The sequence below is a fragment of the Haemaphysalis longicornis genome, unplaced genomic scaffold (genome assembly GCF_048455015.1).
Source record: "Haemaphysalis longicornis isolate Haplotype H1 unplaced genomic scaffold, Haemaphysalis longicornis Haplotype H1 scaffold_9, whole genome shotgun sequence".
NCBI lineage: Eukaryota > Metazoa > Arthropoda > Arachnida > Ixodida > Ixodidae > Haemaphysalis > Haemaphysalis longicornis.
This window is the reverse complement of record NW_027526460.1, coordinates 64,527,070-64,664,836: the sequence shown is the minus strand read 5'-3', so window position 1 is coordinate 64,664,836 and position 137,767 is coordinate 64,527,070. Positions and strand designations below refer to the sequence as shown.

At 47.2% G+C, this 137,767-nt stretch overlaps 4 protein-coding genes across 8 annotated transcripts in view; all 4 read left to right on the top strand.

Moving 5' to 3' along the window:
• The first annotated feature begins 21,485 nt into the window (after nt 1–21,485).
• LOC144153236 (uncharacterized) lies at nt 21,486–100,485 on the top strand. The gene is made up of 5 exons (XM_077684886.1): nt 21,486–21,854; nt 45,943–46,951; nt 57,594–57,840; nt 75,752–76,743; nt 93,905–100,485. Exons 2-5 carry the CDS (start codon nt 46,169–46,171, stop codon nt 95,006–95,008), a joined length of 3,126 nt encoding a protein of 1,041 aa, XP_077541012.1. The 5' UTR covers nt 21,486–21,854; nt 45,943–46,168; the 3' UTR covers nt 95,009–100,485.
• On the top strand, nt 30,303–31,288 carry LOC144152819 (uncharacterized). The gene has a single exon (XM_077684294.1). It carries the CDS (start codon nt 30,466–30,468, stop codon nt 31,246–31,248), a length of 783 nt encoding a protein of 260 aa, XP_077540420.1. The 5' UTR covers nt 30,303–30,465; the 3' UTR covers nt 31,249–31,288.
• LOC144152818 (uncharacterized) lies at nt 57,520–61,363 on the top strand. Its single transcript, XM_077684293.1, has 2 exons — nt 57,520–57,656; nt 60,136–61,363. The coding sequence occupies exon 2, from the start codon at nt 60,348–60,350 to the stop codon at nt 61,134–61,136; it is 789 nt and encodes a 262-aa protein (XP_077540419.1). The 5' UTR covers nt 57,520–57,656; nt 60,136–60,347; the 3' UTR covers nt 61,137–61,363.
• Nucleotides 100,486–131,102: 30,617 nt separating the features above from the next.
• Nucleotides 131,103–137,767, top strand: part of LOC144152817 (uncharacterized) — a 22,739-nt gene continuing 16,074 nt past the window's right edge. For 2 of the 5 annotated variants that reach the window (XM_077684287.1, XM_077684289.1), the window contains exon 1: nt 131,103–131,320. The gene's annotated coding sequence lies outside the window, so the exon portion shown is untranslated. Of the gene's footprint in view, nt 131,321–131,342; nt 133,679–136,573; nt 136,648–137,767 lie in introns of those variants that run through there. The other 3 variants (XM_077684290.1, XM_077684291.1, XM_077684288.1) reach the window with 3 other exon arrangements.

The window sequence follows — 137,767 nt, the reverse complement described above, 5'->3', positions numbered from 1 at the left end:
TCCCAGGCTAATCTGCCGGCTGCCGGCAAAATAGCCACTGCCTTATTTTATTATTCGATGAAATTCTCAATCAACGAAATAGTTTGATTAGGTGTACATTTCGGAATGTAACGCCCACATAAGAAATAACTTTTAGATCTAAAAAGATGTCTTAGCAGCTTTAGAATTTTGACGCTTGTATTGAAAGCCCCCTCCCCCGTATGATATTGTCCTAGCCCAATTCTAAGCATTCTTGAAGTAAACAAGAATGGCTTGGTATCTTTTAGGTCGGTTTGGGTGTGGCGGGCGGCATACATAAGTGCCGGGCTTGTACCAATCTTCGAACAAACTGTTGCCATGGTGAGTGGCTGATGGCTCCAAAACTCCGCGTGCCTTCCACAAAACAGAAAAATCGGAACGGAAACCACGCACACGAGGTGGCGCGCTAATGAGGCAACGAAAACAAAAAATCTGACACGTTGAGATGTCTCTCAGTGAGTTGGTAATAGCAGTCTTTCGAAATCCTTCGGTGTCCGTCATCGACGAATTCTGAAAATGCAGACACGAAAACTAAAGTCGGCCTGTCCTCAATTCGCCGTCACTCTTTGTCGTGTGAGTGAGTGAGTGAGTGAGTGAGTGAGTGAGTGAGTGAGTGAGTGAGTGAGTGAGTGAGTGAGTGAGTGAGTGAGTGAGTGAGTGAGTGAGTGAGTGAGTGAGTGAGTGAGTGAGTGAGTGAGTGAGTGAGTGATGATCACGGTGAGCGTCAGCGCTTTTTTAAAATTAGCATGTTGAACTGTTGCGTACGTACGATTAAAGTACAATCAATCTCAGCTGGCCTAACGCCAGAGGGAACATACGGAGCTCGGTTTGAAGCACAGGATAAGATTGCCGCACGCGGCGACGTGCTCCCAGGAACACATAACCAAGCCATTCACTGGGCGTGGATCGCGGATATATTTTGCGCGACTGCTGCGAGCGGCTAAGGTGAAAAAGTTCGGTAGTGCCGTCTGATCTCATCTCAGGCTCAAAAACACGACGATTTGAGGCAATGAGGTGCATATATTACCCTTGAACTAGAATTACCACAACGCTCATTGATTGATTATGTGGTTTAACGCGCCGACGCAACGCCGGCGATGAGTCGCTCCGTAGTGGAAGGCTCCGGACTAATTTCGACCACCTGGGGATCTTTAACGCGCGTCGAAATCTCGAACCCACGGGCGTTTTCACTTTGCGCCTCTATCAGAAAAGCGGCCGCCGCGGCCGGGAATCGAACCCGTGTACTTCGGCTCAGCAGCGCAACGCCTTAGCCACTGAGCCACTGCGGCGGATGCCACAACTCCGTCAACCCATAATGAAGCCATGGTGCGATATAAATATTTCCCTAATCTCATTCACTTGAGCATTTTACTGCATTCGTTAGCTAATTAGAATCCGTCTGCAGAAAGTTAAAAGAAAAATCGACAGCAAAACACGCGAGAACAAGACCTTAATCGTTAGTTTTGGTCCTTCACATAGGCTCGCACTAATTTTGTGGACTTCGGGGAGAACAACCAGAGGCCGTCTGCACCAATATCATGCGTCTTTCTCCCGTAGTCGCGAATTGCAATGCCTAGAATTTTTTTCCAGCTACACTCCACCCCCCACCCACCCACCCCCCCATTCTCAGGCCCCACCCACATGACTCACTGAATTCGCACGATAATGCACAAATGCTGGAGTTAATCAATTTAATCGTCGTAATTGCGTAAATGGCGACTATTTGTTGAACGTAATCTCGAAAGACCAGAAAAATACAAAAAACTAAAGACGATAAATCTACAGATATGAACTTATGAAATCAAAAATATGCCTCTTTTACATGTTTGTAACATAACGAAAACTCAGGGACACAACGACGGAACACGAATAAAACAATCGTAAAAACTGACCAACCTTGCACTACGCTTTGCAACTGTGGAGAAATACATCACCGGAAATTAATTTTACAATGGCGTAACTGCACACTATTTGCAAAGGAAGCAAAGGAAAGCTTTAAGAGAATTAAATAACTCGATGCATTTGGCCACTCAAAGCTCGATATGGCTATAAATAACTCACAATGAAGACAGGTGACATAAGAATGTTGCGCTTTAGTATACAATTATCTGAATTTCTGCACATTTTCTCCCCGCTTTTTTTTTATATTCGCAGTATAAGGATCGACATTTCTAATTTCTTTAGTTTATTTGTGTTCTTTTACTTTCACTTTCTTGTTTTCAATGTATTCTTCAACCAATATTATATTTTGCGTGATTATAGCGATGAATGTGTTCACTTCCTCCAGTTATGAAGTTTTATCGAGGTGTACTGGTGCTGCGGGGCACTCGGCAAAGAATTCTTACGCATTAAAACAGAACTCCCACGTGTTGAGAGTTTGAAGCCGTTAAAAGAACTTTACCCGGTCTAAAGAAAGCTGTTGCCTTCCCCTTTGGTGTGCTTCATAAACTAAGTGTTTAGCTTCGGCGCCTAACAACCCAAATTGAATTCAACACGGTATAACTGAATATTCGGGGCGGCGAACGTTATTTTGTCGTTTGAATATCACCCAGGTGATTCTGTACGGCGGCCAAACACTGTGCTTCTACTGAATAGCTCCTCCCTCTGATCGTTTGAACAAAAACAAAAGATTCGATTCTGCGCTGATTTGAAAACTGGAACTGACCTGTTTTTGGTGGGCAGGGGGGAGTTTGCGTTGCAAACTTGAGGGTAGATTTAGTCGCCCTTTTTCCCCGCTAACTCCAACGTCTGATCCTGTCGCCAACGTATAGTTTGACCCGCGCCATCTCTTAGTGGCACCCTCCTGGAGATCAAGTGCGCACAAGACGACCAGAAGTGGCGATCAAAATGAGACCAGACCCAGTCCCACAAAACGTCAGTCTACGAAGCGGACATGTCTTGTATGAAATGCTATTCGATTGAATGTTTGTGAAAAAAGCCGATATCTTTTTGTATGAAGGAAAAACACGTGCTGAATGTCCTAGCCGCGCTAAAAAGAGATTAACCTCTGCAGATGACCCCTGCTGATGCGTACAGTCAACTCCGCAAAATCTTGCCCCTCTGTTTCTCCTAACGCCGAACATGTGGTGGTTAACATGATTCACTCAAATTCGCGCAGTCACTCGTTATCTATAAAGACTGGTCAGTGGGCGGCATTTGACCCAAAAAGGGCAATCTTTGCAAGCGTGACCCGCCGTCATTTCCTGTCCCATTTCTCCGTCTCCGACTTCTGCGAAGCCCAGAAGCATTTTTGACACCAGGCCGTCCGATGCGTTGCCTCCCAATACACTCCTTCGCCACTGCGTGGTTCAACCTTGGGACAGAAAAAGACTTGGTACCACGGGTATTGCATCTCAAATGATCTCCACTATGTCTGGTAAGACATGGATGCAGTTTCTTCCCTGGGCGGCGCCACTACCTTCGAGAGACTACAGATTGAACAAGGACTTCCTTCGCCTGTGTTGGAGTGAGTATGCTGTTTTGTATCCGCGTGGTCGCGTTTCCAGTTTATTTGTTTGTTTTTTTTTATCGTAAACACCGCGTTCGCATCATGACGACTCGCTGTACGCTCGTTGCAGGTGACTTCATAGTGTCCGAAGTGTTGTGCGACAAATAGAAACTGACGTCGAGAGAAACGCAGTAATTTCGATGGTAAAAAACAGAGAAAAGAACAGCAAGCGTTGTCGTAACATATTGCGTTCTTTCGTGTGTCTATGTAGCAGACATTTGGAAAATTCACAAATACGCTTCACTCCGGGTGGCAGACAATTCATCGAACGCCGTTACTTCGAACACCACTTCATAGAAGCCGTTTCATCGAACGCTGTTTCATCGAACGCCGTTTGATAGAAGGATGCTTCATCGAGGACATTTCATCGAATTCGGTCGTACACGATAGAGAAGAGCCTTAAAGGCGCACAAACAGAACCAAATGAAATTGTCGTTTTTTCGCAAGCTTCTATCTTCATGTTGATCGTTTTGATATGACCACTTTATTTCGGAATAAATTGCTAATTTGTTTTGTTCAATCACGTGATCAACCACTTTGGCATGTGGATACGCTTTGATGAGTTCGCTAGATACTGTCATCTACATAAGTTTTTCAGCTTGAGCACGCGAAGCCAATTTTTTGGTCTCTTTCCGACAATTCTGCTCTTTGGCCTTCCTGCCACACCATAGAATTCGATGGAACGTCAATTGACTAGAGTTACTGCGCCCATCGCTAAAATATTGCTGTCTGGCAGGAGTTCGACGAGCAGAAGAAGGAGTTCCTGCCAGCAGTCTGGGAGCTGGTACGCTGATTCCAAAAAAAAAAAAAAAAATAGTTCGTGGGAAAGCCACGCCAGCTGCCCGGTGTTCTGGCGACCTATACGCGCCAACAATCCGGGCAACCCGGTTTCCGTCTGCCTTCTGGTCTGTTAAGCACTTAGCGGAATAAGAGAATATCACACCCCGGCGTTTGGCGGTCCCTCATCCGCCTGCAACTCGAGTAAAAAGCTACGGACGAACGGCTGAAAGCACTTTTGCATATCCACCAGCCGTCTATGCTGGGCTATAGCCAAGAAGAGGCCCTCGAGCGCATCTCGATCTAACGGAGAAACATACCAGTAAAGGACTTTTTGAGGGCAAATGCTCATCAATTAAAACAGTTGCAGCATTTTCGTACATGTTATGTCATTCATTGTACACGTAGTTACGTAAACAGCTCATATGGTCCTTGAAAAATGAACTTCTTTGATGGCTGCCAGTCGGTTTATGGATTTAGTGCGTCCTGAAAATGTGTGACTTCTGTCAATTTGAGCGATCATATACTTTGTGTAAACACAATATCAGAAAACCGGAAGAAAGGAAATAACAACAAGCTTCAGTAATAGCAACACAAAAGGCAGCACCACCCGGATAAACTTCAACACATTGCATGTCGCCGATAATCGCCACGGGAAGTGGCAGTGACAAAGACTTGTACCTAAAAAAATGACACCATCTTCCCGTAGGGGAACCCTGAGTAGTATGCAAAGCAGCCATGGGGTCGATTCAAGTGCCCATTAGTTTTCAGTTCGTCGTTTCCGTTAGGTTGAGGTACGTAGCTACCGTTATATTTACAGTTTGGTTTCCATGGTAACTACCACACTTTTTACTTACCGGAACTACGAAATGCGAAATTGCGTTGAGCCCACGGCTGTTTCCCATACTACTCAGGGTTCCCCTACGGGAAGATGGTGTAATTTTATTAGATGCGACGGGGCTATGTCCCTCCCTTGTCGTTGTTGCGCCGTCCACACCCCCACTGCGCATGCTCGGCTTGCTGAACGCCCGGTGGTGTCTTACCCTTTAATGACTTCTGGAGCGACAGTGTTACCGGTGTCTTCCTGGGCCAGCCCGAGATGAGCCGAGCATGCGCAGTGGGGGTGTGAACGGTGCCACAACAAGGGAGGGACATAGCCCCGACCATGAGATGCACGAGCGACAGTGTTGCCGGTGTCTTCCTGGGCCGGTGGATGGACGGACGACGGACGACGGAGCCGAGAGCAAGAGATGCTTCGCATCTAAAAATATGTGGGTTTTTTACGCGACTCTAAATTATAAACCCTTTCATGCTTCGTGAACCTCTTGATGACGCGAATAATTGAACATTTATGGCAGCAGTACCGCATTTACTCGTGTAATGATCGCACTTTTTTTCCCCTAAAATATGATGCCAAGTTAGGGGTGCGATCATTACGCGAGGCAAATTTTTCGGGAAAAAAGTTTCAGCGCAGAAAACGCAAGTTGCAGCTCAGAATGTTTACGATACGTCTCATGAACGTTATAAACATAAAAAAATAAAAACATAATAAAAACTCCACTGACCACCGAGTAATGCAAAATGCAGTGTTTTCATTGCGGAACGCACCGGAACGAGTTTGCTGGAAGGTGAGAACAGGTGGACCAATAAGTGGCTGCTGTCACAGTGTGGGACATCAAGACACGGCTGCCGACTCAGCAAGCCGAGCGCGTTTTTTTAAATATGTTTTGTGAGTACATTATGCGCATTTAGTGAGAGTTTCTTCCGTACCAATAATGAACTCACGCGTGCCGATATCGCTAATATCATCAAGTCCGTGGCAATAACGTAGCCATGTCCGCTTTGAAAGAGGAGGAAACTAACGTAAGCACGACCATCGTCGTCTAGACTTGGCACACATACGACATAAGGCTTGGGCAAGTTCAGGGTGCAACCATTGCGCGGGAAATAAAAAAAAAAAGTCACATTTTGCCGACGAACTTCAGCGATGCGATCATTAGGCGAGTGAGATCATTATGCGAGTAAATACGGTACTCGTCGCGACCGCAGCGTCCGAATAGCATTCGATATAACGGGCGACGTCACTTCGATGAAACGGCGTTCGATGAAACGGACATTCCTTCGATAAAACGGCGTTCGATGAAGCGGTGTTCGATGAATTGTCACGTACCCCTTCACACCGGTTTGCTTGAATATGCCGCAAAGCATTTCCATGGGCACAACGCAATTATGTCCTACGGCATATCCAAGCAAACCAGAGCGAACTTTCCTTGAACATCCGCTACGTAAACACTTAGAAAAGAACACGCGACTTCGCTCGTTGTTCTTTTCTCTGTTCTTCAAGTCAAATAATTTGAAATCTTCATTGGCAATAGCAACAACGAGGCTTAACAACCGTCATTACTATTGTTTGCGCGTGTTTACACGCAGTTGACCACGAGTACACGGATTCACTCAACCTGACGGGGAGCGCTGAGGTGCAAGAACAACACGGCTACAGGCACTGGATCCTCAACATGGGCGGCGTCACAGTCGAAGGCGCACCTCGGGTTTGCACCCCGGATTCGGTCAGCGAGGACTTGGACTCGTCCACGTGTTCGCCGCCCTCCATGGACACGTCAGTGCTGGCCCAGTTCACTTCCGATGGCTTCCGGTCTCCGTCCGAGTCCATCATGGACAGAGTCCTCTCCGAGAGTCCCGTTCCCTGGAGGTCGGGGTGTACTCCTCCACCTTTGGGAGCGGGCGATGAACGCGACTCATGCGAACTGGCCGAGACAGAAGACTTCGTGGCCCCCAGGATCCGGAAGCCGTCGCCATTGCTTCATTATTACCTCTGGCAACAGCAGCAGGAAACGACGCAAGTTCCCGAAGGCCTACCGTTGGCCGAGCAACATTCAGTAGGAAAGTGGCTGCATAACTGGGAAAACTCCCGCGTCACTGCGTTGGACGTCGAGCCTGGCTTCGAAATGGTACGGCACCTACACCTTTCGTTCCCTTCCGGCGTTACCATTGCGAACATAGCATTTTTTTAAAACTCGTACATGTCTGGCCGGGTGTAGGCCCATTCGCCACACGGCGTATCGTCATAGGCCGGTTCGTAATAGGCCGTTTGGTCACATAAAATCATTCGCCATAGACCAGCTTGTCATTTAGGAAAGTTCGTCACAGTTGCATAAAACAGATGTTCGCGGTGTTTTCAGGAGTGTGTAAGCGATGATAAGGCATCGCTTGTATATTCCGCGTAATGATTGCTAAATAGAAAGTGTAATAATAACAAGGTTTTGCTAATTAAATAATTAGTTCCGACACTTGCAATAAGCTAGTATAATAAATTACACGGAAAGGGCCATGGGAACCCGTGGAAAAGCGTTTATTAGTCCAACTTTTCACAGTTCAAAACGCAGTATTCCTGGAGGCTGCCCTCAAAGTGGTTAACCGAGTGGCGTACCTGTAGCGGCTTATCACTGTTTGAAGCGTAGATTGGTTTTGATCGGAGTGTACGAGCACCCTGCCTTGGTGCCTATGGAAAATAAAATCATGTTCGAAAAAGGCACCTTTTTATATTGCGTATACAACTACCATGAAGAAGCAAAAAAATGCTCACAAGAGGGAACGCATTATGCTCAAATCACGGTATCTTCGTCCACTCCTATTGGCCTTCACTTCTGAAGCGGCCGATATGAAAGAGAAGAAAACGTGTTTGGCTAGTACCACGTGATTCTCACTACTATTTCTCAGTAGGACGTGTTAAAAGATCTTGTTTTATATCTTTCGTCTTCGTGTGGGGTTGGCAGACGCACGAGCCGCCCGCTACAATGAAACGGTGGGCGCGGGCTCTTCGTGGTCCCTCTTCCAAGATATTTTCTTTATTGTGCTACGTCCTTGCCCAACTTTTCTGCCTTGGGTCGTATACCTTGCATCGATATATTCCGGTTAGAACGACGTTGCCCTACCTGTTCCCTCCGACTGTCATCTTTGGGGCAATTTCCCGGATGTATGGCCACCAGAAAAAAGAAAAAGAAAACAAGACATGTAGGCCGAACCAACGCGATTCTCCCAATTTTTTCTCAGTACCACGCATTGTAAAAATTATTGCACTATATCTTTCCGTCCTCGTGTGGGGCTCAAGCTCACCCAAAGCGGCCGCAACAATGAGGAGGGGGGCGCAAGTTCTTTCTGACTCCTCTTCCAAGAGATTTTTTTTTTTATTATTGTGCTACCTGCCTTCCTCAACTCCATCTTTTGAGTAGTTAACGGTCTTATCTGTTTCGCTGATACCCATATGCGCATTAACAACAACAACAATGACAACAACAACAAAAAATTGGCTCCAATTCATTCTGTGAAGGTAGTTGGAAAGCTAAGGTGTAAATCACACCAACAACAATTTCCCATGCGACGTCACTTGAATTCATACACGTGGCTCTACGAAGAGTGAAACCATAGATTCTGCCCGCCGTTAACCAGAATTCGCAGGGGCGGCGTCCCGAACGCAGAAGCGTCGGCCACTGCCGTGCTAGAGCGGTGTACGCCGCCGCTGTAGGCCGTACGTGCGTCGGGAGAAAGAAAACGACCAGGAGCGTCATTCGAAGGGTGAGACAGCGGAACCGGCGGAACCTAGCCATCTTGATGTGCTAGCTCGGGGCTACACCACCGCGCGACACAAGCGCGGACACCAAAACAATGACATGTGAGCCTAGTGATACCCATTTATAGCGATTTAAACTAGCTTGTTTAGTCAGTTCGAGAATTCTAGAAAGCTGAGAGAACTCTTATGGGCGCTATTTATCAGAACCAGTTGCTCCTTTCGCCTTTTGTAATCCCTCTTAAAACACAACCGAATCGGTTTTCACCAATTTAGAAAACGGAGTCCCATACGTGGCAAGAAGTGCGCAAAAGGTGGTGTTTGTTTAGCGGCCGAATGTCTGTATGTGGTCTCTATTTTTTTTTTTTCGTGCCCTGCAAACCAATCTTAAACGTATCTTTGCCGTACGACAACTTAATTACGTCGTGTCCGGGTTACCCAGGGGGTGCTGCCGAGCAATTTAATCAAGCCGTGCGAAGGAAGCGCGCAATGGACGCGCTGTGCCTAAACAGGCCCAAAACAACCGTCGCTAAAGCAGACGACGAAGCCGGGCCGCGACGATGCGCCCACCGGGGTTAGCGCGCGGGGAACGCTGGGTAAATTCGCCGCGCTGCTACACTGCGCTCCGTGAGTGAAAACGGCCCTTCCTTCCGCAGCCACGTTAGGAGTTTCTTGTCACGCACGCCACGAAAGAACCATTGGCAGGTAGAGGTAGAAAGCTTCGCTTTTAAAAAATATGCAGGTGGACTTCTACGTATGACGAGCGTCCCCATATGTTGAACGGGCCTATGACGAATGTTTCCCTGTTACGAACCAGCCTATGACGATACGCCATGTGACGAATGGGCCGTATTTCTTTCTGGCCGTCTGTCAAAGCACCGTGGAATGCCAGGCCCTCGTGTACGTTAACGAGGGCGCTTCTGCAATGGGGGAGAATGATTGAAATGCCTTACGTTCAGGCTGTAACCCGCATGTTTGTGCAATTGCTGTAAGTGAAAGAAAAAAATACATCGCGTTGTAGACGATACGGGCGCAGCTTTAGCAGTAATGCTATCCGCGAGGTATACATTTATACACTGCATGCAATGCCAGCGTCGCACGGATAGACTATCAACTGTGATACAGAGGACATATTTTTCCTGTGACGCTTCTTTTAGTCTTTTTTATATATTTTTACATTTCTTTATCTCCCCAGGAGCCCGAAGGATCACGTCGGTGAAGACCGTCCACTCCTTACAATAAATCGAACAAGTTTCTCGTTCAACATTCGTCGACTTTTTAGGAGAAAGATGACTTACGGTTAAAGACCTCAACGTTGACCCGCCTGTGATTAGAATAAAATCTTCTTTTTCCAACTAAGCTCAGGTGTTATCCCTTACGCGTGTGCTAGCCGACCTGAATTGAAGCTGCAGCTTACAGCCGTTGTATAGAGGCTTCGGGTATCCAGCGGCGCCTGTCCAGGTATGCTTGAAAACTGCATCTGCACACAGACTTAAAGATAAAGGACGCAATTAAATCAACCCCTTTCTGACTACGCGAGCTCAATCGACCAACTGACAATTTTCGGTTTACAACACGGGAAGCACAAACTTGCAGCATAATTTTCGAATATAGTCCGTATGACCATCTTGCTGTAAAAAAAAATGTGCTGAGACAAAGTTTTCTGTACTGAATGATGCCACCCTCACCATGTCGCTTTTTTTCTTTCCTTTCTTTCAATTTTGTATCTACACCAACTGTTTTGTACATAGTCTTCATGTTTCTTATGCCCTCCTGCGAAATTTAGGAACCAAAAAATTGGTGAAGCTTGCACTAAGTCGCGCAAGGCTTGAAGCTTACCGAAGCTGTAGGATTTCTTTCTTACCAGATTTCGGCGCACGTTGAAGAGCCCCAGGTGGTCAAAATTAATCGGGAGCCCTCCGCTACGGCGCGCCTCATCGCTTGGGTTGCGTCGGCGCGTAAACTCTACAATCTTAAAGTTCTTAAAGTTGGCATTCGAGAGCTTCTCTCTTTTCAGACGTCTAATTGCCAGTTTTTTTTTTTTTCTGTTTCCGCACGATTCAAAACGAAGGAAAATTTTTAAGGAATCATCCTGAAGACCGACCTCTGACCTCGGTCTTCGGCAGGGAAGATAATCCTACCTCTCTGTGCCTTCCTCTTAAACCGCGAGGGATCCGTGTTGTGGAAGGAGAAAACTGGAGCGGATATTCAAAAGAAAGTCCGAAAAAGTGCGAAGAGCAAACTATACGTCGGCCCTTAAAGATAGTTGCTGTGACGCTAGGAAAAAACGTTTTTTTTTTTTCGGTTACTGTGTAGAAAAGTAACAGTTACAGTTACAAGTTCCTCTAAGTTAAAAGCAACTAGTTACAGTTACAAGTTACTGAATAAAATAACTAATTACCGGTAACGCGTTACTAGTTACTGCACGAGATTTGTACAGTGCAGGCAGCTGTCACAGCGCCGTCACAGCCCTCATAGCGGAAGCAGCAGTATACTATTGATAAAACCAGCGAGGGCGAGCTGTAGGTCAGGTGACCAATATGTTTTCGTTGTGGAATGCGTTCTTGTGTTCTGTCTGCTTTCTATTCTTCGGTGTGCGATGTTTCGGAGGAGGCTTCGGAGTCGACCTACATTCGAGTCGACCTGCAATCGTGTAGATAATCACACGAGCTGAAACGTGGCAGTCTATTTGCCTGTAGCGAATCGTTGCCCACTGGAGGTCCTCACCAGGAGATTTTTCTGTTGTCATTGACCCTTTAGCGTGAACACGTACCTGGGCCCCCCGCATTACTTCCACAAAAGGAGGGGGGGGGGGGGTGATCGCGGCTTGTCTGGAAAATTCGCGGAGATGGTTGTCACTTCTACGAAAGGCGTGTCCGGAGATACACTCCCTCCTCCTTCTTTCTCTTTCACGTGGCATCTGGGCTCCATATTTTAGCGCAAAGCAGAGGGACACTGCGGGAAACCCAGACGTTCCAGCTTTCGTCCACCAGGCACGTTCGCTTGCCGCCGCGAGGTGCAACCGGAGGGCGACAAAAAGTCGAGAACCTTCGAACTTCGGGCATCGTACACCTCGAGCATGGCTGGTTCGAGCAAGGCGTGGATGCGGTGCGCTCCCGACGCGGTTCCGCCATCGTCCAGGGACTACAGTCTGAACAAGGGCTTCATTCGCCCATGCCGCAGTGAGTACACGTGTTTTGCGGTTGTCGCATTTCCATTTTCTTTGTCTAAACGTAATGGTGGTTCGGTGGGTATTCGTTGTGAACGACTTCATGCTGCTCGAAGTGTATTGTGGCAGTAAGGGACTTGTGTTAGGAGTAGTTTCAGTGCCGCGCTGTGTCTGATAATGCTGAAAAAGCTCAAGACGAAAAAATGCAAGCAACGACGTGCTCCTGTATTCAACTGTTTCAAACCTTTCCCTGTACCGCCAACATTCCTCCCCCTACCCTTGTTATGATGGCTGATTAATAAGGTTGCTTGTCCCACGTTTTTTTTACCCCCAGTTTACGCCGACGAGCGTGAGGTGCCACTCAACCTCGCGGAGAGCGCTGCAGTTCCGGAGCTAACCTCCGCGGACTGGCTTCGACACGTCGTCGGCGGCGACCCGGTCCAAGGCGCGCCACGGGCCTCCACCCCAGTTCCGGCCACCAAGGACCCGGGTTCGCCTCCACGCTCGCCCTTTCCCGTAGCCGGACCAGCGAAGGCCCCGTTCACTTCCAGTGGCTTCGAGTCGCCGTCCAGAAAGGGCAGAGTAACTCCTGTCGTTCCCTGCCAATGTTGTCAACGGTGAGTCGTATTGTCTTTTTTTATCCCTCCGCAGTTATCATGTGTTTTCTTTCCTGTGCATCTGGCTCTCCCTCAAAGCACTTGCACCGTACAGTGAAGCTCGGACATTTTTTTCTCTTCAAATCCAGTCATTCATCGGTTCTGTCGGTGAATGTTGTCTCAGCTGGAAAGAATATGGTCATGAAGGTTTATATCCACGCTAATTGAAATTCAAGCGCAACTTGGGTAATGAAGCCTTTGAACACATCAAGTAGTGTCCCCAGTTGCTTTCCGCATTTACTTAATTGTTTTGTTCCTTTTTATTGTTTTCATCGCAGGTAACAGACTTGGGAACCTGCCGGTGGAGTGGCTGCTCTAACCCGATGGAGACCCCGTATGAAGCTTAACAAGTTGTACAAGTGTTGCCGCTAGTATTATCTGTTCGTGTAACCAAGGCGCAGAGTAGACATAACCTCTCATGAAGACACGTTCTGAATTAAAAAAATTGCACCATGGAGTACGTGTAGGTGTTTCTAGCGCGAGCTCAAGCTTTGCTGCAATTAAGAGAGCTTGTTGTTTTAGTACTTTGCCTGAATTAGTAAACATTCTTTGATCAGAGAGGGGAAGGGTTCAATTGGTTTGTAGAATACCTGTTATCATATTGTTTTGCTTATTAGGCGCGAAGTACCGTAGGGGCTCGGGCTGTCGGCTTCTCGTGTCGTCACGGTAAATCAAGTTGTCAAACGATGGTCAAAAAACAAGTGTAGAATAAATAAAACAGTTTCCAAAATAAACTAACATGATTTAAACTAACTTTAAATACAGGTATAATCAGGATTTTAGTGCAATAATAACAAAAATTTCTTAAATGCCGTCTTTAAATTGGTTCCAAACGCCAGGTTTTCTCCTGTACAGCATACTTCTTAGCATGCTGCGGTATATGATGCGAAAACAACTTACAGCCGGACTTGTCTTTCATCAGAAATGGCGCCTCGGCAAGCGCGTGGTTGCGCCTCCCACCGACGCCCAATCAGCGCTCGCCGTGTGGCAAGAGAGAGAGACGTACAATCTCTGAATACACTGCATGCTTCGCCCCTCCCTAGGTTTCAAGTTCGTGGAGATGGCCCAGTATCATCTGCCTATCCAAACAGGTACTTCCTCTGAAAATTCCGAACCATAGTTTTTTTAGCTCGCCGAGCTACTTACTTTTACTGCTTTTACCCCTTCTTTAAAATAGAAAATATTAGTCTCAAAGAAACTTCGCAACACTTGTGCAGCGTAGTGTGCGTCTGCAAGCAGCTTAGCTAATCCGATCAATCAATTTTTATTTGGTGTTAACAATACAGATGCCCGGGGAACAGGTAAAAAAGCCAGAAAAGGAACGCTGTGCACCCTCACGTAAAAAGGTACGAACAAATCGATATATACATGTCAAAGGGTAACAAATTTCGCACAGTCAAAAATATAAACTATTGCCGCAAGTTTACAAGGACATACCACAAGTACTCCAAAAAAATAGTCGTCATCCCGCACTGCGAAAGTGGATGTCCAGAGAAGCTGTTGTAGACCACTACAAATGCTGGTGGGGAAGGGTACGACTTGGTTCTCGGCGTGCTTATTGCTTGCGCTCGGCGTCTCTGGTGGCAAATTCTGGGTCTTGCCAAGCCTGACGCACGCGCTCGGCGTCTTGGGCAAGAACTGCTCTATTTAGTGGCGCTAGTCCTGCCTAGCCTTCAAAGATAATCTGCGAACATTTTGAACCAGGAATACATTGTAGCAGGTTCCCCTATTCTCAGGCGCCTTATCATCCATAATGCGGTTTCTATGCTTGTTTTGTGTTTTTTTAAACGAATACTGAGCTTCATGCGGTATATCTGGTTCGCCTGACGCATGCGCTCGGTGTCTACGACGCGAAATTTTCCGACCAACTAGAGGCTAACAGCTTCGCTTCAATAACAATTTAACTTGTAGGAAATCTACCGACCCAGCGAGTTCATGCAATTACGGCAGTGTATAACAACTGACGGCCATAATTCGTCCTTGTATGGGGAATCACCCATGTTGCAGCATGGAGAGTATGATGAGCAGTACAGTTACGTTTCATGTTTGAGAACTAGTCGATGATAATAACGCTATGATGCGAGTTTTGGTACGCTTTAGTTAGCGCCATCCAGTTTCTCGGACCCATTTTTCTTACGAACGTTTCAGAGTTCATACATGCAGTGGACTCGCGATAATTATAATTCGAATAATTCAAACTTTCGGTTAATTCAAACAAATTTTAAAAACTTGGTTGGTCTGCTATGTTTTCAATGTATTGTAATCCTGCTTAATTCGAACAGCTTCATCACGTATATTCGGTTAATTCGTACTTTTAGCTCGTTCGTGCCGGAAAATATCGGCTACATTTGCCGGTCCTAGCTGCATACTTGCATCCTTGTATAACTAACAGTCACAAGTAAAGCCGGTTACCTGCATACACGTGTCTAAGCAATAAACTGGCTGCTCTTGCTGCCATCGAAAACTTTGTTTCGAACAGTCATGCCAAGACAAAGCAGTGATCCATTCGTTATCTTTTTAAAAGCGTGCATATCACTTCAGTACTGTGCGTGAGTGCGATATTATGAATATGTGAATGTTTCGTTACAAAGCAAGTTGTTTTGTTGCCCCGAGTCGTATTTATGAGAACTTCTGATAATTCGAATGCCTGGTAATTCAAACAAAATCCTGGGGTACCACCTTCGAGTTTGAATGATCGAGTCTACTGTATTTGTATTTACTAAATTTTGTACACGAGGTCGATGCTTTCGTTGGAAATCAAATGGGCATAAACGGAAGCCAACTACGCGTAGTTGAACGTAGAACGAAGTTGGGCGATTTATTGATTAAACTTAGCCGAGGAGAACGCTTTGGCTTTGAACTTAAAAAAGCAAGGAATGTGAAGGACTCGTATGACGTAACCGAACAACACTACTCTATCTTACTGATGAACAGGTAGTTTTAATATTACGAAGCGCAGAACCCATCAGCCATGCAAGAAAACGTGCTCCATGACTTCGGTCCTACAGCCTAGGCTTTACGCTTTCAAAGCGGGAGGTCAGAGCAGTACACTAAAGCATCTGGAGTACGTGAATGAAAGTCGAAGGTATATGTCAGGCGGTTGACAGGACTTCAGGTTCGCGTAAGCTGGCCACGACATGGACCTATGCAATAGGTGACCGGTAAACGCGCATAGTCTCATGGGTACGTCGTCTGCTCCCGCCACTTTCGCTTCGAGATCTCTTCTGGCCTCCCGTTCACCGACAGATTTCACGCGTGTGTGTGCGTGTTGTTTATTTGTCACACAGTGCTTACCTCTCATAGAAGCCCGTGTAGTATTAATCGTTGTTACTCACTGAATGCGCTGCATGAGCATTTTTTTTCTTTAGTGCGAAACAGATAAACAACACGCGGCACCAACCAATCAAACGAGAGCGATATCTGGTCTGTGCGTGCTAGTAAGTGTCCATTAAGCTGTGCGCATAAGAAGTTTTGCACATAATGGATCAAGAAACATGACGTTTTCATGACACCACGCGCAACAAAGTCCGCAAAGTTGCCCCTACAATTTCGCGCAAAACACTCCTGAACAACATTCTGACGACCGGATTAAATTGGTTGGCAATTGGATTAAATTGGTTGGCAAATGGATTAAATTCGTTGGCACCTGGCTTAAATTAGACGGCACTTCGATTAAATAATAGGGCGCTAGGATTACATTGGCTAGCGCCTGGATTAAATTGCATGGCAATCGGAATAAATTGAGCGCGAAAACCTGTAGTTGTTTCGCTGTAATGCCCGTCGTATTCGGGCCTCTAGCACTGGTTGGTTGCTCATGAAGGCTTAAAATCAGACAGTTAACAGCAGTTTTAAAATAAGCAGGCAAAATTAGACAGTCAATCATAAAATATCGGGCTTCGCTAGTGCACGCTAGCTTCTTGATGAATAGCTGCAGTTGTCTGGCATTTTGGTTTATACAACCAGCATTAAAGGACTCTGATACAACTAACCCCATTTTTTTTTTACTGGCATGCCTCTTTTCGTATGTGCATTTTAAGCAGTCTTATCAGCTTGAAATGTACATGGTCTGTGAGCTGATCGGACCTTAGGCGGCGTCATGCATGAGAACCTGATTATAGCTGGCGCATATTGGTTCGTGGCCCCATTGCAGGCTTCAGCCACCGAAATACATATACTCTGAAGAAGGGAAGTCCCCTTCCTGAGCTCGCGTGAATGAAATGTCAAACACAATTTCGTTTTACGTATAGACATCCTCCTAAAAAAAACGAAAATAATCAATCGCAAAAAAATTAATTGTAAAAAATCTGGCATCCCTTCCTAAACAATGTTGAGGGAAGCGCGGAAGCGACGATTTTTTGCGCACTATACAAAGCATTTACGAACAATCGAAATATATAGCGATACGGGATTTATGAAATATATACTATTGTACTCCTCCTTCATGATCGACGCACTTATTGTCTAATCCAGAAGCGTTCCTTTTTCGCCATTTTCGACTGACCGTTTTAACACAGTAGAAGCTCGATTTAACGCATGTAGAGTCAGTCGTCATAGCGGGTAATTGTCATATAAATCTTTTCGGGATACCTTTGATTTGATAACAGAAGAGTTAGAGCCGTTTTCTGTAATCATACTTCCTTCGTGCTTCTCTGCAGAACAGTCAATGTGGGGAAGCCAGCTTACATAGATACCTTAAATGCCGGCTTCACCTCTAAACATGAAAGCACTGCTGGGAAGAGATATCTTTCAGGAACAATTTAAGCCGTCTTATATCAAAACATGAAGACCCTAGGACCTGTTGTTTATTTTTTGATGAGAGATTTTCGGTCGGCCAAGCAGTCTATGGGAAAATGCGTTAGATTTTTGACAGGATGCCATCGCCCCCTCCAAGGAAGTTTTCGCTTTAAAAGAAATTTAGTGTCCTTCCGCTCCGTGAAGAAGGTTGACCAACGAAGCTGTCGTGCCGAGCCTCAACGTGAGCGACAATATGCTTTTTACCAGGGCGCAGTCCAAGAAGTGCGCAAAACAATACACGTTTGTTTGCAATTTGCGATTGGGCATACTTCTTAGTCAATTAACTGAATGAAACTTGGACGGGCTACAGCTTTATTTCAGCGGACAAACATAAGCTGTCCATGTATTGGGAGCAGACGGGAATTCGCCAAAATTTGCAACCTCACTGTGAAGTATGTAACTTTTAAACGTAAATGAAATTTCGCGTAATGGCAGAGCCGTCTTAGCGGCTAATTGTCATATAATTGGTTTTGAGGTAGTTTCAATAAAACAGGAGTTATAGCCGTTTTATATATTCGTACTCCTTCCGTAGACGGACGTCCTTCTCTGCACAACTCACAATGTGAAACGGAAAGCTTACAATTAATGGCTAATAGAGTCGTCCTCACCTCTAAGCGCCAATTCTTGCTGAGAAGACACCTTTTCAGGGGCAATATAAGCCGTGTTATATCAAAATATGGAGGGCCTGGGACGTTTTTATTAATTTTATGATTATTTCCTTACGCTGAAGGCGTGGCGCACAGTTGTACGATTCCAGGGATTTGAGTGGGCGCCGCAAATTGGCTCTACGCTCGCGTAGGGTTGCCACCTTTCCCCGACGTGGTATATAGATTCTAGTAACGTTGGTATATAGAATGTTTAATTTGCGCTGACAAAAAGACGCCAAGTTTTTGACATGCAGTGCCATTTATTGCAGCGTTTTCTTAAAGGCGGAATAAACTGTTATTGTGCACACCACGATGTGCTCAGCCTCCCAAGTCCAGGAGGCCACGATTCCGAGCTGCGTCCAGAGCTCGTTGCACCAGGGCTTGCTGTCGCTCTGGTGCTGAGCTTGTCAGCTCGGATTCGAGAAATCAACACACCTTTTGTACTGCAAATGATTGAGAGCTTGACTATTGCTCTGTATGTGCTTCACTGAATAGACCGCGGCGGCATCATTTCGGTGTTTTGTTCCTCCCTTAGGTCTCCCTCCATCTCAGGCAGCGCGCCCGCCCGCGTATTTTCTCTGCTCGCGTGTCTTTGCACAGCTTGTCGACATGTATTTACCGTCTTAGTTGTTGAATCGACGTTTATTAAACGCCAAAACGCACACAATCACGGCACGAGGGCCAAAAAACCGGCCAATGAGGGCCCGTTTCAAGTATGGACCGGAAACCAGCTCGCTGTTTAAAAAACCGGTCGAGCCGGTCCGAAAACGGCCAGGTGGCAACCATATACGCTCACGTGGTATTCTTGTCTAGAAGTCGGAGACGGTCTGCTAGATCCTAGCCATAGACATCTTCGCTGCAAAACTAGGTTTGGCAAGCTTGGGTGTGTGCGTGTGTGTGTGTGGGGGGGGATCGCTTTGGCAGCAGTTCGCACGGGGCGCCGAATGACGTAAGACCGACCGTATATGAAACCCTTTTGTGACGTGAACCGATGGTGGAGTTGTCTTAACCAGCTCAGAGAGATGGACACAGGAAAACCCTTGATGTGTTTAACAACAAAACACACATTTAATACACACTCGAAAAACCCTAACAGAAGGCACTCCAGAATCAATTGCAAATAAACCGATACACTGTAATCAAACCTCAAACTATATATCTCAAACAGAGTTCGAAGCAAAACCCCGAAAGTCTCTACAGTAAAGTTCTACAAAATTAGTTCGTATCTACTCATTCCATTACCCTCTATAGGTGATCTCTCCATCCCCACAACTCCCTAGTTGTGTCCTGTGACTGGGTCCCTATTGGACTGGCCTACCCCGGTATCGTCGGCGCTGACGTGTCGCACCCGTTGCGTGGCCGTGACTCGGCGATAGCCGTGCTCGTCTCGCTTCGGTGCCGGCGTTCCATGCGCGCGGTCACTCCTTGGACGGCGTGGGCTCCGCGCGTCCTGACGTTTCCTCTGCGGCTACTTCCTGGTAGCCGCTCCCGCTGGAGGTCCTTGATGCTGGCGTTCGACGCGCGCGGTCATCCCTTGGGCGGCGTGTTTCCTCGGTGGCTACCCTCTGGTAGCCGCTGCTGCTGGAGGTCCCGCGTAGGCTCGGCACGAGCGTAGCCTTTCGGGGCCGTTGAGACGAACGTCGACGGAGCGTGGACGTTGGCCACTAGTGCCCGACCGATGCCGCTGGGGTCACGAAGACACAGGTTCGTGGTGCCCCTAGGATGACGGTGGTGATGCGAAGTCGGCCCGCTCCCGCCAAGGCTCGGATGGCCTGGTCGATGGCCTGGCCGCGCCCCCCTGGCTCGCTCCGTGAAGCTCACGTGCTCCTGCCGCCTCCTGGGGTCTATTCGATTCAGCCTGCACCTCTTGCACCAGTTCACAGCGGTGCAAAGTGGGTTCCGCCATCGGCGGAACCAGCCCTGCACTTTTTTCGTCTGCTTCTGCACCTCCTCGGCAGGGAGTGCAGGCAAAGCCGTGAACCCGTCCTGCACCCGTCGGCACCACCGGTGAATCGAACGGCGCGGTTCAGGTGCCGCAAGCTGCACCGCTGAAACGAACGGCGAAGTGCGGCACCGCCTGAACTGGTTCACGCGGTGCAGGTGAAACGAATAGACCCCTGGTTTCTTGCCTCCCCCTTCCCTTAGTGCGCCCCGCTTTTATCCCCTCTGGGCTCTCTCGTGGCACCCTCTTATTGGCTGCTCGCTTTTCTCATATCCATACATGGTCATCACGCCACTCGTCTCTTGCGCGGCGTTCTCCGATTGGATGACCAGTGCGCTGCCATATTTGCCCATGATGCCTCGGGGTTTAGGCGCTGGCGTTCTCTGATTGGTGCGTTCATGGCATACACTTGAAATTTCCACTCCTTTTCTTTCACTTTTTTGGGGGCTTTTGATGAATCCACTCTCGGGAGTGCCCTGACACATGACACCTTTCACGGCAAGATGGAAGCGAGAGAAGCCACACCTTCCAATCGTAGTACTTTCTCACGGGAAATGAGCAGTCAGAATTCGGCATCTCAGAACATAAATTGGGAGAGTTTCTTAAGTCGCCTTACAAATGTCTTCGGCCCAAAGATACCCTTATGCTGCAAGGCGGCGCCTTTAAAAGTGCACAAGAAAAGTAATAAAAGCTTAGAGCTTAGAACACTGCTTAGAACTCCTTGCCCCTTCTAAAAGCAGGTTGCTGTGACCATCCTGCTGGGCATGTAGATAAGCCTATATTGCAGGTAGTCGCGCATCCGTGCAAGTACATGCAAACCTTATGCGTACAATATCCGGCAAACAGCTTCATGTAAAACGCTGCTAAATGCGTTGCCTCTATACCCCCCCCCCCCCAAAAAAAAAAAAAAAAAAAAAGAACAGCAATAGCGACGTTTTCCTGAGCATTCTCAATCAAAACGTGTTCTCCAATAGTAGTGTCGTTGTCAACACTGTTTTTCCGCTCCGTGCACACGGATACCTGTGAGAAGTAGATGGCTGTGCCATAGATTTCCTAGTCTAGACTTGCAGCAGCATCTTCTCAATTGACTTTGCCAACGAAGCGCTGTTGACCCGTCCCAGCGGTCTTTACCGCAGTCTCTGTGCTTGTGAACGAGTTCCTGTGCCCGTCTGTTTGCGTGAATGTCCTATCGAGATGAAATGAAATCTAGCAAAAACGATGATCCCTCTGCGCTTCAAACTTGGCACGAAGTCTTCTGACGAGCTCCCTTTCTTGTGTCTCTCTTTTGCCTGCATTCCGGCGCCGGTCGTCGCTACTGCCGTCAGTTTATTTCACCCGCGCCGCCGCAATTTCTTGACGTCACAGTTTTAAACTTGTCTACTTGCGCCGCTTCGCGGTGAAACTATGAAGCTCGCTCCCGCACCAACGTTACGGTGAGGGCCGGACGGCAGGCATTCATCGAATATCGAGGGGGGTCCGGCCGCCATCGTCGCCCTGGCTTCCTCTGCGCCAAAAAACGCACCGCGTCCCCTCAAACTGTGCTGGAACAAACTCTTGCGAGGTGCAAACAAGGACAGAGTTGAACTGTGAGGCTGTACGTGTCCTAGATCTCGCGGCGGACAGTTTGCGAAGGTTGACGAAGGCTCGCCGACCATCGTGCAAGATCGCCAGCTCCCGCCGTTGGTGCCGGCGCTGCGGCTTCATTGTGTTGCTGTTGGCGTCAGCCTGCTGTGCCTTCTCGAGGGCTCGGCGCAAGCCGTGAGTAGAAAGTTGTTTGTTTCCTATTTTATCGCTTTCACCTTCCGTCGCTGATGAGCGCAGGCGTTGGTGCACACTGCACACAACACGATTAAAAAAACAAGAAAAAGGTGATGAGCAAAGTAGGATTTGCAACGAAAGAGCCAGCGAGGGAAGATCACAGCTCTAGGGTTGAGGACTTGTCCAAGTGCTCTGGATTGAATGGTAGTTAAATGAACGAGTGATATACGCTTCCGCTATGTCTGCTGGGAGAACGAAAAGGTCGCGTGGAACGTTGTTCGATTATAGGACCACATACTACTAAGATAGAACTTCGGTTTCCTCGGCTCTATCGTTGAAGATATGTGGAAATATGGTCGAAATGCAAGGGATTACACTCGTCTTTTTTTTTTTTTAATAAACAGGGTTATTGGTACATTTGGATGAGTGTCATACGCTGCCGCTACTTGTGCTGGAACGTTAAAGAGAACTAAAAAGTCGCGCGGAGCGCGTTCGATTTTAGGCCCACATTCTAGATTGAGCTTCGGCTTAAATTGAGGGTCCTCCCGTAGTTGCCCTTTAACGTTAGGATTGCTTTTTAAAGCGGGACCTATGGCGCTCTGTCAGAAACCTAATGCATTTCCCCTTACACCGGTTGGTTGATCGAAAAGCTCTGATAAGATCTCGGGACACACGGCGCTTGCGTGAAACTTGCTCCTATTAAGACCGTTGCGTGAAAATCGCGAAAAAGGAACGTTTCTGGATACGACATTACACACATCGATCATGAAGGAGGAGTACCCCGTATCGGTATACATTTAGATCGTTCGTAGATGCGTTTACTTGGTGCGCGGAAAAAAAAAAAAAAAAAGTCGCATGGGTTCGGTCTTCGTTTGTGATTTGGGTCTTTTAAAGGTTTGGCGATGGATTGGACGCGCTTTAGCGAAGGTTTTGACTCACTTTTGACGCAGTTTAGATGCCGGAAAGCTTTCTTTAGGAAGCGATGGTAACGTTTTTTTTTAAAACACAGGAGCCCGAGACGATGTAGGGCATAATTGATCTAACTTTCGATTATCGGTGTGTGTGTTCAGGGCGGCTCATTCGAGATCGGTGCGATCATAGGAAGCTTGCTTCTGTAAATCAAGTAGACCCCGCAGTGCATCAGATCCGTATTTTTTTTTTGTTGTTTAAGATTTGCCTGGGAATGCACACAACACATATTGAACGCATAGTCGGTCCTTTAACTGCCTTGTACAAAACTCTGGGCCATGATGTACGGGCTGTGTAAAATACTGTGGGTATGAAACGTAAGCACACGCGTATTATACCTCCTATGCAGTAATTTAAACTGGAACATTCCTCTGTGCATGTGCAGCATCACTGAAGCATTCTCAGACCACCTGAACTTGAAAAAAATAAAGGTTCTGTTGCTTGTAGCTGATCCGAAAGGCTCCGCTGCTTCAAGCAACCCAGTGTCATTTCTGACTTACTGTTCATGGTGAGAGCTGTCTGTTGTGCTTTTCACCTAACTGGCCAATATACTTTTGCTCACTGACTGTTCAGAGTCTTTGCTAATTGTTACTCTTAATAACTACACATGATCAAACGTAACTCCAGCATGGTTGCTTGTGGATGAAATCCAAACCAAAGCATTTACAATTAAGTGACTCTGGGTAGCCAGACAACACTTTGGCCATCAAGAGACTGCTGCATGAGGTTGTTGGGTCGGGGGAGGTTTTTGGGTGCTTGTAAGATCTCTGCCTTTTTTGAGCTTGTGAGATGGATGTTACCCAATACCTCTTGACCGGAATTGTTTTATATCGTAGCTTCGCAGGGCACGGTATGTCACTTTGAGTGAACATTGTGGCGTCTTGGTAAATATAGTCATGAATAATAGAAGTAATTTCATGTTAGGTGAGCCAGCAGTAAGTAAAAAAAAAATATTTGTAGAAATGAACTGTAATAATGAGCATGCTCTTCGCTTCATCAGCTATGTTATGATGCCTAGCTACCAAAAATCGTTGGCAGGAGAAAAGGTGTGAATCGTCATTCCCTTTGCTGCGTATAATTTTGCAATTCACTATTGTCTGCAGTATTATAATTTACGGTGGAGACAGTCATCAGGCCGCCATGGCTCATCCAAGCAAATCATGGAGCTAGAGAAGCGCAGTGAACTGTTTCTAAGAAATGTGTGCTCAACAAGTTTGAAGGGTCCCCGGGGCCAGCGTCGGCACGTTAAAAAAAAAAGGCAACTTTGAAGGGGTTGCTATATGGGTGAAGAGCAACAAGCATAGGCTGTATTTTGTTTAAAGGAGCACTGACACGAAAATTTTATGTTACACTTTTATTGCTTTTATCGATGCTTAATGGTCGGGCGAACCTGAAACAGCACTTCAAATACTTCAGCGCACGGTAGTTAATTACATTGAACGGCCTGAAAATCGTTTGTTTCAAATTCCCGCGCTTGCATTCCGAACGGCGCATATGACAGAATCCCGGCCTGACCTCACCGCTTTGTGCGGATGTCACTGGCGCCCACTTGAGAGGGTGTTGCGCCCGCTCGCCGCCCGTGGGGCCGCGTGCGGGAAGTGACGTCAGGAGTTCTTGACGAGCGCTGTTGCGTCACTTCTTTTGGCTTCGCGGGGTGATGTCACGCTGATGTCCATTTGCTGAGTGCCGCTCCGCGCGCTGCTCCGTCGGCGCGATGAATGAAATCCAATTGAACTATGTTCTTCGCGTCGCAGGCCGCTCATATTTCAGCCAGGGTATTCTGTTGAGTAAAGGAAGCGAACTGTGCAATAATATTAACGCCGAAAATTGGTGTCAGTGCTCCTTTAAGGCTAAAAGTATTCAATATTTTCCCACATAATACAGTAAAAGCTCGTTAATTCGCCACCCGTTAATTCGGAAATTCGGATAATTCGGTCGGCTCAATTGGTCCCGGCCAAAGCGCATGTTAGTCTATGGGACCAAACCTTCGTTAATTCGTCAGAATTCGGCCCCGCACCGCCTAATTCGGACAAATGCTGGTCTCCTGACCGACGAAGAAATTATTAATGATGTCACGGGCGCCCAGGAAGACCACGATTCTGATGAAGAGTCATGCGAGGAGGTGCAGCCACGACCTCATCGCACTTCACGAGAAGTCTCGGAGGCGCTTTTCATATATGGAGGACGTTTGCCTGAGCAGTTCCGACAGTTTGCAGGCTGTTGGCCACTTGGAAGAATTAAAGAAAAATTGTAATCTCAGCTGGAATGTGCGCGAAAAAGCAGACGACTATTACAAAATACTTCAGCAAACAAAGGTTTGCTTCTCCAACGTGATTTTAATGTTGTTTTTCCTGTTCATTCATTAATTCGGCATTCGGATAATTCGGACATTTTTCCCGGTCCCGTGAGATCCGAATTAACGAGCTTTTACTGTACTTTGGGTTGTTTGTTTTCGTGTAAAACCAGATTTTACCCGATTCTTACACCCAAAACATGTTTCGGGAGAATCGGGTTAAACCTGACTTCTCCCCGAATGGACCTTCTAAGAGCAGTGGTTTGCACAATAATGCACTGACGGTCGCCGTTCTCAACCAGTACGTGCTGGAAGCAAGCCCCACAAACACAGATTCCAAACTCATTGAGTACTGGCATGACTCTACCGCTTGCTACCAGTCTGGAAAATGACGCACTGACATTGTCGTGCTCTGCTAATGGAAGCTGTGAACTTCCTCCCAGTTGAAATACGCTCAGCGATCAGACGGGTCTTGAATGAAGACTGACATATTGTGCAAGCAGATGATAATGGTTGTAAACAAGGATGAGTGAAAAATTATGACCGGCCTTTCGTGAATAAAATGTTTCACTTCTTAGAATTTATCAATTTCCTTTATTGTCGTCATTACTGATTCATTTCCAAACAAATGCCAAAATTCGGAGAGCCTTTTCGAGAAAACCCTGATGTCCCCCTCCGATTACCAGCTTGAAACAAACACAAATTTTGATGCGTTAGATTAAAAAGATTGTAATACCATCTGAAATAAACTGAATGTATTACCTAGTACATGTTCGATGTGTAGAGTGAACGTGAAAAAACCCGAATTTCGGAATGGTCTTGCGAAAAAAACCTGATTTTTTATCACTTCGAAAAATAGCACCCGATTTTTACCCCCCCCCCCCTCAGCTTCCGGATTTTAAGCAACTATGAAACCCAGAAATGAACAACCCTAAAAATACTGTGTTGCGTTAAAAAGGTCAGGTTATGTTAAATGTCAGTGAGAACATAAATATCTGTGGTAGTAATCATTCGACCGTGGTAAGTGCATTTCCATATACAGTCAAACATCGTTATATCGAACAGTGCGCGAACCGTGAAATAGTTCGATATAACCGAAATTCGATATATAAAATTTGATCAAAAACGCGTCAAAATGCAGCGCGATTCAATCACTAAAAAGGCAACGACAAGAATGACTACTCACATGAAGCGTTAAAGTAAACTATTTATTCCCAGGGGAAAAAAACTGCAGCAGCGTTGACTGTTTCTTCGAGTTGACTGCATGTCGTACCACAGCCTGCTCCATGGTTTCCAAAGAGTCCACGAACGCGAGACCACTACCTTCCATTCTGCCGAAGTAGCGTTCCACAGCGGCCACATCTTCGCCCGCAGTTGGAAGTGGAGCGGGGTCCTCGGTGGTCGAAGGGCCAGGTTCGCCATCCACGGCCTCTGAAGTCAGCTCGCAGGTGACCTCGGCGGCGATTTCCACGTCGGTTAGTTCAGCCGTGGTCCCCGTTTCGTCATCGCCGACGAAATCGTTGATGGTCATGCTTTCTGGCACAGCACCCACAAAACGTGAGAACTCGCTCCACGTCTCTTCGAGCGCAGGTTCTTCGAAATCCTCAGATGTTTCATCTTCCTCGGACGATTCCTCGGAACCGACGATGAACCGAGCGTGCCTAAAGCAGTTGGCGATCGTCTCCTGCTTTACGTCATCCCAAGCACCTTTGAGCATTTGAATGGCAGTTAGAGGTCGATCTTGAGGTCTTGGCCCATTTGCAGCTTGAGGAGCAACTTTTCGATCAGTCTTCGCTTGTAGATCGCCTTGAACGCCCGAATTATACCCTGGTCCAATGGCTGTAGTTTTGACGTAGTGTTCGGCGGCAAGAACTTGAGCTCTATGTTCTTGAGCGGCACGTCCGTGTGGTGTGCCGAGCAATTGTCGACGAGGAGGCACGCCTTGCGCCTCTGTTCCGCAAGCTGCGTGTCCCAATCCTTGAGCCATTTTTCGAAGACATCGCGCGTCATCCACGACTTCCTGTTCCACGCGTACGTGACAGGAATGTCGCAGCGGTTGCGCATGCAGTGCGGCGTCTTAAACTTGCCGATGACAAGGGGCCGCAGTTTCGCAGTTTTCGTTGGCGCCCAAGAGGACTGTTATGCGGGCTTTGCTCTGTTTGCCACCATGACACTTCTCCCCTCGGGTGTCGAGCGTTTGTCGTGGGAGCATCTGCCAGAACAAACCTGACTCGTCTGCGTTGAATATTTCCTTTGGGTCTTATTTTGCGAGAACGCCCAGCCATTCTTCGTCCAGCCACTTCTTAATGCTATCGTCCTCGCTTTCGCCAGAAACCGTCTTGCCGACGATCTGGTAGCGAGCTTTAAACCGTTGCAGCCATCCACTGCTTGCGGCGAAGCCTTCGGCTTGGTGGATGAATGCGAAATCCTTCGCTTTCTGTTGGAGCATAGGCCCCGACACCGGAATGTTTCTGGCTTTGGCGTCCAGAAACCACCTGTGGAGCGATCTTTCGACGTCTTGGAAGGCTGGTTTCCGAACACGGCGTGCACCGCAGTGCTGGCTTTGTCCCGCTTTCGCCTTGATGTCACCTTTCGTCTTGAGCAGCGTGCTCAACGTACTCCGCAGTATATTGTACGCTGTGGCAACGCTGGACTTCTGCCCTGTTTTTTCGACGCGGCGGATGATTTCCAGCTTGGTCGCAAACGTCAGTGACGTTCGTTTCTTCACGTTTGCCGCCATCACCACGCCGCTCGCGGCTGACACAGCGCCTTGCAAACACAGTCACGTAACTGCGCGAACAGTGTCCGCTAGTTTAAACCACACACGACGCTGAAGAGTTCTTAAGGCGTTGAGGCTTGAGCTTATTGACTGAAACAAGACAAGACGATGACTGAAGCTGATGAGCAACTGGTGAACCAGCTGAGCCTGAGTCAGCCAACTGCGTATGCCGCCTAGCCTGAATGGCGCTACCGGCGCCACAGGCATGCGTTTGAGTCGCAAACGCCTGCTGCGCCACCGCTATTCTCCCCTGCGTTGCGGGAAAGCCTGCCGCCTGTCTCCGGAGCGCGCGCTTTCGGCCGGCGCAGAGTTCGATATATCCATTTCTTAACCGACTGAGTTCGATACAGAAAATTAAAAATGCATGTAATTCTTTTAAAAAACTGACAATGGTTCGATATAAGCAATAATTCGATATACCCGTGTTCGATATAACGAGGTTCGACTGTAGAGTATGTGTAAATAAACAAAGTAGGTCCTAACACTCATCCCTGTGGTACGCCGCACGCCACAGTTGCTTGCACACACTAGTTGTCCTGCCTATCCCTTTGTAGTCCTCTTTGCTGGTCAGGTAGCTGTGTAACTTCTACTGAGGTGTCCTGATGTGTCCAATTTTTTAGCAAGCATTTTTGATGCCGAAATCATCACCCTTGCAAAAAGCGGGGTTATCAAGCCATTTGAACACGTGCAGACTCTAGCTTGAGGCAAATAGAAGCAAATCGCGGTCCTTTTGTGGAAATGAAATGAGGGCATTGTATACAGTGACTCTTCTTGGTAGTAGCGGAAAGTCAGGGAGAAAATCACCAATACCAACAGCTGCAGGTGTCAAATTTGGTGTTCATCGTGTTTTCTGGGCGAGTTTGCTGCAGCAGTTAGCATGAAGGCTTCTGATGGGGGATGTTGGTGTTTGAAATTTCTGCAACATCAAGCAGTTGAAGTGATGCAGTCTTTGCAGTGCCCCCTAAGCGGTGGTGGGGATGGCATTTTGTGGGCCTCCGTTAATATACGGAACACGCACTGGACAGGCTGTCCCGAGCTTGGCCGGGGGACAGTCCCCACGAGCTCGATAAGCTGTCCATGGCCGCCGACTCGGCTCGTCTCCTGAGGGGAGACTCGCCTCGTCTTGGGGTCGAGGAACGCCAGCTCCTTTGTCCGACCCACACGGTTCCAGACCTCGTAGGAAAAGCCCTAAGCAGAGCAATCCTGCTTTCCGACGTAATCATGGTTGGAGAGGAGGGTCTCCGGAGGGGGAGGAGGGTGCCGGCGGGGAAGCCGGCCGCTAGAGGGCCGGCGCTCCGGGTGCTGATATCGCCAATACACCTTTTTCCAGTAGCGCTCTGCGCATGCGCTACTCTCGCTCCCAGCGACTGATCCGCCATTATTGGTGGCAAAATGTAAACGAAACGACGCCATGTTGGATTAGCTGGTTGCGAACGCCGAGCCAGCTAAATGCTGCTCCGTTATCCGAGTCCTGAAAGCGGCCGACAGGTAGGCACTATGGATGCCATGGAAAAAAATTTATCTGCCACATAAACCACCCGTGACGCCTGGGACGGCTTCCTCAACGGCGCCGAGCAGGTGGAAAAAAAGATGGGCGTGTTCTTCTATAATCCCCCAAGTGTGGTTTGGGCGGCCACCGCGAGAGGGCTACGCTACTGGAGCAAGGTCCATTGGGAAGCGCGCGCATGTGGCTTTGCTGCCGAGGCGGCTTGATATGTTGGCGGCGCCGGGCAGCTAGCCCTAATGGTGCTGCACGGCGGTCATGGGCACCCACGTGGTCCCAGCAACTTGCAGTTCTGTGCACACCTAGAGAAGGAGGTGCCTAACGTTTGATTTGGCTCCTGTAGTGCACGTCGCACACATGGGTGGTTGCATCACATGTGGGGGCGGGTTGTTCATGGCGTTTCCAGCGAGGCGAACAGACGGTCACCCTTCTTTGGAGCATACATTGTGAAGGATGTCTTCTGTCAACGCAGCCCCAGTTCGAGGCGTATGGATAAAAACCTGGAAGCCGTGTGGCAGTTCCGGAGGTGAATGGTCGTCGTTAGTATGAATGTGGCTGTTCAGTAGATTTCTAGCATGTTTTTTTTAGGTCAGGCCGCTTTCAAACGGGTCAATGTTTGAGGTATAGTGAGGAAAAGGTGGGTGGGAGTGGGTATAAATGACGTGTCTCGCCGGGCTGTGTCGCCACATTGTGCAAGTTAGTGCAGTGTCCTGGCACCCAGTCTAACTAGTCTTCCAGTCACCGTAGACTAGAAATCAGCAGAATATAATATTTTTTGGCACACTTGGCACGCGTGCTTGTCAGGGAAAAGATTGTAACGGCCAAAATTCTCTTTCTTTCTGCAGGCTTGGTTCTGCAACTCTCAAGCTCTGGAGAAAGGAAGAGAATCTTGGCCGTGTAGGTCATCTGTCGCAAGGGCTGAGTTCGTAGGGTTCGTCGCAGTGGGCAGTCAGGCGTAGCTCGCGCTGAGTAACGGAGAGTATTAAAAAGACTGGAGGAAGTTTTCAGTACTGCTGGAGTTCAACGCGGTACTTTGCAAAGGCCACCACGCAGTGTTCGCAGCTCCATGGTGTCTCCCGAGAAGCCCACTGAACACCTTGAAGGTGCAGAAGACTGCGCCTTAGACCTTGCTCCTCATTCAAGAGGCAAGGGCAATCCAGATTCTGCTCCCAGGGCGACGGACGAATGCGCCAAACCTTCATTCCCGACAGCTCCTGCTAATAATGCTCCCAATACAAGAAGCAAACATCACGCAGATCTTGTTCCTGAAGCAACTGACAAATGCGCCGAAGGTTCATCCCATGGAGCGGCTGCTGATGGCATTACAGATTCGGTTCCCAAAACAACAGACTCCAACTCCACGGGCAGCGAGACTGGAGCCTCCTCTAAGGTCAAAAAGAAACTGCCGATGCCCTGCCTGCGCCCCCAGGAGTGTCACATATGCCACCGCGTCCTCTGCAACAAACAGACGCTTAAGATGCACCTTCACACCCACTCCGGAGAGAAGCCATTCTGTTGCCCGTTCTGTCCACTGAAGTTCACCAATCCGACCGGCTTGTACGTTCACAAGAGGAAGCACACGGGGGAGAAGCCGTTCACCTGCAAAGTGTGCGGCCGCAAGTTTGCCCAGTGGATTGGCCGTCAGACCCACATGACCACCCACACGGGCGAGAAGGCCTTCAAGTGCTCCGTGTGCGAGAAGACGTTTGCCCGCCGGGACACCCTCCAACTGCACTTCCGCATTCACACGGGCGAACGGCCTTACCAGTGTAGCCTGTGCCCGAAAGCCTACAGGCAGCGGGAAGCCTACCATTATCACATGTCGAAGCAGCATAAGGGTGAAAGTTGAGGAAGCGTACCGTGAGAAATGTTTTTTGGAACAATGATGCGCAATGGTGATTGTGTGAGGAAATGTTGATGTCAGTGGAAAACTCTACATTGGAACCCCGGTTATACACCCTCGCGTTTTACGATGGACTAGTCAAGTCCCGGCTAAGTCCCCATAGAAATAATGCGTGAAAAATTCCGGGAAGCTTGCACTCATGGCGGCGCTATTATAGGTGAGCATTGCCGGACACAGTTAAGTTTAGTATCGTTTATTTTCATAGTTGCGGTGCTAGAAATCATCATATGCATCAAAGAGGTCATCTTCTACTTCACGGCGAGTGGTGGAGACATCCACCAGCTTTTTGTCATCGACTCGAGACAGCGGTGACGGGACCTGCAATTCGTCTCAAGAAGGATTAGCACACTCGTAGCTATGTCCCGAATTATCCACAATGGCTTCTAGAAAATGCAGAGGCCGCAGTGACCTCTCCCTAAGAGGGTGTCTTTTTAGTATTAGCACTGGAGTTTTTTTTTTTTTTTCACATCCTTGGTAGCGCTTGTTAACAGCACTGGAGTCTTCTTTTTTTTCGTTTTGCTAAAGCTACTGTGTGAGCCACGGACTCGGCGGTCACCGTAAGGCACGCACTTGCAAACGGTCTGCATTTTGTTACTCCTTGGGGTTTTTGCCAACTTCTCTTTTTTTTTTTCTAAATGCACTGTGCGTGGCAGGGACGCTCCGCGGTCCCCGCAAGGCACGCGCAGTACTTTTGCCTGCAACGGCGAACTTATGGCCAGTTACAACACCTTCACTGTTAAAACCTTGCTTATGAGACGCGATTTCATGCCTGACCTGCGTTATCCAACGACCCATGCGAAGCGTGCGTGCGACCGACCGGCAGTCGAAATGAAAGTGTTGCAGCCTGTTCTGCGGACCTTCAGCCCGCTCAATTGGTTCTCTCCGGCACAGCTTCCTTCTCCATCTCATCTTTCGTTTATCTCCCTTCCAGCAGTTGTCCGCTCCTGTGCACAGTCGCTTTCCCGCTCTACTTGCTGGTGTCTCCTCTTGTTTTGCAGTGCGCAGTGGTCGCGAGGAGGGGGGGGGGCAGTGTGCTGGTGTTAATGGACCTTTTTCCAGTAACGTAGTAGCCCTCTTGCGGTGGCCGCCCGAACCACACTTAGGGGAATATAGAAGAACATGCCCCCTTTTTTTCTGCCTGCCCTGCGCAGTTGACGAAGCCTTCCCAGGTGCCACGCATGGTTTTTGTGGCAGAGAAATTTTTCTATGGCAGCCGTAGCGCCTATCGATCAGCTGCTTTCATGGTTCAGAAAATGGAGCAGCACTTAGTGGGCTTGGCGTTCGCAACTGGCTAATGCAATATGGCATCGTTTTGTTTACATTTTGCCCCCCAAGAATGCCGGATTGGTCGCTGGGAGAGAGAGTAGCGCATGCGCAGAGCGCTACTGGAAAAAGGTCCATTTCTTCCACTAAGTGAATCGCCAATGAGGCTACGCTGACAGGCTAAAGCGGCAACCACACGGAGCGTTTTGCTGGCGGGCGTCGGCATCTCGTAGCGGCGGCGTAAAATGCTTGTTGGAGAGTACCATCACAAAAAAAAAACAAAAGAGCCAACTTGACCAATTAATGCGTGAAAAAATTGCGTGAAAAAACCACACTAGGCGGTTTTTAGCTCACAAACCAATCTGGCAGATGTTGGTGGGGCAAACTGTGCTCTATAATGTTTTTCGCGTCGACACCAGGAGACGCCAACGGCCGCCAAGACGCGAGCGAAACGCTCTATGTGGTTGCTGCTTTAGGCTTCCACACATTTGTCGTGATTGTGTGGGTTCATGGTTCGCACTGGCTGGTGGTAATCGTGGCAGTGGACTGTGGTACGTTTTTTTTTTAATACAGTGCGTTTGGCACCTGCACTGCATCATTGTTTTCCCATTTGCTTTGTTTTAGGGATTTCGGTTTCCAAGACCGGCAAAGCGTTATTAAATAAGTTTGTGGTTTAAATTGCAGCTTCTTGCAAATCCGTTTCGCGAAATTGTATTTATAGGCGTAATTGCTATTCAGATTTTACGATGCTGTTTCACAGTCCTCAGGAAGTCATATAATCAGGGTTTTACTGTACTGCACTGCCTCTTCATTGAATGTCCTTTTGTCTGTGACCATAAAATACCTTTAGCGGTGTACATGTAATACATATGTGCTAATTAAATAGTGAGGGATGAGGAATTTTATCATCGAACATACAAAGTTGTCAGTTCTTAGTGCAGTGGCACTTCTGAGATCACTTTTTAGGATGGCCACCAAAGCTCTGCTCCTTATTGTCATGGGATGGTGACGTTGCGAAGCTTTTCAAGTATTGCCCAGGATGTGCTGCCACCTGGGAGCAGGCGTTGAAAATATGTTTGCAGTTGACGAAATCATTCATCACCATCTACTTTCACGTCGATGACGCTAATGTTGTCTTGTTTTGCTGCTGGTTGTTTCATGGATATATGCGCTAGTGGTCAGTAGGTACGGTAAACTCTTGGGTTCACCTGCATGCACGCATCTTTTGACTGGGCTTGTACACAAAGTGAAACATTCCAAGGAAATCGAAACTGAGACAAAGCGTACCGCGTGGGCTGTGACATCATGTTTATGACGTGTGCTTGCTCCGGTTTGTGCCTTTTCAAAAGTGCATGACCATAAAATGTACCCGCATACATTTATTTCACATTTGCACTTCTCTGCTGCCTGTGTGTTTGTTTCAGAATAGGCTAAGGCAAGCTCCTCCACCAATCCTGTTTCACCATGCATTCGTGGTTTGTGATTTGCAAAGTGTAGTGCAGGAAAGTGGATGGGGCGTCGACAGTTGTTTTTACGGTTTTGGTGTTTCTGCTGCGAGCGGTATATTGGTATTCACAGCACTCTGATATACCGATATAGCCAAACTTGCTTGAACACTTTAGTGTCTCTTTAAAAAAGAAAGACACTGGCCTTAAAACAACTTCTTTTAATTTTCAAGTAAACTTTGTGAAACTTGTCAGTCTTGCTGTTTTTTCCCCACTGATTTCAAATAGGCCACTATTTTTTCAGTTGGTCAATTAGTTCCCAAGATAATTACAGATAATTTCGCCATTCTTGGTCAAACAATAGACAAAACAGTGGTGGTCATAAATCTCTAATCTTCATATTTTCCAATACTATGAACCTTGGTGAATGCAATAATCGAAGCAGGTTTTTGATGCATTGCTTGGAGCTAATTTTACAACTCATTAAACTTAGGTGGTGCCAGTGGCAAGGAACCATTTTGAGTGCCAATTTCAAACATAAAAGTTTAATAACTGTAAAATTAATTACATACGATCAGTCAAAAACCTGGTTCGATTATTGCATTCACCAGGGTTTATAGTGTTCGAAATTATGAAGATTACAGTTTTATTACCTGTTGTGACCAAAAATGACAAATTATCTTTAGTTATCTAGGACACTAATTGACCAACTGAAAAAATAGTGGCATATTTGAAATCAGTGGGAAAAAAGTGGCAAGGCTGACAAGTTTCATGGCGTTTACTTGAAAATTAAAAGAAGTTGTCTTAAGACTAGTGTCCCCCCTTAAGAAGATATATTACCAGTATTTTTTCCACCATGACATTGTTACCTGCTGTTTAGAGGGCTCTACAACTTCCCCCCGTCTTCTTAGTCAGTCTGTTCCCTCGTGCCGTACAGTCTCGTGTGTCGTTCCTAACAAGCATCTGAGAGTAGCGTCACTAAATAAAGGCTTTTAGAGTATCGGCACTCTTTTCTCTCATTGTTATGTGCCGCCAGGATTTTCATTGGTTGGTCAACACCACGTGATATTTGTTTACATATGGGCGCAGCCATTTTGTTTTCGGGCACTCTCTCTCTCTATCTCTCTCTCTCTCTCTCTCTCTCTCTCTCTCTCTCTGCTGCGTGGACTCTATCTCTCTCTCTCTGCTGTGTGGACACTAGAGCGGCTGGTCGCACTCTGCCCGTCACAACTGGCAGCGGTTCCGTTGGGAGAGATAGCAACACTGGAAGCCAGATACAAAATGGCCCCCATACGCTTCTGAGTGCGCGAAGTGGCGGTACTCTTAAGCGGAGTTTATTTAGTGACGCTATCTGAGAGCACTCCAGGGAGGTTGGTGTGTCGTGCTAGTGAATTAAAAAAGAACAGAAAAGGCAGGCACATCAGGTGCGCGGGGCGAAGTGTACCGTGACACTGGCCTAACAAGTGAGCGCTACACACAATTGCGAAGAATTTCATTTCATTATCCAGCAGTGTGCTGCGGGCTAGGCTGTGGTAGACATTCGGTACGGAATGTTTCCAGCTATCGACCGTGCTCGCCGGTAATGCTCTCAGCGGCGGCCCGTTGTCCACTTCTAGCGGGTACTTGTGAGAACGATTTTTGCTCATACGTCAATATACAAAGGTGGCTTTCTAGTTCCCAATTTTTTGTGTAGTGGAATTATAACCTCGTACTTCACTGGTTTCAATCAGAAATGGCTGCAGCAAACACAGTGCCAGCAGTAAGTACCTCATGAAGGGAAAGCAACCAGACCGGAATGTTAACGGGGCCGTGCAGACAAAACACGTTTGGTCCATTTGAAAAGTTGCTTCGTTAGAATCGTACTGACACCACTTTTAATGCAAACTTCGCTCAAATAAGATACTATATAATGAGGAAAAAAGGGAATGGCCGTGCGACTCACTAGCTCATTTCCCGCAACAGAACCCACAATGTCGAATGCCCAGCTCTGCGATTGGCTGAGGCCAGCAAAAGCGAATGCAACCTAGGCAGGGCTTATAAGCTTGCTGAATGAGCTATTTGCACTTAAATGTAACTCGTATTCACTTCGCAGCAGTAAAAATAGTGGGGTAACCAATGATAGTTACGAAAATACTGGTGTGAACATAGAAGTACCAATGTACACTGCTGTTGGAAGTGGGCGTGCTATGCTTGTTTTAGCTGCACAGCAGTCTGCCCACTGGAGTAAGCAACGCTGTCTTACATGAGTCTGTTTGTCGAGTATACCCCATGTTTTACGAAGCGATTACTTTCTACCGTTACAAAAGGTGTAAATACGGTCAAAAACAAAGCAATACGGACAACGGTCCGTGGCTGAGTACATGGCGTGTTTGAAATGCCGCAGAAAGGCTCCAGCCGCTCAAGAAACAAAAATGGTGCGTTCGAAATGACGCAGAAAGGCTCCGACCGTGCAAGAAAAAATTGCGCGTTCGAATGACACAAAACAGTCCCAGCATACGAAATTAAAGAGACCGCAAAAAGAACAGAACTCCCGCTGGCGCAGTTTCAGGCTGGGGGCGCGGGAGCACTGCGAAGGCGGGAAATTTGAAATGTCATGGATGGCAGTAGTGAGCGGATAACGGCACTGCAGCCCGTTATGGCGAATCACTGCTCTGCACTTCCGACAGCTTTCACATTGAGTGGAATGGCTTTAATTTTTTTGTCTGCATGGCCCCTTTAAGGGGGTCTTGCTAGCCATTACTTGGGGGCCACAACTTGGAAACCGGAATCGTTCATCTAGTGATGCCCGGAAAACACAGTTCTCTCACTTGCTTTTAGAGCGAAGCTTTCTTTGGTTCTCTTTCCGTTTTTGGGGGCGCTGCAAGCTGCTGTTGCAACGTTGCCAGGTGTGTGCCGCAGGTCTTATCTTACCCCGGCTACGCAATACACTTCTGTGTAGTGTGCCTGAAGGGGCGGGGGATGCGACTGGCGGTGGGGCGCCTGAGTAAGTTTGTGCATGTGTCGCGTTCTCTGCACTTGGAGCCGGTAGGGTCTTTGCCAGGGAGATTGAGGTTGATGTAAAGTTGATATATAAAGTCTGGGGGTGGTGTGTCAGCCTGTAAAACGGCACTTTAAACTTGGAACAGTTCGTGAGAAGGCTTTGTTTGTTTGCAACCAGGGGTGAGGCAGCTGTGCATATTGCGCAGTTTTGATACAAATCCGTTTTCCTGCGCCAAGCTGCTCCAAAAGCAGGGGAATTGTGAAAATTGCGCCAAACTGCTCCAGAGCAGCCTGAAAAGCAAGGATTTTGATGCCCCTTCAGTTGCGATGGGGAAAAAATGCCACTTTGACGGCATAATTTTCCAGGTAGCTCCAAGGTGGCAGTTTTTAGCGGTTTGATTGATTGATTGGTCAATTAATGAAAACGTGAGGATCAGAAATGTCCCAAAGCGCGTTTGTTTGGAATCCGCATTTTACGAATGCACGTTTTATATTCTCTACATTTCTAGTTTTCTCATTGAAAACCATCGTAAAGTGTGCCATGGAAAAGTACTTACCGCAATATTCTGAAGAAGCTATTGTAATATTCTGAACCCCCACCTGTGTAAGTCCCCCCCCCCCTCCCTCCCCTTTCCTAAATCCACGGCTAATTTGAAATTTCGTATTTCCCCAAGTTCTGGGAAAGCGCCCCCCTCCCCTTCTCTCTGCACCCAAGCAACACTGGTATGCCACAGCCAGTCTATAATCCAATCCAATCCAATCCAATCCTGGTCAGCAGCCTGATAGCCCAGTCTTTACCCGCTATTTCTCATTTTTCTTTTGCCGGTGTCGTTCCCCCAAGCATTCCGGGACGGTCTTCCAGCGGAATGCCACAAAATATTCTTTGGGACTGACTCGGAGGAGTCTTTTGATTTGGATATGATTGATAACATTTATTGGCAAAATTTTAAGTCCATGTGCATTCTGTTTCTTTCCTTGCCGGGGGATCTTTGTCGCCGCCATCTTGAATTTCAGTGCGTTGACAGGATAGTGCCCCCTCCCTGCTTTGCCGGTGTTCTCAACTTGCCTACTTGTGAGCCCTTGCTGGGAATTTTACAGCACGCCAACTGAAGTGACAAACTGTTTGTGCAAGTTGACAAAAAAGCAGGAATTTTTGGTGCGCTGCATCTCCGGAATGACACTACCGGGCGCCGCCATCTTTGTACGGCTAAGTTAGCTTGGGCCCAAGTCTTCATCTCCTGCACTCTGGTCACCTCTTCTATCGTTCCTCACAGACACGCAATAGGCAGAAAGAGAGACGCTGATACAGCAAAAACGGTAGCTTCTGTTATCTCGCGTTTTGCTCTCTGTCCGGGTTCTCTGAAATGGCCTACCTGATTTCTGGGCGAAGTGGGTGCTGCTTTGCTTAGTTCAGGTGCTTAGTGCACTTTGCCGATCTTTTCCCTAGTTTAGGTTACGTGGGGGGGAAGTGGAGTGTAAAGGTCAGAGGTCCAACCAGCACCTCGCACCAGACCTAACGACTGGTTCCTACACCCATCACCATCACCTGTATTTCCAATTGTGTAAAACCCACTGAAACAGCACACTTGCGACTACCTCACAGGACACCCGGAAAGTTGCAGCCACAAAAGTGTACACAAAATGTCCCGCCGGCATCTCGCCCCACCCCGGTCCATGTGTGGATGCATCTGGGATCGGTGACCGGGCAAGACCGTCGATGCGGTGGTGCTTGTTGGGCCTATACCGCGAAGCGCACACGGCGCCGGGTTGCGTTGATGACACGCCTCGAGCGCACACGCTCTCAGGCTCAGATTTACACCATGAGGCATGCGGGCACCGGGGCTGTCGGCGTGCTCCTTAGGATTGGGCCGAGCGGTACTCCACAGGAATGAGCGGTACTCCAGGCCCGCTCGCCGGCCCAGAGGTGCGAGAACTCAGGAACGAGAGGTGCGCCTGGTCCGCTCGCTAGCCCGGAGGTCCAAGAACACGGGAACGAGCAGCTCCGTTGTTTTTTCCCGTTCTTCCTTCGCATGCCTCCGTCTTCTTCCTTCTCGTCGTCGGTCCCACCCGTCATTCACACTTCACCGCGCTTTCACTGAGTCATTCCGACACTCCACGTAGCACACCAACTCTAAAGTCCCACACTTTACCACACGGAGCTCCTGTATAACCGTTTAATCTGTTGCTCTACTGAACAGTGGCGTTCTCGCGGGGATAATGCTTGAGAACATGTGCCAGGTTGCGAGAAGCTTTGTGACTCGAAAGACAAGTTCATAGAAAAAGTCCTGATCATTCGCCCTTGAGTATGAAACAGTGCGTGCGTCTGTAACGGGGATTCATGAAGTGGAATTTCGAAGAACTCACAGCAGTGTTATAAAGCGCTGATCGAGCTAATGCTGTGTTTGTCAGTGAGCTCTCGGGCCGTGGAAATAGGACGATGGACACGCCAAAAGTTGCCGCATAAGCTGCATCACTGCAAAAGGTTCAGGCAGTGCTTGATAGCGAGACTGGTTGCTGTTGCATGCGAGTAATAATTAATGCGTCTGAACTGAAATTCGATGCCAACGGCGGGGTGGCTAAACGTAGCAGCGTTACTCAATTCACAATCATGGTGAACGTGCACCTCGGGGATTGGAATGAGGAGTGTAATGACTGTCACCTCACTTTAAGCGCGCCTCTACACTCATCTGTACAGCGCTGTCTGGGGTTACAAAATAATTTCAGCGTTCAAATGATCATGAAACTAGCTTACGTTCGCAGTGATTTTCAATCTGACATTTTTAATCACTCCCGCTTGCCTACGCATACAGCCTGAATAAAATTTTAGCAGTTTGGGAAGAGGGCAGTTCGTACCTTGTGGTACTCTTTAAATTGTTCTTCCAAGGCTGTTTCAGTGTTTGTACTCCTCCATACTGATTAAAAACTGTACTTTTCCCTCCGACTTGCCACAAATGGCATTTTTTAGGCTCTTAAGATGACTCATTGTTAACTGCTCCGAATTAAAGTATTTCTGCTCCAAAATCAAGCTTTTGCTGCCCTGAAAACTGCACCCAAATCTGTTTCAGCTGTCTGACTCCTGTGAAACCGATTGGGCAGTGGTATTGATCGCTATGGTAAAATAATATTTGCTACGTTTGGGTTGGCGTTTAAACCACTGTGGACTAAAAGTGAACGGAATATAAATTAATGTGGAAAACTTGGCGCATGCCTGCCGGGGACATAATTGTAATGGCCATAACTTCTTTCTGCAGGCTTGATTCTGCAACTGTCAAGATCTGGAGAAAGGAAGAGATTCTTGGCCTTGTAGATTGTCCTCTCCCTCTTGTTGCAAGGGCGGAATTCGTGCAGCTCGTCACAGTGGCGTGTCCAGGGTAGCTCACGCTGAATTGTTCAGGGGAACAGACTTTATTAAGATTTTAGTGCTGCTGGAGCTTTAAACGGCATCTCGCAAGGCCATTTTGCAGTATTCGCAACACCATGGTGTCTCCCAAGAAGCCCACCGAGCACCTTGAAGGTGCAGAAAAGTGCGCTTTGGACTTCACCCCTAATTCAGGAGGAAAGCAGAGCACAGATTCTGTTCCCGAAGCGACGGATGAATGCCCGAAATCTTCAGACCCTAGAGCTGCTGCTACTGAAGCTCCCAATACAAGAAGTAAGCGTCGCGCAGGTTCTGTTCCCCAAGCAGCGGGTGAATGCGCCGAAGATTTGTCTTCCAGAGTGGCAGCTAAGGATGGTACCACAGATTCGGTTTCCAAAACAACAGACTCCAACTCCACGGGCAGCAAGACTGGAGCCACCTCTAAAGGCAAAAAGAAACTGCCTATCCCATCTTTACGCCCGCAAAAGTGTCACATATGCCAGCGTGTCCTCAGCAACAAACAGATGCTCAGGATCCACATCTACACCCACACGGGAGAGAAGCCGTACAGTTGCCCCTTTTGCCCGGTGAAGTTCGCCAGTCCGTCCAACATGTATGTTCACAAGCGAAAGCACGTGGGGGAGAAGCCGTTCGCCTGTGAGGTGTGCGGCCGCAAGTTTTCTCAGTGGTATAACCGCAAGGCCCACATGGTCACCCACACGGGCGAGAGGGCCTTCAAGTGCTCTGTGTGCGAGAAGACGTTTGCCCGCCGGGACACCCTCCAACTGCACTTCCACACTCACACGGGCGAACGGCCTTACCAGTGCAGCCTGTGCCCGAAAGCCTACAGGCACCGCCTATCTTTTCGGCGTCACATGGCGAAGCAGCATAAGGGTGAAAGTTGAGGACGCGTAAAGTGAGGATTGTTCTTTGGAACAACGATGCGTAATGCAAGTGCGGGAAGGCTTGGTTGTGTCAGGACATGTTGACTTCACTGGAAAACACTGCTGCACTACCTCTCGATTTAATGTCCTTTCATCCTTGACCATAACTGCCTTCGACGGTGTCTGTGTAATACATGTGCACTAAATAAATAATGAGAGATAAAGAATTATATCATTTAACGTACAAAGTTGTCAGTTCTTAGTGCAGTGTGAATGGTAAGATCACTTTTTGAGATGGCCAAACTGTTGTGGTGAAAAATTCTTCCCGCCCGGGGATCAGGAACATACTTTTTGAAAACGAAGTTGAGAAAAAATTCAGCTGTGGGCTTCTACTTGCGTACGCTACATGTGCTCTACCAGCTAAGCTACCATGGCCACTGACTTCCTCAACTTGTTTGTGTGGCAGGGGTTTGTTAGTGGCGGAATGTGGTTGTCAAAATAATTCGCAGCACTCCACTATGGCCCACCTTAGTTGTACCTTTGTGCAGAGACCCAATTTGAATATCTATTCTGTGACAACCAGTTTGTTAACTCTTTCGTTACGGCGGAAAAACAACCAATTTTGAGTGCTTCCACAAAATGTTTATCTCTTGAGCTACTGGACACACTTAGCCTTGCTATGCATGAAATTGTAGCTTATAGGTTGCGCTTCGAAACACAAAGCAACAGTTTTGTTAAAGGTACAATTACTAACAGTTTATTCGTCAAGTAATCAGAAAAAAACCTCCAAGAAAAGTATTTGAAAAACACAAATCGGCAATTTTACTGAGACTAAAATATATTTCAGGAATTTTAATATATACAAATTGTTCTTGCGTTCCTTGGCAATGATTCAATATATAAATCAACAGTGTACACCACGTTTTCGATTTTTGAGGGCCCGTCAACCTAGCGGAAGTGACGGCTGTACCACACTGCGAAGGCACTCAAGGGTGAGTGAGTGTCTGTAAAATGCGCATCCAAGTATACTCTTTAGTGTTCTCGCAAAAAATCCTTATCAGTTTGGTGGTAAAAAACAAGAAAAAAAATCCAGCGCTCTCGTGAAGCGTCGCACCTGAACCCTGCAGCGCTAATCTGACACGAGCGCCAGGTTATCTTGAAGGTAATAGCGCGATGTGGTGCGGTGCATTTGGCAAAATATCCTGGCCGTACGTTGTAGACACCCTCAACACAAAATCAAAGCCGCAGTCTTCAGATAAGAAGCACGTTTTGTTTATAAATACAGCGCGGAGTCGCAACGAAATTACCTGCCAGCTCTTGTTGAAGTGCGAGGCACCCAAACTGGAGCATCGTCATCCGAACTGAAATCTGAAGATCCCACATCATTGCTTGACCCCTCACTGCTGCTGGAATCAGAAAAATCGACAGCAGGAGCTGCCGAAGTGCTTGCTACAGCAGTCCGACTGTGCGGAGCGCGGCGCGTACCCGACACCATTTTTTCTCCTGCTCCCCTCTACCTTCGGTTCAAACTTCTCTTGCTGCACCGTCACCACACGAGACACATACACAAACAAAGCCGAAATTGAAAGAGAAGTTGCCAATGAACACACCAGATGGCGATAGTTGTCTGTGGAGCACGGGTTTCAGATTTTGCGGGAGATTTGAAATCATCGGACGTCGGCTTCCGATTGCCTATGGCGCTGTCGTGAAAGAGTTAAGATATGTTAGCGGTATTTTTTCCACCATGACGTTGTTACCTGCTGTGTAGACAGCTCTACAACTTTCCTCACTCAGTCTTTTCCCTCAAGTCGTCTCTTAGCTTCAAGCAATACAATCGCGGGTGTAATTCCTAATCAACCATCCGAGGGCACTCTAGAGCGGTGGGGATGTAGCGCTAGTGAAGAAAAAAGAGAAGGCTGGCAGGCTAGTCACGCTAAGACGAAGTGAACTGTCACACTAGCTCAGCAAATGAGGGCCGCGCATGATTGCATAGAATTTCATTTCATTACCGGCAGTTGGCTGCTGGCTAGACTGTTCGAGTCATCCAGTGCAAAATGTTTCCAGCAAGCAACCAGGCTCACCAACACTTTCCCACCGACCTGCCACAAATGGGATTTTTTAGGCTCTTAAGTTGACTGATTGTTAACTGCTCCGAACTAAAGTGTTTCTGCTCCAAAATTGAGCTTTTGCTGCTCTGAAAACTGCTCCCAAATATGTTTCAGCTGTCTAACTTCTGTGAAACTGATTGGGTAGTGGTATTGACCGCTATGGTGAAATATTATTTGCTACGTTTGGGATGGCATTTAAGCCACTGTAGACTAGGTGGAATATAATTTAATGTGACAACTTTGGCACGTGCCTGCCGGAGACATAATTGTAATGGCCAAACTCTCTCTCTTTCTGCAGGCTTGGTTCTGCAACTGTCAAGATCTGGAGAAAGGAAGAGATTCTTGGCCTTGTAAATTATCCTCTGCCTGTTGTTGCAAGGGCGGAATTCGAGAAGCTCGTCACAGTGGGGTGTCCGGGGTAGCTCACACTGAATTGTTCAGGGGAACAGACTTTATTAAGGTTTTAGTGCTGCTGGAGCTTGAAACGGCATCTCGCAAGGCCATCTTGCAGCATTTGCAACACCATGGTGTCTCCCAAGAAGCCCACCGAGCACCTTGAAGGTGCAGAAGAGTGCGCCTTGGACTCCACTCTTAATTCAAGAGGGAAGCAGAGCGTAGATTCTGTTCCCGAAGCGACGGATGAATGCCCCAAACCTTCAGACCCTAGAGCTGCTGCTACTGAAGCTCCCAATACAAAAAGCAAGCGTCGCACAGTTTCTGTTCCCCAACCAATGGATGAATGCACCAGAGATTTGTCTCCCAAAGCCGCTGCTAATGATGGCACCACAAATTCGGTTTCCGAAACAACAGACTCCAACTCCACGGGCAGCAAGACTGCAGCCTCCTGTAAGGGCAAAAAGAAACTGCCTGTCCCGTCCTTACGCCCGCACAAGTGTCACATATGCCACCGAGTCCTCTGCAGCAAACAGACGCTGAGGATACACCTCTACACCCACACGGGGGAGAAGCCGTACAGTTGCCCCTTCTGCCCGGTGAAGTTCGCCACTTCGTCCAACATGCACGTTCACAAGCGAAAGCACGTGGGGGAGAAACCGTTCGCCTGTGAGGTGTGCGGCCGCAAGTTTTCCCAGTGGTATACTCGCCAGGCCCACATGGTCACCCACACGGGCGAGAGGGCCTTCAAGTGCTCGGTTTGCGAGAAGACGTTTGCCCGTCGGGGCACCCTCCAAATGCACTTCCGCACTCACACGGGCGAACGGCCTTACCAGTGCAGCCTGTGCCCAAAAGCCTACAGGCACAGCCTATCTTTTCGGCGTCACATGGCGAAGCAGCATAAGGGTGAAAATCGAGGAAGCGTACCATGAGGAATGTTCTTTGCAACGACGATGTGTAATGCAAGTGCGGGAAGGCTTGATTGTGTAAGGACATGACTTCACTGGAAAAGACTACTGCGCTTCCTCTCGATCTAATGTCACGGAAAAGACTACTGCGCTACCTCTCGATCTAATGTCCTTTCATCCTTGACCATAACTGCCTTCCACGGTGTTTGTGTGATACATGTGCTCTAAATAAATAGTGAGAGATGAGGAATTCTCTCATTGAACATACAAAGTTGTGAGTTCTTAGTGCAGTTGAATTGTGAGATCACTTTTTAGATGGCCAAACTGTTGTGGTCGAAAATTTTTCCTGCCCTGGGATCTGGAACATATTTTTTGAAAACGAAGTCGAGAAAAAATTCAGCTGTGGGCCTCAGGCAAGATCATACCCTCTACTTCCAGACGCGTACATGTGCTCTACCAGCTTAGCTACCATGGCCACTGACTTCCTCAACTTATTTGTGGGCAGGGGTTTGTTAGTGGCGAAATGTGGTTGTCAAAATTAATTCACAGCACTCCACTATGGCCCACCTTAGTTGTACCTTTGTGCAGAGACCCAATTTGAATTTTTATTCTGCGACATAACCATTGTTAAGAAGATATGTTAGCGGCATTTTTTTCTACCATGACGTTTTTACCTGCTGTTTAGCGGGCTCTACAACTTCCCTCAGTCTCAAGTCGTCTCTTAGCTTCAAGCAATACAATCGCGGGTGTCATTCCTAATCAACCATCCGAGGGCACTCTAGAGCGGTGGTGATGTAGCGCTAGTGAAGAAAAAAGAAAAGGCTGGCACGCTAGTCACGCTAAGACGTAGGCAACCGTGACACTAGCTGAGCAAATGAGGGTGGCGCATGATTGCATAGAATTTCATATTATTACCAGCAGTTGGCTGCTGGCTAGACTGCGAGAGTCATCCAGTGCAAAATGTTTCCAGCAAGCAACCAGGCTCTCCAACACTTTCCCACCGACCTGCCACAAATGGGATTTTTTAGGCTCTTAAGATGACTGCTCCGAACCAAAGTGTTTCTGCTCCAAAATCGAGCTTTTGCTGCTCTGAAAACTGCTGCCAAATATATTTCAACTGTCTAATTTCTGTGAAACTGATTGGGTAGTGGTATTAACCGCTGTGGTGAAATATTATTTGCTACGTTTGGAATGGCATTTAAGCCACTGTAGACTAGGTGGAATATAATTTAATGTGGGAACTTTGGCACGTGCCTGCCGGAGACATAATTGTAATGGCCAAAACTCTCTCTCTTTCTGCAGGCTTGGTTTTGCAACTGTCAAGATTTGAAGAAAGGAAGAGATTCTTGGCCTTGTAAATTATCGTCTGCCTGTTGTTGCGAGGGCGGAATTCGAGAAGCTCGTCACAGTGGGGTGTCCAGGGTAGCTCACGCTGACTTGTTCAGGGGAACAGACTGTATTAAGATTTTAGTGCTGCTGGAGCTTTAAACGGCATCTCGCAAGGTCATCTTGCAGTATTTGCAACACCATGGTGTCTCCCAAGAAGCCCACCGAGCACCTTGAAGGTGCAAAAGAGTGCGACTTGGACTCCACTCCTAATTCAAGAGGGAAGCAGAGCGTAGATTCTGTTCCCGAAGCGACGGATGAATGCCCCAAATCTTCAGACCCTAGAGCTGCTGCTACTGAAGCTCCCAATACAAGAAGCAAGCGTCGCGCAGGTTGTGTTCCCCAAGCAGCGGGTGAATGTGCCGAAGATTTGTCTCCCAGAGTGGCAGCTAATGATGGTACCACAGATTCAGTTTCCAAAACAACGGACTCCAACTCCACGGGCAGCGAGACTGGAGCCTCCTCTAAGGGCAAGAAGAAACTGCCTGCCCCGTCCTTACGCCCGCATAAGTGTCACATATGCCACCGAGTCCTCTGCACCAAACAGACGCTGAGGATGCACCTCTGCACCCACACGGGAGAGAAGCCGTACAGTTGCCCCTTCTGCCCGGTGAAGTTCGCCACTTCGTCCAACATGCACGTTCACAAACGAAAGCACGTGGGGGAGAAGCCGTTCGCCTGTGAGGTGTGCGGCCGCAAGTTTTCTCAGTGGTATAACCGCAAGGCCCACATGGTCATCCACACGGGCGAGAGGGCCTTCAAGTGCTCTGTGTGTGAGAAGACGTTTGCCCGCCGGGACACCCTCCAACGGCACTTCCACACTCACACGGGCGAACGGCCTTACCAGTGCAGCCTGTGCCCGAAATCCTACAGGCACCGCCTAACTTTTCAGCGTCACATGGCGAAGCAGCATAAGGGTGAAAGTTGAGGACGTGTAAAGTGAGGATTGTTCTTTGGAACCACGATGCATAATGCAAGTGCGGGAAGGCTTGATTGTGTAAGGACATGTTGACTTCACTAGAAAACACTGCTGCACTACCTCTCGATTTAATGTCCTTTCATCCTTGACCATAACTGCCTTCCACGGTGTGTGTGTAATAAATGTGCACTAAATAAATGAGATGAGGAATTCTATCATTGAACGTACAAAGTTGTCAATTCTTAGTGCAGTGTGAATTGTGAGATCACTTTTTAAGATGGCCAAGTGCTACAGACTACCGTGTTTCAGCACGAAACGGACAGTAATAGTAGAGTTAAGGCACTCGCTTGGTTGACAGCGACCGTGATGTTCAAACTGAAGCATGGTTTCAGGCTACGACATAATATATTGGCAAAAAATTGCAAATTTTGCGGAGATAATTTCTGTTTACGGGGATGATTCCTCGGTCATTTTGGTTACATAAGTAATGCTGACTTGCTCAAAATCCAGGCAGAATCACATCAGTGCGCACCCGTATGTGGGGGAAGGGGGAGGGGGGAAGCGTGGAAGTGTGCGGGTGTTCTTGAAAGGGCCTGTGGTCTGTAGCCTGTTTTTTTAAAATGACTACATTCGTTCATCATGCCAGATTGGTTGAGCATTGAAAGAGCGATACTCTTGAGCCCACAAAACTTCAAAGAAAGGCCAGAAAGAGGGCAAGGAAAATTGTACTAGAAAGGCACGTTCGTTTCTTCGCCACCAGTACGAAGGCCCTTCACTTGTGTACACTGCTATGATGATTTTAAAATTGGGTGTAGCAGGTGGATGCAGGTGTCGGTATGTAACGGGGCAACAAAAGTCGCGATGACGGGCACATCATGCAACAGCGGCTACGTTGCATGGAGTCACATGCCTGTAAATGAAGAAAACTACTATAGTTGGTGACAGCTTAACTCTGCAGCAGCTTTTCAAGATCAAAGGGATTTTGTGTTCATCCGCAACCAATGGCGTCTTGCCGTTTGTGTGACACCTGCGACGCACGTTTGAAAGGAGAACTACTTCCAATATGGCCGCGCTTGCTTCCCCACCACTGCTGCGCTGTCGAGCGACAACGAGGTTGCCGCGAACCAACAGCTCTGTAGGCGATTTGTGTTACGAATGTGCTGTAGTGCATCAAGAAGCCGCTTATCGTCACCTGTCCCGTGTGTGTCTTGCCGCATCGTGGTTTGTACGTACGTGAGAAAATCGTGGCGGCACTGGTGGGCTGTTTTACGTACTCGGAACGTCGTCAACGAACTCGATCTGAACGCCAAAGCGTCGAAGCTGCATCTGTTGCTGGTGTGATTGTGGAAATTGTGTCGGTGTAACGCAACCTTTGTGAAGAAATAATGCGATTTGCTTTCGTCTAAGGCAGTAGTGGTGACAAGTTGCAAGCGTTTTCGTTTGTTGCTGTGAGTGTAGGCTGCGCCCGATGTTGAGCGCAGGCCTACGTGGTGTCCGTCCGGCCCTACGCAGATCGTGCAAACGTGTGCGGCGTGTTTTTTGGCCGGATACGGCCGCTCGTACAGCCGAATACGTTATTAAGACGATTGCCAAATCTTACAATGTAAGGTATCTTTCCTTGCCGATTCGCGCATTGCTTTAGGGGTACGAACGGAGCAGCAATGTGGCGTTTTTTTCCCCCTGGCGTAAACAGGTATGATTAAACCATTATTACAGATACTCGCGAAGAAGTAAACGTTCGTGCACAATTATCCGAGACTGGGTTGGGTAGCTTTAAGAAAATCGGTATGAACCTGCCTTCCTGCGAGAGACGGGTGCCTATGGCGTTCTGTTTGTGCCAATGGGAACATTATCGAACATACAAAAGTATGAACGAGTGCGAGTATTGTTGAGGTAATCAAATGTGGTTGCGTTTCGTTTCTTGACTGTCATTGGTTGGTCGTAATCATCAGTAGCATTTTTGAAACGCATAAGAGGGCTAAATAAACATCGAAACTGCATGATTGGTGGATTTTGAACCACGTCGTTGAAGGAAGCCGGAAATGTGTGGCCCCTCAACATGACCACGTAGTTTTTTATACATTGCCAAAAATACACACTCGCGCAACTTTTTATTATGCCTGCTAAGCTTATGGTGCGTATGTTCCCATCGCTACACTAAGTGGCATCAGAGAAACTGACTATGCATGTACTGAGGCTGCGTATTTCGTGTGCAGTGTGGAATTTCTCATAAGTGTCGTGAGCTGTTAAAGTTGTTTTGAAATAGCTGAATGCGTTAGTAGGAATGAACCAATAGTTTATCTTCCCTTTATTTTCATGCAGTTTGTGTGATGGGCTTGAGTTATAAAAATTTGTCTATTGCAGCTGTGTTTCATAGTGATGGCTGTAGTTTAATGATTGCATTTTGGTGCTTGTGCAGTTTAAGTTTCAACAAAGGGGTTACAGTGTATTGGCAGACATTCGGATTTCCAGTGTCTCTGTCATGATAGACTGTTATTATACAGAGTGGAGGACGTGTTTGAGCGTCTTATCATGGAGCATACTTTAATTTAGATTCAACACCGCTTCCCACTTTTAGATGTTTTTATTGTTCCAGCAACTATGGAGCGCCTTCAAACAGTGACTGAAGGTGGTTCAGGTTGAAGAGCTGCAGTAATAATTGCTAACACTTGTGTATCAGGTAGAAATGAGGTATGTCACCCCTTCAGAATGCTATGTTGATACTTTTCAAGCATGCACTGTTGATTCCGGTTATACAGCTGCAAGAATAATAGAAAGCAGTGATGCGGCATATCAAAATGATTCAACTTCAGGCCTCCAGAGTGTCATGTCGCTGCTTTCTGGGCGCACTGTTGCTTCCAGCTGGTTCAGACGCAGTAAAAATTGAAAAAACTTACTCAGCAGGTCACAACGATTTTACGTCACTTCTTCAAGATGCTACGTAACTCCTTTGCAAGGTTGAACTGTTCCTTCTGATTATAAAGCTATGGTAAGAAGGGAAAGCTCTAATAAAATACGTTGGAATGTGTTTATGCCAGGCCTTCAAGCTGTGATGTCGCTGCTTTTTATGCACACATTGTAGCTTCTAGCCATGAAGTTGTGGTGAGGGTTAAAGATGCTTATGTAGTACGTTAGAATGAATTCATGCCACACCTTCACGCCGTGAAGTCACTGCTTTTCACGTACACACTGTTGCTTTTGGCTTTAAAGCTGCATTAGGCATTGAAAACACTGGTGCAGCAAATCAAAATGAATCCAATGTCAGGCTTTCAGGGTGCCACTTCGCTGCTTCTGGCTGGAAAGTGTGGTAAGAATAGAAAATGCTTGTGCAGTAGCCCATGACACCTTGACAAGGGGCAGTGAGAATTAAATATTTCTTCTCCCTGTTCCAGTTTGGTGCTCTGATTGGTTGCAGAAGTGGATAAAATGGAAATGCTTGCATGGAAATGTCGGCACATTTTTAAATAATTCACTTAGATCTCACGTTCATACTCATATCATTGGGCCTGTTGAGTGTGGTTGTCTAAATAGGTGCAGTAAGAATTGCGTGCACTTGTATAGCTGTTCGTTCAAGTTTCGTATGGGGCAGTCAGTGTTCGACATCACTGTTTGGTGTACATAGGCGAAGATTATTGGCTTCGGGAAGATTATCAGAAATTAAAATGCTTCCACAAAAGCTTGACATGACATGGCTGCAAAGCAACTACATGTTGAACCGAATATTTTCTTCGTGTAGGCTATTTCAAAAGCCTCATCAACAATACAAATATCTTCACGGTAGGCTGCCGCGCATCGGTGTAAAGCCAATGAAAGTTGAATGTAGCACAACGTGGAAACGAACTTCGGACGGATGCATTTGTAGGTAACTATTCGTTTTTTTTTTCCATAAAAGCTCGCAACAGTAATTTTTTTAGGCGGCTGCTGGTGCTCAAGGGTATTTTTCTATCAATTTTTACCGTCAGTTGGGGTTCTCTACGTTATCATTCCACTGTAAACTGCGCGGTGGTGATATGACACTAAAGGAACGCCGGCAGCTCTTTTATTGCATCACCGGGAAACACCTCGAAAATGGTCGCCTGGATTGAAAGCATGACACTGTATACTGTCAATCTAACCAACTGACGTAGAGCGTCTTGCCACTCGCGTGTCTCGTGAAGTAGAAATGCTTAGTCTTGTAACGTTTCACATCCCGCAGTTCTCTGCTCGCGCCATACGGTGTTGTCTCGTTTAAGCGGAATAAAATAACGCTTGTTTCTTCGCACCCACAGCTGATTTCGCAAGGCAGGACACCTTATGCGGCATCGCGACCTCCACGGTTGCGTGCGTCGCCGCGATAGGTGTTTGCAGTGCGTCACTACGTTCTAAACAGTCGCATAGAACAATGCGTGGCCCGTTGATACCGCGGCCGATTTATGAAAGACACAGATGAATTTTCGCCGCTGGTTTCCTTTTCACCCTGAGCTTACACAATCCGTGCACTGCATCCAGGCATTGCGGTGACGAACCGCCCCTTTCTTCCACCCTGCGTTTACGACGCTTGATTTAGCGGTGATGATGGCTGTGGAAGATATTGTACCGACTACATTTCTTGACAATGACTGCACACGCCAAGTGAAGAAATAGTCGAACTGCGACGAGCCCGACAAAATATAACGACGACCATTATGTTGATTATGTTTCTCCAAGCAGACGACGGCTAAGCGACGTGCAGCGGTTGAAATTCGAACTATTCAGACCCAAAAAATTGTGTGCGCGTTGTTTATATGTTTATTTCTGTTGTCTAACAGTAAAACAATCACAGATAGCTTTGATTTAAGCATAAAATACACCGGGAATAGTTTCTATCAAGAATAACCTTTGTTTTAGTGAGTAATTTATTTTTCTCCTGAGCCAGTTTCCAATGAGGATGACTTTTTCTTTTTCCTGGGAAAATCATTCATTCTTCGGAATGAAGCATATATAAACGACATCATAATCAGATGGTTATACTGTCAGCCGTTCATATTAGTAATCATGGGTATAAACAACGAACTATTTTTTCTATCCGCGGAGAGTCAGCTAGCGGCCAAACAACGCTTGTGGGCGGAGCTGCATTCTTACCCTGTCATCAACTATAGAACTGCAGCGAGAACAAATATATATTTTAACTCTTCATGTACTGTAACTCTTCGTGTACTTCATGGACAGCGGTAACTCTTCATGTACGGTCGCGTGCAATTTGAAGGCAATCGCGCGAGCTTCGACCGATAAAGACGATAACGCTCCCGCGCGGAATTTTTCAGTGCGCCTGGGACCTAGTTAATGCTTTCTCCTCTCCCTCGGTCGGTGTTCCTTCAAGCAGTCATCACTCCCACGTCTAGTAAACCACCCTTTCCGCTTTGTGGGGATTTTGTGTGGTTGTGATCACGTGTGCACTTTCTTCTTGGTTATCGTGAGCAGCGTAGCACCCGTTGTTATAAAGCCCAGTATTTGCGGACAATGTGTTTGTGCGCACCTTTTTGAGAATTCCTGTAAGATCCGACAAGTGGGATGTCGTCGCTGCATGTGCGATAAAAAAAAGGAAGGGGTTCCTGGATTTGCCGCGGGAGTGATGGCCACTTGAATAAACAGCGACCGAGGAGAAAAGCATATGTAAACTAGAAACCAGACGCAATAAAACAAGCCACGCGGGGGCGTTATCGTCGTGGCCGGTCGATGCTCGCGTGATTACATTCAAATCACACGCGACTGTACGTAACGCTGTCCTGATACGCTCTGAGTAACCCTCACCAACTTTGTGCATCATGGATATTCAGGCGGATATGAGTTGAATTTAGGTTTTCCGTCGTTCAAAGTTACCTATCCGCTTCATCGTGGGCGCTCCTTTCAACAACCAATTCAAACGCAAATATTGCATTTGAAGTAAAACGACGTACAAATTTTTTGGCTCGCAGACATAAAGGTACTGTGACACCGTGTAAATATTAGGAAGCAATTATTTAAATATTAAAGGACTGCAGGGATAACGCAAGAATAAATCAATGGTCAGGGGAACAAAATGACTTACAATTGGGGTCTCTATTGTGCGTTGCGTTGGCACTTCACAAAGCCAGGGCGCTGCTGTCCTTGTGCTGTTCTGTCATATCGCCGTTGTGACTCCGGCCCCTGAATATACACTGCCCTGGGCAGCCGCCGGCCAGGGAAAAAGCGACCGTGGACGCAATGGAGGGGCTTTAGTTGTGACCGAGGTCGAAGATGGTCATCGGGTATTTGTTACTGTCGCGACCGCCGTCTGCAGGGCTGGTGACCGTCGTGCCTTCATGTTTAGGATTAAGTCGGGAACTCGGGCGGCGAGCCGCTGCGTGCCGCAGAAAATGTCTGCAACACCGCTTTCAGAGGGGCACACGCAGTGCGCGCAAGCTGATACCAAGGAATTATCCCACGTCAACACCCTCCCGGGCTCCACAGAAACGTGAAAACGGAAGAAGGAAGGGAGGACGCACGGAAGAAGGGCATACTTTGCCGCATACAGCTAAGGCACACATTTTGCCCAATACCCTGACCCATCGCTTTCTTCGGTCAACTTGCAGGAGTATTGACTGGCTGCGACCGCCGCTTGCACGTGGTTCTGCTTACACACACAAAGATATTTTCCCTTACCGGCCTTTATCGTAACAGTCCTCACCCATCAATGGCTGGTGGTCTTTCTTTTTCTACGCTTCCAGTTAGTGTGGACCACTCCTTGCTTCCTCGGCCATACCGTGATGAGTCAATCGTCTCTGCTGAGAACGAATCAGCCGGCCAATTCTCTGTGTGGCAACATGCCACACACAAAGGGACACAACGCACGCCTTTAGCGTCCCGTGGGCTGAGCTTACCCGAGGGCGCCATCGCTTTTGGAGCTGCACCCCTCCGCAATTATCCTGACGCGGGCACTTTGTTTGTGTAAGCACCAATGCGCTAAGACAGGTATTGAGTCGTGAATGTTTTTAATAGTGGCACATCCGAAGGTTGTGCGCCTTTGTTCACAGGTGACGTATTAGGCATAACTAAAGCCCCTGTATTTATATGGCTTTAGGCATAACTGGCAGCACGGCGCGGGCTGGTAAAATTTCGGGGAGGGGGTGAGGGCTGAACCCCGGTCAGCGCCCCCTCCCCCTCCCCCCCGGCAACGCCGCGTGCCCTCAAATCAAACCAAATCAGGTGACTCATCCACGTACACCCCGGTAGAGATCTTGCAAGGAATTTTTCCCAGGCCCGTTTTGGCCGATCTTAACAAGGCTTGTACAGAGTGGACTAGTCGGGCTAGAGGGGCGAAACGCGCCGCGGAAGGAAGCACTTTGCTTCCAGTCTTGTTTTTTCTCTTCTAGGTGCCCCGAAAGTCGCAAGAAAATCGCCGCCATTCATAATTTACTCTTGCTATGAGCCTAGTTTGCTAATTTGGTGAAAAGGAGGCACTATGCGCGGCGCTGTTGGCCGAATATGGTTTCTTAAAAACTACAGTGAGGAGGGGGGGTTCAGTGAAAATTTCGGGGGGGGGGGTCACCCCCCCCCCCCCCCGGGCTATGCCACTGTCATCCAGTGCAAAATGTTTCCAGCAAGCAACCGTGCTCACCCAACGCTTGTATTCGATCCGCCTTTTTCACTGTGGTGTGGCGCCCTCTTGAGGTAGCGACGGAAAGCAGATCGGAGGTCAAGGTTAGTGCGGTGCGTCGTGGTTGTTGCCTTCGGCGTGAGCGCATTGTTTTTCGACGCTCGAAGAGAAGGTAGCTTTCCGTCTCACCTAGTCATTTTTTTTAAATCTTATGCTTCCCCTGACGACTGCAACTGCATCAGCATGCAATCGCCAGGGGAACAATTCATTCCGGGAAGCTTTCTTGCCGTTACCAACGGCTGGACGGACTTGGCCCGGTCGACTACCCATAATGCCCTAGTTACACGGGTGCAGTTAACAACGGTTAAGCGAACCGCGGTTAGACAAAACCGCAGTTTGCTGCGTTACACGGCCGACGAAAGTGCGGTTACCCCGCTAACCATGGTTAACGCAAATTGAGCTTGGCCACGTAAGTTCAGTCACGCTAATCGCAGTTCCTGCAGCCGCAGTGCTTAAAATCGCACAAGTCAGTTCGGACACAAGTGGCGGTGCATCAGCGGAGGCGAAAAAAAAAAAAAAATCACCTGGCATTCCGAGCAGATGAAGGTTCTCAAATAGCGGGCACCCCAACGCTGCCCCCAAGAGGCGCTGGCGTTCTTTGCATGGCTCTCGCAAGCAGCGCGACTGCCCGTCAGCAGCGGCTTGTTTCCCGATCCACCCAATTAACTACGACAAATGCTGTGCTAAATTTGTATATTCCGCGCGTCATCCGCCAAAAAAATGGATAAACCAGGCAATCATGAAGCGGTTTCAGCACTCGGAAACGATCGGCGCGCACGTCGGCCGTGCCTGCGAACACGCCGGCGCGCCTGCCCGCACGGAACTGCAAGCGGCTCGAACCGGCCCAGACCACGGCAGCAACAGCTTATCGCCGCTCTTCAAAATCAATCTGATCGCGGAAAAGAACTTCCACATGCGAGAAAGTTGATGTTAGCGCGGTGAAAAATTGTGCTATGGATTGTAATTCGCAGTTGTAGAGATAGCGGCGGTCAAATATCCACCGCTATGCTAAGCCTGAAGTTCCCAACACCGAGCATACCTGAGCAAACCAAGCCGGTAGCGAGCAGTTGGGGAAGCCCCTCTCCTCGCTGCGCGCGAGTGCGTTGCGTTTGGGTCTGAAGCGACTGCTTTAACGATATTTCATTTTGTCTACACTGCTTCTCTTTTTTTTTCTCGTTAAGTTTAAAGGGTGGTAATTTATTTTTGTTACGCTCACAACCAAGTGACTGCGGTCACCACAATCGGAATTTATTTCGTGTGTAACAGACAAAACCGTAGTTTGTGATAACCGCGGTTAAAGTTTCGTAACCACGGTTAAACTTACCTGCGGTTACTTCTGCTTCCCATTTTCAGACTGGCGTCTCACAGCCGTAATCCAGGTTTCTCGGCGTTGCCTGTCGCGCGTAGCTGATGGGAAGCGAAAAAAACGCTCCTTCTTGTCACCCTTGGCCCGAGAGGTGCACTCGTACACAGCACACGAAAGTGGCATTGCATTCAAACAACACAAAAGTGGCTAGATATTTGCAGTTCACGTTGCCGACGATGCATGCGCATCAGCCGAGTATCGGTGGACGCTGCAGACGGATGGTGCAGTGGCCCTCCAAACAGTTTCTCGTGTTCACCGCTAGGGCTTCGCGCATGCGCAGTGGCGTCTTGAAAAAGGCGGATTCTCAAGTTGCTAGTCTGTAATGCTGTTGTCAGAGGCTCGTCGTTTGCTTCTCTCGGGTACTTGCACGAACGCTGTGTACTAGTACTTCAATATTTCCACCCTGACTAGCATGCAACGGCCACCTTTTTGTTATCTTTTGTGTTAGGGGTTATAGCTGTTTACTTCAATGGTTGCGATCAGGAATGGCCGCGATTAACACCACGCCAGCCGCACATCACGGAGGGAAAGCAACCAGACTTGAAGGTTAAGTGCTTGGGCCAGCCATTACGTGGCGAGCAAAAACTGGGAATCCCTAGTGATACCCAGAAAACACAGTTCTCTTCACTGCTTATAAAGGAAAGCTTTCTTTGGCTCACCTCCTGGCTTTGGTGGAGCTGCTGCTGTTGCAACCTTATCTTACAGGAGATACGCGTTGCAGTTCCATGTATTGTGCTGAAAAGGTCTGGAGAAGCGACAGGTGATGAGGCGCTCCGATAAGCCCTAGTTTATACATGTATCTCGTTCTCTGCTCTTGCAGCTGGGGGGGTCTTTACCGGGGAGAGTGAGTAGGATGTAACGGTTATGTATTGTGGTGTCAGCCTCTAAAATGTTATTCCGAACTTGTACCGTTCATGATTTGACACTGGTATTAACCACTATGATTAAATAGTATTTAATATGTGGCACACTTGGCATGTAAGCTTGTCTGGGAAAAAATTGTAATGGCCAAAATTCTCTCTCTTTCTGCAGGCTTGGTTCTGCAACTGTCACCCACTGGAGAAAGGAAGAGATTTTTGGCCTTGTAAATTATCCTCTGCCTGTTTTTGCAAGGGCGGAATTCGAGAAGCTCGTCACAGTGGCGTGTCCGCGGTAGCTCACGCTGAATTGTTTAGGGGAACAGTTTATTAAGGGTTTAGTGCTACTGGAGCTCGAGACAGTATCTCGCAAGGCAATCTCGAACTGTTCACAACACCATGGTGTCTCCCGAGAAGCCCACCGAGCACCTTGAAGGTGGAGAAGACTCCACTCCTACTTCAAGAGGGAAGCAGAGCGCAGATTCTGTTCCCGAAGGGACGGAGGAATGCCCCAAACCTTCGGACCCTAGAGCTGCTGCTACTGAAGCTCCCAATAGAAAAAGCAAGCGTCGCGCAGGTTCTGTTCCCCAACCAATGGATGAATGCACCAGAGATTTGTCTCCCAAAGCCGCTCCTAATGATGGCACCACAAATTCGGTTCCCGAAACAACAAACTCCAACTCCACGGGCTGCGAGACTGGAGCCTCCTGTAAGGGCAAAAAGAAACTGCCTGTCCCGTCCTTACGCCCGCACAAGTGTCACATATGCCACCGTGTCCTCTGCAACAAACAGACGCTGAGGATGCACCTCTACACCCACACGGGGGAGAAGCCGTACAGTTGCCCCTTCTGCCCGGTAAAGTTCGCCAATCCGTCCAACATGTACGCTCACAAACGAAAGCACGTGGGCGAGAAGCCGTTCGCCTGTGAGGTGTGTGGCCGCAAGTTTTCCCAGTGGTATAACCGCCAGACCCACATGGCCACCCACACGGGCGAGAGGGCCTTCAAGTGCTCGGTGTGCGAGAAGACGTTTGCCCGCCGTGACACCCTCCAACTGCACTTCCGCATTCACACGGGCGAACGGCCGTACCAGTGTAGCCTGTGCCCGAAAGCTTACAGGCACCGCGAAGCTTTTCGGTATCACATGGCGAAGCAGCATAAGGGTGAAAGTTGAGGGAGCACACAGTGAGGAATGTTCTTGGGAAATACGATGCGTAATGCAAGTGCGGGAAGGCTTGATTGTGTAAGGACATCTTTACTGGAAAACACTGCTGCGCTACCTCTCGATTTAATGTCCTTTCATCTGTGGCCATAACTGTTTCCACGGTGTCTGTGTGATACATGTGCACTAAATAAATAATGAGAGATAAAGCATTATATCATTTAATGTACAAAGTTGTCAGTTCTTAGTGCATTGTGAATTGTGAGATCACTTTCTAAGATGGCCAAACTGTTGTGGTGAAAAATTCTTCCCGCCTTGGGTTCAGGGACATACTTTTTGAAAACGAAGTAGAGAAAAAATTCAGCTGTGGTCCTCTACTTGCATACGCTACATGTGCTCTACCAGCTTAGCTACCATGGCCACTGACTTCAACTTATTTGTGGGCAGGGGCTTTAGTGACGGAATGTGGTTGTCAAAATTAATTTGCAGCACTCCACTATGATCCACCTTATTTGTACCTTTGTGCAAAGACCCAATTTGAATTTTTATTCTGCGACATAACTATTGTTGAGAAGATATGTTACCGGTATTTTTTTCTACCATGACATTGTTACCTGCTATTTATAGACGGCTCTACAAACTTCCCTCAGTCTTTTCCCTCAAGTCGTCTCTTAGCTTCAAGCAATACAATCGCGGGTGTCATTCCTAATCAACCATCCGAGGGCACTCTAGAGCGGTGGGGATGTAGCGCTAGTGAAGAAAAAAGAAAAGGCTGGCACGCTAGTCACGCTAAGACGAAGTCAACCGTGACACTAGCTGAGCAAATGAGGGCCGCGCATGATTGCATAGAATTTCATATCATTACCAGCAGTTGGCTGCGGGCTAGACTGCGAGACTCATCCAGTGCAAAATGTTTCCAACAAACAACCAGGCTCACCAGCACTCAATTCAATTGAATTCAACATTCAATTCTCGAGTTCCTAGTCTAATGCTGTCAGCGACCCGTGGCTGCTTCTCTCCGAGTCTTGGGTACTTGCATGAACGCTCTGTACTAGTACTTCAATATTTCCACCCTTACTACCATACAACGGCAGCCGTTTTGACCTTTATCCCTTGTGTTTTTGGGTTATAGCTTTTTGCTTAAAGGGTTGCGATCAGAAATGGCCGCGATTAACACCACTCCAGCCGCGCATCACGTAGGGTAAGCAACCAGACCTGAAGGTTAAGGTGCTTGCGCCAGCCATTACATGGCGAGCGCAAACTGGGAACCCCTAGTGATACCCAAAAAATAGTTCTGTTCACTGCTTTTAATTTAAAGGAAAGCTTTCTTTGGCTCTCCTCCCGACTTTGGGGGTGGGGGGGGGGGCTGCTGCAACCTTATCTTACACTGTATACCGAAATCCCTAGTGATACCCAAAAAACACAGTGCTCTTCACTGCTTCCAAAGGAAAGCTTTCTTCAGCTTTCCTCTCGGCTTTATGGGGGCTGCTTCTGCTGCTACTGCTGCTGCAACCTATCTTACACCAGATACTGGAATCCCTAGTGATACCCCCAGAACACAGTTCTCTTCAGCTTTCTTTGGCTCTCCTCCTGGCTTTATGGGGGCTGCTGCTGTTGCTGCTGCTGCAACCTTTTTGGGCACCAGATACTGGAATTCCTAGTGATACCCAGAAAACACAGTTCTCTTCACTTCTTTTAAAGGAAAGCTTTCTTTGGCTCTCCTCTCGGCTTTGGAGGGGCTGCTGCTGTTGCAACCTTATCTTACAGGAGATACGCTGTACAGTTCCACGTATTGTGCTCAAAGGGGCCGGAGCAGCGACAGGTGGTGGGGTGCTCGGATAAGCCCTAGTTTATACCTGTATCTTGTGCTCTGCTCTTGCAGCTGGTAGTGTCTGCACCAGGGAGATTGAGGCTGATGTAACGGTTATGTATTGTGGTGTCAGACTCTCAAACGTTACTCCGAACTTGTACCGTTCATGATTTGATACATACATACATACATACAGTATTACTGGATACTGGTATTAACTACTATGATTGAATAGTATTTGGTTTAGCATTGTAAGTCACAGTAGACTAGAAATGAATAGAATATAATATAATGTGGCACACTTCGCACGTGGGCTTGTCAGGGAAAAAATTGTAACGGCCAAAATTCTCTTTCTTTCTGCAGGCTTGGCTCTGCAACTGTCGCCCTCTGGAGAAAGGAAGAGATTCTTGGCCGTGTAGATCATCCCGTGTCTGTGGCAAGGGCTGAATTCAGGAACCTCATCACAGTGTAGCTCACACTGAATCGTTTCGGTGGGACAGACTTTAAGATTTTAGTGCTACTGGTCCTTGAAACGGCATCTAGTCACAAGGCCATCTTGCGGTATTTGCAACACCATGGTGTCTCCCGAGAAGCCCACCGAGCACCTTGAAGGTGCGGAAGAGTGCGCCTTGGACTCCACCCCTAATTCAGGAGAAAAGCAGAGCGCGGATTCTGTTCCCGAAGCAACGGATGAATGCCCCAAACCTTCAGCCCCGAAAGCTGCTGCTAATGATGCTCCCAATAGAAGAAGCAAGCGTCGCGCAAGTTCTGTTCCCAAAGCGATGGACGAATGCGCCAAAGATTTGTCTACCAGAGCCTCCGCTAATGATGGCACCGCAGACTCGACCCCGAAGGCCACAGACACAGGAGGCTCCTCTAAGGGCAAAAAGAAACTACCGATACCCTCCTTACGCCCACACGAGTGTCACGTATGCCACCGGGTCCTCTGCAACAGACAGACGCTAAGGATGCACCTCCACACGCACACGGGGGATAAGCCGTTCAGCTGCCCCTTCTGCCCGCTGAAGTTTGCCAATCCGACCGGCATGTACCTTCACAAGCGCAAGCACACGGGCGAGAAGCCGTTTGCCTGTGAGGTGTGCGGCCGCAAGTTTTCCCAGTGGTATAACCGCCAGACCCACATGACAACCCATACAGGCGAGAAGGCCTTCAAATGCTCGGTGTGCGAGAAGACGTTTGCTCGCCGGGACACCCTCCAACTGCACTTCCGCACCCACACGGGCGAACGGCCTTACCAGTGCAGCCTGTGCCCAAAAGCCTACAGGCAGCGGGAAGCCTACCAGTATCACATGTCGAAGCAGCATAAGGGGATGGAAGCACCGAAGAAGAAGGGGGCAGCATAAGTTGGTGGACCGTGACCCTAGGAGTGTTCCTTGGAACATTGAAGTGTGATGCTTTTGCGGGAAGGCTTAAGGGGCGTGCTAGGATTGATTGACATCACTGTAAAACACTACAGCACTACCTCTCGATTTAATATCCTTTCATCTGTGACCATAAGCAGCTTCCACAGAGTACATGTAATGCTTGTGTCCTAAATAAATAGTGAGGTTTGAGAAATTCCTTGATTGAACATGTTAATTTGGATGTCCTTAGTACAGTGGGAATTCTGAGACCACTTTCTAAGGTGGCCAAATTATTATGGTGAAAATTTCCCCCCACACTGTGATTAGAAACATGCACAAGTAAATCGCTGGTTGATTCCTCTGTCATAGGAATCAGTAAAACACGGAAGTGAATGTGCAGTGAAATCTGCAGCTGAGCATTTGTGGGTTGGCGGCTGTCTTATGGGTGTGCCTGGCTAGCGATGTCCTGCTAGCGGGTCGCTTCGGCAAAGGTGTACTGGTGTCATTTCCGTGACAAATATGACGTCAGTGAAAGCTTGGGATATCGTGGCATACACCATTTTCATGTTAAAATATAAAACCCCAAAACAAACAACCGTAAGTATAACGAACTCTTTAGTACTAAAGGTTGCTTCCCCGCAAGAAGACGCTGTGTGCACGGGTCTTGCTTCTTTGTACTGGCATCCAGTGTGTCGAACCGAAAAAAATACCTGTTCGGTTACGGTTCTGATTCAGGCGAAACCATTACGTTCAGGTTCAGTTCCGGTTCGACAAAATCACGTACCAAACCGGTTCGCAAACCGGTTCTGGCGCTTAAACCGCTTCATGAACCGGTTCGATGAGTTGAATTATCAATGAAATGAAAAACATTTAGTAGTTCAAAACGACAGTCAAATCAAAATACAAAAAAAAATTCAAAATGCTGCTGTTCCCCAAGGGCAGTGGCGCAATTGCAAAGCAAACTTTAAGCAATTGCGAGATATTAGAAAAACAGATGAAGTGGCAACGATTTACCACCTACTTTCTCGCCCAGACTTTATATGTTGTCCTAGTGACTATTCATAAAGCCACCGCCAAGAGATATGACGGTGGGATATATTATATGTCCTTTCCTTTTTTGTTGAAATCGCCATCGTCGCTATGGAATCGCCCATGACACGCTAACCTTGAAGCCTTAAATTTAGGCCTGCGTACTGGCGCCTTCAAATACCAGCGCTTAATACCAACGGCGCACATTTTTTAAATATTTGTAGCAATACAGAAAAGTCCTACAACAGGCCCACAAAATTTGACGCGCGGAGCATGAGAGCTGGGACTTTTTTGGGTAGAGGCTCTTTAATTCGTCCACAGCAGTACTCCCCTCCATAACGAGTAGCAGAAGAAGTAATGTAGCAAGTTGGGCAGTCAGTACAAGTGTGCCTTCGAAAAAAAGCAGATCTGAAAGAGGCAAAACTGCAGAACAAGCAGAAAAGATGATTGCTGGGCGAATGGGGCATTGTGAGATACCAGCCTGCCTTTCTGCACGTGTCATCATAATTATTACCGTTTCAGCTTCCAAGACAAGGTCGAGGGCTGGAGTTTCTTACCAAGGGATTAAGTGCGCACCTTAACAGTTTTTCCTGACATATCTGTTGTTATTTGTATCTGTAAAAAACGAAACTTGTCCACTGTACTGTCCTCAAAAACTGACTACAGATTTCACTTTCTTCGCATTGATGACACGTGTAGTTGTGAAAGGCAGGGCAAAGAAAAGTATAGAGCAATAGCCACGTTTTGGTGCTTTTTTACTTACTTTCTGCGTAATATTTTAAAACAACGTGATACGGCTTTTCTTTTCTTGTTGTTTTCCGTGTAAACCCACTTTAAAAAAAAAGGGCGCATCTGATGCCCCGTGCTATATCTCTGCTCCGAGGCGTAGCTGATGTTGCAGGCCGGCAGACTTATTTTAACCAGCTGGTGATATTAACCGTGGATCAACATCTTGATACACGGACATTCTCGATTTCCATCTACTTCATAAATATGGTCTTGGGGAAGGGAGATCGAGGCCACTTGTGGTCAGCAGCAAACGACTTAGCCACTGAGCACCTCCTGCGGTCACACTTGTCAAGTATTAACAATTTGCAGGTGTCGGACCTTTTAAACAAATTATGAAATGCAAAATGTTGGCACACATCAGGTGTGGGCTTTCGCTGTTGCGCAGTGGAGCCCTCCTGCAGCCTGATTGCTCCAATAAAGTCGCAGCTAGGGAAGGGCAAAAACTGCCGAGAATGCCATTTCGTTTCGTTAGCTTGCATACGCTCGCGTTTCCAGCAGCAACAGACCATTGCTACATCGGTGGTCATTTATTTCCCCTGTTGTTACATTGCGCGTGGTAGTGTTCAATTGTCTGGAGGGGCAAGTGCGCGAGCGGGTAGGAAGTTGATGGTACGTGAAAGAAAAAAAAAGGCCTGAATTGCATTGACTCTGCAATATCAACAACTGAGGGTCGAACCGTTATTTCTTCTTTCGGTTCAGTTCCGGTTCGGGTACAGCGCGCTCAAAAAATATATATATATATATATGTGTGTGTGTGTGTGTGTGTGTGTGTGTGTGTGTGTGTGTGTGTGTGTGTGTGCGTGTGTGTGTGTGTGTGTGTGTGTGTGTGTGTGTGTGTGTGTGTGTGTGTGTGTGTGTGTGTGTGTGTGTGTTAGGGAGAGAGAGAGAGAAAAGAGGAGGGATTGAGCAATAAAACTTTGAAGGTGGTGGGGAACTCAAGAAAAACTGAACTGAACTCAACAGCCTCAACGTGTTGCCGACCTTTCGCCTAAGAAAGTTGCACTGACAAAGGAAAATTTCTTTGCCTTTGTCAGTGGAAGTTATTCTCTCGACACCTTATTCAATGTTTTCTTGTTCAAGCTTTGAACAAAACTTTGAATGCGGAATTGTTCTCCCCCATCCAGAAACAAGATGAGGGAGACAGTGGCCATGGTAGCTCAGTTGGTAGAGCACACATAAGGTACAGTCGAGGGTACGATCTTGGGCTAGGAACACGGCTGATTTTTTTCTGACTTTTAAACACGACAGTGTTTTATTCCCGGATACAAAAATATTTCGCTGACGTCATATCCGTCACGGAAGTGATGCCAGCAAGGTGCGCAAGCCGGCACGTCACGTCAAAGGAAGTTGTACAGAATGGAAAACAGCCCCGGTACGTGCAGTGACGTAATATGGAGAAGCACCAAAGGCAGCTATCAGTTAACTACACGTTAGCATTCAAGTTACATGATCAAACGAAACTAGAGAATTCCCTGGTCATGTTCCTTGGTGGCTTAGATCCGTGGCCGCCAATTGCACAAACAATATTTTGTGACGTTATAGCGAAATCACCCGAAAGTGGGTGAGGAGTCGCCGCTGCTTCATACGTTTTCCATACTATCCCAGTTATTTGTGAGAAATTGATGCAAAAATTGGTATCACTGTGAGCAAGACAAATCAGTCCTTTTATATCAACCACACTTTTATTTTGTTTCATGGCCCATTAAAAAAAATAAAGCTGTTTTCACTGAACATGAAAGCTAACGGAACTGCCGCGAAAGTGATTCGCCATAATGGGCTGCAGTGCCGTTACCCACTCACTGCTAGCACCGAATGCAATTCAAATTTCCCGTCTCTGCAGTGCTTGCGCACCCTCTGCCTGAAACTGCCAGCGGGAGTTCTGTTCTTTTTGTGCTGGCGTTGCACCATGACTTTTTTTCGCTTAGTATCGTAAAAACCAACCCAACGAGCATTCCTAAATAAATGAATGTGGGCTCTGCCGGTCAATAATGTATATTTTGCCTCAAATGTACCTGCAGTTTTCTTTGCGCTAAACAACGAGGAGATGTATGACAAGGGCCAGCGGTTCACAAGGTTCGAACAGTTATGACTACATAAACTACTTGGCTTTGGAAGCCTCTGGGTTACGCCACAATGACAGCCACTACGACGGAACACCGTGTGGCTCTACTTGGGTCCAGCGAGCGAGCTACGACGATGAGGCGAGCCCCTAAAGGGCTCTTCACTTAAAGCAATTGGCCCTTCAAGTGTGTCATTACTAGTATGGTCGTTGTAGGTACAGCACCTTTGATAGCGCTGCTTTGTTTGCTCCACAACGTAGCAGGGGTCATGTTTAGTTTGTTTGGTTTCACAAATGTCTAGAGCAGTTGTTGAGAGACTGCTTAGGGACAATATTTTAGGGACAATATTTCTCGGGTCGGCAGAACGCCGGGCAAATTTGCGGATGCAGTGTGGTGCTTGTTATAGCACACCAGGTGACCTAAAATTGGTGAGCACTGCCACAAAGTGTACCTTGTGTAACACTGGTATAGCTTTGATGTGGAAAGTTGGAGTTGCAATCCAGTTGTTCTCCCATCAAACATTGTTCTACAGTTGCAATGCCGGAGTTGGTGTTAAGCATCTGCTGCAAATGGTCACGTCGCCTTAGCCAGTGAATTCACGTGGATGAGCAAAAAGTGAGTAGGTGGCTTGAAGTTGATGCTGAGCCCTGTTCCATACGGGAAGGCGTACCTGAGCCGAGCTCCGTCGCCTGCGACATACGTTTGGTAGCGTGGTGAAGCGAGCGGCCAGCCAATGTTCCTGCCTTGAAGAAGACCAGAAGCCGAAGGCAAACTTAACTTGTTCACTGCATGGCGAGAGATGAGCCGTAACCAGGCAAGAACAATGCTCCGATGGGCGAGGTTACAGTACAGGACTCGAGCAGAGTGACAGCATTGATTCACTGCTCAAAGAGGAATGAACTACAGCGCTTGGGAGGTCTTATTTATACCCAAAGCTCTAACGGTCAAACAAGCGTTTCCTCTAGATTGTGCACACGACACGAACGGTACAGACACACACGACACTCTTTCCAGAGTTCGTGAGCGGCCGGTAGTAGCGGCGCACGCTGAGTCCGAGAGAGGGGAGAGAGGTCTGCAACCGCTTCCGCTTCCTTCGGACAAGTCTCTGCGTGTTGTGTCGGCTGCCACCGAGGTTTGAATCACGCTGGTAGCGATGCGCCAGCGATCCGACTTTTCCAGGCATGTAGCGTCGTGTTTGGATCCGTCGGCTGCAAGCGCGAGTCACCGACAGGGAGGCCTGCTCGAAAGGCGCACGTAGTGGAGGCTTCGCCACACAGCCGAGGAGTGTTGCACAAAGCACTGCGGCGGGCTCAATCGTAACAGCCCACGTTTATATTTAGGTGGTGTAACTCAGATCACAGAAGGTATGTAACAAAACAAAGCATCATGCCGCACATCATGGAATCCTACTGTTACTTCCTTCATTGCAATTGTGCACGAGGGAGAAGTTCTGCGAGGAGAAAATTTTATACAGGTAGACTTCACCACATCACAACATAACTAAGATTTGACATTTTGGGTCATCAGAGACTGGTAATCAAGCAAACAACGAGGAGGGTAAGCTAATAAGGCAACACCTGACATGTGCCCATCATAAAAAATTGTAGCGACCACAATTCTTTTCCTGTCTCGTTCACCAGAGTCGTGCTGTTGTTAACAATTACTTTCAAGTGAACGAAATTTAACACTCTACAAAAGTAAATACTTCATTTCGCGCTGCAAAAAATTTATGTAGTTTGTTGTTTAGGAGAGGAGTAGTTTCGTTAGCTTTTGCACTTCGCGAAGACCTAGGCCGATATTTGTACAGATGTATTTGTTACCACGAGCAAGGCTGATTTTGGTTCACTTAGCAAGTGAGGCGGAAGTCACACAAACGTTTATAGCCGCGCATAGAAAAACTCTAGCTTGGTCACCAAAATTCTGGAGAGGTCTAAGGGTACATGTTGTTAGTCAGCCCAAATACGGCAAATATTGGACGTGGGAGTGCAAGTTTCAAACATTTATAAACGATCCTTTTTTTCTCTGACAGACGCAATAGGAATGATAATTGTACAGGAAAGTTCATGCTCTGCGTTTTCTTTTTTTAGCAAAAATATTGTTTTCAAGTAACGAAAAAGTTTTGCTAACTCCAGAACCATTGCAAGTGCTCGTGTAGTTTCTAGGCTTTTAATCTCTTTTATTGCTTTGAAAAAATAGTGGGTATCGCTACCTATGCGGTGAGTTTTAAACATGCTATGTCGATGGTGCTACAGCGCGGTGGTGCAGCAGAGAAACTCCCAGTGAGCGCACCCCTGCGCCCGGCAGATTGCTGTGCAAGTCACCGGAGAAGCGCGAGCTTTATGGGACAGATTCGTCTTCTCCGTCACAGGCTGCTCGGAACTTGTTTCGGCGGCTCTCCGCCAGGTGCAAGCGTCGTCTGCTCGGAGGTACTTTGAACAACGGTACCTAGCGTGCTCTCTGCATATGTGGCCGAGGATTTCGCCATGGCGATTTCAAGAGCATAAACTACTTATTTGGATCAAATTTGAACAAAGAAAAAAATTGAATGCAGTTGGCTTTAAGTTACAGTATCCTTGTTTATTTTATTGTTGCAATGCTAGTAATCGTCGTCCTGTGCATCAAAGAGGTCTTCGTTGTTATCCTCAGCATTGTAGACTTCCACCAGCCCTTCGTCATCGACTCGAGGCAGATGGGGCGGGATCTGCAAGTCATCTCGGGAAGGATTGGCACACTCGTAGCCATGTCTCCATTTACCTACAATGGCTTTTAGAGAATGCGGCAGCGGCAGTGACCTTTCCCAAGCAGGGTCTTTTCAACTTCAGCATTAGCGTGGGAGTTTCTTTTTTTTTTTTAGATGCGGGTTAGCGCTTGACGACAACGCTGGTTTTATTTTCTTTTGCTAAAGCCACTGTGTGAGCCAGGGACTCGGTGTTTTTTCTTTTTTTTTATTGCATCATTTTGCCACAGGGCATAAGCAACAAGGAAACAATGGACAAAACAGGGCAGAGGTACAACAAAGAAAAAAAAACACGATGATGTGGGGCACTACAGATAACTATAGAGTCCTGTTCCGGAAATGAATTCCAAAAGTTTCTGGTAAGGGGGCCATACGTCCACTGATGAATATTGGGAGGGCGGCCTGGGCAATGTCCAGTGGCCCCCATGTGTCCAGCTCAGGCAGGTTGGAGCCCTGGACACATCCCTAGGAAGTGTTCCAATGTCGCCTCAGCAACAGGGGCAGGGTTGCTACGATGCACATTTTCTTGCTCCTCAAGGTTGTTGCCAAAGTTTTTTTTCTTTAACTTGACAAGAATGCTCGGCGGTCGCCACGAGGCACGTGCTCACAAGTGCTCGGCGTTTTCTTGGTATTTTTTCCTGCAAAAGCGAGCTTACGGCCTGTACACCAGCTCCGCTGTTAAAAGTAGTTAAAGCGTAGGCTCGTGCTCACAAGTTTTTCAGAAAACAAATCAGGAGCGATTCAGGAGCCAGGTGGATGACCAGTAAAGCTGTGTGAAATAGACATCGCATGCCAGGTTTGAAAATGTACGCGTATTTATTTTTAGATGCGAAGGCATCTCATTCACTCGCCTTGTCCCTAAATCCGGCGTCGTCGTCGGCGTCCACCCCTCCTCCATTCTCCTCGCCGCGCCAGCTGCACTCTCCGCCACTCACCCCCTCTCCTCCGATAGCGAACACTCTCTCTCGAGGGGCATTGGATTGAATTCGATTAGATTGGCTTGGATTGGATTGGATTGGATTAAAGTGGATTGTGTTGGATTGTGTTGCGTCATAGCCGTGGCAGACGCACTGGCGTCGGCGCGTCCCCTCACCGTTATGCGCGCTATAAAACGTGGTGCCTGCGCCGCTCCGCTCCATCGTTCCAGCGCCGTTCCTCCGCTGTCCAACGCTGCAACGTGAACCCCCTATGCGTCGCATCTACACAGGGGTTCCCGGGGGAGGTGGGAGTTTTTTTGGTTCATCTTTTATTATAGTAGTGACTATCGCTTAGGGATTGCTTAATGAAACATGGAAGGACTGAAGTGTTATCCTAGCAAACGAACATCGGTCTTTTTGTTTCCTCTGGCAACTGGACAACCTCTGAAACTTCACTGTGAACTACCTAATTGTGAAAAGTAAATGAAACCCACTTTAATGATGGAGTTGCCTTGAAGGAGTACTGGCACGAAATTTCTAAGCTGGGGTAACTATGTAAAGTGCTCCATTTTTATCAGGAGTTATCTCCCAGTAAGTTTCAACAGTAGCCGTTCAGCATAACATAAAAATTTAAGTTTTATAAGTCAATTTAAATCTCTGCCCGCATGGGAGAGCCCAGAGCGGGCCAGCATGACATCATCTGCTACTTGCCCTAAACTGCCAACGTCGGGGCTCTTGTGACGTAGCCGACGTGCTGGCTGTGGTCGGCGTGCCGTGCTACACCGTGTGTACAAGTCATGGTTTTGGGACTGACGTCGTGCTGCCCTGGCGCGCGGGGATGGTGAAGACGATCGGCAGGTCTGGGCAAGTGCGTGTGCCCGCCCGCATGCGCGTCCAGACCGGCAGCGGTGTGACAAGAACGGTGACGTCAGGTGCTACCTCCTGTCATGGTGGCCACTCAGCGTTCGTTTTGTCCAAATCAAAACTGACACGAATAAACGACGCCGTCAATGATTGTTTACGCTGCGATCGGCCGTTGAATGTGCCATTCTATGATTTGTGGGGCTAATAGGCACCCATAGCAGTGAAAAAAATTACACCATCTTCCCGTGGGGAACCCTGATGAGGATGCGAAGCATCGTGGCGGTTCCGTGTGGTTCCATTGAGTTGCCGCTATGTTGAGTGATCTGGTTTTTACTAGCGCCAGAGGGAATTCCGCGTCCGGGTCCACACCGGTGGCAAAGGCACGCAAGTGATGTTGTGTGACTGAGAGTAGGTGGTGGTTCTCGAGGCGCCGAAACTCGTCCATCGTGTTCTTGTCGATGTTGTCTCTGTGGTAGAATCGGTAGTCTCCATCAGCTTTGGTGAGGTAAAGGTTGTTGACATTGGTGCACCGGCTGAGAGCAATGTACACGCCCTCCTCTTCGCAGCTTTGTCTTCTCGTTCTTCTTCTTCGGCGGTTCCCCTACGGGAAGATGAGGACGGTGGTTGAACGCGAACCTATCTCGTGATGGATTCTTTGGTTGGCCAATCCCTAGGGGCATCCTGCCACAATCAGCATCAGAGGCGCTGCGGACGGGGCTGGTTGAGCTGCAAGGCGCGTGGCGCTTCCCGCCACAGCTTTCCCACGGGAAATTCGGCGTACCCCTCTAAAGTTTTCAGTTAGTCGTTTCCGTTGACGTTCAGCTTCGCGTGCCTTCGTTGCATCAGTAGCTTCTTGACGTAGTTTGAATGAGTCAAGGACATAAGGCGCGTTCGTAGCACTTGCTCCTGTCACGTATTTGTAGCGTAGTGGGAAGAGCACCGCGTACCTCCCGTTGCGGCCAGAGAGTCGTGGGATCGAAACCGGGTGCCGCTATTTCTTTTTTTTATATTGTAATATCGCGGAGCTATGGGTGTAAGGAGGAGAGTTGCGCATGCGCAGTGAGCGTGTGGACGGCGCCGCCATCAACGACGGAGAACCAGGTGAGCCTAAGAAATGCTCTGCATTTAAAAAGCGTAACACGAAAATGTCATGTCAGTACTCCTTTAATGGCCAGTTGTATAATTATTTTTGGCAAACTTTCGATGACACAAGAGTTACAGCTGTCTATTGCAGAGCATTCTTAACAAAGTTGGCTTTATTGTGAGACATTTTTGAAAGCACAGGCAGAACAAAAATGCATGAAACCCCTGCCATAGAAGGCTTCGCTATAAAAACATATACTGTTGAAGGCTTCTTGACCTGGTGAGTTTGGCGTTTAATTGTTCGCTATTATCCCACACCGGACATGTTTAGGACATACGTTCATCCTAAATTAGAACCACTTCATCTTGTTACTAGAATGAATGAAAAGGATGCTTTCTCAAAATCCTCTCGAGACCCACATAGACGCTAGTGCGAGAAACTGGTTGGCACTATCAGTCGTAGTGCATTTCTTGTTCGAGCCCAACGCCAAGATCCTTCCGTGAGGAAAATGAACATCCCACTGTTTTCTATAACTGTGTGGTCACCATCGAAATGGCGCACCATTTTGAAACGTGATACGCACTCCTGAAGCTCTCCACAGTTGCAAAGAATTGAGGGCACCAAGGCAGTCTAATCACGCCTTCTTCTTTACAGAAAGGGCACAGTGGGCTTTTGTTGAAGACGCAGAAAATTACGCACCACCCTAGCCACATACCACTCTGCTCTAAAAAGTGCATTTTGCAGCATCTGTAAAATGAAGAAAAATCCTGAGGCAGTTCTTCTGGGCTTTGCCGAGCCCAGAAACAAGCAGGAAAGACCCCATGGGATGAAAAATTGCTTTAAATTTGTGAGCCTGTCTCCTCATTGCTTTTTACGGCACCTGGACAGCTGTTTCGTAACAGGCATAGTAATCAGTTGATTACACCTATTTTTCTTTCAACTTCAAATTGCCCCCATAGTTGCGTTTTTCATCACAAAATATGTCAAAGCTAGAAGAGCAGTAGTGTTTACGAGACATTCACGGTCAAGTGATGACGAAAAAGTTGCCCCAAATTCACAGTGTGAACGTGATCTTCATTTTTGTTCAATTTTACTTTAGGCGTAGTGATCCTGTACCTAGTCTCTTAACCAAAGTACCGGCTTATGTGAAAACGTTGACATCGTTGAAACTGATGAATATACTGGTTTGGTTACAACCTGTCATAATTTGCTGGTGAATTGGCTTGCAGCTCCGAACCTGGTTCTGAAGTAGCTTTGTGTGCTCGTTTCCGGTGCTAAAAGTGTTTGGATAAAACAAAATGTTCAGTATTGCTCTTCTGATTGTAACTCTTTTCATGTTGGTTTGGAGCTGCTCTTCTGCCCTTGGACCTCTGGCTTTCAAAGCCCGGCATGATGTCCTTTACATTTCTCACAAAGTCCAGTTTTTCTGCTATCGTGTGAAAATCCTTAGCACATCAAATAAAACCTTTCGAACTTACAAATGCGCACGGTCTCTGGTTTTTGTCAGCCCTTCACTTGATGAACCAAAGCCTGGTAACAACTACAAGTCTGGCATTTCTTACAAGCTTTCATAAAGGCACTGCGCCCTAATTTAACACTCTAGGCACTAGTCAAGGTTTTCTGCGCTGAAAGCATGGTAGTTGTTACGATGGGCCAGCTTGTTCTCACAATGCATTTGGCACCGGGCTGGCTGACTTGGTGCAAAAGTGGAAAACTAAAAATTGGGTGTACTGCTTGTGTTGCACGTACTCGCATTAAAATCAAAACACCCAGTTCAGATAGGGAGGTTGGGGTGAACTAGAAAAAAAAATGCATAATGGTTTTGTGCTTTGTGAGCTGGAGCCACATACTTCCTCGGCATGCTCTGCAGCCATTTAGTAGTCTTGTTAGCTATCCTTCCCCCTTAAAGGGGCCATGCAGGCAAAATGCAAGTTTGTTTAATTCGAAGGATTTCGTGTTTTTTTAGTGCCCCCGGCGCTTGTCCAGAAGCAAACGGTGCTTTATTCGCTAAGAAATTAATCAATTTAAGTTAAAATTTTGATTCTCCTGCCAAATCATGTGTTTTAACGATGCCTGCAATGACATCACAAGAGCAGGTCTTCAAAATAAACCGAGTGTGCTGCGGAGCCTTGTTTACTGTAAGTCAATGTAGACGGCACCACCATGCCACGGCGGGCCGTTTTCTGCCTTTGCTTTGTTTTTGACCGTATTTTTACCTGGCTTGTTTTTGTTCAGGGAGAAAATAATTGTACCGTGAAACATGGTGTTCGCTCGACAAATATGGTCACGTAAGACGCCGTCGCTTACGCCAAATGGCCAGTGTCGTCTGAGACAACCCCAAAGCGCCGCAGTGCAGTGCAGCTAAAACAAACATCGTGTGCGCAGTACCGACAGCAGTACGCATCGGTACTGTGTACTTTCGTAACTTCCACTGTTTCTCCCACCAGTCTTACTGCTATAAAAAGAATGTGCCCTAAGTGTAAGTGCAGATAGCTCGATCAGTAAGCTTATAAGCCCTGCCTAATTTGTGTTTGCTTTTGCCGGCCTCAGGCAATCGCAGAGATGGCTGGTATGACGTCATAGGTTCTGTTGCGGGAAATGAGCGAGTAGGTCGCATGGCCATTTCCATTTTTCCTAATGATGTAGCTTATTTGAGCAAAGTTTACGTTAAGAGTGGTGTCGGTATAATTCTAATGAGGCACTCTTTCGAATGAACCAAACTTGTGTTTTTCTCTGCATGGCCCCCTTAAGGGGCCATGAAGACAAAATACAAGTTTGTTTTATTCGAAAGATTTCGTGTTTTATACTGCCCCCAGTGCTTGTCTGGATGCAAACGATGGTTTATTCACCGAGAAATTAATCAGTTTAAGTTAAATTTTTGATTTTCCCGCTAAATCTTGTGTTTTCGTGGTCTGCAATGACATCAAAGGAACCGACCGCTCTGCAGCCGATTCCAAAGCCTTGTTTTCCGTTAGTGAACCTAGATTGTGCCACCATACCGCGGGAAGCCGTTTTTTGCCTTTGCTTTATTTTTGACCGTATTTAAACCGGGCTTGTTTTTGTTCAGGGAGAAAATAATCGCTTCGTGAAACATAGCGCTCGCTCGACAAATATGGTCAGGTAAGACACAGTTACTTGCGTCAATCGGCCAGTATCGTCTGAGACAACCCCAAAGCCCCGCAGTCCTGTGCAGCTGAACCAAGCACAGTGCGCGCAGTACCAACAGCAGACGCATCGGTACTTCTATGTTTACGTGTGCTTTCGTAACTTCCACTGTTTGTCATGCCATTCTGACTGCTTTAAAAAGAATGTGCCCTAAATTTAAGCGCAAATAGCTCCTTCGGCAAGCTTATAAGTTCTGCCTAATTTGCGTTTGCTTTTTCCGGCCTCCGCCAATCGCAGAGCTGGCTGGTATGACATCATAGGTTCTGTGGCGGGAAACGAGCTAGTGGGTTGCATGGCCATTCTCTTTTTTCCTAATTATGTAGCTTATTTGAGTGTCGTTTACGATAAATGTGGTGTCAGCATGATTCTAACGGGGCAACCTTTTGAATGAACCAAACTTGTGTTTTGTCTTCACGGTCCCTTTAAAGGCTCTGCCGCACTTATTATTAGCACCATTTGTCACAAAGGTGTCTGCCAAGGGAGCATGTGGCATTTGAACGGTTGAATAGCAATGGCTGGAGGCTTTAATTCAACCCTGGCTTCCAAAGCCTGTGGACACTAAGTTGCATCTAGAGGGACCATATTGCTGAAGCCAGGCATACTCCAGGAAGGAGGTTTCATTGCTTTAAAAAAGTATACTTGTAAATGGCATTACAGGTCACGTACGCGCTTGAGAAAGGTTGTCCTTTGATGCCCATAGTAGTATGTGTCCGCTGGATCTCTGCGCAGAGCTCTGAACTGAAAAGGGTGGCATAAGATACAAACCACCGCCGCATACCATGTAAACCAGTGGAGCTAGGATTGTGCGAATAGGAACTTGTTTTCGAAGTGAATGATTATTTGTTGATAGTTTGTAACTGGGGTGAGAATTTTTTTTAATTGAAGGAAATACATTCTAACTGCCGTTACAGAATCTGAAACTCAACTTTAGGTTTGCACACAGCGCCCATGAAAGTGTCAATAATTGATGGAAGTGCAGCTGTTTCAGTAGTCTGTGCCACTGAGAGTAGGAACGGTTGCGCGGCCTCTGGGTATAGAACCAACAACGCTTGCACGTTTCTTTTTAGTGTTTGCATGAGTGGTTTTACTTGATTCTAGCCATGGTTTCCTTTGTCCACCTTTATGTTCTCTGGGAGACATTTTTGACACTCGCTCACGGCAACATGCAAGATGGCTGATATTCTTTACATGGGAGAAGCTGACAACCCTGCCGCGAGTTGCAGGTTTAACGTTTCGAAACAGGTGGTGTGGTACTGGAGCTGCCATGAGGCAGAACTTTAGCTTGGTGGCGAATAAAAAAGGTTTCCGCGGGTTTGTGTAGCTGGGGCCAGATTTGCAGCGTGCGTCACTGAAATGCGCGATTGGTTCCTGCCCATGACATGTGACATTGTCATGCCACAAACCCGGGTCTTTGCGTCGTAAGCAGGGTTACTCAGGACTCAGTTCGAATCTAGCAGGACTTGGGTATCAAAGTTCATAAAGAGGGCCGGCATCTCCATTGTGTGCCAAAAGCTGGCTGCCGCAAGCGTGGAGAAACATCTTGCCTTCCATAGGCACTCTCTTAAGATGTGCTACTGGGGGCAGTAACTGCAAAACTTGTGCAATATTGTTTAAAGTTGGAGCTGTTTGGGATCAAATGTCTCGATATTCACAGTTCGTAATGGGGCAGTACCTGTAAACTAAATTTCATCGCGTGAAATCTGTTACCTAATACCGTAGGAGCGTAAACAGTGTCTTGTGTGGCACACTTGGCATACACGCAGCAAACATTAGAAAGTAATAATGTTAAAAAAATTCACGGCCCTTATTCTTTCTTTCTGCAGGCTTGGTACCGCAACCATCAAGTGCTGGAGAAAGGAAGAGTCATGGCCGTGTAGATCGTCCCGAGCTTTGTTTCCGCCAACATCGGGCGTTCACTCGGACGGAAAGCTCTTTCGACTGCGGTGTGTCAAGTGTTGCTGTGCTGTGAGAAATACTGTTTGGTACCGGTACGCTGCATCTTCTCAAGGGATCTATTAGCGTTCATGTCTCCATGGTGTCGCCACAGAAGCCGATTGAACACCCTGAAGGTGCGGACGAAGGGGGCGATAGATCCTGTTCTGAGGCCTCTGGTGAGCGCATTGTAGCATCAGTTCCCAAAGTGGCAAACGAGCGCGCCGCGCATTCTGTGTCCGCCGTGCCTGACGGAGAATCTGCACATTCTGTCTCGATGTCTACAAGTGAGTGTACCTTAGTTTCCGCTACCAATTGTGCGGGTGAGGAGGTTGCGTCAAACTGTGTTCCCAAAGGGGCAGATGTGTCCGTGGAGAATTCTGCTCCGAAAGCTCCAGATGAAGGCACCGCGGGTGACTGCCAGGAAACTGTGAATGCAGACGATGCTGTTACGAAAGCTGCCGATGGGGATAGCACTATTTCTCCCCCAGAACCCGCAGAAAGTTCAGTTCCCAACGCCGCAGACGAGGGCTCCGCAGCCTCGGCTCCGAAGAAAGCTCGCGTTAGAAAGAGGAAGCCTCCAGACAAGTCGAAGCCGATACCGTCCATGGGGCCTCAGGAGTGTCACGTCTGCCACAAGATCCTGTGCAACAAGGCGGTCCTCCGACAGCACTTTCGGACGCACACGGGCGAACGCCCTTTCTCTTGCGACTTCTGTCCGATGAAGTTCACCACCCAGTATGGGCTCGTCGTTCACCGGCGGCTGCATACCGGGGAGAAGCCGTACGTTTGCGAGGTTTGCGACCGGCGGTTCTCGCAGTGGGCCTCTCGTCAGAGCCACATGGCCACGCACTCGGCGGAGAAACCGCACAAGTGCCCCGTGTGCGAGAAGGGTTTCGCGCGGCGAGACACCCTTCAGATTCACCTGGGCACCCACACGGGCGAGCGGCCCTACTGCTGCAGCGTGTGTCCCAAGACGTACCGATACCGGGACACGCTGCAACGCCACGAGCAGAAGAAGCACAAACCCGCGAGTTAGTCTTACAAAGACAATTTAACACACAGAGAGGGAGAGAGAGCAAACATTTATTTCGTAACCCATGTCTGAGTCCGCGCTATGTGAGGTTGAGGCGAGATTCCGTTCCCGTGTGGGTACAAATCAGACATTTTCTGTGCGAACCCAGCGCCATCCAGAGTTACTCAATACACACCAGTTGCAAGCTCCCCATAGACCCCATTTACTATAAAAATCAGTCCGAAGTTGGCCCCTTGTGCACTGGGGGAAAGCAGGTGCAAGCATAGGGCCAGCGGCTGATCCAGGTTTTTCCTGGAGGGGGGGGGGGTGGTCAGCTTCTATCAGTAATCATGATGATAATGATGGGGAGGATGATGATAAGGATAGTAGCTTTTTTTATTCAACGAAATTTCTGAAAACTTGAAAATACAAGAAATACAAAAAATTACACCATCTTCCCGTAGGGGAACCCTGAGTTGTATGCGAAGCAGCCATGGGGTCGACTGAAGTTCCCATTAGTTTTCAGTTCGTCATTTCCGTTGACGTTCAGCTTCGCGTGCCTTCGTTGTATCAGTAGCTTCTTGACGTAGTTTGAATAAGCGAAGGACATAAGGCGCGTTCGTAGCACATGCTCCTGTCTCGGTTTGTAGCGCAGTGGGAAGAGCACCACGTACCGCCCGTTGCGGCCAGGCAGTCGTGGGATTGAAACCGGGCGCCGCATAACTATTTATTTTTATAGTGTACTGCGCTGACGTCAGCCCAAAACGCCGACGGGGCAGAAGAGACGCGCATGCGCAGTAGAGTGCGGATGGTGGACAACAACAAGGGAGGGAGGGACACAGCCCCGAGCATGAGATGCTTCGCATCTAAAATTGTCAACTACTCTTTCTACGACCTGAAGGGTCATCTACTTGGAGGTGGGTGGTTAGGTCATCCGGACCCCCTCCGCCCCCCCTCTCTGGATCCGCTAATGCATGGGGCAAGTTGATTAGCGTGACACGTGTCGGTGAAAGTTTGAAGTAGTACTCACTTGTGGCTGCTGCCGTAAGTCATTAAAAAAAAACAAAGAAACCACAAGTAACGTTATCTAGGGTCTATTCCTTTCACCTGCACCACGTGAACCCGTTCAGGCGGTGCAGCACTTCGCCGTTCGTTTTAGTGGTGCAGCTTGCGGCACCTGAACCACGCCGTTCGATTCACCGGTGGTGCCGACGGGTGCAGGACGAGTTTATGGCTTCGCCTGCACTTCCTGCCGATGAGGGGCAGAAGCAGACAAAAAAAGTGCAGGTCTGGTTCCACCGATGGCGGAACCAGACCTGCACCACTGTGAACTGGTTCGAGAGGTGCAGGCTGAATCGTATAGACCCCTAATTTGATGTTCCCTAATTTTAAAATCATGCTTTTTTTAAATTTTACTAGGTTGTGCTGTTAACTAAATATTTAGCAAAGTTCAGCTTTTGTCCTCTAGGTGGTGGGCCAATACACTTCCCCTTAGAGTCACTAAATAAGCTCTACTTGCCCTTCAGCGTCAACAAAACAGGGGTGCTTGTGCTCCATGCTCGCGCTGTCCGGATTCTGAAGCGGAGTTGCGCAACTGGTGTGTGTATACTGCTTCGTTTGGAACCCTCCTATCCTTTTACGTGACTGCTAACAGAGCTCCGCAGTTCTGCCTCCGTAGCCTAGGGCTAGAAACGTCAGTTTAGGAATTAATACCCCCGATTCGACCCGCTTTTTTCAAGACCCGTGATTTTTTTTTTATTTTAGAATATTCCCTCAGCTCACTTCTCTGCATTCTTTTCGTAAATAAGGCTGGTTTGGTATCTTTTAGGTCTGTTCAGAGGTGGGGCATGGCATATCAACACGTTTAATTAGCATTTTGCATCGCACTGGAAGTGCTTGGCTTGTACCTATCTTGGAAATGGAATACCGCATTTAGCGGAGCGTTGAAGAAGTGTAGGGCTGTTGCGTGTGTATGCTTGATGGTTGTTGTGTGTAGCCACTTTTCTGCTTTCTTCATTTTACGAGCACTGTCGATGGGTTTTTTGCAGCTTTGTTGCTCTGTCGGAGATGGTCCACCACATTAAGATTGCGTTTGTCGCTCGAAATCTTCTCAGAAGCGACCGTGAATACTTTTTGCTGTTTTTACAATGAAATTCCTAGCATACACTGTTGTTTCAGCTGTTGAATTGTTCACAAGTATGTTTGACAAGTTCTTATAAAACTGGCTGCCTTAATCACCCTATTTCACTGCACTTAACTGCATATTTTTGAAGTATTTCGAAATTCCACAACACAACGGGCATTTGTTTCAGTGAAGTTGGATACGTAAACTATCCTTAGTTGAAAACGAAGTCCTCGCTAAAGACACACACAAAAAAAACTGTATTTACAGTGCGGCTGAATTAGTGAGGTTGAACAGTCAAGCTGAAGCACCAGATGCATCACACTTTGAAGGCTTGCGAATCAGTTGCGATTGACCGTCAGGCGGCAGGCTTTCCAACAGTGCAACGGTGACATGCGTGTAAGCGGCAGGGCATTTGGAGCAGCCCACATCTCCTTGGTGTCGGGCCAGCTCTGTGATCTCGCTTCTCTTGTCGCATCATGATGCCCAAGCTGCTTCAGCCAACACTTCCTGGATAAGAAAGCCCAGCTGCATACTGACATTGTCCCCAGACCCCTGGGTTTTTAATCGAACAATGCATGCTGTTGGGCTTTCTTTAACCTGTTATTTTTCGTTTTTCTGTATAGGTTATAAAAGAAACAATGAACTTGCCTAGCTTTGGGCCCCTAGATAGTGAGATAAAGCTTCCTTGACAAAAAGTCGTTGACGCCGCAGCACTCGTGAAGCTAGTTTGCCAACGAGTACATTTGTTATTATGCATTTGCAGTAGTTTTGGTCATATTGTTTAATGCATTTTTACTAGGCTTGAAATGCCTTTAATGTAACCTGTAATTAAAATCCTTCGATGTGCGTGCAAGGACATTCACTGCAAAAGTGTTCTTTAAAAATAAAATTCATTCTTGCGAGCAACTGCAAAGTGAGGAGATACCATCCCGCTTTGAGGGCATATTTTGAAGGGTTTAGAAATCAGGCTAACTTTTTATGCCTTGCATTGCCTTACTTTATAACTGACATGGGCCTTCATAGAACTGCCGTTTACGTTTTCTTTTAATTCCAAAGACAAATGTTTTAGTTGCAACTTGCTAGAATATATATATGCTTATTAGGTTAATACCGAAACACTTGTGGCTGAGGTCAGCACGAGACATGAAAATTGTCTTTATATGAAATATAGTATCATTACAAAAGCTAAAAGCAGCAGGATAGCTTGTGTACGATTTCTTTATGCCAGAAAAAAATTTCAAACTATTTTACATGGGCCTTTTGTTTTTTTGCGGGATAGTTGCTGGAGTGTGCTTGGGAAATTGTAAATTTCAATTTTCTCATTGATTGTTCTTGAATGAGTTTGATTCCAAAATACTTGCGTTGGTGCACAACTGTTTGAAGAAAGTCAGGATTTTCAGCATGCCAGTGTTCTTGTATTTCTCCTCATTTTTGTTTTTCTTGTTTAGTGCTTTTGAAGCCTACAAATTTCCTGTAACCTTGCTTTGACATGTAATTTCTCATTAGGTGTGAATAAATGAAGACTCGAATCCAAGGAGTGTTTTTATTGTTTTTCTCCCTGTTTCTGGTGCCATTTTGCCCGTTCAGGGCTTGGAGAAGCGTGCCTTTTTATGCGTATTTTGGCTGATTAACATTTCTTTTTTTCACATTAGGCACCGCGTCACTGTTCACGAGAAGTTTCATTTAAAGGAAGGCTCTTCGAAAACCTCTGTTTACTGTTGGTGTTATCAAATGCAGCACTGTTAAAACTGTTGTTAGCAATAACCATTGAGGAAGCAGCTTATATCTTCCCGTGGCATATACATCCATGCTCTCTAGTCTGCTTCTACAGTACAGATGTCAACAATGGCGAGGGGCTGGTTCTCTTGTGAACTGTCAACTATCTTTTCTCCCTTTGGAGCTTCTGGTGTCCAGAGCTATGTGGATTTAACAATTATTTTAGCAATATTGACTTGGACATTTCAACTTCCTTCAACATGGTTGAAACAAACTCCCGTGTTATGGCGTCTTAGCCTGCGACTCGCCGCGGTGACTCAGCGGCTAAGGCGTTTTGCTGCCGAGTACGAGGACATGGGTCTGATTCCCGGCCGCAGGAGCCGCTTTTCTGATGGAGGCTAAAAGCAAAAATGCCTGTGTGTATGAGATTTCGGCGCACGTTAAAGATTTAAAGATCCCCAGGTGGTCAAAATTATTCCGGAGCCCTCCACCACAGCATGCCTCATCACCTGCGTTGCGTCGGTGCGTTAAATACTACAATCAATCAATCTTAGCCCGGAAAAGGTTCTGTACTTTGTGTTCCCACCATTTATTGCATCTTTTGAACTTGTAGTGCTGTTATCACTGAAGGTGCGCAGGGGAGTGTCCCTTCAGGAAGTCATGGTAGCTGGACATTGGTTGCATGATCTCTCAGTTTCTCCAGGTCTTTCGCTAGTGTCAGGACTCACCATTTCGGTACAACAAAAAAACCCATGAACCGTTCTACTCAGCCAAAATGGATGGCCAGTGAAGAGCTTTTTACCACACGACATAGAGGTGAGTGTATTTGGGTGAAAGGTATGAGCAAACTTAATTTCTCTTGAGTGCTGATGACTGTTGCACCTATGAAAGACACACACAGGCAGTTTCCATCGAGCGGCCGTGCACAGGCATACACACACTTTTGACCCTTCTAATCTTGAAAGTGGCGCATATTGGTAGCTAATCTAATCAAGGTGCACGTCTAAGTGCTGAGACATAAGCTTGAGGTCAAAATAGTCTTTTGAATGGCGTGCCAATTTGGTGGGGATATGGTACTTATATCAAACACACAGGGATCTTCGTTTTCGAATGCCCCGTGTTTTGGAACACCTTGCACTACAAAGACACGTGGGGCCGTGGCCTATATGAAAAATTGATTATGATTATGGGGTTTTAACACGCTGACGCTTCACAGGCGATTAGGTGTGCTGTAGTGAACGGCTGCAGTTTAATTCTGACCACCTGGGGATCTCTAACGTGTGCCGAAATCTCGAACAGACGGGCGTTTCTGCTTTTCAGCTCCATCAGAAAAGCGGCCGCTACGGCCAGGAATCGAACCCGCGTCCGATATGAGAAATGCATGGAACCCTAGCCATGTAAGCTTTGCTTACAAATATTCAAAAGTGCCACCAGATTGGGCATGAATTTGTTTGTCTTGTGCTGGTCCCATTGTTGGGTACACGCAAAAAAATTAATGCGGAGACACACATTCACCGTTACGTCTTGGCTGGTACCCGTGCTCACAAAATGCTCTTGCCAGCGAATTTCGCGATGTTACTTTAAGGGTGCACTCTGCTGCGGATATGGAGAGTGTGGCATAGACAGAAAGTCATGACGTTGTAAGGTCAGTTGGATTCAAGTTAGAGTTGAGCTGTGAAAAAGTCGATGCTAACCCCCACAACACTGAGTGCGCTACAATAAAGAAGTTTAGTACGCCGCACTTAATGGCCAACTGCACTCAACTTTCACCTCGACCAAATTTATTTTTAATGCGAAGTCAGTACCCCAAATCAGCTGGGACACGAGTGGTAGCCCCGCGAAAGCCTCGTTAATCAGTCAGAAGCGTTTAAAAGCATTTCGGCTGGCGTACCCGCAAATTTTCCCGCCATTTTTTCGCAGACCAGGAGTGCCCTCTGTTGATTAGCTCGCATCATCCGTAAAGGCCGCGGATCTGTCAGCCCGCTCTCGTTACAAACCCCTGCGCACTCGCGCCGCGGGCTCGGGCTCGAACCCGGGTTCTTTTTTCGCCTCCCCTTTACGGATTGCCTTAACAGGCCCCATACGTTTGTAGTACCTCCCGTGGCGACGAAGCGAAAAAAAAAACCCGGACTCGAGCCCGAGCCCGCGGCGCGAGCCCGCAGGGGTTTGTAACCAGAGCGGGCTGACAGATCCGCGGCCTTTACGGATGATGCCAGCTAACCAACAGAGGGCAGTCCTGGTTTGGGAACCGTGGTAGCCCCGCGAAAAAATGGCGGGAAAATTTGCGGGTACGCCAGCCGAAATGCTACCGACCACACTGCACCTGCCGGCGGACCGCGTAAACAGCCATGACGCGCCACGGCCGTGGACGCGCCTGTGACGTTCCAGCCGATGGGGGCTTCTTCGTCTGGCCAGCCACGTGGCTGGAGAATCGGTCTAGCTCTGCTGCGCATGCTTCACCCATGTGCTGCCCCGTGCGCGTGCAGAGCTTGCGCGGACTTGACCGTCCGGCCGCTCGCTGGACGGCTGCAACGTCATTGCAATGGCCGCGCTCTCGTCGGTTTCGGTTTCAAAATCGACGATTTTTGCTGAGCGCTTGCGGTGTCCGCGAGCGTATCTCAGCTGTTGTATTTTGCGTGTTGCTATCTTTTTAGTTAGGCAGACTATACAAAAATGGGGTTTTCAAGAGGTCGAAATTTTGAGTGCAGTTTGCCGTTAAGTGCCCGCTCCTGTGGTTTCACGGCGCCGTCGTCCCTCTTAACTGAGCGAACGAAGAGGACACTGAGGACAAACGAGATAGAACTAGCGGGAATGCGGAGGAGTAAAGTATGGCGAAAGTGGGAGGGTGAGGGCGGTGTGCCCAGATGGCGCGAGACATTCTGTCCAGCGGTGATGCGCTGCAAAATAACTGTGGGAATGAAGAGGCCACCGGAGATAGAGCGTGGAGGAAAGCGGAAGGTGGAAGCATGGCGGAGGGCGTGAGACATGGACACCCGCGGCGACACGCTACGAGACAATGCCTGAGTATATTGCACACCTTCGTGCATTCGGTGGTGCGGCGGTCACTTCGTGAGATACAGAAGGCATGCGCCGTCACACACAAGGCTGTAGTTCGGTCTGCACACAAATTCTGTATTAGGGAGTATCGTAATCGTCAGCCAAATTATTTCCTTCAACTCTGGGTTCGTGACTTGATTTTTGTCATTGTTCTGGCTAGCATTTTTTTCTTGTACAGTCAAATGAGAATGTTAGTGGAGGTTTTATTTGCTTCTATGGGAATACCAGTGATGTGTTTGACTTGCCGGGGTTGGTTAAATTTGGTAAACCAGTCGTCTTGCGAGGACACGCGTATCTAATGGTAGTGTTTCATTGTGGTAACAGCTGAAAAACCGAGTAGCATGCATGATCGCTAGTGTTAAATGGAACAGATCTTTTTGTTGGAGTCACTCAAGGGGTGCGAACTGCATGTTGAGTCAAGTGGGCAAAAAATGCTCACGGTGGGCAATCTTTCGTCGTGTGCATGATCATCAGCTTTTGCCTCAAACCATTCAGAATTAATCATCATTGAAGTATTGCATTATCTAAGCATTTAGGAAAAGGTATGCATTGCCAGTCCGAGGTGAGGCTTAGGGTATAGGTTTGTGCGTGCGTGCATGCTAATGTGCGTGTGTGTGTGTGTGTGTGTGTGTGTGTGTGTGTGTGTGTGTGTGTGTGTGAGAGAGAGAGAGAGAGAGAGAGAGAGAGAGAGAGAGAGAGAGAGAGAGAGAGAGAGAGAGAGAGAGAGAGAGAGAGAGAGAAATACCAATGTTGCATTACAGGCTTTCCCCTGGCGTGGTCTGGGCCTGACGTGATCGCGGGCCCAGACCAGCGACTGCGGCACAAAGAAAACCGGCAACGGCATGCGACGGAGCACTGGCGTTGGCAGCGCGGCGTGTGTAGCGAAATACGCTGTCGCAGCCAACGTTACTTAGTAACGTTGGTCGCAGCAACGTAGCGTGCGCGCTCACTGTTTCTTTTTTTCTGTTTCGTTGTTTTGCATCTCTAGTTAATTTGGTTCGGTTTCAATTTGCATCACATTGTAATCACTCTGGGCCGACTTCTTTTGCCAGGAGCGATGGAAACCAGGGGATCCCAGTTCGATTGAACGGTTCTGAATACCGAGGCAGTCAAATATTGGGAGTTTGCCCCCATTGAAATATACCGGGCTGGGATGGGACCAAGGCGTCAGTTCGAATTAACCGAGTTCGAATTAATGACCTTTTATTATAATGAGTGCCTTAAGGCCAACTGCACTCAAAATTTCCACCCCTTGAAAACCCTATTTTCATATAGTTTGCCTAAAAATACTGCAATATTCAAAATATGACACCTAAAATATGTGCATCCGCAGCGCAAATGGCCATCAAAGCTCGACCGGTTCTCCTGGCTGGCCGTAGGAAAAAGCGCAGGGCTGGCCGCAGCGTTACTTCTGCTTCATGGCTGTTTGCGCGATCCGCCGGCAGGTGTAGCGTCACCTGTGGTGGAGCTATTTTAAACATTTATAACTAATTAACCACGCATTTCACAGGGCTACCAGTAATGTCCCAGTTGGTTTGGGGGTACGCACTGTGCGCTCAAAGTAAATTTGGTTGAAATGAAATTTGAGTGCAGTTGGCGTTTAATTTCAAATGGGCAAGACTTGGAAGTTTCATTTTCAAAAAAGAAAAAAAAAAAGAAATGTTTGCAGGATGGTGAAGCTTAAAGGAGTACTGACACCAAATTTTGACGCCTAAAAAATGACATAATTGGCTTCATTAGTTTGTACAGATGCCTCACAGAAATTTTTGCAGCGATCCGAGGCCGGAATCACATCTAAAATCGATTTTGATTGTCCCGGCCGCGAGCTTCCACAAATCGGCAGCACTAGCGAAATCGCTTTCGGCTTGACGAAACATCGGCCGGCGTGTCTGGCCGGTTCAGGGTGGCGTCATATAGTCGTTTTCGGAAGCGGAAACGATATCCTGCGCTGCGGTTGTCGGTGGTATTCGTTTGGGCAGGAGACGTCGTAAGGGTGTAGCTGTGTGAGCAATGCTTGTAAACTTTGCGCACTTGCCGTGTTCGACGTCTTTGCTCTTCAGTTCGTGGCCGGCGCATGGTGTTCCCTTGCACTAGTGCCGAAAACTGCGCGGTGCCGGCACCGCGCGGTGCGCGATGTCGACGCGCACCGCGGCGACGCGGCGGTGCGCGTAGCCGAGCTCGCCCAAGTTGTGCTGTGGCAAGCTCGCGAAATGCGAAGTACTGCTCGTGGAAGCCTGTCCGAGCAAATCGACGACGACGCCAAGATGCATTATTTTCCACGCGACGACATGCAGCGCTAAACGTGGACTGAAAAACTATCGCCCAAGCCAGCGGCTCGGCGTTTCTCGGGTCAGCTTGGGTGTTGGGAACTTCAGGCTTAGTATCGTGGCGAATATTTGATCGCCGGTATCTGTACAACTGTGAATGACCATCCCTTACACAACTTTTCACCACACTATCATCCCCTTTTTCGCATACTGAGCTTTATTTTGGCGATAATTGCCGTTTCAGCGATCGGTGGCCAAGACATCTGCCGCGGCCTGTTTTGATTCTAGCGCGCAGGTGGCGCCATCTTTCGGCCGCTCGCCGCACCGCGGTGCCGGCAGTGCTGGGTCGGAGCGCCGAACCTCCGCTTCCGGTCAGCGTAAGCTTACCATCGCGGCAAATATCTGAACGCCGCTTTTAAATTCAGCGCTGATAACAACCCCTAGCACAATTTCACCACACTAACATCTACTTTCTCGCAAGTGGAACTTCTTTTTCGGAATCAGATTGATTATAAGAGTGGCGACAAGCTGTTGCTATCACGGTCTGCGCCGATTCGAGCCGCAGTGATATTAAAAAACGGACGACGGCGAAGACATCGCCGGCCTAATCGCCTGGCCAAATAAAGTTGCTCTGTCTGTCGGGTGGCAGCGACTCATCCGAGTTTGACGATTCAGACGACATGTCGACTGCTCGGGCGAGTGCGGACCATGTGCAATCGTAGCAGACGATGCGGCGAACGTCCCTGACGTCACGGGTGCGACCGTGACGTCAGACTGGCCGGACTGGCCCGCTTGCAGGCTGGCCTTCGAACGGCAATTTTCCCGCGCGGCGACCGAATTTGAAACTGGTTGCAATAAACGTGCTGTAATTAATTCTGTGTTGGCGGCGGACGGCTTTCGGTTCGATTTTCGTAATTACTGGGCTAATAGGTATTCTTTACAGCATAAAAACTGAAAGCGAGAAATTTAGTGTCAGTACTCCTTTAACCTGTAAGGGTGGAATGCGATTAGCCAAGCAGATGTAGCTGCACTATCCACACACATTGAATGGCACTGCCCTGGTTGGTAGATGGCACCGCAGTCATTGCATGTGCTTTATCCTGGCAGTCTAGCTGCTGTGCTTGTGAGGGAGGGCATGTATGCTCAAACGTTATAAAAAAAATGTGAGTTGGACTTGCAGTAATGTGGAGCCCCGCCTGTATAGTCAGCTGAGCCAGTTCTGTACGTATAATAAAGGAGATTTAATATAATCTGACGGCACCTCAATCTTATTTCACAGTGCGTGTTCCCTTTCAGAAGCGATTTATCGGTTGCGCTTTCAATGCGAAGTTGTACTGGGCTCATCAGCGACACAGGCGTGCTGCTGTGAAGAAACTTGTCTTTCCTTTCCAGTAAAAGTCAGCACTAGAAGCCAGCAATGTTTCATTGTTAAAATCATAAAACCTACACATCCTTCTGTGTGTTTGTAGCTGACATGGCTTTGTTGCATGTCATTGTGTAGTAGCACAGGTAGAGAGGCCACCTCAAGGAAGCTGCAAGGTTACTGGTCCAAAAATTGCCTTGTTTGGGTGAGGGGCATGACGCCAGTTTTTGGAGGCAGGTGTGATGACAAAACTGGAAGTGATGTTGCAGTAGGACTTGGCATTTTATAAGTTGTCAGACATAGCAAGAATGGAAGCGGGGGCTCCAGAAGTGTGTGTGGGGGGGGGGGGCTCTAGCTTTTCTTGTTGCAAAAAGAAGAGGCTCGGCCTCTTTTGGTCTTCACAGGGTAAGACAAATGATAACTTTAAAAAAATCTGGCAGGAGTGGTCCAAAGCATGGGGCTCAACACAGCTGAGTCATTTTGCCAGAGAACACGTCCTGTATGGTAAGGCTAGGCATTATTAAATTCCTCATTCGCATTGTTTCTTTTGTTGTTACAGGTTGTTACTGACATATTGCTATCATTAAAATTTTGCTGTTCCTGTGAGGGGGAGTAAATGGCTTCTTTTTTTTAAATGGTACTTACAATGTCGATTGAATGATGCATGAAGGAACTTGGAAATGCACTTAGAGTGCTATGTAGAGTGTGTGACAGCTCTTCCGTAACAAAAACAAATATCTTCCTTAATTATGTAGGATGTTTTAAGTGGATAAAAAGCTGTTACCCTAAATGGGGTTTGATTAAAAATTCAGTTGAGATGTTGTGCTGGAAAGCATGAGGTCGCGGGTTTCATTCCCGGCCGCGGTGGCCGCTTTTCTGATGGAGGCGAAAAGCAAAAACTCCTGTGTGTACGAGATTTCGGCTCACGTTAGAGATCCCAAGACGGTCAAAATTAACCTGGAGCCCTCCACTACGGTGGCCCTCATCGCCTGCGTTGCATCGGCACGTTAAACCGTACAATCAATTGAAGATTCAGCCGGAAAAGCCAGGCCGACTTCTGTGAAAAATTATTTGGACAAGAAATAAAATCAGACACTGGTTTTTATAGAACTGAAAAATGCAAAAAGAAAAGGCAAAAGGCTTGCACACATAATATCTGAGTAGCAAAAAAATGAGAATAAAGGAAAAGGTGTCCTTACGCTTCACAAATCTTCATCGCCATCACCAAGATTCTTGAGCCTCCCCCTCCCCCCTGCCTTCCAAAGCCTCTGAATGTAAGCGACGCTTATTCCAGTTGTGACGTCGCGTCGTCTTCCGTTGACATTACCACCCGCAACTGAGGGCAGTGCAGCACAGTGAAGCAGCAGTGCATGAGGCGTGCAGCATGCACTGTTCACTGTTTGTCACCATAGTGCGAAGAATTGTAGATTCATCATGCAGTGTCATTCTGAAACAAAATTAACTACTAGTTGCTTCACTGCCTGTACACAAAACACTAATGCGCTTGTTCAATGCGAGCGATCCAGTCAAGCGAGAAAGCTACATTTTCATTGCTTGCTGTTGAAATGTGATGCCTTCTCCAGCATATGGTCTAGCACACACTTTCTGTGAGAGTTACCTAGAAACCAGGTGGCGGTGCTAAAAAGGAAAGTCTTCAGCGTCGTGTAAAGCTGTTGCCTTGAAGCTAGCTTAGAGGGTTTTGATAAGGCTTTTACAATAATAGCACCTAATACAGACACATACCTAACACTTTACTCGTTGCTGAGAAAAGGCTGATATGAAGAAAGAGTCAGGTGATGGGGATTTCTGGGGTGACATATTCTACTAGTGCCGGTTGCAGCACCAGGTTGCAGCACTAATATTGCGTATATGTGGGGTTGTTCGTTTTCGGGTTTTATATTTTTTTAAAATCGGGGGATGGGGGTGGGGTGTGAAAATCGGGTGCTATTTTTTTCGAACTGATAATCGAAGAGAAATCAGGTTTTTGTGAAACCATTCCAAAATTCGGGAATTTTCGGGTTAAACCTGCAGATCTACCGTGTAGTGCACTCAGTTTATTTTAGAGGGTATCACGAACTTTTAAACTCTAACGCATAAAATTGGTGTTTATGGACATCAGGGTTTCCTAGAAAATGCTCTCAGAAATTTTCCATTTCCTTGGAAATGAATAATTAATGATGACAGTAAGGAGCATTGATAACTTCTAAGAAAGGAAACATTTTTTTTTACGAAAAGCTGATCATTGATTTCCCGCTTAGCTTTGTTTACATACAATATGACCTCCTTGCGCAGCATGTCGGCCTTCACTCGAGACGTGCCTTATCGCTGAACGTATCTCAACTGGGAGAAAGTTCTGTCGACAACACAGCTTTCATTAGCTAGGCACAACAATGTCAGCACTGCATTTTCCAACCTTAGGTAGCGAGAGGTAGGGAGATGCGAATACTCGATGAGTTGAGAAGTTGTGTTTGTGGGGCTTGCTTCCAGCAAGTACGTGTTGAGAACGGTTGTCCTTTAGCGCACGACTGTGCAGATTGCTACTTTGAAAATGATCACTCGGGGAAAAATCGGTTTAACCCAGATCTCCTGAAACGTGTTCGGGGTGTAGGAATAGGGCAAAGTCGTGTTTTTTCTGAAAACGAACAACCCTACGTATACGTAAGCATCGCAGCTGGTGCAATAAATAAAACAAAAGGCCCTCAGTGCCTTCAGTCCCTAATTCGTGCGAATAAAAAAGTCGGCGCATGAAGTTGTTTTCGGAAACACGGCATAAATGTTTTTCGAAATGCGGTCCCTTTTTGGCCTGTTGTGTCAGTATACTTCAGTTCCATCAAATTGCAGTGCACAGCAAACTCTTTCTCTATTGTTCTCCAGATTGGTCTAAGATCATCGTACCGTTTTAGGGTCAAAGCTTCATGGAACTAATGCCTAGTTGCGAGCGAGCTTGCAGTCCATCATGTGTCACACGTGGCATTCTTAATTAAACTCATTTAACAGTTCTCACTACTTTGTAATTTGATAATGTTCAGTCGACGTTACGAGTTTTTTTCACTTCACAATGTATTTTTAAGTTAGTTGCTACATCGTTGCAGGCTTATTTTGGGATTAGTCAGTTCGTGTGTGATTGTTTTCAGATGCAGAAATTCTGCATTAAACAACCTTTAACCTCTGTGCAGGGTCTAGCCCACACATGAAAGAACAAAATCTAGGGCTTTAAGGCTTGAACAATTTGATGTATGGGGTAGCTGAGCAGTTAAAAAATGTCAAAGGCAAATGGAGACGCTAGTGTAAATTTTTTTTTCATTTCTGAGTATTTTTCTTAGAAGTGCGTGGTTTGCGGGTCGTCAGCCTGCGATTCCCAAGTCCTCCCAAATTAGGGTGGAGAGGGAGGTTTAGGTGAATCAAGGAAAAAATTTGGGGAGTGGTAAGGGGAGGGTTGGATATTAGCAGATTTACAATGATCCCTTGTCAACTCGTAGGTGTAAAATTCGCTGAGAATTTCGAGATAAGCGAAGTTTCAAGTTAAGCGAAATGCCAGAAATGTGTGGGCAGGTCACTGAAATAAGAGCTAATGATGGTAACTAAAGCTCCACTGAACGGGGGAGCTTTTGTAATAAAGGCAAACAAGTTGAAAAAAAAAAAACAGAAAAGCGTTCATGGACTGCTCAATACATCGCATCAATTGTTGGTCGCCACCACTACATTCTACCTTGTTGCGAAGCAGGCGCAGCGCTTTTGTTGTTTCTGTTGCTGTAGGCACTTTTCCAGGCTCCTCTTCGTCCGCATGATCAGCTGCATTGTCCACAGTTCTCTCAACAATGCAGGTGTCGGACAGCATTCCGGTAACGAGAACACTGGCCTCGTACAACGTAAATTTGCCATTCGCGACCGCGTTCGTCTTGCAGTGGGAGCTAAGCGTCAAAATAGAACAATATAATTTTATTTCATGTTCTTTAAAAGACATGACGGGGCAAGAGAAAAAGCTGCTGTGGACAGCTTGATGAGCTCTCACCCCGTACGCGTGTATGGGCAGTAGATGGCGCCCGACGGTATACATCCTACAGCGCTTGCTTATAATTAATACAGGGCAATTTCAATAAGACCGTGTTTTTCTGTAAAATTCAGTAAAGTATTAATAAAGACAATGATATTACAACAAATGTCGTTAAATAAACAGAAATGAGAAAAGAAACAAGTTTATACAATGTCTAGCGAAACATTGCTCAATTGCATACATAGCCAGAACTGGTACTCTTCGTGAAAAAGAAAGAAAGAGAGAGAGAGAGAGAGAGAGAGAGAGAGAGAGAGAGAGAAGAAAAGAGCAATCATTATTACAGGTACATACGTAAAAGCTCAGGAATCCTTAAAGAATGAAAGCCAACGCCACGTTCAATAAATTGGTTTAGTAGTTTGGGGACAGTGGGGGACAACATTTGATTACCATAGTTCTGCTACAGCGGACAGTATGTCGAGTGTTGTACACAGGTACATTGGGAATTAATTGCGCAAAACTAGTAAGGAATTTCTCGCTACGCTTTGCCTCGCTTCTTAAAGCCGTGCTTAGGCGGTAATCATAAAAATTGTCTGCACTAATCAGGTTGAGTTTTTTAAGAGAGGACCGGCTGAAGTGTCGAAAGGGGAATTTGAAATTATGCGAACTGTTTTGTTTTGAAGACGTGCGAGTTTGGTGATGTTTGAAGAGGTTGTGGTGCCCCATACGAGGAAGCAATAACGTATATAAGACAAGAACAGCGAATTATATAATAGAAGCTTGGTTTGCTTAGGAAGCAAGTCCCGAGTTAGAAAATTCCAACGGTACGGGCTAGCTTTGTCATTAGAGAGTTTAAGCATACCGGGTACCGTCCCCTAACGCTACGGCGGCGGGTAGCGGGGCCCGACTGGGAAGGTGAAAAATTCGTTCCGGTGGGGGGATTAGTTCCGCCGGCCGGCCTTCGCCATGCCCGCGCCTTCTCTCCACTGAGGAATAACCTCCCCACCCTCCCCGCCCGTGCATGCGCGGTCGGGCCCCTGTAACCCGCTACCGTAGCGTGAGCCTCCCCTAGCCGCTATGCTAAAACTCTCTATTACATTCTCAATCTGGAAATCCCGAAGCATATGTTAAGAGAAAATTATACCCAGCGTTTTGATCCTGTCTACTACTACTTCGATTCTAGTCCCGTTCATAAAGAGCGCGTCAAGTGTTATGCCCTTGCCAAATTTCGCTCTAAAAATTGCCGCGTTTGTTTTTTCTGTAGTTATACTTAGGTCATTTGCTGAGAACCACGCAGCTAATTTTACCAAAATTTTGTTGCCTCGCTCAAACAGTTTATTGTGCAATCACTATCACTGAGAAATAAGCTGGTGTCGTCTGAGTATATAACAAATTTTACTGACTGATCGATTCGCACTATATCATTAATATATATGTTAAATAGATAAGGGCCAAGTATGCTTCCCTGAGGGACCCCATAAAGTGCCGGTTTAGTTAAATATGCACGGTTATTGATTGATACATATTGGTTACGGTGAGCAAAATATTTTGTCATGATTTCAAGTGCTGTCCCACGGATTCCGTAATATTGTAATTTCTGTAAGAGCGACGTTCAATTAAGTAAATCAAACACTTTTGAAAAGTCGACGAAGATTCCCAGCACAATTTTTTTCTGTTCAATGTTCTCCAGTATAAATTCTTTTTGGTCTAAAAGAGCGATTTCGGTGGAACGACCTTTTCGGAACCCATATTGAGATTCTGTTAATAAATTGTCTTTGTCGGTAAAAGCTGTAAAACGCGTGTGAATGAGCTTTTCAAGTGCTTTAGAAAAAAATTGGCAATATAAAAATTGTCCTATAATTGGATAGGGCATTGCGGTCCCCCTTTTTGTGTATGACAGTCACTTTAGCTGTTTGTAACTCAGTTGGGAAGCTTCCATTGACAATACATAGATTAAATACGTGGTTTAGCGGCGGTGTTATAACATCAGCAACAAATTTCACGGGATGAACCTTAAAATCGAAAACGTCAGAGCAATGACTATTTTTTAAGTGCATAAGGGTCGAGAACACTTCAGACTCTGAAACAGGACTTAAATATATGGTGCCAGCGCAAGTTGTTTCCAAGCATTTTTGATAGTCCCCCGTGAGAGAGGGCGGGTGCAAATTTACGAGGAACTCATTAAAGGCATTAGAATGAAGACCTTATCATCGGTTTGTAGTGAACTTTGCCTTGTGTGCTCTCTGTCAACATTTTGAGATATCCGTGGTCCCCAGAAAAAAGTTTCGCGATAAAGGGAAGCAAATATATGGTAGGTAAATGCACGGCGAAAAAAAGTTCCGACTTATACGATATTTCAAGATATACAAGTTTGAGTTAATGATACGAAACGCAAAGTGCATACTGTTGAGGCAAGTTGATGCATCCTCCACCATTGCTTGTGTAAGGAATTTTATGGCCATTATGGTTTTGCTTTCTGCAGGCTTGGTTCCGCAACCGTCAAGTGCTAGAGAAAAGGAAGGGTCGTCGTGGCCTTGTAGGTCTTCCCATGGTTTGTCTTCAACAAGGATTGTTCATTGACTTCGCGAGTTCTTTCGCCTGTGGTGTGTCAAGTGTAACCTGCAGAGGAGCTACAGTGGCATACTGTGAGTGAATAGTTAGCTCTAGTGGAAGTCAGAACCACACCTTCTCAAGTAGTCTTCCGTGTCGACGTCTCCATGGTATCTCCACAGAAACCGACTGGCCATCTTGAAGATTCGGATGAACGCGCCGCTGATTACAGTTCTCAATCCGCAAACCAGGATGGCGCCGCCCGTGTTACCATATCAGAAGAAGACAGCGCCGTAAGGTCCATCCCTGAAGCAGCCCATCTTGGGGCGGAAACTGAAACTGAATATCAGCCTGCGGACGATTCAGTTGGAAAGGTGGCAAGCGGGCAGGCTGCAGCTTTTTGCCAGATAACAGTGACTGAGCCCAGCGACAGTTCTGTCCTGAAGACGGCAGATGACGGCACCCTCGACGCTCGCCTGAAGACCGCAGATGAGGGCACTCATGATTCTGGCTCTGAAACGGAAGAAGAGTCCACCGCAGATGGTTTTCCGGAAGATGGTTGCCCAGGGTCCTCCTCGCGCAAGTCCGCCGAAGATTCTCTTCCAAACACTGCAGACGAGGACGCCACGGATTCCAGTCCAGGCACAGCTGACGATCCCGCAGAAGATTCCGTTCCCAAACCTGAGAAGGACGGCGGCGCCATCGACTTGGTCATCAAGAAAGCCCGAGGCCCACGAAAGAGGAAGTGCACCAACACTACAAAGAAGAGGCCCATACCTTCGATGGGGCCCCAGGAGTGTCACGTGTGCCACAAGACGCTCTGCAACAAGGCCGTGCTCAAACAACACCTTCGGACGCATACGGGCGAGAGACCGTACGCTTGCGAACTGTGCCCCCAAAAGTTCACCACGAGCAACGGCCTCATTGTGCACAAGCGCAAGCATACCGGGGAGAAACCGTTCGTGTGCGACGTGTGCGACCGCAAGTTCTCGCAGTGGGTTGCGCGACAGAGTCACATGACGACACACACGGGGGAGAAAGCGCACCAGTGCCTCGTGTGCGGCAAGAAGTTCGCGCGGCGAGACACCCTTCAGCTCCACTTCCGAACCCATACTGGTGAGAGGCCGTATCCTTGCAGCGTGTGTCCCAAGACGTACCGGTACCGAGACGCCCTGCAACGCCATGAGCAGAAGCACAAGGTAGAGAGTTGAAGGCCACAGTTTCGTGAGGACGTGCTATGGAGGTGGTTGCGTGTGAAAACTCAGCGATTGTGCAGTCATTTTTCCGTGTTGCTCGTTCTTATTCCGTGAGCAGCCCCAAGACGTACTGGTACCGAGATGCCCTGCAGTGCCATGAGCAGAAGCACAGGATAGAGAGTTGAAGGTGTGAGTTTCGGGAGACTTGGACATGCTATGGAGGTGGTGTGTGAACACTCAGTGATTGTGTAGTGATTGTTCTGTGTTGCTTGTTTTTATTTTGGAAGCACTGTAAGTGATTTGTTGCTCTTGTGCCGTTGTCAGAGATGGTCCTTTGACTATTAAACACTTCGCTGTCGCATGCCAAAAGACTGACTCTTCATGCATGCCCAAAGGCTGCACATATGTTACTTTAGAGCGGCCACGCAGACAAAATACAAGTCCGTTTTATTCAAAATATTTCGTGTTTTAAAGCGCCCCAATGCTTGTCTGGCGGCAGACGGTGCCGTATTCACTGGGAAATTCATCAATCTAGGTTAAAATTTCGATTCTCCCACCAAATCAAGTGTTTTCTTGATGCCTGCCATGAAGTCACAAGGGTGGGTATTCAAATGAACTTACAGTGCGTCATTAGGCTCTGCAGCCTTGCTTACCATCAGTCCTCCCAGATGGCGCTACCATACTGAGCTGCGGACTGTTGCCCGCTGTTGCTTTGTTTTTGACCGTATTTGCATCTGGCTTGTTTTTGTTATGGTAGAAAATAATCGTTTCGCGAAACATGGGGTTTACTCGACAAACAGGGTCACGTAAGACAACGTCGCTGACGCAAAACGGCCAGTGTTGTGTAAGACAACTCCAAAGCGGCGGACAGCTGTGCAGCTAAAATGAGCATAGTGCGCCCAGTACCAACAGCAGTGCGCATCGGTACTTCTATGTTTGCTTGTATTTTCGTAACTTTCATTGTTTACCCCACCACTCTTACTGCGGTAAAATGAATATGCATTACACTTACCTGCAAATAGCTCGCTCAGCAAGCTTATACACCCTGCCTAATTTTTGTTTGTTTTTCTGGCTTCAGCCAATCGCACAGCTGGGCATATGACACCATCGGTTCTGTTGCAGGAAATGAGCGAGTGGATCGCATGGCCTTCCCTTTTAGGGGTGAAGCCCCTTAGGAAATGGGTCTGTTGGCGTCTCTTGTCGTCGTAAGCATCGTCTCATGTAGTCACGGTACTAAGACACCGCGAAACTCGTTTACACCTCGCGCTAGAGAGTTTCGGGCTTCAAAGACAAGAGACTTTTACAGCAAAGCTGTATACTTCTACCCCCCAATGGTTTCATCTCCGTTGGCAAAAACGCCGAGGCGCCAAGAATACTCCTATACACTGCTTGCTTCGCTCCTCCCCAGGTTTCACGTTAGTGGAGGTGGCCCGGAATTTTTTTCCTAATTATATAGTTTATTTGAGCGAAATGTGCTTGAAAAGTATGTCAGTAGGATTCTAACGAGGCTATCTTTCGAATGAACCAAACTTGTGTTTTGTCTGCATGGCCCCTTTAAATTGCTTTAGCACGTTGTGTTGCTGTAGTTTTAACTGAATTAGTTTTAAGCGTTCTTGATCAGGCTTCGAGAAATTGGCTACTTACACTAAATGTACCACGTTGCTTCGATGTCTCGTATTAGAGTAGTATTATACAATGCAGATAAGATCTTGCTTTGTAAGTGCTCTAAGAAACCATGTGCACAATTACAACCTGGCTGGTGTGGACCCTGGTATGCTAAACTGGTCTTCTGCAGGATTTATGTTGGTCTCAGAATTGTCACAGTTCGCAATTGTGTCATCTAAAATGGCAGGTATTTGAACGGACCCCAAATACTTGTGACGGCGTTTGCTATTTTCATGGCTATAATTATGGGGTTTAGCGTGCTTGAATGTCTCTGGGACGGCTGTAGGCAAGGCATACAAGGCTTAACGGAAGTGGAGACAGCTTGAAGGGGAAATTGACATTGTGCCTTTGTTTTTCTTATACCTGTCATCTCTTCTGACCCGGGAAGAGCAAGAGTATCGTATTTTTTTGTTTAACTCTGCATTGAGTTGTTCACTTCTGCAGTTAATTTATCACAGTCGGAGAATACCCTGGGCTGGTATTCCAAGAATGGTTTAAACATTCTGCCACTGTTATCACTTTTTCATTTCAAACTGTGTTGTTGAAATTTCTTTATATTGTAAGGATTGATTTAAAGAGCAATGCTGTTTGTCCCCAAATTTCATGCAATACAAAAAAGGCCCATATAATTAACCCTGATAAATATGCAAACATCATAGATTAACCTTTTAAACTGAACAATGTTTTCTAAACCAGCACTGCATACCAATTGGGAAGAGTGTGAATTGGTAACAGTTCAGGCCACCCTTGTAAAAGCTTAAAAGCTACATTTAGACCATTTTTTGTCAGATCACATAACGTGACTAACTGCTGCATAGTAATTTAGTCTGTTAAAGCACCCAAAATGAAACCTTGTCTGTTGGCTAGACCTGTTGACCTTGAATTCACAGTTTGATAAGTTCACATGATACATCGCTACAGTCAAACCCGGTTATAACGAACTGCAATATGCGCCACTATTAGTTCGATATATCCAATAGTTCGATATAGCCAAACCCGCCTATAACGAATTTATTGTTACGAGTTCGCAATACGCGGGAATCTCCTTGCCATCCCCGCATGCAGAAACGAACAAAATAAAGTATGTCATTACCATACACAAAACAACCAATTTATTGCAAATAATAAAGTTACTTTCCGGCTTAACGCCTTAACTGTCTACTTCAAAAAAAAAGCGGTGATTTTTGTTTTCCCTTTCGTATTGGCAGCGTCAACTAGCACAGCGTTCTTTAAACGAGACATTGTTTGCTCCAGTTGGAGTCCGTGTCCTTCAATATCGAAGAAACATTGGCGGAGGACATCGACTGCCGAAAGGACTTCATTAAGCGTCGGATGGCTTTCATTCGCGACATCCTCTGCCTCCTCGGTGCTTTTCATCAGCATTACGACGGTGCTGCTGACGGTGCCCACGTCCGAGGGGCTTACAGTGACGGCAACGTCGTCGTCGACACTCAGGAAGTCTTCGAAGGACACTCCCTTCGTCACAGCATCGGGAAAGTTGGCGAGCTGCCGTCTTGGTCCGGACTCACTGACTGGGCGGGTTCCGTCATGAGTTCCGCGCGTCGGAAACAGTTACGGAAAGTGTCGGGCGTCATGTCACTCCATACGAGGCGCAATGTCTCAGTCGGGGCCTTTGTTCAGAAGTCGCGACCGTTCAAAATCTTAATCGCCGCTCCGATACCATGCATTTTGGCCGCCATTCTAGGCACCCTGAGTTCGATATATCAGATGTGAAGTTCGTTATAAGGAATGTGTTTCGCGTGTATTTTCGTAACTGATTCATTTTTGTTCGATATATAGCATAATTCGCTCTATCCGGGTTCGTTATATTCGGGTTTGACTGTATTCAGTTTAATGCTTCTGTGTGCCTGTAAGCATTTTATTTCACTTTTCATTCAACCTGGCTAACCAGGACACATAATGAAAGCTTGCAAATTTGGTTCCAAAATACCAAATAGTACTTGATTCTTTTCTAATGAACTGCTTCTTTTTTGGTGGATTGAAGTGAACATCTTCCTGGAAGCAGGCATTTCCTCGAGGCTTCGTAAAGTACATCTATACGAATGAAAACGTTCGGTATGAAAGCCTATGCAAGTCAGAACTTCGTTTGTTGGCGCTACTGCCTAAAAATTTGGTTGCCCTCTATCGCTAAAGTCACAACTGCTCCGTTAGATTGCGACGCCACTAATATCTACATTTTTTGATCCACACGATAGCTGAGCTCTCAGCATTATAGTAGCTTGAAACGCACAAAGCAGCTGTTTCTTATTTATCCAAACCATCTCTAAATCATGCGCACCGATTCCCACCATAAGTGTTCCTGTGTCCCAACACCCTTTTCTAATTGCACCAAGGGTACAGTGTCAAAGGGCTTGCACTTTCATTGCTGATCTGAGATGACTAGTGATGAATAAGAAGCGGGAAGCTGAGACAACTCGGCTACAACGCAGAAGAAGAGCAAAGGATGGGGTGCAGACGCGGTGTTTTGCGAGTCGACATGATTGATTATGGCGTTTAACTCGCTGAAGCTATACCTGGCTATAAGGCGCACCGTCGCAGAGGGCTCGGGATTAACTTTGACCATTTGCAGGGGATCGTTAAAGGCCGACTGCACTCAAAATGTCGACCTTTTTAAAACACCATTTCCGTATAGTCTGCCGAAAAAGATTGATTGATTGATTGTAGGGTTTAACGCGCCGACGCAACGCAGGCGATGAGGCGCGCCGTAGTGGAGGGCTCCGGATTAATTTTGACCACCTGGGGATCTTTATCGTGCGCCGAAATCTCGTACACACGGGCGTTTTTGCTTTTCGCCTCCATCAGAAAAGCGACCACCGCGGCCGGGAAACGAACCCGCGACCTCGTGCTCAGCAGCGCAACGCCTTAGCCACTGAGCCACCGCGGCGGGTAAAGAAAGCAAGATGCAAAATACAACAGCCGAAATACGCGCGTGGACGCCACTAGCGGTCAGCGAAAATCGTCGATTTTGAAATCGAAATCGAGAAGAGCGTGGCCATTGAAGTGACGTTGCAGGCGTCCAGCGAGCGGCCGCACGGTCAGCAGCTTGGGAGCAAGCCTGCGCGCAAGCTTTACGCGCGTACAGGGCAGCAAATGGGTGAAGCGTGCGCAGCAGCGCTCACCCGGTTCTCCAATCGCGTGGCTGGCCAGAGGAAGAAGCCCTGGACGTCCGGAGCACCACAGTCGCGTCATGGCTGTTTACGCGATCCGCCAGCAGGTGGGCTGCGGCGGAGATTTTTAAACAGTTATGACTGATTAACGAAGCGTTTCACGGGGCTACCACTCGTGTCCCAGCTGATTTGGTGGTACTTACTACACATTAAAAATAGATTTGGTCGAGGTAAAATTTGAGTGCAGTTAGCCTTTAGTGTGCTTCGAAATCTCGAACACACGGGCGTTTTCGCTTTTCGCCTCCATCAGGAAAGCGGCTGCTGCATCCAGCATAAAACCCGCATCCTCGGGCTCAGTAGCACAACGCCTTAGCCACTGAGCCACCACGCCGGGTTTTAAGAGCAAAGCATGAGGTGCAGTCGTGGTGTTCTGTAAGTTTGTGTAAAGATGATGGAGACGCGCGAATTACACTGTTGGTTATATGTAGAAGCACTGTTAAATATTTCTGGATATCGAGTTCATGCCGCAGATCGAGTGCGCAGGTGGTGTCGTGTTTTTCATTGGTCGCATTCTTCATTTCATCTTGCTTTGGCAGCGAATAAAGTTCTCACACCAAAGTAGCTTTTGCTGTGACATGTCACTTGATAGTATGGACGAATAAATCAATACCCAGTTCCTTTGTTATTTGCTCGTGACTCCTTCCATGCTTCGGGGGCTTTTCGCACCCTTGCTATTCACTTTGTGTTTTAGCAAGCCGCTGCACATGGGTTGCCTAACCTTCCCTCTTACACCTCCTACTAACAACTTCATGTAGTTCTGCCAAACTGCTGGTATTGGTCTTGGGGGTGGGTACTGTGTCTTTGCACAGAGTTTACATGTGTGGCCTTGTCTCCTTGCGTAAGCAGTTAGGCAAATTGTGAACCTCAGTGCTACTTTCATCAGCGCACCATATGTCACATATTCTAATGGTACAGTCGAACCTCATTATAATGAAGTACTATTGGGCAGTAAATTAGTTCGTTATATCCAATATTCCTTATAACCGAAACGTAAAACTCGGTTCTAATGAATCGGCAATCTGGCTCGCGCAACAATCCTAGATAAAAAACGCATTGTTCTAGGCTTCGAACCCACTATAAACGACCAGTAGTCATTAACTGTGTCCTTGTGGCATTTCAAACTAAACAGACCAGAAAGTGAGAACGTGAAATTACAGCAGAACAAAGTTCGTTCGGCAAAGCAGGCCGGCCTTCTTATTTACTTGAAGGAGGATGTGGCCTTCGCCTGGTGGCTTTTCACAGTCTTCTGAGTGGAATGAAGTTTTTCAGTGTCCACGCAATCAAGGGCTTTAAGCTACTAAAAAACGGTTGTTTTGTCTTCCTTTCATAAAATTTTGCTAAGGGTGCGCGGGGTAGGCTGGAATCAAAATTAGGTATCTAGCAGCGAAAGCTGGTCAGTGTGACCTCGCGCAGTCGAGACTGCGGAGAGTCACACCTGGAGGTGCTCTGTGTCGGAGCAGCCAGAGGTACTGTCTGGTTTGAAGCTCTCCAGCGAACTGTACCTTCGAAGCCATAGTTGCAACCACATAAGCTGCGAAGAAAAATTTGATATCCACCTCGGAAACTTCACAGTTGAAGAAAACTTCGTCCTGGTCCTGGATTCAAGACCGTGACCACCGAGACTTCTTTATCGCGCTACAAGCGGCTAGCTGCCTGTTTTGCTCATGTGGCTGAGTGACGGCCCTAGATAGGTGGTGGTCCCGGGTATGAATCCCGCACAAGGAAGATTTTTATTTTAACTGCGGTGTTTCTGAGAAAGCTGTATAGCGTTTCCTTGTAGCCGTACAGCTGAATTTCAGCTTGATGTCAAATTTTCATTGGAGAAACATACTGCATCTTTGGGATTTTCGTAATTATGGTTGATTAACCACATGGGCCATGCGGGCCCAGCGTCAACAACAAGCCATCTCAGCGCTACACTTGCCAGGTAATCAGGAGTTTCATTAAAGTCGGTACCTATCTGCATGGAACCCACGTCAAAAAAATTTGCGTTCCCTTATAATAATAAAAAAATTAATTAAATAAAACATCGAAACAAACCTGCACCAGCTTTGCTAAAACAGTTAAAACCACTGAGAAAAATAAATGAAAAGGAAGCCGTGCCTCCAAATTGTTTTAGAAGAAAAGCCAATGAGGAAAACAATAAAAAAGGAAAATAGGCTCTTTCTCTGGTCGGCAGAGCACAGCAGAACCCGGAACCCACACCTTTATTTATCAATGAAATAGATCAGGTGCCTCTGGGAATGCACAGTAACAACAACTATACACCCTTCCCCCCTACCCCTAAGTCCCCCGCAGTCCACAAAAAGTTCCTGCCACCCTGTTCCCCAACAAAAGCGTCCCGCATCCTCCTTCGGACGGCTGGTCACAGCGTCCAAGCGTAAGATGTGACCAACCGAGGTGAAACACTGAATGGCGGAGGACAGAAGCCTTGAATGGTGGCGTCAGGGGGCTTGGTCGACCGCCGGCCGTACGTATAGCCTGTAGCAGCATTGGCGAAGACGAAGACGACGAAGCACCACTCTGAGGCTCACTGCGCGAACCTCGTGGCGCGAGTGGTCAGTGCTCCTAAGAACTCCGACCGTTCGGCCACGATAACGGCCAGTGGTACGTCAGCTGCTGACGTGTTTAAAATATGTGTTCTGTGGCTCGGCGTTTTCATTGCCTCGTGTTGCAACAAGCCCTTGCTACGCTGATCAGGGTTACAGCGTAGTGGACCGAGTAGTGGACCCTGAGTACACACATTACGCATGGATTACGGCTTCTTGTACGACGCCTATGGAAGACGCACAAATCATTTACATTGGACTATGAAAAAGTTACTTGCGTATAAGAAAGGGCTTTAGCCGCGAGCGCGTCGTTTGGCCACCTGTCGCGACTACTCAATCCTTGCTTGATGAAATATTTGTGGCACAGTGTGGGAAACGTTACGCGGCTTCTGATAAATCGGTACTCGCACGTTAGGCACTAGAGACCAGTCAGATTTCTCTGACGGCGTGCGACGAAAAGGAGCAATGGTTGGAAAAGCTTTAGTGGAGAAGACAGAAAGAGACTGCATCACATTGAGCTCCTGCAAGTGGTCTTCACTGAGCGTTTGAAGAGCGACCGCCATGGCCAAAGATTCTGCCAGTAATATTCATGGCAAGTTGGAAAGACACAGAAAAAATGTCCGATCAAGAGCCGATGAAAATGTACCTGAAGAGTAGCATCTGTGGACACAATCGCATAAGTCGTAAATTACTCTTGCCGCTCAATCTCTTGTCCTCTTGTCCTCGTGTCCTCTTGTCCTCTTGTCATCAATCGCTCTCCCAGTGTCAAGAGTGTGAAGATATCATCCCTCAATGCTAGTTATGTGAGGAAAGGCTTCAGAGAGGCGTCCTCATCAAGGACACCAAGAGCACGGGCCGCGTGGACAGCGCTTCTGTTAAAGAGCAGCTGATCCTCGAGACCGGAGTTCGCCAATGCCCTCTTCGAAAGCTCTAGCTGTGGAAACGTGGAGGTTGCGAAAGGAGGGAGTCAGGGTAGATTTGTCACAGCCACCCATTATATGTTTGATGGTCTCGTGTTCTCCACACAACCGGGACCAAAGCGGTGCATACGACAATTACAGTAAATGTACTGTGATGGTCCCCTCATTCCAAGTTCTGTAATCATGCGCAAATTACTAGTGTAGGCCTGAGTGTCTCTAACACGCGTTTCTACATCTAAGGCCAAAACGCATTCACTAGGTCCACCTTTGTTCCTTTGACTGTGCATAGCTGTCTTCTATTGCTATGTCGAGGCACATACCAGGCACTTTTTGTCAGCATGGGTCCCGGAGGCGAGATTTCGTTCACTTGTGGGTACAAGCCAAGCGTTTCCTGTGCGTACCCTGCGCTGTCTGCTGCTTCGCTTGGGACGCTCCTTAAATTCTTGTAGGCAAGTGCTGAAAGGGGTTCGTTATTCTGCCACAGTAGACTAAGGGTAGAATCGTGGGCGTTGGAACAAAAGCCCCTGGTTCGAGCCCGGGGATTTCCAAACGCCCGGTTTCTTTTTTTGTAGAATGCCATAGCTCAATTTTGCGCATTCTTTCCGTAAATAAAAGTTGTTTGTCCTCGTTTAGGTTGGTTTAGTGGTGGGGCGTGGCGTATCAAGACGTTCTGCACGACACCGGAAGTGCCGAGCTTGTACCAATCTTGGGCAGGAATATCGCAGTCCCTGAGCTGTACGGCGCTGCTGATGCGGGCTAATGCCACATTCTGGGGAACGCTGGTTCTATTACAATCCAGATTAAAGTTTACCCATCTTTTTTCAACTCAGATACTTCGTTTAAGGAGGTTCCCTAAGAAATCTGCTCTCAGTGAGAGTTTTTTGCGACTTGTTTTATATTTTTTTAACCGTCAGCCATTTTATTCTGAGTACCAGAAACGTCGGGTTTTCGACCTATAGTGTTGAAAATGCTTTTGCGTAAAAATTAGACTGTCTGAAATTTTTGCCTTCCCCAAAACACAAAACGTGTTTTCGGTGGACAGGTTGGCCACAAAGTCAAACAGGGAAAATTCCTCGCTTAAACCTAAACACTGAATGCTGAATGCGGTGCAAACGATGTGCAACTAGAGGCCGGGGACGGGTTCTCGGAGTTTCGCACTTCGAGTAGCGCTTTGGAGGTTTGTAGGGAAAGGTACAATACGCTACCTCGGGCAGTCTTGGTGGAGTGACCAGTTTTGACATTCATGTCATGAGGTCAAACCACGCTCTTCAGCGAGTGCCCGGCACGGAGCAGCGGCCCAATGGCGTGGAGAGATAGACGGCAGGGGAGAGATAGGCGAGGAGAGAACGCAGACGTGCGTGGGACCCTTGCCGCCTCCTCGCGGAGGAGGGTGAGGAAGGCCGGCGCCGCAGCGATAAGCTCGCGCCACGAAAGAAGGCCAGGCGGCCACGTGCGGCGCAGAGCCGTGTGCGATGGAGCAAGACGAACATCCTGCTGAGGTCGCTCGTACAGCGGTGAGGCTTATAAAATGTCGGGAGGCGAAAAAAGATTACTTTTACTTCTAAACAGTGTATTCATTGCAAATATGTCTGTATGTCATTGTGAAACCACATCTCAACCCCACCTCCACAATGTGCTTAGCCAGGGCATCGAAGCTTTCTCTATTAACTGGGGTTACCCAAAGCTAAACCACAGCATTTTTTCTGTGGTATTTTGCATTTTTCTGATTCACTCATTGTTGGTCACTTTTCAGTGTTTGTAGGGAAGGATATGTGCTGCAGACTGGAATAATTTGGGCTGAGTTGCTCAGAAATCAAACGCGTTTATTTCAAAGCATTGTGTTAGTTAACGCCTGTGGAGATCCATCCCTCAGCGTCTTCTTCCTTGGCCACAACGTATTTAGAACCCGACGGGCAGAATTTACAGTGAAGGCGTATTCAGGCGCCCTCTGTCGGTGGTCGATGTACGTCCGTGCAGGCGTCGGGTAGACAGGAAAAGTTTTTGCTGTGTAGGCAACTCTCAATTTAATGTAGGTGTCTTGGAAAAAATTCAGTACCCTTCCAATCTGTGGAGAAGGATTACCAGCGAAGCAGTGGGGCGTAATGTTGGAGTCGTCGTAGCTGCTAATTGACATACAATTTTTTCCGCAAGAACAGCCGCAGTCGTTCTCTCTTACCACACTCCCTCCGTAGATTGCCTTGGCAACAGACAGGGATTTTGTAACGTTTACAACTTCAGTGTAAACCAACTATTATGTCAAGTAAATGAATCTGAGCGTTATGATAGAGTCGTCTTAGCGGCTAGTTTTCGCAGAATTTATGTCAGGATACTCTGGGTAACACAAGAGTTAGAGCCGTTTTTTGCTATCATACCTTTTCCATAGATGATCATGCTTCACTGGGCAGCCGCAATGTGGAAAAGCACAGCCCAAGCCCACCCCTATCACCTAAAGTCGCCTTCACCTCTGAACACAAATGCATTGCTGGGAGGGTATTATTTTATGGCATTGCATTTCATTCTTTTTTTTTTTTTATTCGAAAGTTTGCCCTGCGGCATAACGGTGCACGATTCACAGGTACACGAACAAGTTTGCTTCTCGTATAAAGTCTAGAAGGTGCCTATGAAATGGTCCATGAACCCAGCGCTGCAGGTCTGGAGGGCGGCCAGGGTGGAGGCCGGTTGCACGAAGGTGCCGTAATCGCATCTGATGCAGTCCGGGGCAGGTCCACAGCAGATGCTGCACATTCACATTCTGTACGGCGGAGTCGCAGAATGGGCAGGTAGAGTCGTATGGGCCGCGGTACTGCGATGGCCAAGAGGCAGTCACAGACGGCGTAAGGGCCATCCCAACGCGTATTCTCCGCAGCGCAACCTCCTCTCGGCGAGTTAAGTTACCAGGGAGGTTTGAACCACACGGAGGTATGAGGGCTCGCGTGGTGCGCCGGAGAATTTCCTTCTGTTGTGCCAGGTTTCCACTTGGATCTTCGGGAAAAAGTGGTAGTGGTCGCATCAAGGTATGCGGGCGACTAGCCGTGTCTGCCTCCCTACTGCCGGGTACAGCTGAACGGGGTACCCATTCTATGCGGATCTGCAGTGAAGTGCTTCGTGCTAAGTGGTGAATGGCATCTGCGAACGCTGTAGCTTGTGTTACGCGGCGGATGTCGTGGATGGCTTGCGTAGAGTCTGTGCGTATTATTAGTCGACAGTATGGCCCTGCCTGGACAATAGGCAGTATTGCGGCCATCCCATCGTGTATTGCTGCTAGTTCAGCAAGATACGCTGGTGGCATCGGGTTAGCCTCATAAGAGCAACATTGGTCCACCTCTGGTAGCTGGGGGCAGATGAGTGCAGTGTGCACCATGTCGTTTTTGACGCTGGCGTCTACATATGCAATTGCCGTCCCCGCGTCTGGGCTATGTAGGCGAGAGACTTGGGCCGTGGCCTGGCGAGGTACCGGGTGACGGAGGCGACCGATTGGTTTGTTGTCTGTTAACTGTACTCGCTTCCACGGAGGAATGTCTGAACCTTTCACAGTGGTACTTGGTACAACGTACCCCATGTACCGGGCTAGCGCAGCGGCGGCACCGGTCATCGAGATTTTACAGACCCGGGCAGAGCGGCGTTGGTGCACCAGCTCATCAATCGTATTGAGTTGGGCCTCCCCCTGCAGAGTTGGTATCGGGGTCATTCGGGGTAGTCCAGTAATGGCCCGCATGGCATCCCGGTTGATGGCTTCGAGGCGATCCCAGTCTCTCATCGTGAGATGGTGGAATTGAGCCTGGTACACGATTCTGGGTTGCAACACTGACCGCACAAGGAGGCGAGCAACGCTGGTGCGCGACCCGCCAGCCTTCGTCGCCATTCGGCGTATCAAGTGTATTGTCCGTGCGGCACGATCCTTCGCACTCTTCACCCATGGAGCCGCGGACCCAGACGAGGCAACATCAAGGCCAAGCACACGAATAGCTGGGACCTCCTGTAGAGGTTGTTGATGAATAAACAACCGGACAGGCCGTTTCTCAAGTCGGCGTCGCCCATGTTTGTTAGTCACTGACATGTATGACGTTTTTTCTTCCGATAGTTCAAGTCCTACTTGAGCACACCAGGAATCAGTCATGTTTAACGCCGTTTGTAGCGCGTTTTCTTGGACAGAGATGTCAGGATGCACGGACCACACAGTAATGTCATCAGCATACATGATGTAATACGCCTCAGGTATGCCCGCCAAGCGCCAAGCCAGGGGAAGCAAGGCGATATTGAACAGTACCGGCGCCAACACAGAGCCCTGTGGAACACCACGGTGCGATGTGAAGTGTCCTGTAGCCTTCCCGGCCAAGCGAAGGGTGAAGGTTCGGTCCCGAAGAAAGGCGTTCACAAATGTGCAGACACGGCTGGGCAGTTTAATCCACTCTAGGATCCGAACAATGGCTTCGCGGCTGACATTGTCGTAGGCCTTTTTAATATCCATTGCAAGGACGGTTCGAATCCGGCGAGAGCATCCTCCGATCAGGATCATATCAGAAAAGTGCTGCAGTCCGTCTTCGACGCCCAACTGGGGCCGGAATCCAATTTGGGCGGGATGGTACCAGGAATATCGCTCAAGCCACCAAGTAAGACGTGTAGCTAGCATGCGCTCCATCAGCTTACAAATCGTTGATGTCAGAGCTATTGGCCGAAGGTGAGAAATCCGGTCTGGTGTTTTGCCGGGCTTCGGGATAGCAACGATTTCCGCGTGACGCCAGGAATCAGGAATCGCGGCTGAAGTCCACGCTGCATTTATGGCTTCAAGTATGCCGTCAAGTGTAGTGCCTTCTGTGTTCTTAAATAGCTCATAAGGGATGCCATCAGGTCCCGGTGCAGTGCGCGGCCTGGCATGGTCGATGGCTGCTAAGAATTCCGCCATTGTAAAGGGGGCCTGAATCCCTTCAATGTCGTTGCATGTGGGCAATGAACCGGCGAATGCCGGGAGGCAGTTTGGAATAGTAAAGACAGCTGGTGGAGTGTCAAAGGCGGGAAAGAAGGTGCTTGCAGCGAGAGAGGCAAAAGCGGATGGTGTCTGGCCAGATGCTAGAAGGGCACTAGCTGCTGGATCTGGAGGGCGGTGACCACGTTCCATTGCTTGGAATGTTCGCCAAACCGAGGCATTAGACGACGAAGGGCCAAGCGAGGCGCACCAGTCTAGCCAGCGGCCCCGTGACAGTCGTCGTTCATGTCGGCGGGCTGCTGCTGTGAGGCGGTTAAGGTTCAGACGTGCATCGATTGATGCGGGATTCCGCATTGACATTAGTTCAGCCTGACGGCGCGCGGCCCACAGACGATAAAGTTGTAGGTCAGGGGCAGGCCGCGATTCCTCGACCCACGTCGTACGAGTCGCTGCTTCCAAAGCCACGCGGAGACTCTGGCACGGGTCAGGTAAGGTGCTGGAGACGATCGTAGCTGCTGTCGATCGATAGAGGTCCCAGTCTACCACCCGACACTGTCTTCGAAGACGATTCGCCCGGCCGGGAGAAAGGTTGAGATAAATCGGATGGTGGTCACTCCCCCAGCAGTCTGGCTCACACATCCAGGACACTGAAGCACTTCCTAACCACCAAGATAAGTCAGGTGAGCTTGGAGAAGCACGTGGATGTTCACGGCGTCGTGTAGACACTGACACGTCATTTAGGAGAACAAACTGAGCGTCCGTAAACGTGTCGTACACACACACACCACGCGCACTGGAAGTGACGTAGCCCCACGTAGTGTGTGGAGCGTTGAAATCCCCCGCCACCAAAATTGGACAGCCGGGATGCCGTCGACGTAGATGGGAAAGCCAGCCGAGGCATAGTTTAGCTGTACGGCCGCTGTAGGGGCGAGCATAGTATGACACTATGATGACGTCCGTACGGGGGAGGCGAACCAGCACAGCTACGACTTCCTGCCACAGTGTGCACCATCGCGCCAAGTCTATGCGGGTTTGAGGAAAAACTGACCGGGCATATACGGCTACCTTTCCTGGAGGGACATCAGGCATTGTGGTTCGACGATCCAGAATGGACGGAGATGAATAAGCCACATATCCAGGAAGGGAAGGGAGGCCATTTGTTTCCTGGAGTAGTAGTGCCCATACATGTAGCTTCCCGTACAGAATGCGTTGTCTCAGTTCTCCAATCTTGCCAGATATACCCCGGCAGTTCCATTGCAGAACGCCTTGCGACGAGCCCACAGATACAGGTACCATCACAGGTGGTGGAGGTTAGCCAACAACACCGAGGTGAGAGTCTGGAGTTGCTTCGCGACGAAACACAGCAGTTCTTGAGGTGACATGGTTGTCGACACTTCATTTATTATACCCTTAAGGGCCCGGAGGCATTACATAAGGGCGGGTGGGGGTGGATAACAGATGCATTATAAGCCGCCTTATTCATCTATTTCTTGTTTATTCATTTCAATACTACCAGGGCCGCCGAAGCATTACAGAGAGGAGTGGGTGTAGTACAAGGTTTGGGGAAACCAAAAAGCAGCATATAAGAAATACAAACATACAATGGCAGTCTGAAAACTAAATGAACTACAACAAGACTGCAAACAGGAGGAAGGTACGGGCAGTAAGAACGGCACATTCCTCTTTTATTGGCAACTTTCATGATGCTCTCCAACTGGCAGCTTCAGATTCGGACGGTTCCCCTCTCCTGCTACTCGGAGACTTCAACTTCCCCTCAATAAATTGGTCCAACTTAGCATTAACAACTTCAAAAAACAATATTGAAAGTGGCTTTGCAGATGCTTGTCTAACGTTCAATTTATCCCAAGTGATAACATTCCCTACACGAACAACCCATAATTCAACAAGCTTGCTAGATTTACTCCTAACGTCCGAACTTGATAAAATTTCGTCGGTTCCTAATCTAACCAGCCTAAGCGATCACTCAGTCATTCATGCGAGTTTCCAATACAACTTCCCGAACCCCCCCAAAATTAAGAAAAGAATAACCTTATACGACAAAGCCGATTATGAAAGTATGAATAACGAACTTTCCTCTTTCTGCGATTGGTTTCTTATAGATTTCTGGAAACGGTCTGGGAGCTTTTTAAAGAGAAAATGGGCAATTAATAAACATCTATATTCCTACCATCACCATTACAGAACGTCCTGCTTCTCCGTGGTACAACAACGCATTAAAACGCCTTAACAACAAAAAGAAGAGACATTTCCGCTCGGCTAAGGCGTCGAATTCCAAGCAAGCATGGGAAAAATATCGTAATACTGAAAAACCTTACGAATCCATAATTTCAAATGCTAAGCGAACGTTCTTCTCGTCTACCCTCCCAGACATGATACGCACTAACCCCAAACAGTTCTGGAAGGCCATTAACCCAACTCATATGAAACCTATCTCGTTATGCGATCCACAAAATGTTACAATCCCGGAGCCCTATGTCGCAGAAACACTAATTTCTACATTTTGTTCTGTCTTTACCGATGAACCCAAAGATATACTTCCTTGTGCTTCCACCCATGATTTCCCTGTTATGCCTAACATCATCTTCGAACCTCACGGTATCATTAAAGTGATCGAGTCATTAACAGTGACGTCATCAACTGGTATTGACTGCATAAATTCTAAAGTTCTGATAAACACTACACATTTTTCTGCTGCTATATTGTCTCATATCTTTCAGCAATCACTGTCATCTGGAGTGGTGCCACGAGACTGGAAGGTCGGCAAAATCATTCCAATTCCCAAGAAACGTCCGTCACCTCACCTTCCAGCTACCGTCCAATATCACTAATATGCATATGCTGTAAACTTATGGAACATATTATCTGCTCTCAAACCGTCAAATTTCTTTCGTCTGTAAATTTTTTCCACCCCAGTCAGCACGGTTTTCAGAAAGGCCTCTCATGTGACACTCAACTCGCGCTTTTTGTTAACGATATCAGCTCATGTCTTGATCATAATATTCCTGTTGACGCTCTCTTTCTAGATTTCGAAAAAGCTTTTGATAAGGTACCCCATAAACGTCTCTTTCTAAAACCTTCGCGCTTAAACCTTGACCCTGCCGTTTTAAACTGGATCCAAAATTTTCTTTCAAACCGTGAACAGTTCGTTTGTGCCAACCAGGCATCATCATCCCGTTGTCAAGTAGTCTCAGGTGTGCCCCAGGGTACGGTCCTCGGTCCCCTCCTGTTCATAATTTATATAAACGACCTGCCTAATAATATATCAAGTATCCGTTTATTCGCAGATTACTGCGTCATTTATCGCCCTATTAATGACCCTTATGACTCCTGCATTCTCCAAAACGATCTATTAACAATTGAAACATGGTGCAGAAATTGGCTAATGACTCTAAACATTAACAAAACGTCTGTCGTTTCTTTTCATCGTAGGAAACATTACCCGGCTCCAACATACTTTATTTTCGGCTCTAAGTTATCCCCCGTGGTAGGTATTTAGGTATAAACATAACTCCCAATCTTAATTGGACAACCCACATAATAAATATCTGTAACGAAGCAAATAAAGTTCTCGGCTACCTCAGACGAAACTTACGCCTTGCCCCTCCTCCTGTAAAACGTTTAGCCTACCTAACATTAGTACGCCCGAAACTCGAATACGCTTGCGCCGTCTGGGACCCGCACCAATCTAATCTATCTAAAATGTTGGAATCTATTCAGAATAGGGCAGCAAGGTTTATTTACTCTGATTATTCATATCACTCAAGTGTCACTAATCTGAAAAGCCAAGCCCAACTTCAGAATCTAGAATTGCGACGCAAGGCCGCTAGACTAACCCTTTTTCACAAATTTTTTCATTCATCGTCTGACGCATCCAGTATCATGCCCGCACATCGAATCTCTTCTCGTACTAGCCACCGCAACACTCTATCCTGCGCATGCCCGCAAAACTGCCCACCTTCGCTCGTTTCTTGTTCAAACAGCAAAGGATTGGAATGATCTTCCACCCGACGTCGTGCACCACTCAAGCCCGGTTCTGTTCAAAACCCACATCGAAAGAAATTTGTACCACAGCCCACCCCTCATGTAACACCCCGTACTGGGCCATTGGAGGTATAATAAATAAACAAATAAATAAATACCGATACTCGGCATGGTTGCGTCAATGAATGACACAAAATAACCGAACAAAAACAGGAAGGACCGCGCAGCTATATTGGCGAACTTACATGAAATGGTTATCAAGTGTATTTTTAAACGATGTGACGTCAGTGATAGCAGCAACAGAGGCTGTAAGATGGTTCCACTCGCTTGCGGTCTTCGGAATGTATGATTCGAAATACAAATTGGTGCGGGCGCTGGCAACGCCTACTTTGAACTGATGATCGTGGCGAGATGATACGTACGATGGGCGCTGCAAGAGAATGTTGCCATGGGAAGGAATACAATAAAAATCTTACGGAAAAGGCACAGCTGACCGAATTTAATCAAACCATAAATGGGGTTTGATTAAAAATTCAGTTGAGATGTTGTGCTGGAAAGCATGAGGTCGCGGGTTTGATTCCCGGCCGCGGTGGGCGCTTTTCTGATGGAGGCGAAAAGAAAAAACTCCTGTGTGTACGAGATTTCGGCTCACGTTAGAGATCCCAAGGCGGTCAAAATTAATCGTGCGCCTCATCGCCTGCGTTGCATCGGCACGTTAAACCGTACAATCAATTGAAGATTCAGCCGGAAAAGCCAGGCCGACTTCTGTGAAAAATTATTTAGACAACAAATAAAAACAGACACTGGTTTTTATAGAACTGCAAAATGCAAAAAGAAAAGGCAAAAGGCTTGCACACATAATATCTGAGTAGCAAAAAAATGAGAATAAAGTACAAGGTGTCTTTAAGCTTCACAAATCTTCATCGCCATCACCAAGATTCTTGAGCCTCCCCCTCCCCCCAGCCTTCCACACACTTCCAAGGCCTCTGAATGTAAGCGACGCTTATTCCAGTTGTGACGTCGCGTCGTCTTCCGTTGACATTACCACCCGCAACTGAGGGCAGTGCAGCACAGTGAAGCAGCAGTGCATGAGGCGTGCAGCATGCACTGTTCACTGTGTGTCACCATAGTGTGAAGAATTGTAGATTCATCATGCAGTGTCATTCTGAAACAAAATTAACTACTAGTTGCTTCACTGCCTGTACACAAAACACTAATGCGCCTGTTCAATGCAAGTGATCCAGTCATGCGAGAAAGCTACATTTTCATTACTTGCTGTAGAAATGTGATGCCTTCTCCAGCATATGGTTTAGCACACACTTTCTGTGAGAGTTACCTAGAAACCAGGTGGCGGAGCTAAAAAGGAAAGTCTTCAGCGTCGTGTAAAGCTGTTGCCTTGAAGATAGCTTAGAGGGTCTAGATAAGGCTTTTACAATAATAGCACCTAATACAGACACATACTTAACACTTTACTCATTGCTGAGAAAAGGCTGATATGAAGAAAGAGTCAGGTGATGGGGATTTCTGAGGTGACATGATTCTACTAGTGCCGGTTGCAGCACCAGTATTGGCTTCACTAACTTGCGTATATTTGGGTTGTTCGTTTGCGGGTTTTATATATTTTTTTTAATCGAGGGGGGGGGGGGGGGGTAAAATCGGGTGCTATTTTTTCGAACTGATAATCGAAGAGAAATCGGGGTTTTGTGAAACCACTACGAAATTCGGGAATTTTCGGATTAAACCTATAAGATCTACCATGTAATGCACTCAGTTTATTTTAGAGGGTATCACGAGCTTTTTAACTCTAACGAATAAAACTGGTGTTTATGGACATCTCGGTTTTATAGAAATGCCCTCCGAAATTTCGCATTTGCTTGGAAATGAATCAGTGATGATGACACTAAAGAGCATTGACGACTTCTAAGAAATGAAACATTTTTTCACGAAAAGCTGGTCGTCGATTTCCCGCTCATCTTTGTTTACATACAATATGACCTCCTTGCGTAGTATGTCGGTCTTCACTCGAGACGTGCCTTATCGCTGAACGTACCTCAACTGGGAGAAAGTTATCTCAGCAAAACAGCTTCCTTTAGCTAGGTACGACAATGTCAGCACTGCATTTGCCAACCTTAGGTAGCGAGAGTTAGGGTGATGCAAATACTCAATGAGTTTGGAAGCTGTGTTTGTGGGGCTTGCTTCCAGCAAGTACTTGTTGAGTACGGTGGTCCTTTAGCGCACGACTGTGCCGATTGCTCCTTTAAAAATGACCACTTGGGGAAAAATCGGTTTAACCCAGATCTTGTGAAACGTGTTCGGGGTGTAGGAATCGGACAAAGTCGGGTTTTACCTGAAAATGAAGAATTCTACGTATACGTAAGCATCGCAGCTGGTGCAATAAATAAAACGAAAGGCCCTCAGTGTCTTCAGTCGCTAATTCGTGCAAAGCAAGAAGTCGGCGCATAAAGTTGTTTTCGGAAACACGGCAAAAATATTTTTGGAAATGCGGTCCCTTTTTGGCATGTTGTTTCAGCACTTCAGTTCCATCAAATTGCAGTGCACAGCAAACTCTTTCTCTATTGTTCTCCCGATTGGTCTAAGATCATCGTACCGTTTTAGGATCAAAGCTTCATGGAACTAATGCCTAGTTGCGAGCGAGCTTGCAGTCTATCATGTTAATTAAACTCATTTAACCGTTCTCACTACTTTGTAATTTGATAATGTTCAGTCCATGTTACGAGTTCTTTTCACTTTACTATGCATTCTTAAGTTATTTGCTACATTGTTGCAGTCTTATTTTGGGATTAGTCAGTTTGTGCATAATAGTTTTCAGCTGTGGAAATTCTGCATTAAACAAAAGTTAGTTTTATTCGAAAGATTTCGTGTTTTATAGTCACCCCAGCGCTTGTCCGGGTGTAAATGATGTTTTATTCATTGGGAAATTGATCAATTTACGTTAAAATTTTGATTTTCCCGCTCAAGCGTGTGTTTTTGTGGTCTGCAATGACATCACAGGAACCCACCGCTCTGCAGCTGATTGGAAAGCCTTGTTTACTGTTAGTTAACCTATAGATGACGCCACCATACCCTGGCAAGCCGTTTTCTCCCTCTGGTTTGTTTTTGACCGTATTTGAACATGGCTTGTTTTTGTTCAGGGAGAAGATAATCGTTTCGGGAAACAGAGTGGCAGAGTGAGTGCTCGCTCGACAAATATGGTCACGTAATATACCATTTCTTGCGTCAATCGTCAAGTGCCGTCTAAAACTACCCTAAATCCCCGCAGTCCTGTGCAGCTAAACCAAGCATAGTTCGCGCAGTACCAACAGCAGTACGCATCGGTACTTCTATGTTTATACGCGTGCTTTCGTAACTTCCACGGTCGGTCCCACCATTCTTACTGCTTTAAAAAGAATGTGGCCTAAATTTAAGCGCGAATAGCCCGTTCCGCAAGCTTATAAGTTCTCCCTAATATGCGTTTGCTTTTGCCGGCCTCCGCAATCGCAGAGCTGGCTGGTATGACATCATAGGTTCTGTTGCGGGAAATGAGCGAGTGGGTCGCATGACCTTTCACTTTTTTCCTAACTATACAGCTTATTTGACCGAAGTTTAAGTTAAAAGTAGTGTCAGTATGATTCTAACTAGCCAGTCTTTTGAATAAACCAAACTTGTGTTTTGTCTTCATGGCTCCTTTAAGCACTGTGCAGGGTCTAGCACACAGACGAAAGAACAATATCTAGGCCTTCAAGATTTGAATAATTTGTGTGGAGTAGCGGAGTAGTTAAAAATGAAAAAGGCAAACGAAGACACTAGTGTAAATTTTTCTAATTTTTGAGTATTTTTGTTAGAAGTCCCTGGTTTGCATGTCGTCAGCTTGCGACATTCAAATGTTCCCAAATTGGGGGGAGGGAAGTTTAGGTAAATCAAGGCACGAAATTTGGGGGGTGCCAAGGGGAGGGTTGGATATTATCAGGACTACAGTAATCCCTTGTTAACTCGAAGTCGTAAAATGCACGGAAAATTTCGAGATAAGCGAAGTTTCAAGTTAAGCGAAATGCCAGAAATTTGTAGGCAGGTCACTGAAATAAGAGCTAATGCTGGTAAATAAAGCTCCACTGCACGGGGGAGCTTTTGTAATAAAAAACAAGTTGAAAAACAAGAAAAGTGTTCTTGAGCTGCTCAATACATCACATCAATTGTTGGTTACCACCACTACATTCTACCTTATTGCGAAGCAGGCGCAGCATTTTTGTTGTTTCTGTCGCTGTAGGCACTTCTCGGGGCTCCTCGTCGTCCTCATGATCAGTTGCATTGTCCACAGTTATCTCAACGATGTAGGCGTCGGACAGCATTCCAGTAACGAGAACACCGGCCTCGTGCGGCGTAAGTTTGCCGTTCACGACCGCGTTCGTCTCGCAGTGGGAGCTAACCCTATCCGAAAAGGCGGTGTATTTCAGCGACATTTTTGTGCTGAAATCCGCTGAAAGCGATGGTTTGCGCTGCTGGCCCCGCTGAAAGCCGCTTGTGCTGCTTAATTAAGCGTTTCAGCGCCACGCTGTCAAGCAGCGTCACGCGCGCTGGAGTGGCGTAAATGTGCTGAAATGTGCTGCAGGCGCTCGAACCACACTTGTGAACAGCGCTTTCATGCTGCAATTGACGTGTCGCTGGCGGGCGGTACGCTGGACCCAAGCGGTGATGCCACTGCAGTGTGCGCGCGCGTGCTGTGCGGTGAAGCAAAGAAAAGCTTTACGTGCAGAGGAGGAGGAATAAACTTTATTTATGCGAGCCTTAGGTGCTGATGTCTGGGAACCCGCCTAGTGGGGGGTTTACCCTGGCCTAGCTGCGCTAACTTTGACAAAATGCGTTATTACAAAATCAAGGCGCCTAACTGACCAAAATTTTCAACTCTGCCCTTTTTGCTGTCGCAGAAACAGCAACCGCTTACCATATTAGCGCGTGCGTAGGTGCGTGATTACGATCGAGACAGTGGTGTTTGAGGCACTTCGTACAGTTGCACCCCTATCCATACATTTATTGCCAGAACTAAAATTATTCGCTGCAATCAAATGAGAGCGCGTCCGCCGCCATACAACGCGCGATGATCAATAAGCAATGATTATACCCTAGTTACACGGGCACTGTTTAACCTCGGTAAAGCGAACCGCGGTTACACAAAACCACAGTTTGCTAAGCTACACGACAGACGAAACTGCAGTTACCCCGCTAACCATGGTGAGCGCAAACTCGAGCTTGTCCACCTCAGTTCGGTCACGCTAACCGCAGTTTCCGCAGCCGCAGTGTTCGAAATCGCACAAGTCAGTTCGGACGCAATTGTGGCGACACGCATCAGCGGAGGCGAAAAAAAAAAAAAAATCACCTGGCGTTCGGAGCCTAGGAGACGAAGGCCCTCAAATAACCGGCGCCCCAAAGCTGCCCCTAAGAGGTGCTTGCGTTCTTTGCGTCGCTCTCGCAATCAGCGCGACTGCCCGTCAGCAGCGGCTCGTTTCCCGATCCATCATCCACCCGATCAACTACGACAAAAGCCGTGCTAAATTTGTAAATTCCGCGCGTCGTCCGCCAAAACATGTATGCAGGCAATCGTAAAGCTTTTTCAGAACTCGGAAACGGCCGGCGCGCACGTCGGCACGTGCCTGCAAATACGCCGGCCCGCCAGCCCGCACGGCACTGCAAGCGGTTCGAACCGGCCCAGACCACGGCAACAACAGCTGGTCGCCGCTCTTCTATATCAATCTGATCGCGGAAAAGAACTTCCACATGCGAGAAAGTGGATGTTAGTGTGGTGAAAAATTGTGCTATGGATTGTAATTCACAGTTGCACAAATAGCGGCGATCAAATATCCACAGCGATGATAAGCCTAAACTTCCCAACACCGATCAGACCCACAGAACAGGGAGGATTTCAGACCCGAGCAAAACAAGCCGGTAGCGAGCTGTTGGGGAGGCCCCTCTCCTCGCCGCGTGCGAGTGTGTCGCGTTTGGGCCAGAAGCAACTGTCTTAACGATATTTCCCTTTTGTCTACACTGCTTATCTGTTGTTTTTCATCGTCAGATTAAAAGTTGGTCAATTTATTTTTGTTACGCTCACAACCAAGTGATCGCTGTGGACACTTGTAATTTCGCGTGCAACAGCCAAAACCGTAGTTTACGATAGCCGCGATTAAACGTAATTACTAGGAAGAGGGGAACCGGGCAAGCGTAGACGAGCGACCAGATATTGCCGCAATGAAAAGCGGACTTCAAAACTGAAGTCCGTAGCTGCGACGGCGAAGCTTAAGGTGGGGGTAGCGGCACCCTGATGGACGAACTGATAGCTGCCACAATTCATTACTGGGCTGCGCAGTGAAGTGCCGAATGCGGCGGCCGCACAATTAATCGCCAAGCGCTTGTCACGTTGTCTGGCCGTGCTAGGAAGCGGCGTTTCCCCTCCTGTCTTGCAACAAAGTTGTTGCAACAAAGCTGTTGCATATCACAATCACTCACGCACAACAGCTTCAGCATTTTCTCCATCGTATCCACATCACACGAAGTTTGGTTGCCAGTCAAGCGCCTGTGGGAACTACTGGCCTGTGAGTGCACGGCGAACACGAGAAGCCTGCAGAGAGTAAAAATGGATCGGAATGATGAAAACTTACAATTTTCTTGCTTAACGCAATGTTCTGAATGTTTGAACAAGAATTATGTCTTTGTTTGGAGGACCCACCTGCTGAATATATGTTACGACAAACGTAACAATGCCCTACATAGTTGAAAAGTTATGCAATGTGTATTGTATAGCATCACACAACATACCGATGAAGCCGCTGTACCATGTAGCACGCATTATGCAATGCATACCGCAAGAAATATATAGATATTGTAGAATACATGACGTCAGGAAAAAGAAAACGCAACGTAGAGCACACCAAGCATACGGCAGATTTTTTGAACGACCGAAACAGCAGTCTGATTGATTTAGGCATGCAACAAGTAAGCCTTGAACATTTTACTTGCTATTAATACCTGCCTACTCCACGTGATTGTTCATACTGGATTTATGATATCATACAAACTTTCCAGGTAATGAACTTTATTATGGCATTCTTGAAATCTTCCATGTCAACACATTCAAGATCGTGCAAGACAGAGTAAAAATGTGAAGCATTTCTTTTGTTTTTGGGACAAAACATTAAAGGTACTGGGCTGCCATACGTGTTGCTCTTAATTGCAGTCTGCAACACAGGTATGTAGATGTAGTGCAGGTACTCGATTTGCTTCACAGAACTGGAAACATGCCTTGCAAACACCTATCTGCTGCTTCTTCAAAGGTGGGGACAAGCTTTTTATGCATCTAGGTTGTGGACACCTGTAGCACAGAAGTTTCTAGAAAAGTTCTTAGATGTTAGAAGGAAGTTGTTACCACAGGAGAACAAGTCTTAACTGGCAACTTTTTCAAGGTGCCATACAGTAAAAACTTATAATTTGTAGTCTTATTTATTTTAAAAAATTCAAAATTTTCATTTTTAGCCTGCGTCTCCTCATTCAATGTATTGAAAGGCTACATAATTTGAACTCAGTCATTCAGATGATTCATACTTTTTCACTTGTCCACATTGGAAAATATCTGCTGCTTTTGCACCACCAGATAAAAATTTGGGTCCATTTATCATTATGAGAGTAGTAAAACTTAGTATTCAAAAAAGGAATGATTTGCGGGTGGTAAACACACATTACAAATCAAGAAAAAGCTTAGTGTAGATCAACTGTCTGAACCATAGTATTCAGAGAAGACCGTATTGAGAGTTTGGCCATTTTTAAAACATTCATTTTTGACGTCAATTCATAGGTTGAAAATGACCAGTCATGTCATACCGGCACCTGCTTGCTGGTTTTGGATCAGCAGTAGACTACCAATAAACTAGTTGTGGACTTTTCACCTCTGCTCTGTCTATTTTGTGTAGTTGAAGTGTAAAAAAGTGTTTAAAAATGTGATTCACGTCCATGCCCAACCATAACGTGCATTGTCTTCTTGCCTGGAGTCATATAAATCAGATTTTCTGGTCATTCAAACATACTCTCCAGGTCCCCTCAAGTTGTAAATAATGTGAGTAGACTGTACGTGCAAGGCAGAATCGACAAGTAGAGCATTTTTTTTATTCCATGAGCAAAAGTTAAGGAAACTGAGCAGCTGCATTTGTTAGTTACCTTCAACAGTAGCCTCATCGGCTATTCGCAGCAAGGGCTTGGTATTAAACTGCAATGTGCAAGTCCCCTACATCTTTTTCAATGTGGTTATTGGGTACGTCTTCTTTTGGGGTGTTGTTGTAATTGTCAGCTGACAACTGCAAGCGGATTGCTTGTAAATAGCTACATGTGTGCGTGTGTTTACACCTGAATTTCTTCCAGTCGCATCTCTAGGATGTATCTTCTGTGTACTTCTGTGTACATCATCTTCCATTAATGTTACTGTGCTTAATGCACTCTGCATGCAACTATTGCTTGGAAATTTCTGAGTTTTATGTATCTTTTCGTTTTTTATAGCATCCTCGATAAACCACACCGGTGCTCACCTGGGTGCACTGGTGCATCTTTTTATCCTCGACAAACCGCACCAATGTGCACCATCTGTCCACTATAAACCGGGGTGCACCGCTGTGGGGCAATTTTTGGTTGTCCCGTCGTGCACCGAGAGAGGCGACGGAGTGCCAGGGTGCAATCCCAACAGGCATCGCAAACGACGTTGGCAAAGTGGCCTCGTCCACCATCTGCTGCACTGACAGTGCATCAGCGCATTGTGTGAAGGCGGAATCAGCTGTATATTGCTGACACGGATGAGTTGCTTATGAATTCATCAGACAAGGATGCACTGTACTCAGTACGGGATGCTAATAACAGCCAGAGATTCCAAATGAGCACGCCAACATACTGTGCCATGTAGGAACTTTTTGTACTGCAAGGAAGGCTGCATGGCCAGCCAGAAAAACTAATTTTGCAGCTTTACATCTGTTTTCTTCGATTGAATTATCACGAACAGTAACTGTAGTGCCTTGACCATGAATGGCCCCCATGCTTTGCCGTAGCGGAAGGGGGGAACGTGTAATAACATGCACTCACGTTCTGGCTCACAGAAAGAAGACGAGAAACAGCTTGTAGGCAGCTGTTTAGTAGAAGAGTGGAATTACCTTGTTGCATATGAGTGAGGGATATAAGTTGTATGTATATATCATTGTTAGCTGTTGTCATGTGGCGTCATTTTACATTGTTTTACTAATGCTTTTATAAGTTGCTCTAACAGCCCTAGAGCTGGCGCTAGGGTAGAACCAGTCAGTTGGTTTTCGATCAATGCTCCGTGCCGGTGCACACCATCATGGGGTACTGTTCACCGCGCCGGTTCTAGGGGCAACCACGGTGCATGTTTATCAAGGATGCTATTAGTCAACATTTGTGTTTTGAGTCCTCTACTTTCTCAGTCTGTTACCCCTCTCCTCACCTTACCACACTTGGAAGCACACCGGTACCCACCCTAGGGCATGACACATTACACGTGCTGGCACTTGGACAATTTCGTCGACCATTCAGTGAACCATTCTGAAACCTTAAACACACTCGGAGACATACACATATAGCCCTCGCGCGCCCCGACGAGGGCCTACGTCATCTTCAGGGTTACCGTTGCTCGGCGCGGGCCCCTGCTTTTCGAGCGCCCGTTGACCTGCTGGATGGCTCAAACTTGTTGGTCTTGGTCGTGGCTCTTCGCAGCTGCCTGAAGCCGTGGCGGATCGTTCTTGATCTTGCTTCCTCTGGGTATGTGATGCAGTCCCACAAGATGTGCCTGTGGTCTGCTGGCTCCCTCTGACAGACCTTGTACTGGTCGGTCAGGTATGCCTCGGGGTACATGCGATGCATCAGTCCTGGGCTCGGTAGCGATCTGGTCTGGAGCTGTCTCAGTAGTACCACCTCCGCTCGACTGAGCCTTGGGTGTGGGGATGGGAGAGTCCTGCGAGCCATGCGGTAGGCCTTTGTGATGTCATTGTAGTTCGTTATGTGGTCCTTGGCTTCAAACCACGTCGGACGGTCGGTCGCCGGGGCGCGGTTTGTTAGCGCTCACGCCGTTGCGTGTGCCATCTCGTTGTGTGTTGCAATTTGGCACATTGGCCGCGTGCGCCGGGAACCACTTTATCCGCACTTTTCTGTCTTGCAGTTTGGCCGCTTGCAATGCGCGTTCGGCCTCCCTGCAGATTTGGCCTTTGGTGTAGTTTCGCACTGCCTGTCTCCAGTCACTCAGCACCGTGCGGCAGTCTGTGTTGGCGATGGCCACCTCCCCACTTGTTCTGCTCCGGTGCTTATCACGCTCGTTGCCATTCTCAAAGCACCGGTCGACACCTCGATGACGACTGCCGCGAAGGCGTTCGTGTCGCAGCCATCTGTGGTAGGCTGCAATGTACGTGATGTGGCTGATGATGAAGGATTTTACGAGCCTGATTAGGCTCTCCTCTTTCATGCCTGCCGTGGGGACGAGACTAGTTTGAGAAGTCGCATCGCGTTGGTCGCTTTTGCTGTGAGACGGGCAATGGTTACGCCGTTTCTTCCGTGCTTTTTTATGACCATGCCTAGGATACTGATTTTGTTGACCTCTGGGATCATGTTGCCGGAATTGGTCACGATTCGGATCTTTCATATTTGCATTGCCTGCCCTTGCCTCAGCTGTTGGCGGGTGGGAGTATTAGGAGCTCCGATTTGCTCGGCGAACATCTCAGTATGATACCCTCCAGCTGGTGTTCTATCGCATCGACAACGGCTTGCAGCACGCCCTAGATGTTCTCTGTGAAATATTTGACTGCATACCACAGCATACGGTGGCATATCCAACAACGTATAATAAGAGGCTGGACGTAGACGTTTGGGTTCTGAGTATTCACACCGCCATTTCAAGATATGTTTTGGCTCATACCACAGCAAGCACGGTTGTTCATTGCTGCAGCCTTTGATGCTTTTCGTTGATGACAAACTGAATTGACGATACAGATGTCTTAGAGGGCAAGCTTTAAGCAGACAGGACTTTTTTCAACGAGGCCATTTTTTTTTTTATGTTGCTAGCATGCCTAGGTTTTTCATACAGGGCTCCTGCTGTGATGGTGGTCAATATTGTTACGGGAAGCATAGTCATGGTCACATAGTCAATAATGTCACGGAGCATAGTGGTGGGCAATACCACTATGCTCCGTGACAGTATACTTGTCTATTTATTATTTTCCATGTGGTAAAATGGTTCCTGGTAACATCATGTATTTTCCTCGTGTATTTTCCATTTAAATTTCGTTATTATAACTAAGCAGTAATTGCTTCAGTCACGGCAGTAGAAGGCACTTTCAATTTTTTCGGTCTGCACGTTGTTTGGATCACACTTCTTCACATAGCTGCCAAATGCCACAGCGGTATTGTTAAAAGTAGCTGCTTGTTTGGGGGCTGTACAGCTAAGTAATTATTTGTTAGGCGGCGTGTGAAACAGGTGCAGCAATTTGCAGAAAGCCAGCACTTGCGGCTGCCCTTGTTGGAGTTGAACCAACGAGAATTTCACCTCCGTAATCGCGGAAGGCGGCTTTGGTGGCCTTTGCAATATCACCACACATCTCACAGGATATCACAGGTCTGCACTGCTGTCAGCGGTCGTCTTGCACAACGGGTTTGCTGCGCTTGACGTGGCAGGAGTGACATCGCTTGTAGTAATAATTAGCATGATGTGGCTTGTCTGTAAAATGGGTGCGTGACAAACAAGCGTTATCAAAGCCAGCGACGCATATTACATTTAAAACGTGGCTACCGTGGCTTGCAGAGAAGTCGGAGATGATCTGCGAAAGCTTTTCTTGAGTACATACGGTAGTTTTCGCTAAATCACTTGTAGCACAAGTATATTTGGCCTCGGGTGCAAGATCGGTGCGTGACAAACAAGCGTAATAATTGCCATAATTTCTCAAATGCGGGCGGAACTAAACACAGGCGACGACAATCACTGAGGACGAAAGTAACTGTATAATAAACTTCCCGCTTCATAGCACTTTGCGCGGTAGCTCAGTGGTTAAACCGTTAAACGCTCGACCTTCCCCGTTTCGCCTAAAAGTCTGTAGTTCGATTTAGAGTGAACTAGAAGTTCGATTCACTGCAAAACCTTTTTTTTTTTTTTTTTTTTTCCACTGAGTGTTTGGGTATTTCTCCCCCCTTCTTTCACCACAGCAAGCGCTTGCCACCCCCTACCTAATCCCAGAGTGGAGTCAACTTTCAACTTTTTTATTTCCATCAGCGCAAATTTCTCAGGGTAATTTCATGCTATTTACTTTTGCATCTAAAAATCTCAAATGTGAGATTTAAACTTATTATATCTGTTAAAAACAGAACTATTATTACCAATACATTAGCGTACGAACATGACTTTCATTAAAAAGAGAGCTGTTATTACTGCAGCCTGGCAACTACCTCTCACTTTGTCTATGTTTGTAGGGTAAGTCTCGTGCCCCGCGCGGGGTACGAGATCTAGCCCCCTCGCGGTGGCTCCTGCCCCGCAGAAGTGACGTCAAACTAAACTAGTCACGTGACTTCCTGTGGCGTCACTAATTTTTTTTTTGAACATTTGAAGACGTTTGTTTGACGGCGTGTGTGCGCCATGTGGGATTCCGGCCTTGGCTCCAACCGCAAGCCTGCGCAACGTTACATCCTTATCGCCTTGCACAGCGGCTGCCTCGCGGCGCTTTTTTCTTGTTGGGAGGATTGTTTGCAGTTATTTATTGAGTATTTTTCGTGAACTTGCTGCTGCTAGTCTTGGTAAGCCTAACGCATCCTATTTTGTGTTATTTTGGCAAGCTGCTTCGCCCGGCTTTTTTCCGTGCTCCTTTTGTTGCCGTTAAATATGTTGCAATAACTTCATATTGTCTTGCAGTTCGCGTGCCATCGGCCTTATGCTCCTGCATTCGTTGTCTACTTGTTCCGCTCGCTACTTGCATTCCAAGCCTTGTATTTTGATTCTGGCGTGAAACGTGTTACGTGCGGATCAGTTTTCCAGCGCTTTGCGCTTTGCGCCGTGGCTAACGAGGTAGCTGACTGTGATGACGTGATAACGCGAGCAACGCAGTGTCAGCGGCGTCAGTGTGCACGAATCAAGTATCGTCAGATAGCGCAGGGCATCGTCGAACGCAATCCGTCCTCGCGTGTAGCTTGTTCTGCAATTTTTCTCGCGGGGCATTGCAAGAAACGTTACTACCCCGCGAAACGATCCGTGCACGCTGCATGCAGGGAGCGCAGCTCCACTTTCGTGGGTGGCCTGGTGAATGGGAGAGCCCAGCAGCCGCCCGTCCATGGGCAGCATAGGTACTCAGCTATCGCTGAAACCAGCCGCTCACTGGCTGGCTTCCTGTGCAAGGAGGCTCGAGCTCCAAATGTGCAAGTTCGAAAGTCAAGCCGATAAGATCGCCGTTTGTGCCAAGCTTGACACTTGTGTTAAATAGTGCTTTCAAGTTTGGTGTGCTCAAGGTAAACAAGTGACGCTTGTTGTTCATCTATGTTTTTCGAATTTGTTGCTTCGAATAATACTATTGTGCTTTCATGATATGCAAGACTTCAAATGAGCTGCGAATTCTAAGCAATCTGTAGGCAGCCATTATTGAATGCACAGGAAACAACGTTTTGTCTACCTTGAAATTTTCTACATAGGGTACGTGGAACTGCCAGCTAGCAAGTTTAATGAAAGGTTGTTATCTGCTCAATTATAGTAAAGAGGTAGCAAGGGATAGATAGGATAGCCCTTCCTCCTCACCAGCTGATCGTCTGGCAGCGTCTCATAACTTCGTTCACAATTACCGCATGGATTTTATTTCCCTAACCTTTGCCCTACTGCCTTCTGCCTTCTTCAACCCGGTTAGTCAACAAACTTCATCCTGCATCTGTTCTGATTATGTATTTTGGTACGCTAGTTTTTTGTTTACTCGTGTTTGGCTTGGAAGTCAACATAACCAACAACAATACTTTCATGCCCACTCAGTTGGATGGCCAGTAATGGTGAGAGCTTCTCTCGAAGGCTTACAGAGGATTCACGATTTCTGATTGACTGTGACATCAATGTACCCATCCGGAGCACCCTGTGGAATTCAACTTGACATTAATACTTGTGTTCACAGCTGGTAATTGTCTGCTGTGTTTGTGGGAGAGGGGTGAACAGTAAAAGTTTTTAATTGCAAGGAGATATTTCATGTTCTTTTGCTTTTTAACTCTGTGCTGTGTAAAAAACTGTTTCGGCTAATTGCTTAAGTGACTATGCTTAGTCGTAAGGGCCATAATGCAGTGTCCCATATTTTGTTTGCAACGATGCATACCCAGCAGAGCCCAACTGCGAGAAAGCACATTCTCTGGTGGTGGTAATTAGCTTGAAAAAAAAAGGGCACTGAAACTATTTTTTAAGCTAACAAGCCTAAAAAACAGGTTATGGAGCACATCTACGAGGGAATGGTTCTTGTACAGCTTGACTTTATCCTCTCCCGAGAGTACTTAATACCTTGTGCAGGAACGGGAGCCGAGGACATTTATGTGGACGTGAATGTCTTTATTGGTGTTTGTGAATATTGCAGTACAGCTGAAAGCTGTATGTATCCTGGAAGGCTTTGTGAATAGTGCAGTACAGCTGAAAGCTGTATGTATCCTGGAAGGCTTCAACAATAAAATGACTCCAGTGAACGTACTTCTGCTTTGGTGTCAATGGGAAGCATGTGAGCATTGATAAGTGCTTCGCTGTTGACATTTTTGTTAGACAAAAACAGGCTTGATCAGGCACTGTAGCAAGTCTTCATGAAAAAACACAGGAAAAAAACGACAAAAAAGCTGCGAACACATGGACACTGCTCATCACAGCACCTTTCCTTGTACTTCAGTACTGTTATTGTCGCTGTATTTTTCCCCAAAATATAAACCAACTCTCCCAGATTCACACCTTCAGACAGAAAGCAAACATGGTGTTTGTCAATGACAAGTGATTCTACCAAACTTCCGCGGCTGTGAAAGAAGTCAGTGAGTAGCTCTACTTTCTCTGCACAGTCTGTGGTGTGAAGTTCCTTTTCCAAACAAAACGCAACGGTTTCTTGGCACAATACACAGAAAAAATTCCAAATAAGCAAGTGATGCCTTCTAGCACTACACTACAGTCCTGCAGGAAAGCCAAACAACCAAGTGATATTTTTGCTTGAGTGCAAAGCTCTGCAGAGAAGCCAAGAAAGATTCCTTTTTTGTTGACACCAAAGCTCTGCTGGAAAGCCAAAACGTGTGGCTTCTGTCATTGCTGATTTGCTGTAAGATGGGCATGTGAATGTATTGCAGTAAGGCATTTGTTGTGTACATGTCCTTCATACCTAGATAAATATGAACCAGGCTGGCTGTGTAACAAAAACGTCAAGTGAGGTAACAACCAAATGTTTTATGTAAAACGTTAGAATACTGTTTGTTATAAATAGCAATTAATGTTTTAATATGGTTTTGACAGTAAAGTGACCTGTTGGAAATCATAGGCTAAAACTAAACAGAAGCAATGTTTCATACAGCTGCAATCGTGTGAAAGAGCAAAAGAATGGTTTGGGCCCTAAATTCAGCAGGCATGTTCCAGCTGGGAATGTGTTTGTAGAGCACAACAATAATAAAGGCATGGGAAAAAAGGGTGAGCTGAGTTGAGTTACACCCAAAGTATTGGTAGACAGTTAGAATGCTTACAAAAATTTATAAATAGTTTGGATACCCTGAAACGATAGGGGAAACTTCACTTGCCCTGGTTTTAAGTTTATTAGTACTGAGCTTAATGTACCCCACACAACACCATTGAAGAATTTTACGCCTGCATGGACACAGCAGCGTTACGGTATAACACAGTTTTATTTGAGCAGAGGTAAATAAGAGAATATTCCATAATCAATCCATTTATACGTAAATTAGAAAAAGTAGGGTTTTTGAAGTGAAGCTCGGAAGCATGCTAAATGAAAAGGACGAATGGCGAGTTGATGTTGTTACTAATCACAAATTTCAACTCGACCACCTTGCCGGAAACAAACCCCTTCCATGGAGAGAGTGTGTGTAATCGCAACATTTTTTAAAGAAAAGTTTGTGAATGCACTGTACACGTAGGCCAGAAGGTATTTTGACACCCCAGCCGTGGACTCGGAGTCATCAGCGCTCTTTTCTGCTGTTTTGATGATCAAGGGCTGTTTGTTCAGGAACCACCCCCTTTTCTCCCTTTGGCCACCATCTTTCTCAGTCACTGCATTCATGTGCTTGCTGTGGGAGCTAGCAAACATGAGGACCACCTATAGGCAGGATTACCTCAGGCTCGCACAATTGCTGGAGAGGCTCAACAATGTTTTCAAGATCCCCAACTGTGAGCTTGCACTTTTTTTTTTGCGAAAAAAACAAAAACATCTAGATAGGCCTTTGAGAGCTGTCTGAAATCACAAAAGTGAGTATTTTGTGCCCGAACTGGCCAGCTAACCTCACTAGTCGACCCACACGTTGAATGCCTCGCATAAAGATCAAGAGACTCACTGCATTGGCTTATTGCATGGAATTGTGTGGGTGGGCTTCTGGTTTCCACCTATGAAGCCTGTTGGTTGTGTTAGTGTCCAGTCCTGCTGTCAAACTTCTTTTGAGACATGCACTGCCCTGGAGTGTACCACCGTGGATTCCTTGGAATTTATGTTGGCCATGAAAAATCCTAGTAAATCATTACAAGCCCCTGAAGCTGGCTGGCAAGTGGGCATTTGTTTAGCGACCACTGTTTAGGGGCACAGTAGGCAGGCTGTTACTGAGGCTACGAAGAAAAAATACAAGGTTCGTTCATTAAAAAGACTTCTTTGCCCAAAAAACAAATGACATCAATTCTATTGTAAACTTCAAACAAATAAGATTGTACAGAAAATGTGTAGAGCAGTGGAAGTTCCATACACACTTTCCAGCTATTTCTCTATGACATCACAGAATCTTGTTTGTGCAATTGACAGCCACCAACCTAACCCACCGCAAAAAAAAAGCATAACTGGGCGATTTCAGTTGGGCCTCCATTCTGTTTGATCGTATCACTTGAGTGCTAACGTACAGTTAACACACAGATAAACTGCATTTACAGTGCACGTCCATATGACGTCACTCGTGCCCATATTACATCAATGCAGTTAGAAATTGGGATGTTTTTCACCATTTCTTTTGGTTAAACTCGCACCATTACAGCCTTGGCCTTTGCCTATCAATTACATTTGCAGTGTGCTCGCTGCTCATACCCATGGACACAAACCATCCGCTGAGGCTTTCACGTTCCAGGCACATCTTCAGATTCTCTTTGACGTTGAATATTGAGCCTGCGTAGAACCCATGGGTTTTCATATGCTGGAGACATTACAGTCGGCCAAGTGTATACCCTTCCTGTTACCGTCTGTACAGCTTCTTCTCTGACCCTATCGGCTGGGTGTCCTGAATTAAGTCCCTTTGCATGAGGGGACTCGGTAAAATCCGGCCAACATAGCATATACCGCCACATATAGATAGACGTGAAGGTTATGCCAATGCAGCAGCTATGGCGTGAAGCGCCTAGCTAGTGTACCTTTTGGAGGACCCAGGTCCTAATTTATAGCATCATGTGTGTGCCAATGTGAGGAGCTGAATGCATGACGGAAACTACTCAGCCACAATCTGGGCCACGGGATATGAGACTGCCAATGTTCTCACTCTTTCACATCCTTTGTATCGCAGATGTATTTCTGCCGCATTTTACTGTAGTGAAATGGCTCACCACTACAGCTGCAATAATTTCTTCTGAAAAATCTTTTCAAGCGCTGAATACCATGCATTTGTGATGCAAGAAGCTCATGATTACCAGACTTTTCCGCGCACAAAACGTATTTCGGGTAAACAATTTTAAGCCACAATTCAATCCACTCGAAAATATATACAAAAAACGCGACAAACTGCTGATTTTCGGGTCTTTTTTTGCTAATCTCCTTAAAGGGGAAACTACTGTGCTAGGTTGTACGCGGTACATGTGTGGGAACACCAATGATTACCTTTTCTAGCTATCCGTGGTTTGCACTTGTAATGCGCACATGCGACCAGCAAAATATCAGTGGCCGCATCTAGCCTACGTCCTGAGCACTGTAAGTTCCGCGCTGCTGTCATTTTGAAAACACACCGCGATTTCAGGCCACCCATTTAAGCATTCTGAACTTGCCGTGGTGCAAACTGTTGATAGCAGATGCTGCCACGCGGACATGCCGCAGCAGGCTCACATAATCACGCTCGGAAGGTGTCTTTTCTTGCGTGGGACGTGGGTTGTTCGAACGGGGCCACTCGGCTGCGCGATGTCGTAGATCTAACGCAGGTACCATCGGCATACAGCAGGCGGTCACAGGTCAGCATTACTCGAGAGCGGATTTCGCTACCGTGTGGAAAGGCTGGCTTGGTCCCCGCATACGGCAACGTTCTCTCACGTTCTGATAGTGCTTCTAACTCTATCGACTCTGCTTCATCTACGTTGTCGACCCAAGAAATTCAGGCATTCAGGGCTTTCGGCACTTTCGGATACGCCATACCGCCAGCAGCGACAGCATCGGCGGCTTCCGCAAGAACGAACAAAAAAATTATTTTATAAAACTTCTAGCAAATGAGTGGCTTCCTAATTTTTTATTAAAATGAAAAAAAAATGTGCTTTTTGTATTCTACTACGCAATATAATAACAATTGCTGTTAGTATGACGTCACTATGACGTATTTATGACGTCACGCGAGGCAGGAGCCGTTGCGAGGGGGCTAAATCTCGTGCCCCGCGCGGGGTTCCAGACGCTGCCATGTTTGTATTACAGTGCTCTTCTAGTTTGTATGTATGTGGCTGCCTGTTGCTGGCTCGTTTTGTCAGTTTTATACCTCGATGTTCTGTCATCTTTATAGAATGTTCACAAGGTGATGTGTGCTCTTCCGACACACGCGCGTGTTGAACACACGGCTTCCGTCCGGGATGCTCCATTTGGTCCGCCCATGTTGACCTGGAGAGCCGTATTCAGTTTGCGCGCCGAAACAAACAGGTATGCGCACTCATCACTCTGGATGTTGCTAAAGCGTATGACAGCGTGGAATATAGCGTACTGCTAGCCAAACTTAAAGAATGTGGGGTACCCAAGTACATTCTTTCATGGATCCAACAATTTTTAATTGGACGCAAGTTCTTTTGTTCGAAAAATGGCTTTAAATCATCGACTTTATATCAGACAAGGGGCGTCCCCCAAGGCTCGGTGCTTTCCCCCATCCTATTTAATGTACTAATGAGCTCAATTAGAATAAACCAGGAAGTCTGTACTTATGTTTACGCTGACGACATAGCCTTTTTCTCTGCTGCCCAGGACATTCATGTTCTTTATGAAATACTACAGGCATATTTGTTTTAAATCGAAAGGTGGTTAACATACATAAATTTGAAACTTAACGTCAATAAGTGCGCTGTCATTGTTTTTCCGGTATCTGCACCGGTTACCCTCTGCCTGACATATCGGGAGGCGACTATTCCTCAGTTGGCGTCTTTGAAGTATTTGGGTGTAATATATGATCAGACAATGGACTGGCGCCCTCATATAAACCATATTGCGACCAAAGGGGAGCGGGCACTTGGACTGTTGAGGAGACTCAGCAATAGGTCTTTTGGAATGAGAAGGGACACTTTACTTTTTATTTACAGGGGGTACATGCGTCCCATTTTAGAGTTTGGCTGCGCCCTCTTTTCCGGTTCACCAGATTACAAACTCAGAAAGCTTATTATGTTGGAGCATCGTGCACTGAGATTATGCCTCGGCCTCCCAAGGTGCGTGGCCAATAATATCTTGTATTTGGAGGCCCGCATTCCGCGCCTGGAGTCTCGGTTTCGGCTACTAACAGCACTGACGGTTATGAGGATTTTTGAATCTCCACTGAGCAGATATTTTTCATTGATGGTTGCTCAGCCAGCACTCTTTTTCAGCTCTTGGTGGCCTCGGTACATTCGACCTCAGTGTGTTTATGCCCAGACGTTACTCTCACCATTGAGTATCAATATTCCCACAGTACTGACAATGCCCTGTGACGTTCCTCCTGCGCCTTTAACTTTCCATAATATTTTCCCCAGCAACGCTAAAATGCTTACTTCGCGATTTTTAACAGGAATACTCCACGACCATTTGGCAAGCTTTAAGGATTATGCAATAGTTGCAACAGATGCATCCCAGCGTGAGGAGCGAGCAGGTGTGGGAATTTTTAGTCCACACCTTAACTGGTCAGTCTCGCTGCGTTTACCTGACTTCACACCAATAGTTCAAGCCGAATTCCTTGCGATAGTTCTGGCCTTAAAAGATGTACCTCCGCAGCACTTTAACGTAGCAATAATTACTGACTCTTTATCGGTTTGTTCTGCTCTGTCTTCATCCGAAAATTCCGCTCTTATTCGTACATTCAACTTCCTTGTGCCTTCCCATTTGCGGGACATCTGCCTCATTTGGGTTCCAGGTCACAAAGGGTTACAGCTTAATGAACAGGCGGATTCCTTGGCGTGATCGTCGTTAGATGGCCCTCCAGTTGACCTATGCCCTATTCCCTTCATTGTAGCAGGAGAAAGGTTTCGTACCTACCAACGCCTAGCAGGAGTGCAGGAAGGAATCATCACTAATTTTGAAGATTATGTCCATTTAAAACATAATTAGAATACCCGTTTTTGTGAATCTCGACAATGCGAGGTCACATTGACTACCTTCAGATGCCGAGTCCCCCAACTCAACTTTTATATGCACCGGGCTGGTCTAGCCTCCTCCTCCCGATGTGCTGTCTGCGGTGATCAGGAGACTTTAGAGCACTTTCTATTGCATTGCCGTGGTTTTTCTATGATGAGGCAACGTTATCTTGCCACGCCATTACGACGAATTGGCCTGCCTATTTCCATGCCCGTTCTACTATCTTTTGGGGCCACATCACTGGGATATTGTCACCGAGGGGTGGCTGCAGCCATTCATGCATACGTTTCCGAGTCCAGGCGCCTACCCTGTTAGCGTTGATTCTGGCATGTAGTTTTTCCGCTCCAAAAAGCTCAGTTGTTCTAATAAAAAATCCACCTATAACTTTCAACCAATTCCATTTTTTCTCTTTATGTGTATAAATAGAGAGGTGTATTAGTTTCTGGTGTTTTAAGCGGGCGCATTAGCCCTTCTCACGCCTGATTCCTGGCCAATCCCCCATGTGGGTATGAGCCAAATCGCCAGGAACAACAACACGGGGACGGGTAGAACGCAGGTGTTCCAATCATCGCCGTCTGCTTCACGCGTCATAAGTGATGTATAGCGTTGCATCCGAACCAAGTGTGCTGTTCGCAAGCTGAAGACTGCAGTAAAGAAGGATTTTGCGTTGGAAACGTCGTTTGTAGTAGGGTAAGTACTACGCGTTTTTTTGCAATGAGTACATGTTTGGAGGTTATGTTGGTTATTTGTGGATCAGAGTTCACTAGACCCTGACCCGCCGCGGTGGCTCACTGGCTAAGGCGTTGCGCTGCTGAGCACGAGATCGCGGGTTCGATTCTGGCCGTGGCGGCCGCTTTTCTGATGGGGGCGAAAAGCAAAAAAACGCCCGTGTGTACGAGATTGCGGCGCATGTTAAGATCCCCAGGTGGTCAAAATTAATCCGGAGCTCTCCACTGCGGCGCGCCTCATCGCCTGTGTTGCGTCGGCGCGTTAAACCCTACCATCACAGTTCACTAGACCCCCCACCTCATTTGCTCTGAAGGCTTAGGTGAGCCTGCTGGATTTACCGGTTCAGTTACCGCGACAGTCAGCATCAAATCATGCTGAAGCTGGACCTTGGCTACGATAACGCGCTTTAGTACAGGTCTACACTTTATTTGACATCACGCGATGCTTTTTAACACCGGGGCATGTGTGTGTAGCCTGTCTATCCAGGATTGACCGCGGCTGCGGATTGAAGTCTAAATTTAGCGTGGGCTGCGCAACGCCGTGGCCACTACACCCGGGTGGACAGCCGCGGTAAATTAAAAAAATAACTTGGACAGGAGGTACCCCAGAAATATTTGCGAAAAAGCTACACTTGATTCCGTCGGAAGTAGCTTGCCGGGAATTTGATGTTTGTTTTTAGAGGCACCTGTATCGTTGTCAACTAGTGCAGAAAGTTGAGCGAGTTTTCAAGGTACCATTATCCGAAAACCGCAGGCCACACAGAAACTAACAAGGAATACTGTAGGCACTCACTCAACTCAAGATTTATTGTTAATAATTGAACTTAAGAAGACAAGGAATGCAATGGAGGAGCCTCTACCAGCACACCCCAGCCCCTAACGAAGGCTAGTGATACCGATGGACTGCGTGTGTCAGGTGGGCTCGTGCACTATTGGGTGAATAAGGCCCACCTAGTCAAGGTTGTCAGCTTTGAAGAGCTCAAATTTTGGCTGTGCAAAGAAAAAATGATCTAACTGATGCCCAAGCACTTCCGGCTGTGACACGCTGGCTTCTTTCAACAGTGCACGAGTTCAGCGCAGCTGTTTCTCTCCAATTGCAGTGTGCTTCTTGGTGTGTCGTTCATAAAGCGCTACCCAGCACGGATCCTTCAATGCTGCAGTGTGCGTAGTTGAAGCCAACGGTTTGACAGATATGTGAGCACGAAGGGGCCGCTTATGTGTCAAACAATCGTCGAGTGCTGCATCGACGTTGCTCACCACAGGATTTCGTGGAATGCAAAATTTCGTCAGCAGTTTTGCATATTCGGAGAGACACTTAACCCTTTCACTGCCATGGTTTTCTTATAGCTGGTCAATTTTATGAGAAATTTTACAGTAATGCAGTATGATTCTTCGCAAAACGTGAACAATCTATTCAAGGTTGCACTCAACTAGTTACCGAATAATTACCTCTTAATTAGGATGTCAAGATATTTGGAAAACTTTTTAGTGTAATGTTTAAAATCATGCACCACACTAAGCGGCAGCTGGCAGCTAACACACAGACAGCAAGGCTCCCTTTGGTGTTTTAGTCGTACCTGACTCGCCATGGCCAGCGCGGCCATGCCACTGAGATAAGACAAAGTAATACCCGTGCTACACGAGCGTTTCGAAGGCCTTTGAGTCGAATGTCATTTGACTGAAATGACACCTTTGAGCTGCTACGCGACGTTTTTCAGTCATTTGGTTAAAATGGCATTTGAGTCAAAGGAGCACAACAACTGACCTTTGAGAGTCTCAAAGGCCTTTGAAACACGAACAGTCGTACCCTCGGGCTCAGTTTCTGCAAGCCGTAATAACAAAACCAATTATTTACAAGTAAAACTTGGTGTTTGAAGTGCAAGATCCTCACAATTTTTCACTTGTTTTCGTTCATTGTCACTCACTCTACGATTACGAGGTAACTTAGTACTCTCAATACCAGCAGTGCGAAAAAAGACAAAAACTGGCTGCTTTGTGCATGCTTTGTGCGTGCTTGTTGATTGCTATCAATTTCATCACGAATAATTGCTTTTTTGCCCATTTTAACTCTAAAATTAAATTTTCGCCAACGAGACATGGCAGCAGTGGCGACACCAAAACATGTCGGGCAAACGCGGAAACTTTCAACTGCCTTTGAGAATGGTCATGTAGATCGACAGAACTCCTTCCAGTTCGAATGACATTTGAAATTTCGAAGGTCATTCGACTGAAATGTCCTTCCAAACGCTCGTGTAGCACAGGTATAACCCGGTAGAAGAAACATCCGATGCACTTGTCTGAAATTTACCTGACACGGTTTATGCATTTCTGTGGCATATCAATGGATGGCACGGCGCACCCACAATATTTTTTAAACGAGTTGTCTAGAAGGGGCAGGGAGTTAGATAAAGAGGCAACGCAGGTACACGGGTGTACGTGTGTGTTTGCCCTAATTATCTTGGGAGTGGCAGTGAAAGGGTTAGTAGGCTGTCCGTTGCTAGTTATTGCCAGCGTGTGAATAGAGTTTTTTCTATTACTTACCAGTTGTGCTAGCTCAATCATTAGTGTACAAAACCGCATCTTTTAGCCCATGTTAAAGAACACCTCATGGTATCAATAAATCCATAGCACTCTGCAGTACATCTTACGGCCCGTGTTTATAGCTTCTGTGCATAAGCCCCAAATTTGACTTCAAAACCACAGCACTTTGACTTGACTGCAGAATATTACGTCACATGAACGCTGACAAGACTGTCATGCTGCATCGTCTGAGATGGCGCATGCCTTTTGTAAAGCTTATGCAGTGCATATTTGCGTACTTTCAGATCTCCATGCCTGTCTTTTTCCTCGGTTTCAGTGATCACCCTGCGAAATAACCTCGACTGCTGCAATGTGCCACATCAAAACACATCATGTTGGGCTTGTAACCAGGTGCGTACAATTGAGGACCGTTGAATGCGTGTTAAAATGCATCAAAACAGATAACTGGGTGAGTTGGTTTAAATTCATGTTCACTGGCACAAAAAGATGGAGGTAAACACAAACAGGCCGCCACTCACGACTGGGATTTACTTTAAAAAGAACAAACACATGTACACATTCCCGGCGCATGTCAGGGGCGGATCCAGGGAACTTTGGAGGGGGGGAAGGCACAACCAAATGCTGTGATTCGTTCTCACTTGCTCAGGAGGTGCTTGTTGATCAACATATTTCAGACAACCGTGTGACGAGTTTAAAAAAAGTTCCCTCCTCGCTGCTGCACTCAACTATTTGAAGGGAAAAATTGTTTGTGGGGAGAAAGGGATTAGCATGGAGCGGTTGCATTAGTTACAGCAAATGAGGGGTGCTTTGCTCGCCGTGGATGGTAATGGTCCACACTGCGGCGTAAAAAATTACACGTGCCGAAAGATCACTTTCGAGGGGAGTGAAAGGTAGTGGGGTATCCTTATCTAAATGCGCTTTTTCTTGCTGTGATAGTCTTACGGATGGCTGGACGATGCATTTGTCAACCCCCTACGACGACCTTCGCGCTGCAGTGCTTGCGCACTACGGCCTCACGGACGAGCTGTTTCGGCCTGCAGCAGATGAGGTACCGGCACGGTCCGCTCACGCTTCGCCACCGCCTGCAGCACATGAGGTACCCGCACGGCTCGCGCATACTACGCCGCCACACACGGTACCCTCCGTGCAACCCAGCACAGCGATGTTCGCTCCCACCGACGCCGACACCTTGGTCTCCGTCTCCAGCGCGGCAGCTGCACCTTTACTGACGGTACCGGCCGACGACGACACAGCGGACGCTAACCAACCACAGCCTGCCTTGTCTGCTTCGACCACATCCCGAGAAGGCGCCCCTCCGTCGACGAGCCGCAGCCGACGTCATTGAAGACGCTCGCTGGCCGCAACCGCCCGCCATTCCACCTCCTTCCATGGCAAGGACAGTATTAGCAAATTTTGCTTCTCCTCGAGCGACGTCGAGACAGAGGCATTCCCAACAGCGCCGTTTACAGAAGTCGGGACTATCACATGGGCGTCCTGCAAGGCAAAACAC

Excerpts from the sequence above, each read along its gene's own strand:
- LOC144152819 (XM_077684294.1), top strand. The coding sequence starts at position 30,466 with ATGGTGTCTCCCGAGAAGCCCACTGAACACCTTGAAGGTGCAGAAGAC.
- LOC144153236 (XM_077684886.1), top strand. The coding sequence starts at position 46,169 with ATGGTGTCTCCCAAGAAGCCCACCGAGCACCTTGAAGGTGCAAAAGAG. Across the intron at positions 46,952-57,593 it reads AGCAGCATAAGGGTGAAAGT|ACGCTGAGGATGCACCTCTA; the intron begins TGAGGACGTGTA and ends TGCAACAAACAG. Across the intron at positions 76,744-93,904 it reads AGCAGAAGAAGCACAAACCC|TTAGCTCTAGTGGAAGTCAG; the intron begins GCGAGTTAGTCT and ends GTGAGTGAATAG.
- LOC144152818 (XM_077684293.1), top strand. The coding sequence starts at position 60,348 with ATGGTGTCTCCCGAGAAGCCCACCGAGCACCTTGAAGGTGCGGAAGAG.